Source organism: Primulina tabacum, chromosome 13, assembly GCF_025594145.1.
Source record: "Primulina tabacum isolate GXHZ01 chromosome 13, ASM2559414v2, whole genome shotgun sequence".
NCBI classification, from domain to species: Eukaryota; Viridiplantae; Streptophyta; class Magnoliopsida; order Lamiales; family Gesneriaceae; genus Primulina; species Primulina tabacum.
The window spans coordinates 6,063,214-6,192,284 of NC_134562.1; the positions used below are offsets into that span (position 1 = coordinate 6,063,214).

Genomic DNA, 129,071 nt, shown 5'->3' on the forward strand with positions numbered 1-129,071 from the left:
AAATTGAAAAATTCTTTAAAAGACAATATTAAAGATGATTAAGATCATCAGGAGAAAAATCTGCAGTTGGTGGAATATCACATCTTATCATGACATATCGTGACAAAAAGTGGGTGGCATATCACTTTTACTTTCTATAAAGTTTTTCATCTTTTTCTTTAATTTTCTTCTTACCTGTATTAGGTAAGTCCATACCAAATTGATCACAAAATTTACCTAATTGTTTTTTCTCAAGTAAATTCTGTCTTTTAATTTGATTATTTAATTTTAATTCATTACAGAGAGCTAAACCCTCTTTAATGCAAGTATTAATTAAATTTCCATAAGTATAATTATCATATGGAATATTAATCTCATCTTTTCTTAATACTTTTCTAATTCTTTCAGCAAATAGAAAAGGTAAACCATCTATAAATTTAGCTTTCCAGAAACTATTATTACAATCTGGTATCTCTCATATATACGAGATAAAAAGGTATCTTTATACCATCTAAAATCAGTAAGTGTTTTACATTTTAGATTAATTAATAAAGTACGAATCTTTTCACTATCATCAGTGAATTTTCCAGTAAAATGTTCAATCATAGTCATTATTAATGAATAAACAACATTTTCTGATTGAATATTATTCTCTATCTTAATAGAATTAATAATATCTTCCTTTTGGAATTGATTTAAATAGTTATCCCACCAACCTTTAAGTTGGCCAGTAAAACCTGATATAATCATCTTAGCAATATTTTTATCAGTATTGCCTGAAGTTTTACACACAGTACTATACATAAGCATTCTGTGAGCAGTATTATAAATTTGTTTATCACTAAAACCATCAATATTCCATTCATAAATACTTTTCCCATTATAACTATTAGCAAATATATATTCTTGTTCTTCAATAAGAACGTCCATGGGAGTAGGTATATTATAATAATATTTGGTTTGGGTAGGTCTATCTGCCCATTTAATTTTATTAATTTCTTCTTCAGAATGATCATTATCATTATCAAACTCTTCATTAAGAGTATTCAAATTCAGATTTTTAAATTTTTCTTCTAATAATTTTTCTATATCAGAAACAGAAGATTTAAATTTAAAATCCTTGATATCTGGAGGGGATTGAATAGAAGAAGTAGCAATAGAAACAATATTAGTTTCTTCTTCTTTAGTTTGAATATGAACATCTGGTTTAATTTGATTAATAGCCAGAATTATTTTATCAATACGGTACTTAAGAGAAACTATCTCTTCTCCTATTATCGTAAGATACAAATTTGTATAATTCTGTTTTTCAATTATCTGATTAATATGTTTAACAGTTATTTATAACATATCATTTTCAAATAATTTTGAAAAAGCAGTAAAATTTAAAATTTTATTATTCTTTTCTATAATAAAAGATTGTTGAGGAGGATAGACATATTTTTGAATCTGTCCTGTAGAAAGTTTATAATTTCTTTCAAGAATAGAAATATAATCTATAATAAATGTTTTAAAAAACCAAGGAACAAAATGAATCAATTTATTCTGGTTTTCACAATATTTATAAAATTCCGCAACAATATAATTAAACTCATCTTCAAAAAAACTTTTAAAGTACCAATTTCTGAAAGATTCCCATTTGGGTAAATAAAATTCTGCATTGATCCTTGCCCTAGCAAGAGATCCTTTAGTAAAATCAATTTTAGTTTTACTATCCATTAAATACTAAATTCATTTCTGAAACTGTATCAGTTTCTCTAACTTTTTGAAAGTTACTTTTATGCACAATATTATTCTGATTAATAATTAATTCATCTACTGTATCTTGTACAGGAGACTCAACATCTTCTCTTATCTGAGAAATAGAAGCTCTAGAAGTTTGAGGAATATCCACCAAATAATATAAAGGCGAAATAAAAGAATGACTAGATCTTGATCTAGTATAGATAGAAGATGGCAATAATCTTCTTTGTTCATTATTAAACTGTATTTGAACAGATCCTTCATTATTCTGAATAACTTGTTGTAAATCCCTATTTATTATAGGATTTCTAGGAACATCTTGTTCAATTATCCAGTTTTCTGGAAATTCAATTTCTTTCCATTTTATAGATCTACGGGTTGTAATATTAGATCTATTAAAATTAGTTTCTATAAGAATAGTTTCATTTAATTTTTTATCTATTCTTTTACACATAGGATTCAGTGTAAATAATGGCTTATAATAAATACGATAACAGATACATATGACTTCTGTGCCAGGAGTATAATTATAACCATGAGTTTTAACATTTAATGTTAAAGAATCTAATATATTAATATCAGACAAAGATAAAGATAAATTCGGATAAACATCAAAATATACTGGACCATGAGCCAGACTAGATTGAATTATTCCCATAAGGGATTGTTTCCAATTCAAATTTCTACCATCTCTTAAAGCTGCTATGAAGCTTTCTGGTAGTCCTTCTAATGTTAAAGGTCTAAAAGCTATTTGAATTAAACCTATATGCATGAATCTGTAATTTTTCCTATAAGGCAAAATATCTTTATTGTTTAACAATCTAATAGCCATTTCATTATTATGAAGTGGTACCGATGATTCTGTAGTTTTAACCACTTGTTTAAAACCAATTTTTTCAAAGGTTCCTAACTTATAGATCATTTTAGATTCTATCTTAGGAATAATCCATTTATTCAATAAATCTAAATTATCAGGTAAATCATATTCTTCATTCAAACTGTTTTGAACAGTTTCTTTAAAACCGAAAATATTCATTTGAATAAAAAGTGCTAAATTATTATCCAGACTATTTTCATGGCTCTGATACCATCTGGGGCTTGGGATCAAGATGAGTAATATGATATGTGGCGTTGTTACACCAAACTTTTCCTTAGTGGCTTTCGCACACATGGAGGTTATTGGTTTCCAGCCTATATACCATCTTCAACTCTTATTGAGCTAAAAAAAGGAAGAATTTAAATCCCAGAATAAAACGAATATAAGATTCATATTTGGAACTTTTACAAAACATAAAAGGATTTATAAAAGATATACCAAAGAAATTAAACAACAGAGGATTTTACCGAGTTCCACCTCAGAATCATAAATTCATAAAAAATCACCCATGAACGCCTTAAACGCCATCTCTCGGCTAAGCAGGTTAAAGGGCTACAACATGAATTTATTTTTCCTGGTTAAACTCGAACCTTGTGTTTACCATTTCCTGATTCATCTCTTTACCTTATGTTCTAACCAAAGACCCTTATATTACATTAAATTCCAAAAATTTAAATAGATCTTTTATTATCTCAATCTGATATCAAGAACAAATAAATATAGATCATGTCATAGTAAGGTAATAATTTAGCACAAATACTTTAGCCTGTCATTCAGGCTAATCTTATGAAAATAAAAATTAAAAAAAAACAGTAAATAGAAATAAAAACAGTAAGAACTTACAAAGTTGTTACCAGAACTTTAAATTTTATTGATAAGCTTCAGAAGGGTTTTTTAAGGCCAAATGACATTACTGTCCATTCATAATGTCCTATTGGAACATTAAAAGCAGTTTTATATCTATCTGATTCTTTTACCTGAATCTGCCAAAATCCTGATTTTAATACTCTTAATGAAGAGTTTGATAATGATAATGATCATTCTGAAGAAGAAATTAATAAAATTAAATGGGCAGATAGACCTACCCAAACTAAATATTATTATAATAGACCTACTCCCATGGACGTTCTTATTGAAGAACAAGAATATATATTTTCTAATAGTTATAATGGGAAAAGTATTTATGAATGGAATATTGATGGTTTTAGTGATAAACAAATTTATAATACTGCTCACAGAATGCTTATGTATAGTACTGTGTGTAAAACTTCAGGCAATACTGATAAAAATATTGCTAAGATGATTATATCAGGTTTTACTGGCCAACTTAAAGGTTGGTGGGATAACTATTTAAATCAATTCCATAAGAAAGATATTATTAATTCTATTAAGATAGAGAATAATATTCAATCAGAAAATGTTGTTTATTCATTAATAATGACTATGATTGAACATTTTACTGAAAAATTCACTGATGATAGTGAAAAGATTTGTATTTTATTAATTAATCTAAAATGTAAAACACTTGCAGATTTTAGATGGTATAAAGATACCTTTTTATCTCGGATATATGAGATACCAGATTGTAATAATAGTTTCTGGAAAGCTAAATTTATAGATGGTTTACCTTTTCTATTTGCTGAAAGAATTAGAAAAGTATTAAGAAAAGATGAGATTAATATTCCATATGATAATTATACTTATGGAAATTTAATTAATACTTGCATTAAAGAGGGTTTAGCTCTCTGTAATGAATTAAAATTAAATAATCAAATTAAAAGACAGAATTTACTTGAGAAAAAACAATTAGGTAAATTTTGTGATCAATTTGGTATGGACTTACCTAATACAGGTAAGAAGAAAATTAAAGAAAAAAATGAAAAACTTTATAGAAAGAAAAGATATTTGTCTGATAGACAAAGAGATAAAAAGAAGAAAAGAAAAGAAAGCCGTGATTTACGGAAAGAAGAAAAATACAAAAACAAATTAATAATTTGTAGAAAATGTAAAAAGCCAGGTCATTATGCTAATCAATGTTGGGCTAAAAACAAAATTAATAATTTAGATATAGATGATAATCTAAAAGAAACATTATTTAAAATAATAATGGATTCGAATAATAATTCTGACAGTGAAACTGAGAATTCTTCAGAATATTATATTTCAGAAGAAATAATAGATAGTGAATCAGATATTTCTAATGATTTAAATGAATGTAATAGTTGTATACAAGAAAATCTTGTTTAAATCATATAGAAGATAAAATGATGAATTTTATAAACTCATGTCTCAATTTCAGGATTTAAATATTAATGTGTTAACTAACAATAATATTTTAGAATTCCTTAAAATGATTAAGGATCCAGTTTTAAAATCCACAATTATTGATCAAATGGAGAATACTGCTTCAACTAGCAATAATAATAATAATATTCCTGTTAAACAAGAACAAGCTTACTCTATGAAAGAAGTTAAAAATCTTCTTCAACAGTAATATAGTAAACAGAATCCAGTTACTATACAGGATTTAGTTAAAGAAATAGAAAATCTTAAAGAACAAGTAAAAATTTTACAACACAATAATAATAGTTTAAATTATCGTGTTTCAATCATTGAAACTAATAATAATAATTCAGTTAATAATTCTGATAGTTTTGATAATCTACAAGATATTTCTTTTCCTGATCCAGATAAAAAACATTTATCTGTTTTGAGCATGATCATATCTAAAAAATGGTACATTAATATAACATTATTAATTGAAAATTCTTATAAAAAGAATTTCATTGCTATGATTGATAGTGGTGCAGATTTAAATGTTATACAGGAAGGATTAATTCCTACGAAATATTTTCATAAAACCACTCATTCTCTCTCTCATGCAGGAGGAGAACCATTAGAAATAAATTATAAATTACCAAAGGTTTATATTTGCAAAGATAAAAACTGTATTCAAACCAGTTTTTTATTAGCAAAAGATATTTCTAGCCAACTTATACTTGGTCTTCCTTTTATTTATCAAATTTATCCTTTAACTTATGTTGATGAAACAAGTATTATAGGTACTTTTCAACGTAATCCTATTTCCTTTAAGTTCATAACTAAACCTGTTCATAGAATTCTTAATGAATTACAAGAGAAGATTGATAGGAAAACTTTTCAGATTAATTCTTTAAAAGAAGAAGTTAATATATTAACTATAGATGATAAATTACAGAATCCTAAATTACAGGAGAAAATCAAACTTATTTATAATAAGTTCTCATTAGAAATATGTAATGATCTTCCAAATGCTTTTTGGAATAGAAAGAAGCATATTATCTCTCTCCCATATGAAGAGAATTTTGATGAAAAGAATATTCCTACCAAGGCTCGTCCTTGTCAAATGAATTCTGAATATTTAGAATTATGTAAGAATGAAATTCATTCTTTATTAGAAAAAGGATTGATAAAGCCTTCTCAATCTCCTTGGTCATGTACTGCTTTTTATGTTAATAAACATTCTGAACAGGAAAGAGGTGCTCCAAGATTAGTCATAAATTATAAACCTCTTAATAAGGTTCTAAAATGGATTAGGCATCCTATTCCTAATAAAAAAGATTTATTAGATAGACTTGTTAATGCTATCATATTTTCAAAATTTGATTTAAAATCAGGATTTTGGCAGATTCAGGTAAAAGAATCAGATAGATATAAAACTGCTTTTAATGTTCCAATAGGACATTATGAATGGACAGTAATGCCATTTGGCCTTAAAAATGCCCCTTCTGAATTTCAACAAATTATGAATGATATTTTTTATAATTACAGCAATTTTATAATTGTTTATATTGATGATATCTTAGTATTTTCTAATGATATTGAAATACATTTTAAATATTTAGATATATTTAAAAATATTGTTATTCAAAATGGACTTGTTATCTCAAAATCTAAAATGATTTTATTTCAAACTATTATTAGATTTCTTGGTCATATGATTGAGAAAGGAAAAATAATTCCTATACAGAGAAGTATAGAATTTGGTTCAAAATTTCCTGATATTATAACTGATAAAACTCAGTTACAAAGATTTTTAGGAAGTTTAAATTATATTTCTCCTTATATTAAAGATCTTACTAAAGATTCTGCTATCTTATATGATAGATTAAAGAAAAATCCTTTATCTTGGTCTGAAAGACATACAATAGCTGTTAGAAATATTAAGGAAAAGGTTAAAAACCTTCCTTGTCTTATGCTTGCTAATCCCCAATGGGATAAAATTGTGGAAACAGATGCTTTCAGATATAGGTTTTGGAGGAATCTTAAAACAAAAAGATCCCCAAAATAAACAAGAATATCTTATTAGATTTTATTCTGGTAAATGGAATAATGCCCAGAAAAATTATTCACAGTAGCAAAAGAAATCTTAGCTATTGTCAGATGTATTTTAAAATTTCAAGATGATTTATATAATCAAAAGTTTATTATAAAAACTGATTGCAAATCTGCAAAATTTATGTTTAATAAAGATTTTAAACATGATGTTTCTAAACAAATGTTTGCAAGATGGCAAGCTCATTTAGCTCCTTTTGATTTTGAAATCATTTATAAGAAAAGTGAAGATAATCAATTGCGAGATTTCTTAACTCGAGAATATTTATCCTAATGTTTTCATCTACAGATATGTATTCCCGAGGAAGAGGAGACCTCTTATAGAGGGCGAGGAGGTAGGGGAAAACCCCCTAATATCGTTGCACAGCATGGAAAACAGAGGCTTATAGCCCAAAACTTATCCAGTTCATCAGCCAGTAATACTGAGCAAAATAATGAGTTATACAATGAATTTCAAGAATTCTTGAAACAAAAGAGAAGTAATACAGATTCTCAATCTCCAGCATCATATGCTAATATCATAAAAGATGATGATAATGATTCAGCTCTATATACAGAGACAAAACATCGAGAATTGATTCTTCTTATAGAAGAAAAAGATACCCAATGGGAAAAAACTCCATGGACTATCATGGAAAGATATCTAACCAATACATCATATGTATATGGTTCCTACAAGCAAAGAGGATTTTATGAAAATCTTCTGATATCTACAAAAAGTGTTGACATAACTCACTTTTTCAGTAATACTCAGCAGAAAGGAAGTTATAACTTCTCAAAGTTTATAATTAAGAAGATTATATCTATTGAAGAATAGGGTATATCTCCATTAGTTGAAAAAGAATTTTATTCTGAAAATCATAAAATGAGTTTTAAATTCAATTTTTGGGATTATATTGAAAGTTTTAATAAAACCTTGTTTTATGAAAATGAGAAAAGAAAACATACTTGGTTTTTAAAGATTTGTGAAAATGTTTTTCACTACCCAGTTCCAAATTGGTTTTTAATATGGTGGAAGATTTTTGGTCCATCCGCAAAGATATTGCCAGAGGTTTTTATAAAACCCATGAATACTTGGTTAAATGTTTCTCCAAGTATTAAAAAATCATTTTCTGAACATTGGATCGATGGTAAGACTCTATGTCTATTTTTCATGGAATTTGGTATCCCATGGATCTGGAAATGGCAGCCAGAATTCGGTTACACTGATGAAGGTATCCCTTCTGAAGCTTATCAATAAAATTTAAAGTTCTGGTAACAACTTTGTAAGTTCTTACTGTTTTTATTTTCTGTTTTTATTTACTGTTTTTTTAATTTTTATTTTCATAACTTTAGCCTGAATGACAGGCTAAAGTATTTGTGCTAAATTATTACCTTACTATGACATGATCTATATTTATTTGTTTTTGAGATCAGATTGAGATAATAAAAGATCTATTTAAATTTTTGGAATTTAATGTAATATAAGAGTCTTTTGTTAGAACATAAGGTAAAGAGATGAACCAAGAAATGGTAAACACAAGGTTCGAGTTTAACCAGGAAAAATAAATTCATGTTATAGCCCTTTAGCCTGCTTAGCCGAGAAATGGCGTTTAAGGCGTTCATGGGTGATTTTTTATGAATTTATGATTCTGAGGTGGACCTCGGTAAAATCCTCTGTTGTTTAATTTCTTTGGTATATCTTTTATAAATCCTTTTATGTTTTGTAAAAGTTCCAAATATGAATCTTATATTCATTTTATTCTGGGATTTAAATTCTTCCTTTTCTTAGCTCAATAAGAGTTCAAGATGGTATATAGGCTGGAAACCAATAACCTCCATGTGTGCGAAAGCCAATAAGGAAAAGTTTGGTGTAACAACGCCACGTATCATATTCCTCGTCTTGATCCCAAGCCCCAGATGGCAATTAGAATCTATAATTTAATTAATTAATATAATTAATTAAGTAAATGATGGATTAGAAATGTAATAAGGATTTTATTAGTCTTATTGCATAAAAGGGAATTCGAAACATTCTTAACAAACAAGGCATAAATTTCAGCTCTCGAAATCCTATTTCTCTTGCAAGAAAACTTCGGCTTATCCCAATCAATAGTGTTGTCAATTTCTTCTTCGTGTTCTATCTCTACGCAAAATATCTTCAATTTTTCTAGTGCAATTTAGAAGAAGAATAAATATTCCACTCGTGGACTGGATTAGGAGATTGAAAAAATGAATCTTTGAAGAAAGTTTGTAGGGATATACAACAAGAGCTACATCCGCTAATATCGGATTAGTTGGAGCCAAGTGAAATTTCACTAAAGGTATATTTACAAACTCCCGATGAATGTTTATTCAATTTAAACCATACGAGTGTCCAAATATTTTTATTGTCAAAATAAAATTTTTAAACTTCCGCTGCCACTACAAAAAAAAATATTTGTATTAGCGACGGTTTAGCGACGTAACTTAAAACCGTCCAAAAAGTCACAGTCGCCTTACTATTGCGGCAGTTTTTCAAAACTCGTCGCTAATTAGCGACAGTTTTTGGGATAATCTGTCGCTAATTATATTATTTTTTCTTAAAAAAATAGTTTTATAATTTAATAAAAAAATATTTAGTTTTTATAATTATTTGTACATATTTTTAAATAATCTCCTCAACTCATCTAAATTAATATTTTCAAATTTGTAAATAATCTATGAAACGATTAAACCTTGCGATAAAATAAGTGAACAACAAAATTAAATAATGTCATAAAGCTGAAAAAACAAATCGTATATAAGTCTCAATAAATACAGTCGTAGATAAAATAAAAAACTAAGGAGACTGAGTTTTATCATCGTCGTATGCACCGTCGCTATCGCCATCACCGTCGTCGTGACCAAAGTCTTGTGATGGTGGAATGTACTCAGGCAAGTAGCTCAGGACCTTGCCCGAACGTCGATGATGTGATGATCCAGCTGCGTATGGGTCATCAAAATGTGATGACTCTCCTAAAGCGCGACCTCTGCTAGATGAGCCTCGACCATACAGAAATCGTCGGGATGTATGTGGCTATGGCTGCGGTAATTCAGCGATGAGTCGACGGACCTGGTCCTCCAGAATCGTCATCCTATCCTTCGACGAAGCATTCTCCTGTTGGATCGCCTCCAAAGTGGCTTGCGTCGCCTGCAGGTCGATAAGGAGATGCTCATTAATGCTTTTTTGTGCCTCCCACTCTGCTCGCATCCTCTTTGTATCCTGCGACCCTCTGCTGGAACTGCTCGAACCTCCACGTGGACGTCGAGCCATCTCATCCGGATAGATCGTGGAGGCCATGGAACCACATCCATACATTCGTCCCTTTTTCGGTCCACCGACGACCATGCTGAATATGATGTTCACCTCTCCCGAAGTAGGCGGACTAGGAATCGTCCCATCGTCGAGAGATGTCAAAGACTCGTTCATGTAAGCCTTCAGGCTTGCTATTTAAAAAAAGGATGTTATATATAAACAATATTTCCTAACACATTTTAAAATGATATAATTATAATTAAACATAATACTTACATCAACAAGTCGTGAACGCTCGTCCACAAACGATCTGTCGTCGTGTCGATGTGTGTGAAGATATAACTCCCACGACGTTGGATCTCAACAATGTTGTTCTCGTTGCATTATTAATTTGATTGTATGTAATTAGAGACGATAAAATCATATATTTTAATACTAACCACAATGTTTAATAATGAAATATTAACATACATACCAATTTCTGGCAAGTTCCGTTGTAAGTCTTCGAGCTAGCAATGTGCTTTGTAGTCCCAGTCCCAGGTCCTGCTGGCTCGCTATTCCTGTTATCCTTGTTTTTGGTTGCCCTATCCAGCCACTTCTCGTCACTCCATGCCAACATCCATGAAGCCCAGCGTTCGTCGCTGACTGTTTGCGGATGACGACCAACACTCCTCCATGAGTGAATAGTGCGATGATACTGTGTAGCTATGTTCTTGTACCATAGTTGTCTGATGGTATCGTCGAGATGATCTGACCATCTATATTTTTTCTGTCAATAAAATGCAAGACAACAGTAATGAGATTTATTGTTACTATGACGTAAAATTAATTTTAAAACCATAAATCAGAATTTTAAGCAATTACAATAAAAATCTATATACCATAACTTACAATGAACTCCTCCCAATACCATTGTCGCTGGTCTTCAGTAACATGCTTCCATGAATAGCTTTCATCGCATGTCTGTAACGAAAACTGAGCAGTAATGAACCGGATAACCTTATTATGATCTGGCATAAATATGTTATCGAAATTTTTAAAATTAGCGACGACAATTATATAAAATTTTTTACCAAAAAATGAGACTAAAAAAACAAAAAAAAACTAATTTTATAACTTACATGCCATTTGCGACCCATATCGGAGTACGACCATCATCCGAAGGTGATCCGTGCTGCTGCTCTGCCATATATACCTACAAAATCTATGTATGCAAACGATTCAGTAATTATGTGCACAAAATAAAATATATTTTATCTAAATTACAATTCAATCATAAATAAACTCAACCCTATTCATTTTCGTTGTAGATGTCACGAACATCGTCGCTCGAATACTGAACCTCTTCTGTTTCACTTTCAGTGCTGTTCAAATCAATTTCATTGTCGTACATAACATTAACATCGACTAGATTTTGAGACGTCAAAAGAAATTGAGTTGAAATGTCATGAGGTCCACATTCGTTGTTTTGAAATGCATCGTTCGCATCAATTTGATTATGCTCATTATTTGACTCAACATCAGTGACATAAGCTCGCCTACGTAGACTACTCACATACATCCAGTCTGATTCAGATCTATTTGTTGTTGGATAAGTCAAATACACAACTTGCGAAGCTAGCGTAGGTAACACAAATGGTTCATAGTATTCTAGATTCTTTTTTCGATTCACATCAACAATTATGTACTTTTTGTATATGCGTGTGCCCAAGCGAGGATGATTATCAAACCAGCAACACTTGAAAAGTACAACTTGTTTCATTGGTAGACCTGGGTATTCAATTTCTACTATTTCTTCAATTTGGCCATAAAATTCAGTCACATTTCCACTACTCATACGACCACTCACTTGAAGCCCCGAGTTATTTGTACCTTTAAACGAAGTGTCATGCACTGTGTGAAAGTTAAATCCATTAATGCAATAACTTTGGTAAGTTTTAACTTTCATCGAAGGACCTCGTGCAACTTTTTTAATAATTGGATTTTCAATTTGAACATCCGGCGAGGTAGCCTATGATAAAAAAGTTTTAAACCTTAAAGTTGCATTATTTAACAGTTTATTGAAATATGTAAATAAAATTATAAATTGTCATTTATACATATTGATGAAACCACTGAAATAAATTGTTTTGGATGTACGCCTCGACTGAAGAGTCATTCATCTCTGGATATTCCATACGGATGTAATTCTCATACATGCTGCAATGCATTGAATACAATTAAAAATCTGAAACGAGTGTTTATATAATTTAATGAATGTTATATACATAATACCTTACAAATGACTTTATTTCATTGCAATTGTGCTAAACATATGTTGAAACTGCATGATATTCTTCATTTGTTAGCCATCACTATTTTGCAGCTCCAATCTTCTTCCCACGAGTGCGGAATATTGAAAGAAGTAATGAGTTGTTAGTGTCAACGTCTGTGCTTTCATGAGCTTTCCCAGTTTTCTGCCTTCTAATGTTCGTTGAATCACTGAAGTAATGCTGGCAGAATATAGCAGCCTCCTTAACCAAGTACGCATTGCATATGGAACCCTCTACCCGTGCCTTGTTACGCACCGTATTTTTCAATTTACGTAGATATATTTCAAAGGGATACATCCACCTAAATTGTACAGGACCCATGATGCGTGCTTCATATGGTAAGTGTATGCATAAATGCTCCATCGAGTAGAAAAAACTTGGGGAAATTTTTTTTCTAACTTGCACATTATGATGGGAATTTGTTCAGTTAAACGCATCATATCACTTTGTTTAACATTCCGTGCTGTTAAGTCTGCAAAGAATATACTCAACTCAGTAAGAGCCTCCCAAACATCTCATGGTAATAACTCTTTGAATACAACAGGAATTAGTCGCTGCATGAATACATGACAGTCATGACTCTTCATACCAAACATCCGCAACTTGTTCATGTCTATACAACGCGCCATTTTAGAAACATACCCATCAGAGAATCTAACTTCTTTGAGCAATCTAAAAATCAATTGTCGGGCATGCTTGTCAAGTGTGTAATTTGCTTTCGGATATTTGCCGTCTGTTGTAGATGGATGCAACTCGGTTCTAATACTCATCTGAACAAGATCCGCTCTTGATTTGGCATTATCCTTCGTACGCTCTTGAATATTACAAATCGTATTAAAGACATAGTGGACGACATTTTTCTCAATATGCATGACATCCAAGTTATGTCTTATAAGGTTCGTACTCCAATATGGAAGCTCCCAAAAAATACCCCGTCTTCTCCAACCACATCTCGTCAAGTTATAAATTTCCTTATTGATTGTGTCAGAGCCAATCTTATACGAAGGTCTAAAACCAAACTTGTCCAACTCATTGAGTAATTCATCCCCATGTTTAGTGATAGGAGTCGACTGTAACACTTGTCTACTTCTGAAAAACATTGTCCTATTACGACGCAATGGGTGATCTTCAGGTAAAAACTTCCAATGATTGTCGAAGCATGATGTCTTGCCACTACATGGCAAAGTAAAGGCGTCTGAATCTGACATGCAGTGAGGACATGCTTGTTTTCCAGCAGTGCTCCAACCAGACAACATTGCTTATAAGGGAAATCGCTTATCGTCCACATCACCCGCATATTAAAATTTTATTGTGCGTGAATGTCGTACGTGGGAACACCATTACACCACAAGGATTGAAGCTCAGCAATTAACGGCTGAAGGAATACATCCAATTTGTCTTTGGGGTTACTCGGTCCAGGTGCAATCAGAGATAATAACATGTATTCATCTTTCATACACATCCAAAGTGGTAAATTGTATGGAGTAACAATGATAGGACATGACGAATACTGCTGGCCACTTTGTCCAAACGGTTGAAATCCATCTGTTGATAGTCTTAATCTCACATTTCAGATTTTTGATGAAAAATATGGGTGCAAAGCGTCAAAATGACGCCACGCTACACAATCAGAAGGGTGTGCCATTGTGTCACCGTCAAAATGGTGATCATTATGCTAACGCATATGTGACGCTTGTAGCTTTCGAAGAATACAACCTTTGCAAACGTGGAGTGATCGGAAAATAATACATCAACTTGTATGAAATTCCCTTCTTCTCAGGATTTTGAGATTGACTTCTACTACGTTTGTACCGAGGATGTTCACATATCTTACACTCTGTCAAAACATCGTCAACACCCCAGTATATCATACAATTTGATGGATCGTGTGCTCGACACCTTTGAAGTGCTTTGAACACAATAAATCAATGAGCTGCAATAGCTCGTGTTCTAAGAATGTTTACACCGATCAATTAGATCGCGTTCGGTTACAAATAAAGCGAAAAACACTCGAAGTAATCATTCGTTAAGAAAAACTGATAGATTTTATATTTTGTGCAACTGAATAACTGAAATACGAGAAATAAATTGTAGCTTATATCAGTTCAGTTATGGACAGAACTGAACTGATTAAAACAGTTAAGAACAAAAACAAACAGTTAAACAGAAATACAAAAGATATGTTTATGGATGTTTGGAGACTTCAACTGCTCATACGTCACCCCTTCTACCATATCAGAAGATCCACTAGAAGACTTTGATTTATACAACACCTTGTACAAACCCACTCAGTTTAGGACTTACCTTATTTCCTAAATGAACTCCTAGACTAGACTGAAGGCCGTACCTTCTAGCCAACACTTGTTTAACGTCTGTGTGTCAAAGACTACATACACAAGTTTATTGTCTTTGTGCAAGACTTTATTTGAGTGATGGTGTGTGTGTGAGTGTGTGAGAACTGAACAATGAACACTGTAAGAAAGTGTTCACACACACTGAGGGAAATAAGCTTCTAAACTAAGCTGATATAACTTTGAAGTGTTCCCTCTACTGGGTTAATTGCTTTCTTGTAAGCTGATAAGAAATAAGCGTGCCCTTTTTCTTTGTATCTTCACACACTTCTCTATTTTCACTATCTTCTTGTTGATGGTCTTGGTCTGTATTTATAGCAGCAATGCGACTGTACATCAAGACTCATCAAATGTGATCGTTGCGGTTTGAATGCGTTCCTTAATACCTGTGTATCGAATTTATTGACAAGCATTCAGGAACCTCTCGACTTTAATCTATGCTTAGTACGCACAGCTGGATTCCATAAGATAAGCTTGTCGCGTTCTGAAAACTGATTGATTCCAAACTGATGCTCTGAACTGGTCGTGAACTGGTTTGGTGAAATAAGCTGGCTCGTCAGCTGGACTGATTTCACTGATTCAGTTGAACTGGTCAGTTGGGCTGTTCATCAGTTGAGCTCTTCGTCTGCTGGCCGGGCTTCTGAAGGTCTTCTGCTTAACCACTTATCAACTGATCAACCAATTGAACTGGTCTTTGATACTTCTGTTGTACTGGTTCAGTTCGGGTAATCAGTTGGTACTTTCAGTTTGTTCTTCGAAAGCTTCAGTTTAGGCTTAGGTAACTGATCAGTTCGAAGCCTGATCAGTTTTATCTTCCTGCGCACTTAGATAAATCATTAGAAACAAAATAACAAGTTTTATTATCATCAAAATCAAGATTGCGAACATGAAATGTTCTAACATCACAAAACTTGAACAATTAAAGGGGAAAAAAGTTTCAGTTTGAGGGATAACACATTTAAAATTAATTTTAAAAACTCCCCCTCAGCAACTGAATTAAAAACGGGTTTTCAAAAACAATTTCAGTTCGAGGGTAAGAAAACTCCTCCTCAACAACAGAATTAAAAACTCCTCTTTGAAAAATAATTATCTACGCAAACATTTAGAGATTTTAATCATTCAAGTAGTTTAGGCAAGAAATATTGAAAATGAGTTCAATCACATAGAAACACAACTGGATAAATATGATGTTTATTTAATCAAATAGATCTCCCTTGTATTACACATTTAAGTACATCAACAATTATAAGGGAAATTGCTACTACAATAGCATATTTTAAACAACATCTAATATCAGTTAGTTTATTCATGACAGAACTGGATATACCAACAATTGGTTGCCTTGAGCTTCTTGAAATGCTGCAACGACCTTGAGTCTCTTTGTCAGTAGAACAGCTAGCTGCCATGGACAAGATCTTTGTGCTGCCAAACTGGTCGAGCTGGCTCAAACTGGACTCAACTGATGCTGAACCGCATTGATCATCAACTGATCTGATATGGCAATGAAGCGGTGGTATAATGCAGATGATTCAGTTCCACTTTAATCATCCAACATCTCAACATAGCTGGACTTCGTCTGTTGATCAAAATAATGCAGATGATTCAATTCCACTTTGATCAACAGATGATTCAGTTTCACTTTAATCATCCAACACTTTAAAGTACTTTTAAATAGCTTTTGAAACTATTTCAGAGCAAAATAATTGTAAATAACATTTTAAAAAATATTTTTTAAAAATCAATTTTCAAATGTCCTTCTTAGAACAGCTAGCTCTGATACCAATTGATGGATCGTATGCTCAGCACCTTTGAAGTGCTTTCAACACAATAAATCAATGAGCTGCAATAACTCATGTTCTAAGAATATTTATACCGATGAATTAGATCGAGTTTGGTTACAAACCAAGCGAAAAACACTCGAAGTAATCTTTCGTTAAGAAAAACTGATAGATTTTATATCATGTGCAACTGAATAACTGAAATACGGGAAATCAGTTGTAGCTTATATCAGTTCAGTTATGGACAGAACTGAACTAATATCACCTGAACTGATTAAAACAGTTAAGAACAAAAACAAGCAGTTAAACAGAACAGAAATACACAAGATATGTTTATGGATGGAGACTTCAACTGCTAATACGTCACCCTTTCTACCAACTCGGGCAGGATCCACTAGAAGACTTTGATTTATACAACACCTTGTATAAACCCACTCAGCTTAGGACTTACCCTACTGCCTAACTGAACTCCTAGACTAGACTGAAGGCAACACCTTCCAGCCAACACTTGTTTAACGTCTGTATGTCAAAGACTACATACACAAATTTATTGTCTTTGTGGAAAACTGTATTTGAGTTGTGGTGTGAGTGTGAGTGTGTGAGAACTGAACAATGAAAACTGTAAGAAAGTGTTCACACACACTGAGGGAAATAAGCTTCTAAACTAACTTGATATAACTTTGAAGTGTTCCCTCTACTGGGCTGATTTCTTCCTTGTAAGCTGATAAGCAATAAGCGTGCCCTTTTTCTTTGTATCTTCACACACTTCTCTATTTTCACTATCTTTTTGTTGATGGTCTTGATCTGTATTTATAGCAGCAATGCGACTGTATATCAAGACTCATCAAATTCGATCGTTGCAGTTTGGATGATTTCCTTGATACTTGTGTACCGACTTTACTGACAAGCATTCAAGAACCTCTTTGCTACAAAGTCTATTATGTGCTATTCATGGTACATATGCTTTACTTAGTACGCACAGCTGGATTCCATAAGATAATCTTGTCGAGTTCTGCAAACTGATTTATTCCAAACTGATGCTTTGAATTGGTCAGTGGAACTGGTCGTGAACTGGTTTGGTGAAATCAGTTCAGTTGAACTGGTCAGTTGGACTGTTCATCAGTTGAGCTCTTCGTCAGTTGGTCGGGCTTTTGAAGATATTCTGCTGAACCACTTATCAACTGATCAATCAGTTCATGAACTGATCTTTGATACTTCAGTTGTACTGGTTCATTTTGGGTAATCAGTTGGCACTTTCAGTTTGTTCTTCGAAAGCTTCAGTTTAGGCCTGGTAACTGATCAGTTCGAAGATTAGTTTCAGCTTCCTGTGCACTTAAGTAAATCATTAGAAACAAAATAACAAGTTTTGTTATCATCAAAATCAAGATTGCGAACATGAAAATTTCCAATACAATTATTCTTGCATGCATCAATCTTCTCAACAGGAAGCCCTATATATTTGATAAGTTTCTTGGTCACGTAAAAACTCTAAGGGACGTAGTTATCAGACGGACATAACTCTGACATGAGTTGACACATGTCATTGTAATTGCACTCGGACATGTTGTGTTCATGTTTTATCTTCAATAACCTAGCGAGCACAGACAACACAGAATGACCGTGTGGATTTCCATCCCAAATTTTTTTCTCGGCTGATTTAATGCTTTCATACAATGATTTAATATAACTGTTTGGAATTTCAGGAACTTCGGAAACAGTATTTATTGTAGGATTTTTTCACCAAAATTCTCATTCTCATTTTCAGGGTTCTCTTCAAAGTTAACATTTTCTTCAATAGTATCAAAAAATCCGGAAATGTAGTTTGAGGCAAATCATTGTAATTTGCGTCGGTTTTTGAGAAAATCGTTGCCGATCTAAATCGGCGACGCTTTTATGAACCGTCGTTGATTAGCATCGGGTTTTCACAAAACAGTTGCTGATTTTTTAATCCGTCCCTAAAATTGGCGACGGCGACGGTTTAAACCAAAACCGTCGCAAAATTTTAAAAACCGTTGCTAACACTTATTTTTTTTGTAGTGTACATTTGGACACGAGAAAACCGATAAACCAACAACGACCTCATTGTATCATAATATATTTAATATATTTATTTTAAAAAACGCAGCAGCGGTCCATATATCACTTATGGAATGCAAGGAATAAATGTTTGTTTCCTCAAGAGAAACAATGCATTGAAGAAATTTTTCGGAAAATACAATTTTTTTGTGTCTGTCGAGCAAAGAACTGGCAGTGTGTAGCTGATGCTCTAATTTTATGAATGTGTTAGAAGGATTTGATTTCTTGATTCTCTGGATATGTCCTGTGTATTTGTAGTTTGATTTGATTCAATTCCAACTTTATCACTCATCAATGTTTCGAGTATAACTCTTTCGTGCAAAATCCAAATCAGTGATGAACAGAAGAACACTTTTTCGAAGAAGTTTTTAATAATATGGAATACAACTACAAAAAATAATAATTTAATTGTCAGTTTGAATTGGTAGGATCAGTGTTCTAAAAAATCTACTTAAGCTTGAAGCTCGACAAAAACGCCTCGCTTCGGAGAAAAGCGGTCAAACTACAGTTTGACTGAATTAAGCTTAATTAAGGCGCACGCTTAAACACAATTCATCGCATTTGTTTATTTATTTTATTTCTGAGGTATTTTTTATTTTAAAATAATAAATTAAGTTTATAAATTAGATATTTATTTTTAAATTTTAATTATGATTAAACGTGTCTGACAATGATTTGACAAATATTTAGCATTTTTTAATGTGTTCTAGTTGCAAAAACAAATAAAAATTGTAATTTTGAGATTTTTATGTTTTTATAAATATGAGAATTAATGTATTAGGCTTAAATTTATCATATTTATGTATTATTTTTATCTATTTATTGGTTTGAGATAATTACAATTACAATAAAAATAAAAAACTATTTTTTCACACTTAAGCTCATGTTAATCTCGTTTAAGCTTGAAAAGCTTGGAGCTCGATACGCGGACGTCGGGACGCCTCACGTTTTTTAAATCTTGGGTAGGATAATTATATTTAATAAGAAAATCACTCAACATGTTTTCTTTATTATATTTATTATTATTTTATAGTTTTACTGACGTGCAGGCCTGTAAAATGATTTCAGGCCATAATTATAGATGCCCAAGGTTTTTCTTAAATAAATGCAAGTGGTGTTCCATTACAATCATATTTTTCTTTAAATTTTATTACTTTAGGCGAATTGAACATACCAAGGGCCCTATACGGTAGTCGATAGTCAACTTTTATTGGAATCCAAAGTTTTTTTCATACTTGTATCCATGATATAGAATTGAAATTAGCTTTATTTTTATTTTTTTTTGTAAAAAAAAGTACCAAAATGATTATATTTTCGACACTTGCATTTCGACCCATGATTTCTAGCGCATTCCAAAATGTTTAGAAGATTTTAATTAAAATTTTGGTTTATTAATTTATGTTATATAATTCGTCTATATCAAAAGAATAATGTTAAGTTAACTACCAAGAACCTAAATCGAATCAAATATACAAGAGTGGGTCTCATGTGAGACCGTCTCACGGATCTTAATCTGTGAGACGGGTCAACCTTACCGATATTCACAATAAAAAGTAATATTTTTACCATAAAAAGTAATACTTTTTCATGGATGTCCCAAATAAGAGACCCGTCTCACAAAATACGATCCGTGAAACCATCGCACACAAGTTTTTGCCAATATACAAAAATTGGATTGGAATCCAGTGAATTAAGATTATATCTTAACTAATTAGATGATCCAAAGTCGATTTAAACCAATTTCAAAGACTATATATATTTACAATTTTTGACTGAAAACTTGGATGAAAAAGCACTTGGGCACTCTTCGATCATACTCACCTGTGAATTAATTCTCGCTTGTTCCTTACAAGTAAGGGATATCTTTGGCCCCATAATGTTTTGAATATTTGATAGATCCCATATAAATGTCAATCTCAATCAGATTATCTTCCTGATCGCCCGCTAATTCACCGGTATCAGCCATGAAACCGGATGCGTTGCGCTCTTGAAATCTCTCTTTTGCAGATAACTTGAAGTTAAGATTTAGCTTAGGATCAGCTTCCTCCTGCGGAGAAACAAATTGGCCACTTGGTATTGCTATTTCAATCAAGCTTTCTTCATCGGATATCGAACCCTCCAAGAAATATTCAGCTTGCTTATGTTCCATGTCGCGTAGACCCTCGATATCAGAATAATCATCTTCATGGCCTGATTCAGAACTTGAGTGTTCATCTATGCTTTCACATTCTGAGTCTGAATCATGCGATCTGATCGACGAACCTTTTCGGTTTTCTTCTTCTTTTGGTCCTCGCACGAGCATTTCTTTTTCGTTTTGGACCTTTGAGGATATAAACGTGGTTTTGATGTCTTCAAGGGCAGGTGGATGCTTTTCTTGAGGTAAAGAACAATAACTAGATTTTGAAGCTGCTGTTTCTTGCTGTGATGTTTCATTCGAGATTATCTGCTTTTGTTCGGATAATTTGAAGAAAACAAGCAGCGTCGAAAACATGATCAAAAGTGCAGATAATGACAGGGAAAAGTTAGTATATACCGCAAATATAACAATAAGAAGAGGTATCAAAGACTTGGAGGTCCAGAAAAAACACAGCAAACGGGCCATTTGACTTGGTTATGTGAATCTTGGTGAAGTTAAAGGAGAAAGGCAGTGATTTGTCTTTTTGTTTTTAAATAAAATTGGTAACAAACTGTAAAAGGGTTTGCAAGCAGAGGAGTAGTAATGATTTAATTATAGAATGGATTAGCAGATAAAAGGGAAAGGAAAATTAGGGAAAATTATGATTTTAGTAATGTAATTTGGTCTTTTTTGATTTTATTCCAATAATTTGTTAATATTTGGTTTCCATCCGATAACTTAGATTTTTTTTTTCTGGTTTTGGTCCTTTTTTTTTTTTTTTTTCCAAAAACCGATAAACTCATATTACACACATCAAAATAAATCTAAACAAAAACAAAGTGGAAAAATAAAAAAAAGTTACACCCAATATTTCAAAATGAAAGGAAAAATTTTTGTCTATCCCTTTCCTTTTGCTTAGATAGATTTTAATGTGTATAATATATGTTTTGTTCTTGCTATATGAGTCATGTAGGAGAATATCAGATCCAAATAAGCAATATTTGATAGATTTAATGGATTCGAGTGAAAAAATGATCAAAGCCAAAACAAATTCAAGTTAGTTGATGAAAAAAAATTAATAAGTTACATGACTAAAATAAAAAAACAGGTCCACTTATAAGACTAAAATTGCAATTTTCTCGGAAAAGTAAAAGAGGAATTATTTATTATAAAGAAAGAGTGAAAAGATTTATGGTTAAAATGTGATTAAAAAATTGGACGAGCATGTTATACAATGGAACTAACATATCTCAACAATGATATGATATTGTTCGTTTTGCCCATAAACTCTCATGGATTTTTTTTAGACTTCCCTCAAAAGACCTCATAGAAAGAGATATATATTCCATCTTATAAACACATGATCATCCCTATGTATTTCAAATATGAGACTTTGATTGTATTGTCGAAAATCCTCTCCTCGAACAAAGGATCAATATTATTCTCAGGGCATGGGCTTCCACTCAAGCACATCCATCCATCCTCTCCAATTATAAAATCATGCACTCCAATTGATATCAATTCTCTCCACTGCGTTGAGAACGAACATCTTACGTGAAATACTTGAAGTGCCAACTACCTCAAGACATCATCACATTACTGAGAGCTCCCACCTCATTCGTTTAAGTCTCTAATGATTCTCCCATGTGGTTAGATCTAGATTGTGAGGGCTCAGAATTTTAAAGCGCAAAACATCTCAAATGTACTCAATTCAGCTTATTGAAGCCCGAGGTGATGCAAGCTCATGAAGATCTAAGTGAGACAACTCGAGGGTGAAACCCCAGTTCATGGATCCTAATATCTAGCTCAAATAAGCTCATTTATATTGTCCTAAAATAACAATATAATGCATCCAAGGGATGAGCTAGGAGTTGGACATCTTCATGGTGTAAAATATAAGTTTTTAGTAAACTAAAGTCAGCTTTGAAGTGGTTGAGCAATTTGACCATGGAGGTTGTTGGGCTCCAGGTTTTCGACCATATATGGGCCTTTATATGCCATTTTGCAGCTTATAAATGCCACTCATGGCCTAGACAATTCACACTCCAAACAAGCCTCCACAAACCGACCAAAAATTCGTCCCTTTTGTGCGAGAAAATTTGGCAGTGATAAACGAGGTAAATAAAGAAACTACCCCAAGGCTAGAAGATATTCTGTTCATACAGAGTTTTCGGATATCTTCCCCAAGGAACTGCCTTGCACAATTCCTTACCGCGAAGTGGATTTCAAAATTAATTTGATCCCTGATGCTACACCAATCTCAAAAGCACCATACCAAATGGATCCAGCAGAGCTAAGGGAGTCAAAAGATCAACTCCAAAAGTTGTTGGACAAAAAGAAAATCTGACCTAGTGCATCTCCGTGGGGAGTCCCATTATTATTTGTGAAAAAGAAATACTGGAGTATGAGACTATGTATCGCCTGTAGATAGTTGAATAAGATCACTATTTAAAAAACTTTCATCTACCTAGAATAGATGACATTTTCGATAGGATCCAAGGTTTTTTCAAAGTTCGATCTAAGTTCAGGATACCACCAAATGAAGGTCAAGGCAGAGAATATTCCTAAAACAGCCTTTAGGAAAAGATACGGAAACTATGAGTTCACGGTAATGCCATTTGGTTTGACTAATGATCTAGCAGCATTAATGGATCTCATGAATAGAGTTTTCAAGCATACCTCGACATGTTTGTGATAGTATTTATAAATGATATTCCTTGTGTACTCACCAAATGGGGAAGATCATAAGGAACATCTTCAGCTCACTCTACAGACGCTCAGAGAAAAAGAACTACACACCAAATTCAAGAAGTGTGAATTTTGGCCAAAAAACATCGCTTTCTTGGGTCACATAATATTAGAAAAGAGCATATCAGTGGATCCCAAGAAAGTAGAAGCAGTCATTGACTGGCCTAGACAAAAAAGGTAAACGAAGTCCGAAGTTTTATGGGTTTAGCTTGCTATTATAGGAAATTTGTTGAAGGATTTCCTTCAATTGTCATTAATCCTACTAAACTCACACAGAAAACTCCAAATTTAATTGGAATGAAGGGTGTGAGAAAAGTTTCAAAATCATGAAATAGAAACTCGCTTCTACCCTAGTATTGGTACCCCCCGATGAAGGCAAGAATTCTTGATTTACAGTGTTGTGTCTAAGGGAGGGTTGGGATGTGTGCTCGTGCAAGAAGGACAATTAATTGCTTACACGCCAAGACATTTAAAATATTATGAGCAAAATTATCCAACACATGATCTACAATTGCGTTAAAAATCTGGAGGCACTATCTGTATGGTGCTAAATTCGAGATATTCACCGATCAGCAAAGCCATAAATACTTATTCACACAAAAAGAATTGAACATGAGATAGAGATGGTCAATTAAACTCTTGAAGGATTGTGACTTAACCATCAGTTATCATCCGAGGAAGGCAAAGAAGGTTGCCGATGCGCTAAGTCGAAAGGACATGGGGATAATAAATTTAGCCTCCCTTTCAGCCCAACCATGCCTTCAAGAATCAATCAAACTAAAATAAAACTTAGATTTATACTTGACAAATACTAAGAAACAACTCTAAGTAGGGAAATCACGAGAATTTCAAATTGATGAGAAGGCTGTTCTATGGATGAAAGGGCATTTGTGTGTACCAAAAATCGATGGAATTTGACAAGAATTGATGTCCGAGGCACACAAGTCAAAATTTTTAGTCTACCCCGGAAGCACCAAGATGTATTGAGATTTGAAAAAAAAAAATACTGGTGGAATGAAATGATGAAAGATATAGCTGACTTTGTCTCTAGGTTCCAAATCTTTCAACATGTCAAAGCCGAACATTAGCGACTGAAGAAATTCTGCAGCCATTAGAAATACCAAAATGGAAGTGGGAGCACATTTCCATGGACTTTATAGTAGGATTATAAAAATCAAGGCAAATTCATGATGAGATATGGGTAATCGTTGATAGATTAACCAAATCTACACATTTCCTAGAGGTTCAAATGAACTAGAATCTAGATAAACTAGCCACCATATACATGGACAAAATAGTAAGATTACACGGTGTTCCGACAAGTATATTATCCAACAGATACCCAAGATTTGTGTCCCGATTCTGAATGAGTTTCTAAGAAGCCATGAGAATTAAAGTCACTCTCACCACAACTTACCACCCATAAACGGATGGTCAAACTAAGAGGACAATATAAACACTTGAAAACAAGTTGAGGGCGTGTGCCCTAGACTTCAGTTGAAATTGGAGTAAACATCTACCTCTAATTGAGTTTGCTTATAATAACATCTATCACAGAAGTATCGAAATGACTCTTTATGAAACCCTTTGTGGACGAAAGTGTAGATCACCCCTATACTGGGATGAAATCGGGGAGAAAGCTATCACGAGATCTGAAATTTTCCAAGTAACTGTTGATAAAGTAGCTATCATCAGGGATAAACTCAAGGCAGCACAAGATCGACAAAAGAGTTGGGCTAATTTGAAAAGAAGACTGTTAGAGTTCGAAGTCGTTGAAAAACATATGTGAAAGTATCACGTATGAAATGAGTGATCCGATTTAGCAAATCCAAAAAAATAAATCCAAGATATGTCGAGGCCTTCGAGATTCTTGGAAAATTTGGAACCTTAGCTTATCGACTATCCTTGTCACCAGTAATATAAAAAATTCACAACGTCTTCCAATTTCACAACTAAGAATATAGCTTCCTGACCCAAACTATATTCTTGAAGTCACACTATTTCTAATAGAAGGAAACCTGAACGAAGAACTAAAATACAAATAAGTCTATATCTGTATATTGGATACCAAATACCAAGTTCTTCTTTTATCTCGTCTTCTTTCTTCTTCATGCCTTTTATCTCCTCTTCTTTTTGTTTATGTAAGGTCGATCCTTTTTTTTTTTTATGATAGAACACATTTTTTTTTTACTTATTTTTACTCAAGAATATCTTTCAACTTCTTGAATTTCTTCAAATATTCAATATCTTGATCTACAATTTCTTCCATCATCTTCAATATATAAAAATCAATATACTTGAATGCTCCACCAATAATTTGTTTGTTTATCAATGTGAGGATCGTATCATTCTTTAAAAAGATTTGTCCTCAAATCTTGTAATGTTGAAACGTTTACTACTCGTTTTCTTTAAAATATACTAGAATTTTTTTCCATTTCCTCAAGCTTCGGCGGTTAAAAAACTTATGCATATATAAATATACTTTTCACCATTTAAGAAAACTCATCAACTAATTATTTGAAAATAAAAAACACAGTGCAATACATAAAATCGTAAATCGTCCAACCAAAACCTAAAAATAGATTTGTTCTAAAATAGTATAAACTCTTAAATCCTCTCAAAACATAAAAGTCATAAAATCTTTAAAGTACTATAAAGTCATCATAATGCGGAAAAACTAGCAATGATCCTCGGGTTCTGTGCATCATCAGTCCAGTCAGTTCAACCATCAAGTCCTCTAATATTCTCATAAACATCCTCACCTGCATCATACACACCTAGTGAATCTAATGACTCAGCAAACTCTAACCATGATAGCAAGTAATACGTACACATTAACATGCAACAATATAAATAATTTTAATAAAATAGCTTTTCATGAATATGCATAAATTTTAAACCTTTCTTTCATCATATACCTTTCCTTTCATCGTATACATATATGTTTCCCTTTTATTGAATTTAGATCATTAATTGTGACTTTCGTATCAGCTGTTGGTCGATTGATCAATCTTACGTATTACCATGGTACTAGACGGCGGGGACATCAGCGACACTCTCACCCGTCAACTGAGCCTTGGCCTTACATGTTATCATATCCTTTCGTATTCGTATTCATATTAGTCACAGTCAAATCACCTCCTTCAAAACCTTTCATCATATCCATCACTTATAAAAATTCATGCATATATATCATTTTTCTTTTAAACCAAGTATGCAACACATCTTTTAACTTTATCGTTTTTCATCAGGAAATCCCATAACCTTTTAAAATAAACATTTTAGAATTCATTACAGCATTCAGGGCACTGCCAGGATGTCTAACAATTTTCAGGTGTAAAATGACCGTTTTCCCCCCTGAAACCCTAACTTTCCCAATTTACTCTTGGACATTAAAACGACGACCCGAATCCATCCAAACTTACCATAACACCTTAAAATACACCCATAAACATTTCTTAAATGTAAACTTAAGCTCCTCAACTAATTTCGTCCTTTTTTTTAAAACTTGAACCGAAGTTCCGGTTTTAACCCGAATCGACTCGAAACTTAACCAAACTTTAACTATAGCTTACTAACACCTAATCCTTTTTCATCCCAAATCAAGCCAATTAAAACCCATAGAATAGCCTAGGAACCCAATGAAAATTTATGTACCTTTCAATCAAATCCTAGCCCTAAGCCAACTCCAAATCCTTCGAACTTAGACCCTAACCGAGTGGACCAGACCCTGACCAACCCTCCTAGGACCTAGACCGAACCCCTTAGGACTAGCCTCTACAGCCCATGCACGAGAACATGCACCGCCTGCTCATGCCCCTCACGCGCATGCTAGATTGGGTCCTAGCTGTGCGCCTCCCCTTCCTGGACCATCCCGCCATCCTTGGACCACCATGACTCATGGCTAGGACCCTCACGAGACCATCCCCTTCCCTGGCCAGCCCTTGCACAGCCTCCTTCCTATTTTCTTACCAAAAGTCGAGCCTTAGCCCTCATGATCCTAATTTTCGTTCAGCCTTTTACCCTTCATGTCTAGCCCTTAGCCATACCTTTATGGACCCTTAAACCTATTGAAAAACGTCTCTTCTTAATGGCCCTACCATGGCAGCCCATTTGTGGTTCTATACCGTGAATTTAAAAGCATGAAAATCAAAGTTTGATTATGTATTGCCATAAAAATGAAAATATAAGAAGGATTTGTTTAGGAAAATTTTCAAAAATATTAGCCGAGTTCCCAAAAAATTTTTATTTTCATCAAAAATCGATTATCGGTTTAAAATATGAGTCGGCGTGTAAAAACACCTCAAAAGACCCTATTTTCGAAAATAACATATTAAATAATTAACAATATTCATTTAATAAAAATATTTCTTTTTTAGGTCCCCGATCTCCGTTATTCGATCGCATCTCGAATAATTCTAAAAAAAACAGTTTTATGCATTCTAGTAGCAAACTATATTTTTAACATGTAACCATGACTACCACATTTAATCAATGTAATTAAAATGATTTAATTAAAATGTAGTATAAGAAATAATGTCAATCACGATTGGATATCCAAGGAACTCATCTTCAAAAATTTCAAATTCCTCTTCATGCTCTTTATTGTTTGAATCTTGTCCAATCATATTTTCTTATTCTTCTTCTTCTTCTTCAATTTTTTTATCTTGCTTTCTTTGTTATTCATGTCTTTTATCTTTTTTTTTTTTGTAAGCTCGATCTTTTTTTTAGGATCAAATGCCTTTTTTTTTACTTTTTTTACACTCAAGAATATTTGAGAATCGCAAGATTCAGGAACAAAGGAAAAAGATAAACAACAACAAAAATCTTGTGACACAAGAAACAACGATAGAAAAAAGATGGACAACGCAAATTGAAAATAAATAAGATACCTACTTGAATTAAAGCGAACTTAAGCTTTGATACCAACTGATATGATTCTTGTAAGCACTGGAAACACAGAAACGAGTATATTAAACATGTGTCATCGATTCCACAAACAACAAGAATTCACGCGGAAACGTCCCTATCTTCTTTGACTCGAGCTTCAAATTTCCACCTCTAAACTATATGGTTTAGAAACAGAAATATCTAAGAAACAAATAATTGTAATCAATTGAACCTCCAAGGAACTTGTCATTGGCAACCCAATTGAAGAACAATTGACAAACGCTACAAAGTTTAAAAATTTGATAAGTTTGATTATTTTGTTTAAAAAAACACACGCAAATGTGCAAACAAATTCTGAAAAAACTCAAATAATAATCGTCAATTTTTTTCCCTAGGTCTAATGCAATGAAATATTTATAGACAACTAAATCTACTGAAATTAGGAAACTTTGTAAATAAGGAAATCTATTAACCAGGAATCTTTCTAGCTTGCAACAAAAGAAATCTAAATATATATGATCTAAAATTCGAAATTAATTAATAAATACTGAAAATATAGACTTTAAAATTTGAAAATTATAACCTAAAATTTTAGATATCTAATTAACTAACATTGACCAATAAAAAAATAATTTAAACTTCCAAGCATAATCTTTCAACTTCTTGAATTTCTTCAAATTTTCAGTATCTTGATCTTCAATTTATTTCATCATCTTCAATATATAAAAATCAAGGTACTTGAATGCTCCACCATTAATTTTCTTGTTTATCAATATGAGTATCACGTCACTAAGTACTAAAATGGCGCACCATTCGATATATGAAAATACAACGGTCTAATCATAACGAATGGGATGCAACATGGAAGTAGAGGAGAAGATGCACACCCGGTGCCCCTACCTTTTTGAATATCAAGAAAACCCAATTTTTAGGACGAAACTGTTGGATAAATTTGTTGCTTAATAAATGAAAATTAAGTAAATTAATCAATATGTTTGATTGGAAAAATTCGAAACGAAGAACGATGCATAATGAACGAATATTAAGTTCGGTGGTTCTGAAATAAACTCGAAACGAGTTCATCGAATGTTGAATGAACTTCAAACGAGTAGTCGGAACATGTAAGGGACGGAAAAAGAATTGATTGAAAAATAAAAATAAAAATTTGTGCGCGTGAACAGTAACTGGCGCGCGGCCGCGCGCAGAACAGCGCACGACCGCGCCTGCCGAGGGCAGGAGCTGGCGCGCGGCAGCGCGCGGTTCTGCCCGCAGGTGTGCGCTAGCGCCTGCCGAGACAGAGGCTGGCGCGCGGCTGTGCTGGTCTAGGCGCAGCCGCGCGCGCCTGCCGAGCGCGCTCCGCAGGCGCCTGCCGAGCGCGCTCCGCAGGCGCCTGCCGAGCGCTCTCCGCAGGAGCGGCCGAGCGCTCTCGGCAGGAGCTGCCGAGCGCTGCCGAGAGCGCTCGGTAGCTCGGGCGGAGCGCGCACAGATGCGCACCAGACGCGTCCCTTCGGATTTTTCTGACTTTTTCTGACATTTTTTCATTTCTTTGGCATTGTTTGATGGTTGTGATCAGTTACAATGGCCAAGGGACACCCCATGAATGAAACATCATGTCTTTCTACATAAAAACCATAAAATGTTGATTTATTTGAAAATCAAAAACACATTCAAACTCATACAAGCATTAGCATATTCTCCTTCTTCCTTTCTTCAACAAGAGAGAGTTCATCCATTTCCTTGTGATAGAACTTGAATATTTGAGTGCTCATTATTCAAGTGTTGTAGTTGTATATTGGGAGAAGATTGCCACAAACTCTAGCACATTGTGAGGGCAAATTCTTCTTAAGGACAAAGTGTTCAACACTTGCCTCTACAAGCCATATTTCATTGTTTTCTTCTTGTTTTCCCTCAAGTTTTTAATACCCCAAACAACAATCTTAAGAAGAATTTTGGATCATTTGCAAGAAGAATCTCAATGGCATCAACATCTACAACAACACATGCAACTGTTGCACATGGAGAGAAACCAGAAAAGTTTTCGGGTGACGATTTCAAAAGATGGCAACAAAAGATGCTTTTCTATCTCACTACCTTGAGTTTGTCAAGGTTCTGGAAGGAGGATCCTCCCACCGTTGCTGAAAACGAGACAGACACCAACATGAGGGCCGCTTTGGATGCTTGGAACCAAAGTGATTTCTTGTGCAAGAACTACATCCTCAATGAACTTGACAATGCATTGTACAATGTGTATTGTCAAGTCAAGACCGCCAAGGAAGTTTGGGAAATGCTTGATAAGAAATACAGAGCGGAGGATGCAGGTTTGAAGAAGTTTATTGTTGGGAGATTTCTGGACTACAAGATGGTGGACTCAAAGTCCAGTGATGAGTCAAGTGCAAGAATTACAACTTATCTTACACGAGATTCATGCGGAAGGAATGAGTCTAAGCGAGTCCTTCCAAGTTGCTGCGTTGATCGAGAAACTCCCTCCGTTGTGGAAGGATTTCAAGAACTATTTGAAGCACAAAAGAAAGGAGATGGTATTGGAGGATCTCATTGTGATATTGAGGATAGAAGAAGACAACAAGAGCACCGAGGCCAAGGCAAGTAAGATGGCAGCAAGGGTAAACATTGTTGAATCAAGTATCAAAGGGAAGAAGAGGAAGTTGAGAAGCAACCACAACAAGGCCAACAACCACCAAATAAGAAGAAATTCAAAGGCACTTGTTATAACTGCGGAAAACCAAATCACATGGCTAAGGATTGTAGGAAGCCAAGGAAAGGAAATCCTCAAGCCAACGTAGTACAAGAAAGGTCGGTACCATTTGATTTTTCTGCACTTGATTTGTCTGCAGTTATTTTGGAAGCAAATTTGGTGGAAAACCCAAATGAATGGTGGGTTGATACGGGAGCAACTCGACACATATGCTCCAACAAGGGGATGTTCTCCACATACACTCCATCGGTCGGGAGAATACTATACATGGGGAACTCCACTACATCTGAAGTAGTGGGCACCGGAAATGTTGTATTGAAGATGACATCGGGTTTGGAAGTAACCCTTGTTGATGCTCTTCATGTACCGGACATAAGAAAGAACCTCGTGTCGGGGTCTTTGTAGGTCAAACACGGGTTTAGACTAGTATTTGAGTCTAACAAAGTTGTATTGACCAAGAGTGGTCATTTTATTGGAAAAGGATATCTCGATGACAACCTTTTCAAGTTGAATGTAATGGCTATACGCCAAAATGTTGTTGAAAGTAATAAAGACAAAAGTTCTATTTACTTGCTTGAGTGTTCTCATTTATGGCATGTTCGTTTAGGACACGTAAATTTTAATACCTTGCAACGTTTAATGAAACTTGAATTATTGTCTAAACACAAAGTCGATACGACACACAAATGCGAGATATGTGTTGAAGCAAAAATGACCAAAGCGCCTTACCACTCGATTGAAAGATGTACAACTCCTTTAGAACTAATACACACCGATCTTGGTGATTTAAAGTTTGTACAAACTAGAGGAGGGAAAAGATACTACGTGACATTCATTGATGATCATACGAGGTACTGTTACGTATATCTTTTGAGGTCTAAAGATGAAGCTCTTGAGGCATTCAAATGTTATAAGACCGAAGTTGAGAATCAACTAGGCAAACAAATAAAAATGGTTCGAAGCGATAGAGGAGGCGAATACGGAGCACCGTTTGATGAATTTTGCACATATTTGAGCATAATTCATGAATCGACTACTCCTTATTCACCCCAATCTAATGGCATTGCCGAAAGAAAGAATCGAACTCTAAAAGATATGATGAATGCTATGTTAATAAGTTCAGGACTACCCCAAAACTTGTGGGGGGAAGCAATACTATCGGCTAATCACATTCTGAACAAGATACCCCACAAGAAAAATGACAAGTCACCTTATGAATTGTGGAAAGGTCATAAGCCTTCCTACAAGTATCTCAAAGTGTAGGGGTGTCTAGCTAAGGTTGAAATACCAAAACCAAAACAAGAGCGAATTGGACCTAAGACGGTCGATTGCATATTCATAGGATATGCACATAATAGTAGTGCCTATAGGTTTATAGTGCACAAATCTGAAAATTCAGAAATGAATACGGGCATGACAATTGAATCAAGAAATGCAGTATTTTTTGAAAATATATTTCCTTGTAAAGAAAGGAAAGAATATGATTCTAGCAAGCGAAAACTGGAGACGGAACATGAAGGACAAGTACCTATACATGAGCCAACTCTAAATGAAAATGCTATACCATTGGAAGGCTCTTCAAAGGAGCAAGATCCAAGAAGAAGCAAAAGGGCTAGAATCTCAAAGTCTTTTGGTCCAGATTTCCATACTTTTATGTTGGAGAATGAACCAAAGAACATACAAGATGCTTTGGCTAGCCCTGAAGATCCTTATTGGAAAGAAGCCATCAACTCTAAAATGGATTCCGTTTTGCAAAACCATACTTGGGAACTAGTGATCTTCCACCAGGTACCAAGCCATTGGGATGCAAATGGATATTGAAAAAGAAAATGAGAGTTGATGGAAGTATTGAAAAATACAAAGCCAGGCTTGTGGCCAAAGGCTATAGACAAAGAGAAGGTCATGATTTCTTCGATACGTATTCACCAGTTTCAAGAATAACATCCATTCGTGTACTCATTGCTATTGCAGCTGTGCATAACCTTGAGATACATCAAATGGATGTCAAAACGGCATTCTTAAATGGTGAACTTGAAGAAGAAATATATATGGAGCAACATGAAGGCTTCATTGTTAAAGGACAAGAAAGAAAGGTTTGTCGTTTAATTAAGTCACTATACGGACTTAAACAAGCGCCCAAGCAGTGGCACGAAAAATTTGACAAGGTAGTATTGTCAAATGGATTTAAGATTAATGAGTGTGACAAATGTGTTTACATTAAAGGCACTCAAGAATCTTATGTATTAGTGTGTCTATATGTAGATGACATGCTAATAATGGAGAACAACCAAGAGTTGATTAAGGGTACAAAGAAGATGTTGACAAAACATTTTGATATGAAAGATATGTGTATTGCTGATGTAATTCTAGGGATTAAGATCTTTAGAACTCCAGAAGCAATAGTCCTATCTCAATCTCATTATGTAGAAACAATATTGAAGAAGTTCAACGCTTATGACTCTACCCCAGTAAAAACACCTTTGGACGTGAATGTCCATTTGGCGAAGAATCGTGGAGACCCAGTTTCTCAATTGGAATACTCCAAAATTATTGGAAGCCTTATGTACATCACTAATTGTACTAGACCGGACATCGCTTGTGCTGTTAACAAGTTATGTCGGTTTACAAGTAATCCTAGTGATGCACATTGGAAGGCATTGACAAGGGTGCTTAGATATTTAAAGCTACACCTCAGAATATGGACTATATTACACAAGATATCCTGCAGTACTTGAAGGATATTGTGATGCAAATTGGATTTCTGACAGCAAGGACTCTAAATCCACTAGCGGCTATGTATTTAACATTGGTGGAGGAGCAGTCTCTTGGAGGTCATCGAAACAAACTTGCATTGCTAGATCTACCATGGAATCAGAGTTCATAGCGTTAGATAAAGCTACAGAAGAAGCAGAATGGCTTGCACAACTTTCTAGAGGACATTCCATGTTGGACAAGTCCAGTGCCACCAATCTTGATACATTGCGACAGTCAGTCGGCAATTGCAAGGGCACAAAACAGTATGTACAATGGCAAGTCTCGACACATTCGTCGAAGACATAATACTGTGCGACAGTTGATCTCTAATGGAGTTATATCAGTTGATTATATTAAATCAAAGGATAACTTAGCGGATCCGCTTACAAAAGCATTAAATAGAGATCAAATGTACTGTCTGTCAAGAGGAATGAGTTTAAAACCTACCAAATAAAGTTTTCATAGTGGCAACCCAACCTTGTTGATTGGAGATCCCAAGATCTTGGTTCAATGGGACAACTAAATTATGAGAACTTGAGGAATCACTCCTCATTCCTATGACGATGAGTGAAGTTGCCTACAAAGGTAGTGAGGTTAAGTATTGTACTTTTAATGATTCTGTAGCTTGCAAAAGCGGGGTAAGTAGGATAACCTTTATACAAGGAGATCACCTATGTACGTGTGAGGACGGGCCGCCTCAATGAAACACATATGAAGCCAAGATGTGTTCCATGGCCAAAACGGACACAACCGATAAAACAAAATGGAAATGGAAGAAAGGTTATCATGTGTGTACAGTTGTCTGGTTTTACATGAACAGCCAAGAAGTTCAAGACATCAAGTTTCACTTCGTGGCCTAGTAAATCCGATTGTATTCCACTAGGGAAGGTTCAAAGCCAAAAGCTACCTCTCCTGATGTGATAATTTTTCGTATATACTATCTCTTATGCATCACGAGCATTCATGCATTAATTTCATTCATGTGGGGGATTGTTGGATAAATTTGTTGCTTAATGAATGAAAATTAAGCAAATTAATCAATATGTTTGATTGGAAAAATTCGAAACGAAGAACGATGCTTAATGAACGCGGTGGTTCTGAAATAAACTCGAAACGAGTTCATCGAATGTTGAATGAACTTCAAACGAGTAGTCGGAACATGTAAGGGACGGAAAACGAATTGAATGAAAAAAAAAAAATTGTGCGCGTGAACAGTTACTGGCGCGTGGCCGCGCGCAGAACAGCACGCAGCCGCGCGCGGTTCTGCGCGCAGGCGCGCGCTAGCGCCTGCCGAGACAGAGGCTGGCGCGCGGCTGCGCTGGTCTGGGCGCAGCCGCGCGCGCCTGCCGAGCGTGCTCCGCAGGCACCTGCCGAGCGCTCTCGGCAGGAGCGGCCGAGCGCTCTCGGCAGGAGCTGCCGAGCACTGCCGAGAGCACTCGGCAGCCCGGGCGGCGCGCGCACAGATGCGCACCAGACGCGTCCTTTCGGATTTTTCTAACTTTTTCTGACATTTTTTCATTTCTTTGGCATTGTTTGATGGTTGTGATCAGTTACAATGGCCAAGGGACACCCCATGAATGAAACATCATGTCTTTCTACATGAAAAACATAAAATGTTGATTTATTTGAAAATCAAAAACACATTCAAACTCATACAAGCATTAGCATATTCTCCTTCTTCCTTTCTTCAACAAGAGAGAGTTCATCCATTTCCTTGTGATAGAACTTGAATATTTGAGTGCTCATTATTCAAGTGTTGTAGTTGTATATTGGGAGAAGATTGCCACAAACTCTAGCACATTGTGAGGGCAAATTCTTCTTAAGGACAAAGTGTTCAACACTTGCCTCTACAAGCCATATTTCATTGTTTTCTTCTTGTTTTTCCCTCAAGTTTTTGATACCCCAAACAACAGAAACTTCTAATAAGGTGGGTGAGATGCGAGAACTCGGAAGTTTAAAGAGCAAAACATGTCAAAGGTACTCAATTCAGCTTATTGGAGCCCAAGGTGATGCAGGCTCGCAAGAATACAAGTGAGACAACTCAAGGGTGCAAACCCCCAGCTCATGGATCCCTATATCTATCTCGAAGAAGCTCATTCATATTTTCCTAAAATGACTAAGGGATGAGCTAGGAGTTGGACATATTTATGGTGTAAAAGATGACTTTTTAATAAACCAAATTGACCTTTGAAGTGGTTAAGCAATTTAACCATCACGGAGGCTGTTTGGGCTCCAAGTTTTTGGCCATATATGGACATGATATGCCATTTTGAAGCTTATAAATGCCACGCATGGCCTAGACAATTTAAACTCCAAAATGCCTCTACAATCTCACCAAAAAATCGGCCCCTTCGTGCGAGAAAATTTTTTGTTGTCCTCTTAAATTTTGGGCACCAAGTAGAGATTATCTTAAGGAGTTAATCTGTCCAAATAATCAATTATAATCAAGCCAAAAGTACCCTAAGGATTTGAGCAGCAACAAAATCGAAATTGAGCTCCATTCAAATCGTTATAGTTCGGCTTCCTCGAGCAAGTAGCTGCCAAGATCATGTGATTCTAGTCGAGTTCACATAACATCTAGCCAATGTTTTAAGGTGTTATTTTACCTCTGTACTACATCCAAGTCTTCCTCGTAGTGCTGTCCAGTTTACGTTCAAGCTCCTCCCAAGTTTGACCAAGGTTACGATCAATTTTAATCCGCATATTTGAATTACTATAAGTAGGATTATATATGTTTTAAAGGCTTATGCAGGTGTTAAAATTTGATCTCATACTGTATGTTTTTCTATGACTCAATTTGTATGACTATATGCTTCATATTTTCATCTTTTGCTACGTTCTGTTCTGACTTGATCCGTCCTATTTGATACATTTCTTCCGTTCGAATTCTATAAGTTCCTTCGTTCCAAGCGATAAGTTTGTTAGATATGATTTGAATGATGGTGAATTGGGGAAGCCTGTAAGGGAAAAGGTCACAGAAGGAGTCTATCTGTGAGAGAAGGCCTTAGAGAGAGCCCGGATGCGGGAAAAAGCTCTAGAGGAAGACCATTTACAGGAGAAGTATTTGTTCCGTATTTTACTCCAGCTATGAAAAATGATCAGTTTAAAAATAAATATATGTAAAACTTGTCATTATGGTATTCGATTGGCTCTCACTTGCTGAGTGCTTTTCAAAACTCTCACCCCATTATCCTCCACCCCAGATAAAGGTGAAGAACAGGTAGAAGATGAGGAATAAGACTAATTTTGGGGCTGGTAAAGAGATACAAAGTTATGAATATCAATTCCCGATTTTCGAATTTTATAAGTTTATTTGTAATAATTTCCACATTTTTTACATTCTCTTTGTAAGAATTGCTTCATCCTTATTCTAATTTTTCATATGTAAAGACGATGTTATTTTATGAAATACACTGGTTTTCGCTCTCTTTTTCTATGAGGCTTATTGTGTGTAAACAATGTCATATGTCATTTACGCCTCGAGCTCGGAACATGACATTGACCATGACTGGTATCACTTGTTGTACAATGAAACTCATATATCTCCACAATGACATGATATTGTCCACTTTGTACATAAATTCTCATGAATTTGTTTTCAAACTTTACTCAAAAAACCTCGTATCAATAATATGAGCGGCACGAAAATAAATGGAACCTATTCAACTATAGATTCAATGAAATGAATGAGATTGACTTTCTTTTTATGCAGTGAGCTAAAAAAATTTAGGTACAAATAACTAGTTTCTTCTGTCTTGCAAAACGAATATAAATTCTAATGTCAATTTTTTTGATTCTTAAATAGTAGACTTTATTAAATTTTCTGGATTACAGGGCACCTAATCAAGGACACACCTTTATGAACTATTATTAAAAATACGAAAAATAATACTTTTAGGCTGTTGTGAAAAAGTAAAAATTTATGGTAAAAAGTAAAAATCTCAAACTCTCAAAATTTACCAAACTACACACTTTATAATATTTTTCTCTCTACTCAATTGTGATTTTCTTCACAAATGAGAGATCTATTTATAGGAAATCTTTACAAATAATCCAAAAATAAAATACATCATTACCTACATCATCACATACTAATTTTCAATATTTACAACTCTTATTTTCAACATTCAAATATTCAACATTCAAATATTCAATACTCACATTTTAAATATATTTTTCAACAACTCCCCCTTGTGATGATGATCATAATGATTGTCTTCATTACGTGTTTTTATACTGCCTCGTTAAACACCTTACTAGGAAAAACCCATTGGGATAAAAACCATAGTAAGGAAAAAGAGTGCAGTCACGTAAACTCCCCCTCATGTTGACACGAACAATTCTTCACAAATTTCGTAGATTGCGCATTCCAATATTATATATGTGCTTTCTGAATATTGACGTAGGAAGTGCCTTTGTGAAGATATCTGATGAGTTTTCACTTGATTGAATGTGACGAACATCAATACATTTATTCTTCTCTAGCTCCTTAGTGAATGCGAAGAACTTAGAAGGAATATGTTTAGTTCTGTCGCTTTTTATGTATCCCTCTTTCATTTGAGCAACACATGCAGCATTATCTTCATATAGTATCACAGGCTTCTCGTCGAATGATAATCCACATGAGATTTGGATATGTTGGGTCATTGATTTTAACCACACACATTCACGACTTGCTTCATGTAGTGCAATAATCTCGGCATGATTTGATGAAGTTGTTACGAGCGTTTGTTTCTGTGAACGCCAAGAAATTGCAGTGCCTCCACGAGTAAATACATATCCAGTTTGGGAACGTGCCTTGTGTGGATCAGATAAGTATCCAGCATCAGCATAACCAATTATACTTGGATTAGTATCTTTTGAATACAAAAGTCCCAAGTCTGTCGTTCCTCGTAGATAACGGAATATATGTTTAATTCCGTTCCAGTGCCTCTTTGTTGGATATGTGCTAAATCTTGCCAACAAATTTACGGCAAAAGATATATCGGGCCTCGTACAATTTGTAAGATACATAAGGGCACCGATAGCACTTAGATATGGTACTTCTGGACCAAGAATAGCTTCATCATCTTCACATGGACGGAATGGATCCTTTTCTATGTTTAATGATCTAACAATCATTGGAGTACTTAAATGATTTGCTTTATCCATATTAAAACGTTTAAGGATCTTTTCTATATAATTTGTCTGATGAACAAACATTCCACATTCTTTTTGTTCAATTTGTAAACCCAGACAATACTTGGTTTTTCCAAGATCCTTCATTTCAAATTCTTCCTTCAAGTATGACACAACTTCTTGAATTTCCTTATTCGTTTCAATGATGTTTAAATCATCAACATATACAGCAATAATTACGCATCCGGATGTTGTTTTCTTAATGAAAACACAAGGGCATATTGAATTATTTACATATCCCTTTTTCATCAAGTGATCACTTAGTCGATTATACCACATTCGACCTGATTGCTTTAACCCATATAATGATCTTTGTAATTTCACAGAATAACATTCCCTGGGTTTTGAACTTTGTGCTTCAGGCATCTTAAATCCTTCAGGGATTTTCATATATATATTACTATCAAGTGATCCATATAAGTAAGCTGTAACAACATCCATAAGACGCATTTCTAAATTTTCAGATACCGCCAAGCTAATCAAATACCGAAACGTAATTGCATCCATCACAGGAGAATACGTTTCTTCATAATCAATTCCAGGCCTTTGAGAAAAACCTTGTGCAACAAGTCGAGCTTTATATCTTACTATTTCATTTTTCTCATTTCGCTTTCGAATAAAAACCTATTTGTATCCAACAGGTTTTACACCTTCAGGTGTAAGGACTATAGGTCCAAAAACATTACGTTTTTTTAGCGAATCTAATTCAACCTGGATGACATCTTTCCATTTTATCCAATCCTGCCGATTTTTACATTCACCAAAAGATTTTGGTTCATGATCTTCGTTATCATTTATGATGTCGATTGCCACATTATAAGAAAATATATCATCAATTTCATCTATATCTTTTCGGTTCCATATTTTTCCAGTATTAATGTAATTGATAGAGATTTCATGATTCTCGTCAGTTTGTGGTTCTGACAGAACATTTTCATCATCATGTGTTTCTTCAGGAACACCATTCTCTATTTTGTGATCATCATGTGTTTCTTCAGAAACATCATTCTTTATTTTGTGATCATCGTGTTTCTCTATGAATTTTTCTTTTACGAGGATTTTTATCCTTGGAACCGACTGGCCTTCCACGCTTCAGGCGTTTAATGACATCATGAGTATCTTCAATTTGTTTCTTTGGAATTTCAATTCGAGCAGAGGCATTTGCAGCATGTATATATGATTTAGTTACCCCTTTTTTGTCAGCAAATGCATCTGGTATTTGATTGGCTATTCTTTGCAAGTGTACAATTTGTTGTACATCTTTTTCACATTGTCTTATTCTTGGATCCAGATGTAACAACGATGATACATGCCATGTAATTTCCTTTTCGGTATGTTTCTGTTCTCCCCCTAACATTGGGAAGATTTCCTCATTAAAATGACAATCAGCAAAACGTGCTGTGAACACGTCGCCTGTCTGAGGTTCAAGATATCGAATGATTGATGGACTATCATAACCGATATAAATTCTAACCTTTCTTTGAGGTCCCATTTTCTTTCGTTGCGGTGGTGCAATAGGCACATACACCATACATCCAAAAATTCTCAGATGAGAAATGTCTGGTTCTTTACCAAATGCAAGCTGCAATGGGGAGTATTTATGATATGCACTTGGTCTGATGCGAATTAATGAAGCAGCGTGTAAAATTGCATGTCCCCATATAGAAATAGGGAGCTTTGTTTTCATAATCATTGGTCTAGCAATCATTTGCAGACGTTTAATCAATGATTCAGCCAATCCATTCTGTGTATGTACATGAGCAACAGGATGCTCAACAATGATTCCCATAGACATACAATAATCATTGAAAGTTTGGGAAGTAAATTCACCAGCATTATCAAGTCTAATTTTCTTGATTGTATAATCGGGAAATTGATTCCTCAATTTTATTATTTGAGCAAGTAATCTTGCAAATGCAACATTTCGAGTTGACAATAAACATACATGTGACCATCTGCTGGAGGCATCAATCAATACCATAAAGTATCTGAATGGTCCACATGGTGGATGGATTGGTCCACAAATATCACCCTGAATACGTTCAAGAAACATTGGTGATTCAGTTTGGATTTTGGCTGGTGATGGTCTTATAATAAGTTTTCCAAGAGAACATGCTTTACATTGAAACTTATTATTCTGAAAGATCTTCTGATCTTTCAGCGGATGACCATGTGTATTTTCTATAATTCTTCGCATCATTGTTGAACCAGTATGTCCCAATCGATCATGCCAATTGGTTAATATTGAAGAATTATCAACTACCATGTTTGATTCAATGGGACTTATGTGTGTATAATGCAATCCAGTAGGGATCATTGGTAGTTTTTCAATCACATATTTCTTTCTTGATTTATATGTGATAAGACACATATATTTCTCATTCCCTTCATTCATTGTTTGAGTATCATACCCATGGGAATATATATCATTAAAACTCAACAAATTTCTTTTCGATTGTGGTGAATATAAAGCATCATTGATAAAAAATTTTGTACCATTAGGTAACAAAAATTGTGCTTTACCACATTCTTTAATCAATTCTACATGACCTGATATTGTATTCACCCTTATTTTTGTTGGTTTTAGTTCCAAGAAATATCTTTTATCTCGGAGGATAGTGCGCGTTGTACCACTATCGGGTATGCAAACTTCAGCTTTGCTCATAGTATTTTCCATATTTCAACTTCAAAAAATATATGCAATGAAATAAAATTACTGACAATAAAATGCAAAAATATAGCACACAATAAAACATTATCATATGGGTACATAAAATATTTTACATATTTATTCCACCAGCAAATTGATCATTGTCTGAGAAATCAATCAGAAAATCTCCAGCATCAAAATGAGTTGAATCACTCAAAGGTTCACTTTGTTCAGTGAAGTTGGTCTCCTTTTCTTTCCCCTTTAATGATTCTTTATAAAGTTTACAAAGATGCTCAGGGGCTCGACAAATACGGGACCAATGTCCTGGAGTACCACATCTGAAACAAGAACTTTCATATCTTTTTGAGTGATTCTCATTAACACTCATATTTTCATGATGCCTTTTCTGTGGATGGTTTGGGACGTTCTTTTGAGATGAGTTATAAAAGTAACTATCTCGATTATTTTCAAAACCACGGCCGCGTCCACGACCACGACCACTTCCACGTCCACATCCACGACCACGACCTCGATTTCGTCCTCGATCAAAATCTTGTTTATAACTTTTATTTTGGTTTCCAGATTTAAATTCATTTTTGCTTACGACATTTACTTCAGGAAATGCCGTTGAACCAGTGGGTCGTGCCTGATGATTTCTCACTAAATTCATTTGTTCGAATCTTTATTTTAATCCCTTCTACAAAGCCATGGGATGCCAACGCAAAAATATCATGGCTTTTGCCTTTTCTTGGGATGTCGATATGCCATTTTCTTTTATGGTCTCATTTAGACCCAATGACTCAAGATGCATTTATACATCGAGAGTCCATGGCATATAAATTTTTTTCGTGATATCAAGAGCAATGAATTCGAGTTTTGCCAAGTTTGACATGGTGGTACTAAAACAATTACGATGCATTTTATTAGTTAATGAATATTGCAATACAAAGTAATAGATAAACAACAAGTACAAGTATTTGTAAAAATAAAGAAAACACACGAGGAGGATATTCTCCGATAAATAAAAGACTCGTGAGTATGATAACCAAAACAATTAAAAATAACTTTGAGAAAGTCATCTTCTTTTTTCTTCGAAAAATTTTATGAAGAATAATTTTTAGAGAAGAAGAGAAAGTTGGAGTGATTGAATGTGTTTGTGAGATGATATTTATAGGGCAAAAACTAGCCGTTTTGTTACCGTTTATGACCGTTGGTGTACAAAAAATAAATGTATGTATTTGTATAATTTGATGGTAATAATATGGTGAATATAATATTAATCATGTTTAAATAATTATGTATATCATATCACATTATTATAATGAGGTGTCGTAAGTTATTTTGTTTAAAAACCTTATAGGCTTTTATACTTGTCGTATCCCTTACCGGGAGTGTGGGATGTCGTCTTAACATCCTTCCAGGATTTATAACAAGTTTTTGAAAAATTTATTTTTATTATTTCTAATAATAACATTATATATTAAATATATACACAATAAATAAATAACAGTAAAATAAATATTATTACTTTTGTTACATTTTTCTTCTGTTTGGAGCTTGGAAAAGGATGAAGGACTTTTAGAGCTTCGTGCTGATAACGTGTTGTGAAAAAGTAAAAATTTATGGTAAAAAGTAAAAATCTCAAACTCTCAAAATTTACCAAACTACACACTTTATAATATTTTTCTCTCTACTCAATTGTGATTTTCTTCACAAATGAGAGATCTATTTATAGGAAATCTTTACAAATAATCCAAAAATAAAATACATCATTACCTACATCATCACACACTAATTTTCAATATTTACAACTCTTATTTTCAACATTCAAATATTCAACATTCAAATATTCAATACTCACATTTTAAATATATTTTTCAACATAGGCAATTATCTAATTTTTAGTTTGGATTTATTAGGTGTTTAAAGTTACTTTAGATACACTGATTTTTAATTTTTGCTTATTTTTGTCTAAATGTTGAATTGACATAAGACAAATCAACAATTTTCGATGTCACGTCAGTATTTTTCAATATCGTGTTAGCATTTTTCACTATCGCGTCCTCGTTACAGAGAAAAATAATTGAAAGCCAAATAAAATCAAATTTAATTAACCAAAACCAATCTTTAAAAATTTAATAGATTAAACTCTTGATTAATAATATTAATTTGATAAATAAATTTCATTAAACTCTAGAATAATTTTTAGTTATTACATTTCTAATGAAATGATTATAATAGAAACTTGAATCGATATGGAAAAAGAGCACCAAATTTTCATAAATTTATAATTCGTTTAGCTTACTACACATAAATACATATTATTTTTAGTGAATTGTTATGTCAGAATATTTTGGAGAGATTGTCACATGACATCTCTCATTTCCATGATTTTTGAAGTTTTTAAGAGAATAAGTGGTATGGATTGGAGACAACCTCGTTGGGTTTTGGGACACAAGAAGAAAAGTATGTAGTTTGAACGGAAAATAACTTCTTTCCATTAACTTTTTTTAGGGAGTAGGTCTCTTATGTTACGGTCTCACGAGTTTTTATTTGTGAGAAGGGTCAGCCCTACCGATATTCACAGTAAAAATAATACTCTTAGCATAAAAATTAATACTTTTTCATGTATGACCCAAATAAGATATCTGTCTCACAAAATATGATCCGTGAGACCGTCTCATACAAATTTTTGCCTTTTTTATATCACATTACACATTCTATTATTTTCAATCTAATCATAATTTCATCTTTCCCAATATTATTTATTAAATGAATTTAGGAAGTGATAACATAAAATTTCTATTGACGGACAATCTTGTTACTTTTTAAATTTTATGATATCTTTACATTCCCAAACAAGTATAAGTTTATTTTTTCATTCGAAACAAAAAAAAAAAAATCCAACGTTTAATAAGCAGAAAAAATGTAATTAATAAATAAGATAAAAGGTATATTTTTTCTTAAACAAACTCATTTATCAATTTTGGTGGAAAATTTCATTTCTGAAAAATGAAATACATTTTAATTTTATTACTTGATGCTCAAGTCAAAGACAATGAAAAAGTATGTGGGGAAGACTAAAAATATAGGTGAGTAAGGTATACCAGACAGCGATTAATAGGGCAAACTACATTCGCCATCCTAATAAAAAAAATTTAAAAACAAGAATATTCTTTACATATAGAATCAATAGTATCTTAGATTTTAGAATAGATATCCACCGAGCAAAATTCTGGCTTGAGTTTTATTGACTCTTATGTAAAAAAAATCTTAATTTTAATAATATTTTACGAATTTATCCAATTATGATATTTATTTATTTGTATACTGATGCGAGATGCATAAATAAAATCCTTGAATATATTATAGATACCATGAGGTCTGTCTTTCAACGTAAGTTCATGAAACTCATTAGGAAGTGTACCGTATATTCTAAACAGGTTCCTATTCGATTCATCCGCCTAAAATAAGGATAAAGGCCGCTTGAGCTGGATACTATCATATTTGATGTAAATGTTATGTTTCATTTTTAAGGGCATGGAGAGCTGTTCATTCATATAGATGGATGATTATTTGATGATGCACTGAACAACTCTCCATCAGACTTTCCAAGTGCTTATCACTTATCAAATGAAATAGTATGTGGTTATGATTGTACACAATTAGACCTTTGAACCAGGACAACGTGGAGGCTTTACGTATTTGATCGGGATATATGAGTTGAAGGGAGTGTAATGTATGCTAACCATAACTTAAGGTTCTTGCAGATATTATCAGTGATACCTAGGGGATCATGGGGGGATTCTATTAGACGCTCTTACCATGATGTGATAGGTGCAATAAAACTAGAGTTATGACATTCTTGATCAATGGTTCGATAAAAAAAAAATGAGCACTACAAAAAAAAAACGGGATTAGCGACGGTCCAAACCGTCGCTAAAACCGTCGCCAAAAGGGTAAGGCGACGGTTTTAACGACGGTTTGGCGATCCGTAACCGGAGGCTGCGTCGCTTTCTAGAAGCGACGGTTTTTCAACTCCTGTCACATATAGCGACGGTTTTTTTGAAGAAGACCGTCGCTATTTTGCGACGGTTTTATAAAACCGTTGCTAATTTAAGCGACGGTTAACATTAACACCGTCGCTTAATATAGCGACGGTTTATTTCAAACTATCGCTATATTAAGCGACGGGTTTTTAAAAACAGTCGCTATATTAAGCGACGGTTTGAAATTAACCGTCGCTTAATATAGCGACGGTTTCTCAGGTAACCGTCGCTTAATATAGCGACGACTTATGACAAAACCGTCGCTTAATATAGCGACGGTTTCTCAGGTAACCGTCGCTTAATATAGCGACGACTTATGACAAAACCGTCGCTTAATATAGCGACGGTTATTCAAAAACCGTCGCTAATTTCTTTTTTTTTTTAAAAAATCCTTAAATACGTACTAATATAAAAATATATTGTGCTGTATAATTGAAAAAAATTAACAAAGTTTGAGAAATGTAATCATATAACCAGGAAATACGTACTCATATAAAAATATATTGTGCTGTATACGACCAGCCGGGATCACATGTCTGCAGTGAGAACTGTCTCGATATGTATCTCGATACATTGCTATTATTTGGGTCAAATCTATAACCAGGAAAACATGTGAAACATTTAATCTTTTTCCTAAAAAGATTCAAAGATTAGAACGAAATTTTTTCAAACAATTACTTAAAATTTTTAAAAATTTTTACTTACATCCCATCCTTGATGGTACGCTCAATCATGTTATCAGGCGGTGGAGGAGGCGGGGAATCATCGTGATGTCCAGACATAGTATGTAAACTGCAAACCCAAAAATTTTGTTATTACAGATGTCTCAACACCAACACAAAATTCACCACTTAAGAACTCATTCTCCAACCTACGATACATCCAACTTCTACCTGGCGCGCGGCTGTGCTGGTCTGGGCGCAGCCGAGCGCGCTCCGCAGGCGCCTGCCGAGCGCTCTCGCACTCTCTGCAGGAGCGGCCGAGCGCTCTCGGCAGGAGCTGCCGAGCGCTGCCGAGAGCGCTCGGTAGCTCGGGCGGCGCGCGCACAGATGCGCACCAGACGCGTCCCTTCGGATTTTTCTGACTTTTTCTGACATTTTTTCATTTCTTTGGCATTGTTTGATGGTTGTGATCAGTTACAATGGCCAAGGGACACCCCATGAATGAAACATCATGTCTTTCTACATAAAAACCATAAAATGTTGATTTATTTGAAAATCAAAAACACATTCAAACTCATACAAGCATTAGCATATTCTCCTTCTTCCTTTCTTCAACAAGAGAGAGTTCATCCATTTTCTTGTGATAGAACTTGAATATTTGAGTGCTCATTATTCAAGTGTTGTAGTTGTATCTTGGGAGAAGATTGCCACAAACTCTAGCACATTGTGAGGGCAAATTCTTCTTAAGGACAAAGTGTTCAACACTTGCCTCTACAAGCCATATTTCATTGTTTTCTTCTTGTTTTCCCTCAAGTTTTTAATACCCCAAACAACAATCTTAAGAAGAATTTTGGATCATTTGCAAGAAGAATCTCAATGGCATCAACATCTACAACAACACATGCAACTGTTGCACATGGAGAGAAACCAGAAAAGTTTTCGGGTGACGATTTCAAAAGATGGCAACAAAAGATGCTTTTCTATCTCACTACCTTGAGTTTGTCAAGGTTCTGGAAGGAGGATCCTCCCACCGTTGCTGAAAATGAGACAGACACCAACATGAGGGCCGCTTTGGATGCTTGGAACCAAAGTGATTTCTTGTGCAAGAACTACATCCTCAATGAACTTGACAATGCATTGTACAATGTGTATTGTCAAGTCAAGACCGCCAAGGAAGTTTGGGAAATGCTTGATAAGAAATACAGAGCGGAGGATGCAGGTTTGAAGAAGTTTATTGTTGGGAGATTTCTGGACTACAAGATGGTGGACTCAAAGTCCGTGATGAGTCAAGTGCAAGAATTACAACTTATCTTACACGAGATTCATGCGGAAGGAATGAGTCTAAGCGAGTCCTTCCAAGTTGCTGCGTTGATCGAGAAACTCCCTCCGTTGTGGAAGGATTTCAAGAACTATTTGAAGCACAAAAGAAAGGAGATGGTATTGGAGGATCTCATTGTGAGATTGAGGATAGAAGAGGATAACAAGAGCACCGAGGCCAAGGCAAGTAAGATGGCAGCAAGGGTAAACATTGTTGAATCAAGTATCAAAGGGAAGAAGAGGAAGTTGAGAAGCAACCACAACAAGGCCAACAACCACCAAATAAGAAGAAATTCAAAGGCACTTGTTATAACTGCGGAAAACCAAATCACATGGCTAAGGATTGTAGGAAGCCAAGGAAAGGAAATCCTCAAGCCAACGTAGTACAAGAAAGGTCGGTACCATTTGATTTTTCTGCACTTGATTTGTCTGCAGTTATTTTGGAAGCAAATTTGGTGGAAAACCCAAATGAATGGTGGGTTGATACGGGAGCAACTCGACACATATGCTCCAACAAGGGGATGTTCTCCACATACACTCCATCGGTCGGGAGAAAACTATACATGGGGAACTCCACTACATCTGAAGTGGTGGGCACCGGAAATGTTGTATTGAAGATGACATCGGGTTTGGAAGTAACCCTTGTTGATGCTCTTCATGTACCGGACATAAGAAAGAACCTCGTGTCGGGGTCTTTGTTGGTCAAACACGGGTTTAGACTAGTATTTGAGTCTAACAAAGTTGTATTGACCAAGAGTGGTCATTTTATTGGAAAAGGATATCTCGATGACAACCTTTTCAAGTTGAATGTAATGGCTATACGCCAAAATGTTGTTGAAAGTAATAAAGACAAAAGTTCTATTTACTTGCTTGAGTGTTCTCATTTATGGCATGTTCGTTTAGGACACGTAAATTTTAATACCTTGCAACGTTTAATGAAACTTGAATTATTGTCTAAACACAAAGTCGATCCGACACACAAATGCGAGATATGTGTTGAAGCAAAAATGACCAAAGCGCCTTACCACTCGATTGAAAGATGTACAACTCCTTTAGAACTAATACACACCGATCTTGGTGATTTAAAGTTTGTACAAACTAGAGGAGGGAAAAGATACTACGTGACATTCATTGATGATCATACGAGGTACTGTTACGTATATCTTTTGAGGTCTAAAGATGAAGCTCTTGAGGCATTCAAATGTTATAAGACCGAAGTTGAGAATCAACTAGGCAAACAAATAAAAAGGGTTCGAAGCGATAGAGGAGGCGAATACGGAGCACCGTTTGATGAATTTTGCACATATTTGAGCATAATTCATGAAACGACTACTCCTTATTCACCCCAATCTAATGGCATTGCCGAAAGAAAGAATCGAACTCTAAAAGATATGATGAATGCTATGTTAATAAGTTCAGGACTACCCCAAAACTTGTGGGGGGAAGCAATACTATCGGCTACTCACATTCTGAACAAGATACCCCACAAGAAAAATGACAAGTCACCTTATGAATTGTGGAAAGGTCATAAGCCTTCCTACAAGTATCTCAAAGTGTAGGGGTGTCTAGCTAAGGTTGAAATACCAAAACCAAAACAAGAGCGAATTGGACCTAAGACGGTCGATTGCATATTCATAGGATATGCACATAATAGTAGTGCCTATAGGTTTATAGTGCACAAATCTGAAAATTCAGAAATGAATACGGGCATGACAATTGAATCAAGAAATGCAGTATTTTTTGAAAATATATTTCCTTGTAAAGAAAGGAAAGAAGATGATTCTAGCAAGCGAAAACTTGAGACGGAAGATGATTTTGCATAACCGTCGCTATTATAGCGACGATTAGCTTGAACCGTCGCTATGTAGCGACCGTTTTATGAAAACGGTAGCTTATCAAATTAAGCGACGATTTTCTTAATTGTCGCTATATAGCGACGGTTTTGATAAAACCCGTCGTCTTTAAAATTAAGCGACGGTTTACTGACTACTGTCGCTAAAATAGCGACGGTAAACTAAAAGACCGTCGCACATGGGCGATGGTTTGTGGAACCGTCGCAATATTGACGGTTGATAAAAAACCGTCGCTAATATAGCGACGGTTTAATAAACACGTCGCTATTATAGCGACGGGTTTTAGTAAATTGTCGCTACATTTAATAGGCGACGATTTTAATAAAAACCGTCGCTAAGGAAAACCAGTACACTACCGTCGCTACGCCTTCCTTTTTTTGTAGTGGAGGCTAATTAGGCTAAACCTGAATATGAACAAATTTTGTTCTAAATCACATGAAGTTGTGAACCCAGAGCTAGCTGTACACAAGAGATTGCTAATATTTCATGATAACAATTAGCGTACACATTATCTATTGGATTTGATCCATATAGATGTGTGTAACCCACTAAGTATTAGCATGAAAAATGTGCAATCTTACTTCATTTCCTTTATTGATGAATTCTTGAGGTATGTGTAAGTGTATTTAATGAAATACAAGTCCGATGCCCATGAAAATTTGAAAGAATTCAGAGCTGAAGTAGAGAAACAGTTAGAAAAAAGTATTAAAACACCTTGATCTGATCAAGGTAGAGAATACTTAAGTTCTGGATTTCAAGACTACCTTAGAGAGAATGAGATTATTTCACAGTGAACCCACTTGCCACTCCACAGTTGAATAGTGTGTCAGAACGTCGTAATCAGACATTGAAGGACATGGTTCGATATGTGTTGAGATTCATTGAATTGCCACCATTTTTTTTGGATTTGCATTTGAAACTGGGGTAATATTGTTGAATCAAGTATATACAGAGGCATTGGATAAACTCCATATAAGATATGGATGAGAAAGCCGCCCAAATATTCTTTTTAAGAATATGGGGATGTCCTGCTTATTTGAAGCAGACAGTGAGAGATAAATTATATACTAGATCCAACTTGTCTTATTTTGTCGGATATCCAAAGAATTCAGCTGGATACTCTTTTATGATCCCAAAGAAACAAAAGTATTTGCTACAAAGAATGTCATTGTAATGTTCGAAAAACCAACCTACGTAAACTACATACATGCAAATTATTTGAATTGCTTAATTGTTTTATTTAATTGATTTTAAATACTTACTTGATGCATATTTATGATTAAAGGTTTGATTGCATGATTAAATGATTATATGACATGATTTCATGAAATTGAAGGATTTTACTCGAATATTCGATAATAGGCTGGGGAAAGGAGACCGAAGACGATCAAGACAAGAATAAATATTTTTCACTAAATATTTTCAAGGCTTCTTAATATGATTAAAAATGATTAAATTTTTCTAAAAATGATAGAGTTCAAATTATTTCACGAGACGAGCTCGATTTTAGTCGGGAAGTCGGTTATGAGAAAACGATGAGTTTTTAAAAGATCAAAATATTATTTTTGGAAACTAATTTTTTATAAACTTTTATTTATCATTTAAATAAGAGTTATTAGGCCCAATTTAACTAAATTGAGTAGGCCCAATTGCTCCTATACTTGAAAATCCAAAACCCAAGCCCATTAACATGTAAATTAAAATTTATAAAAAGGATTCCTAGGTCTTTTTGACACCTATTCAGCCGAATCACACACACTAGCACACACCTAAATTTCGAAAATTAGGAAGAGAATAAAAGCTAGGGTTCTTCGTCGCCCGTTCGTCCATCCTCGCACCCTCACCAACGATTGAATATTCGAGCGTTTTAAACGCAAATGCACATTTTCTAAACCCTTCGACGCATCATTCAAACCATAATATACATGTTTCAATTGTTTTTGCATGAAAAATATTTACGTTCAATGGTTTAACGATATGACGATTATTTTCAAAAGTTTTGAACGTTTTTGCGTATAAATGAACATATTATGATTCCCAACAAGTACACTGCCAACATAGGATGAATTATGGATAGAACATGAACAATTTATGAGGAAACGAGGGCTGGACAACAAGCTTAAGGGTACATCAGTTAGAAAGAAGAAACTTAGGGTTTTCGAAGGTTTGGTTAAGGAGAAGGGCTCGGCTTGTGCATGGTGGCTCGCTACTCAGCCAGGGCTTGAGTAGGAGCCTATTCTGGATGTGGGTCAGGGTTAGGAAGAGTCCTAGCAAGGCTAGGACTCGTGGTTAGTAGCTGGTGAAGAGTCCACAAGATGTAGGACTCATCCCATGCGTGGATGATGTGCGGCCGAGAGCTGCTGCAATCGAGGGACTAAGGGTTGGCTAGGGTGGTCTAGGCGATGGATCAAGGTGGTCCAGAGAGGATCAGGAAGGCTAGGGCTCGGTGGTGGCTGGTGCAAGGAGTCCCACGCGTAGTAGGACTCTTGCGTACAAGGGGACACGCGGCGCTTGGTTCTGTTGCAGCGGCTCGCGACGTGGTTCAAGGGCTTGTGCTAGGTTCGGTTGGGTCTGATCATGGTTCGAGGAAGGTGATGGTCAGTGGGGATCAGGGGTTAAGTATCACGTGAGTCCTAGAGTGACTAAGGAATGCTAGGAAGACTAAGAAGCAACCTCGCGCAGCTCGGGGCTATGTGCATGGTGATTTTCCTGAGTTAGGGGCTGGTTCCTTGGGTCAAGGCTGGTCAGTAGGGTCCCTAGGTGGGTTGGTCAGGGTTTGGCTCGAGGCGGCTCGGGCGTGGTTCGATAAAATTGGGAGATGGTTCGGTGGGTTCATGCAATGGTCAAAAATTGAGTTTAATAGAAAAGGTTCAAACCATAGGTCCACGGGGGTGGCTCATGGCTCATAAGGGTATTTTAGGTAATAAAAAGTCTATGTTTAAAATATGGGAAGAAAATATTCAAGTTTGAATTAAATCGGGAATTTAACGCTTCTCGAATAATTAAATAGGAAATTAAATCGAACCCATGAATTTAAGATAAATAAAATTATTAAAAATTATATTTAAGCTTAAATAATTATTTTGGATAAGTCCATGTCAATAAAAATAATAAAAATTCAAAATCGTGAAATATTACGTCTACGGGCAAAATGATCATTTTACACTTGGGTAATACGAAAAAGGTTGGCAGCGTCCCGAATGGGTCATAATGCATGTTAAATAATTTATTATGATGAGTTTGATGAAAATATGATATTTTATGATTTATGGTAAAGCTGTGCAATTTTTACTGTTAAAATGCTATTTTTGAAAATCATGATATTTTATGCTTTAAAAAGAAAAAAAATCATTTTGAGGGATGTGAATTGACTGTGACAAAGGATAGAGGATATGTGGAGCATCCGTTTTAGGAAAGAAAGGTGAACTTACAATTTTATGAAATGTTGTGAGGGAGAAGGCCCAGAGGGAGCCCGTTTACGGGAAAAGACCCCAGAGAGAGCCCGACGATCGTATTTCAATGGCGGTGCCTAGTGCCCGTCTCCATGGGCCATGTGGAGCTGAAGACTGATCAGTCGACTAAAGGATAAAATACTAGTCACTTTCGAGGATCAAACGTCACCCAAAATGATAAATGATTGAAAGCTTTACGATTATATGATTTTACGATTTATTTATGCTTAAAAGCTATTTTAAATAAAAGTATGATTTTTAATGCTTGTGATTGTATATTTATTATTTGCTACTCATGTTTAGAACGTGCTTAGTCATTAGACTCACTAGATTTGAATGTTGCAGGACTTGATGATATGAGGAAAGCACTGGTGCTTGAGTAGATCGAATCCGGCAGTACACTCCCGAGGGACATTTAGTTTCTGCATTAGCTTGTTAGATAAAAGATTTAAAATATTATTGTTAATGATTTTATTAGAGACATTTTTATGCTTTATTTTGATGTTAGTTGATCTTTTTAAAGGTCGACGTATGATTTTTGATTAGTTGACGATTTATGGATTTTTACGCACTTGAGATTTCAAATGTTAAATTATTATAATTTATGGAAAGTTATTTTAATTAGTAAATTTCGAGTTTATGAGTTATATAAAAAAAATTTAGTAGAGGATTTTTCAACCACCTTTTTAGAGAAAGAGTTTTTATTGGATAGAAAAGACGGAATGATAGAACTCAAATAGATTCTTGAACCACCCACTTGATCAAAGGTTTATGAAAAGAATGTGGCTGATTAGGGTAAGCCTGAATATGAACAAATGTTATGAATCATGATATAGGTGGATTTTACATGTTTTTCATGTTATGTGATGTCTCATTGTGTTGCACATATCGTTTAGATTGCATGCATTTTGTGGTGTTTTGTCATATGTTATGTTTTTTAGTTGCTCATATGTCTTGTGGTTGAAAATGCAGGCAATTCATGAAGAAAATGAAGAGAAGTAGTCAAAGTGCGAGAGATATCCTCTCGGGAGAACACTTTGAACCGCCCGGGCACCTGCAAGATGTGGATTGGAGAAGAAGGCCAAAAGATATCCGCTCGGGCGGAAACTTATGTGCGCCCGGGCGCATCGATGGAAAAATAAAAGCATATTTACGAGGGACATCCGCCCGGAGGAAGCCTATGTGCGTCCGGGCGCATTTGATTTTTGAAAGATTCTTGGCCGATTTATTTCCTTATTTCTGAATGGAGGGTGAGATGGAAAGGGGATTTTGGACGATTTGGAGGGCATTCATACATTATTCAGAGCCACCAAGGAGCTTTGGGGAAGAGAGGAACTTGGAGTTGAAGATTATTGAGATTCCAAGCATCGTTCTTCGCGTTTTTCTTCAAATCTAGTATTTTTAATTTAGAACTTATAGTTTAAACATTCTTTTGCTTATTTTTACTATGAATTCTAGTAGCTAAACTTTTATATTTGTTGGGATTATGGGGATCCTACCCCGAACATTGATTTAATTAATTTACGTGTCGACTGTTGATTTATTCTTGAGTATGCTATTATTTTTCATGATGTTATTAAAGCGTAGCTAACTTTAATAATCATCTCATATCACGAGTGAGTTTGAGAGAATAGCTTGTGATAGGAACGAGTAGCATAGTCCGTGGATCTATAATTTACATTGAAATATGAAATTGGATACATGTTGATAGTTATAGTCCTAATGGTCGAAAGTTAGGGGATTTCATAGATCGGCATGCGATTCACCTTTGATAAATAATTAAAGAAATTTAATTACTTCACTGAGTAGAATTAGTTTGGCATAGCTCGAGAGGGAGTGTTCAATTGAATAGGAAATCCTGTCAGAAGCGTAAATCACTATCGAACTAATTAAGTAAATAACGAGGGGTAGGTGAACCGAGATTCCCAACAAATTCATTTCTCATTGAACTTTAACTAACCATTCTAGCTTATATATTTTATCATTTAATTCTTGAACTTTTTCATTGAATTTTTATTTAAACATAGTAGTAGTAAACAATCATTCAAATATCGTTGCTAAAAGTTGAATAGTTGCAAATAATAATTGTATAAAACGGTCTCTGTGGAACGATATTCGTACTCTTGTACATTATATTATAACTTGACATCGTGTACTTGCGATTATTTCGAACTTAAATATTATTAATTTTGACCAAGGATTTTACAGTGTAGGTTTTGCTCGATCAAATCACATAAAGTTGTGAACCCATGACCAACTGTATCCATGAACCATTGAGGGTCATACAAGTATTGGATTATGTGAACTCACGACTAGTTGTATCATCGTCGATTGAGATTATAATGAGTTTACATTTATTTATTTAGTAAATTTAAAATCTACTAATTAAACAATAATATTATTAGTGGTGACTATTATATACAAGATTCTTATGGAATATTCTAGAGGAGTTTAAAACTGATTAATTAATTAATAGTTAATTAATAAATTAAATAATGAGTTTATATAAGTTTATGTGTGCATATATATATGTATATATATAGATATATTAATATACACATATATATGTGTGTGCGCGTGTGTCTATATATATATATATATATATATTGTGTCTGTATATATGTGTATATACACACATTATCAAAAGTTGATTTTGCATGATATTTTCAAGAAAGGAAGATACTACATAAGAATTATAAATAATGAAAATAAAGTACTAAAACGTCCACTACTCATTTTTCTTTAAAATGTACTATAAAATTTTTTTCTTTCTTACAATAATTCGGCCGAATCCTAATATATATATAAAATATTTTGCACTATTTAAAATCACTCACCAACTAATTATTTGAAAATTCCAAAAACACAATTCAAAATATAAAATTGTAAACGTCAACCAAACCTAAAACTAGTATTTTTTTCAAAATAAAGTGTAAGCATCTTAAATCTCTCAAAACCACTCAAAAACATCATAATTCATAAAATCTTTAAAGTAACTTAAATTATAAACGTAATGCGGAAAACTAGCAAATGTCCTCGGGTTATGTGCACCATGAGTCTAGCTAGTTCAACCATCAAGTCCTCCATCAAAATCATGTTCACCTGCATCGATCACACCTATTGAGTCTAATGACTCAACAAACCTTAATCATGAGAACAAGTAGTACATATACAATCACATGCATCAGTAAAATACTTTTACTAAAAATAGATTTTCATGAATATGCATAACTTTAAACCTTTCATCATAAACATTTCCTTTCATCATATACGTATACGTTTCCTTTTATTGAATTCAGATCGTTAATTGTGATTTCGTTTCAGCTGTATGTCGATGGATCCATCTACGTATAACCATAGTACCAGGCAGCGGGGACATCAGCGACACTCTCACCCGTCAACTGAGTCTTGGCATTACATATCATCATATCCTTTCGATGGAAATACGATCGTCGGGCTCCTTTTGGGGCCTTCTCCTGTAAACGGGCTCTCTCTAGGGTTTTTTCCCCCACGATATCCCCAATCATATCCTTTCGATATAAATACGATTGTTGGGCTCACTCTGGGGCCTTCTCCCGTGAACAGGCTCCCTCTAGGCCTTTTGTCTCATGATATCCCCAATAATATTCTTTTATGTCACAATCAAGTCACCTCCTTCAACCTTTCATTATTTTTATCACTTATAAAAATCCATACATACATATACATATATATATATATATATATCATTTTTTTCTTTTAAACCAAGCATGCAACACGTCTTTTAACATTAAAGTTTCATCACGCATATAGATATACTTGTATCGTGAGTAATCATAAATGAAGGAGATGAAGTGTTTCGGACTTTGCATGTCTATATCTGGACAAAAAATATCTGAATGTAAGATTTCTAATATTTCAGTACTCCTCTTGGCGTCCTTTTTAGACTTATTGGTTTGTTTTCCCTTTATGCAGTCCAAATAAGTCTCAAAATTAGTAAAAACTGAAGTACTAAGTACACCAGCATTCACTAATATTTTAATCCTCTATGTGGAGATGTGTCCCAATCTCCGGTGATATAATATAGAAGAATATTCATTTATAACACATCTTTTATACCTTCTTGAACATGCATAGTGGTGTTATTATTTTGTAAAAAAATAGAGAAAAGACCATCAATCATTGTACAATTTCCAATAATATTTGATTTATGAAATAAATTTATTGATTTATCAAAAAACTGAAAGAAATAATCAATGGGTACAAGATTTGAAACTGAAATTAAATTCCTAGAAAACTAGGAACATAAAATGTCTTTTCCAACTTCAAAATAAAACCACTATCCAACATAAAGTAGCAAGTCCCAATAGCCTCCACATGCGAAGACATCTTGTTTCCTGAATAGATGTTTCACTCATTTCATAGAGGTTTCCTTAGGCTTTGCATACCTTGCAAGGTATTTGTAACATGGATTGTAGAACCAAAATCAATCCACCACGTGTTATAAATCATATCAACCATGTTAGATTCATGTTAGACAAATGAAGTATGAATACTTTTCTTTTCAAGCCAATCCTTAAATTTAGTGCAATCGTTTTTCATGTGTCCCGTCTTTGTACAGAAGAAACACTTGGATTCTTACTTAATGTCAGGTTCGGGGTGGAATTATTCCTTTTCTTTTTCCCTTGGCTTTGGATTGCTTCTTATACTTTCCTTGTATAATCATAAAAACATTATCACTCGTTTCCATTAACAATCTTCCTTCATCTTGAATACACATGGTCATTAATTCGTTTATTTACCACTTATCCTTATGTGTGTTGTAGAAAATTTTGAAAGGTCCATATTGTTTTTGAAAATTGCATAAAATGTAGTGCACAAGAAAAGTTTCAGACAATTCTACTTCGAGTGTTTTGAGTCAAGCCGCTATGTCCCGCATTTTCATGATGTGCTCTCGCACACCTCTCACATTGGTGAGCCTTAATGGAGAGAATTCAATTAGGGTGTTGGCAAGTGCCTTGTCTGAAGATTGAAACTGTTCATTAGTAGCCTTCAGTAATTCTTTTACATTATTTTGCTGATTGACGGAACCACGCATGTTAGCAGAAATTTTGTTCTTTTATGAACATTACGTCGAGTCGATTAGATCGCTCCCATTTTTCATCAAGATCAACATAATCTGGAATGTTGTTTTCAGTAATAGCAGATGGTTCGTATTTCCGTATAGCATAATCAATATCCATCTACCCAATTTGAAAAAGAATTCTTTCTTTCTATATTTTATAAGTATCGTCATTCAGTTAGGGAATGTCACATTTCATATCAAATAAACTCGCTGGTTGCATAACTGCATAAAAATATAATATGCATATTTTTTTAAAAATTTTTTGAGTTAATATCATGTTTTACCAAGGTAAATCATGTTAAAAATCTAGTGACATAAATTTTTCCTGTGAGCTAAAATTTTAATTCAGAAATATTGTTTTTGAACTTTGTGATAAAACTATCAAAATGTATTTTCTCTTTAACTCATGTGGATAAATTAAGAAAAAAATATTTTTGATATTTTAACCTAATGAATTATATAAATATAACAAAATCCATGTGGAGTAAAATTTATTATGTTTATATAATTAATTACAATTGATGTCCATTATGTGATCCAAATACATTTAATACATAATTTTACATAATTAAGGATGTTGTGGCTTGTGGGCCCCAAATACTGAACGTATAATATAATGTAAAGCTAATTATAATTGTAGTGCCCAAAAATCGGTACACGTAAAATTCATGCATTTATTTAATTGTTAAATCATTTATTTAAATTTAAAATTTACTTTTAGCAATGCATGATTTATTTAAATGTATTATTTTAATTTATTATGTTTATATGATGCACGTTAAAAATATTTTCTGGAGTTTCGTGTTTCAGGCGATTATTTGAGTGGAATCGAGGAAAAGAGACCAGTGAAGATTTTGGCAATTTTAAATGTGGTATTTTATTTTTAGTTGAGGATGGGGCACTTTAAAAGATTTATTTAATGGTAAGCATTTTTTTTAAAAAAAGCCTAAATTATGTATTTAGTGATTTTAGAATTTTTAAAGCTTTTAAAGTTAGCATTGTGTATTTTATTTTGTTAGTTAGGAGATTAACTTTTAAGTGATATTTTTAATTATCATGAAGCAATAATTTCCTCCTAATTAAAAACACACACACACGTTTTCACACAAAAACGCACGCACACACACTTTTACATGCCCTAACACACAACACACACATACACATCCATTTGTATTTCTTATCTTTGAGAGAAAATACTAGGGTTCTTAGAAAAGAACAGCAGCCGCCCCCTTCCTCTGAATTTCCAGCAAGGTTTTGTTGTGTTTTCTTCAAAGAAAATCGAGCCACGTTCGTCCCGGATCAAACCTTGCTCCGTTTCCGCTTGGTATCGTCGGTTCGGTAAAATTTTCATATCAAAGGCACGTATATTCTTTCGTTTATGCATCGATCTAGTCATATTATGCGTTGTGTTATTTATTATGCGTAAACATACATGTGTGATGTGTAGAAGTTTGAGCAATTATGTTTGGATCACTTTTGAAACCATTTTTGGGATCTCAAATCACGTTTTTGCTGTTCTTTTAAATACTGCGATTTATCGGTCGCTTTTTTGATACCTTCGATTTGATATAAAATTCGAGTTATTTGGATAAAAATTGAGTGAGTTATGGTGTTTTTCGTGGGACTGCACAAACGGCGTTTTCTGAAAATTATGTTATTGATGTGTTCTTGAAGTTTTATTGTTGCAGGCTTCGTTGGAGATCGACGGATGATCGTTGCTGCATTTAGGCATGTTGTTAAGGATGTTGGGATGGTCATTGATGTTTTGTTTCGCGTCGTTAGGCACTTGGGAGAGCGAGTAGTCGTAAAAACTATTTTGGTGTCAAAATTTGAGTTTATGGGTTTTATTGCGTTGCGTGCGGTGCGTCGTTTCTTTGGGAACGTTCGGGACGATTTTATGGAGTCGAGTCAGTGTCATAGTGTCCTAGGATGAGTCTCTATGGATTGGTTCACGAATCGTATTATTTAGTTAGGAGTATTAAGATGCAAATCACGGAGTACAGTACACTCGGCGTCCGAGCGGTAATTTCTTTAAAATTTTAATGAATGGAGTACAGTACACTCGACGCCCGAGCGGTAATCACGTAGTACAGTACACGCGGTTGAGCTTTTTCGGGAAGACTCCATTCATCAAAATTTACAACTTTTGCATTTCTCTTAGTTTGTGAGCATATAATCATCAAGGCACGTCATGTATCTTTATTTTTGCATCATTCACACTATATACTTGCTGAAATGTGTGCCATGGTCGAAGGTTTCATGATCTTTGCATGTGTAAAAGTTTATGTTTCGGTTGCTTTGATTTTCGCACGTATTCTTCTAGCAACTCACATTTTTTTGTACCATGGTGCAAGGGGCCGCCGAACCAGGGTTTTGAGAGGCTGAACAAGTTGATGATTAAGGTATTTATAGGCTAGAGTCGAGACGTTAAGGGTATGTTGTAGACCGAGGGTTGCTTCGCCTAAGGGTGGTACGATTTTGGAGAGATAGCGTACGAGGGGCTGAGCTAGCGGTGCATAGACCGATTCAGGCCATGGACCCAGCCCTGGTGGGTCAGAGACAAGGGCTAGGAGGGTACAGCCCCTGGTGGAACCAGCCCCGAAGCCACTCGTTCGGGTTGAGTGGAGGATGGCCGCGGGTGGTGCTACCTGGGTGTCTAGCCAGCGTTGGCGAGTTGCGGCGAGCATGGGGCTGTGAGCTTGGGATTGGACGGTCCCATAGGGTCTTAAAGTGGGCTAGGCAGGGTTGATTAGGGGCTGATTCTCTTGGTCTTGAGCTAGGGACGGAATTATGGAGGGTTGTTGCATCTAGGGTTTTCGAGTGGGGACATGCAGATTTTTCCAGCAGCTTGTGGCCCTGTTTTCGTGAGTCATGGTGGGCTAGAATGTGAGGTTTAAGGGTTGTTAGAATGTTTTTAAGGTGTGGTAAAGGTTTTGGAAAATTTTAGTTTAGTTTCGGGTTGATTCGGGTTAAAACGGGGACTCCGGTCCAAGTTTTAAAACGAATCAGTTTCAGTTTTGAAACGGGATCGAGTTTATACCTAAGGAATGTTTATAAATATGTTTTATGATGTTTTAAGTAGTTTGGTAAAATTCGGGTCGAAATTTAGAGGTCCATGGGTAAAACGGTCATTTTGGGTTTCCAGGGGCAAAATGGTCATTTTGCACCCGGGGTGAGTTTTAGTCCTGACAGCGCCCTGAGCACAAACTTATCATGTTTTTAAATGTTTATGCATCATGTATATGATTTTTACGTAATTATGAAAAATACGGTGCATGCTTGGTTTTAAGAAAAATTTACGCATATGCATGTTTTTATTAAGTGATGAATATGATGACACGTTTTGAAGGATGAGAGTTGATTGTGATAAATATGATTATATGAGATATCATGAGCTGAGGCCAAGACTCAGTGGACGGATAACGCTGTCGCTGATGTCCTCGCCGTCGGATATTGCGATTATATTTTATGGATCCATCGAATAGAGCTGATATGATAGAGCTGATACGAAAGTCATAACTAATAAACTGAATTCAATTAAAGGAAAATGTATACGTATATGATGATATGTTGAGACATGTTTTGACATGTTATGATTTTATACAACATGTTTACATTTATGCTTTTAAGTTCATGAAATGTATGTTGATTATAGTATTTTTCATTGTTGTGTGCTATGTATATGTATTTGTTATCGCGGTATAGGTTTTTTGAGTCTTTAGACTCACTAGGCGTGAATGTTGCAGGTGAGCATGTCCATGAGAGGACAAGAGGTGCCGAATTCTGAGTAGGTAGGGCTGGATGTGTGCATACGACCCGAGAACCACACTTTTCCGCACATCACGTTTTTATGAGTTAGAGTGGACATGATCATTTTGATATTTTGATTTTGTTAGGGTGATGATTATTAGGATGTTTACTTGAGTTATTTTTACGTACACATATTATGGTCGTGTCGGCAATTTTAAACTGCAATATTTTATTGGTCAGATATTTTTTAAACTGCAGTATGTTATAGGATTATGATCATTTTTTTAAAGGTGTATTTTTCAGTAATGTTGCATGCATGCAAAATATTTAATGTTTATTTTCGAAAAATGTGAGATTTACAAAAAAAAAATCAACAGCATTTTAAATTATTATATGTCACAGATTTCGCCACAACACTTTTACCAGTTGAACTTGTTTGTTAGCGTAGCTCCTGAGTTTTCTGATCAACTATTTCGAATGGTCGTTCCTCAAAGGATAAATCTCCTTTTATTTCGAAGATGTGGTTAATATATAACTTGATCTGGATTCCTTAAGAACTTTCAAAGTTGAGATACATGAAAAACGTCATGTATTCTCGAGATGTTTTCTAGAAGCATTATCTGATATGCCACTGATCCGATTCGCTTGATTATTTTAAAAGGTACAATGAATTGTGGCTCCAACTTTCCTCGTTTTTCCTCCTCGAAGAATTCCTTTCTTTGCTCTTACTTTCAGAAGCATGTAGTCGCCTACCATAAATTCTAAACCTTTTCGTCTCTTATCAGTATAACTTTTTTGTCGACTTTGTGCAGTATACATTCTTTGTTTGATAACTCATACCTTTTCAATGGCTTCATGTATAAGATCAGGTGCTACCATCCTGGTATTTCCGTCTTTGGTACCCCACCATTCCTCCATGTCCTAGTTGAGTTGTGAACGACATCTACGTCCATATAAGGCTTCGTAAGGTTCCATATGTATCGTAGCTTGGTTGTAGGCGAATTCTACTAATGGTAAATGCCTTCCCCAATTTTTTTCCGAAATCCCATACACATGCGCGTAACATATCCTCCAGCGTCTGAATGGTGCGTTCTGAATGCCCGTCATTCTCGGGATGTGCGGCGGTGCTAAAGTTTAAGTTAGTCCCCAAATATTCTTGTAGCTTTATCCATAACCTGGATGTAAACTTTGGGTATCGGTCTGAGACTATAGTGATAGGAATACCATGTAGTCGAATGATCTCTTTTTGGTAGAGTTCGGCTAACTTTTCTGCTCCATACTTTTGACTGACAGGTATAAAGTGAGCTGATTTGGTAAGGTGATCTACTATTACCCAAATGCTATCATGGCCTCCTGGAAGTGTTGGAAGTCCTGTTACAAAATCCATGGTGATGTTATCCCATTTCCACTCAGGTATAGGTAAAGGTTGTAGAAGTCCTGATGGTCTCTAATGTTCGAATTTTATCATTTGACATGGAAGACACTGTTTTAAAAATCGGCACTGTCTCTTTTCATCCTCTTCCACCAAAAATGTTGTTTCAAATCGTGGTACATTTTGGAACCCCCGGGATGGTTGGTGAATCGAGATTTATGAGCTGCTTCCAATATTTCTTGTCAAATAGAGCTAGGTACACAATTACGGTTTTGGTAGAGTAATATACCGCCCGAGTTAGTGGTAAAATCAGGATGGTTTTCTTCTGACGCTTTTAACTTTACCAGGTCACGATCAATTCTAACGTAGAATTCTGATTCAATTTTCAACTAGGCTGTATATACATGAGACTGCATATGTAAATTTTTACTTGATGCAACGCCACTTCCTGCGATGGACAAATAGGAGAGACTTGTGTTTTCTGACTTAGCGCATCTGCTACCACATTAGCTTTTTCCCAAATAATACATTATGGAACAGTCGTAATCCTCCAATAGTTCAATCCATCTTCGCTGTCTCATTTTAAGTTCTTTATGAGTAAATAAGTACTTCAAGCTCTGGTGATATGTCGAAAGTCGTCCCATATAGATAATGTCGCCATTTGGATAATGCACATATTATAGCTCCCAGCTCCAAATCATGTGCGGGGTAGCTAACATCATGATATGATGCAGTATATATGAATCAAGCAGTAGTTATGAAACCATACGATAAATTCAATGCCAAATGCCAAACAGGTCATAAAATCAATAATAAACCTCACCTTTTTATCTTACACAGTGATTTGCTTTGATAATCTAATTACTTCAATGTCCTATATTCATCAATTTTGTGATAATTCATGTGTTAGTAATATTCCTTGATAATTAATTTGTCTAAGTTCATATTTTGATTAAATTCGATGCTTAGTTAACACGTTGTTTGTCTTTCTTCCGGTTGTGGCTCCGGTTCCCCTGTATCTGAAATTTAAAGTAAATGGAAGAAAACATATGTTAAGTTTTTGAGGACTTAGTGAGGTTATAATCTAGGCGTCACACACACACACACACACACACATATATATATATATATTACCAAATGAATCATGATGATATCTTGACTTTGATCAATAGGTTAGACGATTTTGAAATGAAAGAGAAATGAAGTATTATGTCATGACTGTCCCGATTCTAGAATGGATATGTAGGCTATGGAGGTGGTTCCCACCATTATTCGATGTAGTACTTTCCCCACATACTCATGTAGAATCTGTACAATGGATTAGTACGAGCCAAGGTGAACTCACTATTGCGGACCCAAGTCATGTTGTTCAAATAAACCATATACCCGGATTGGAACCCGTTGTTCATTGGACTCACTTTCTGGGCCTAGGCCACGTTGTCCAGGGGACTAGAAATCTGGTTCGATGACCATTGGGACTAGAAATCCGGTTCGATTACCATTGTCCCGGCTCCATTCATTCAATCATTTAATCATTCAATCATTCAATCAGTAATAGCTGATCGGTAACCAATAAGATATTAATAAATTCAATATGAAGTACAATATGATCAATAAATAAGAAATACATGATATGATGCAGTATATATGAATCAAGCAGTAGTTATGAAACCATACGATAAATTCCAGGCCAAATGCCAAACAGCTCATAAAATCAATAATAAACCTCACCTTTTTATCTTATACAGTGATTTGCTTTGATAATCTAATTACTTCAATATCCTATATTCATCAATTTTGTGATAATTCATGTGTTAGTAATATCCTCGATAATTAATTTGTCTAAGTTCATATTTTGATTAAATTCGGTGCTTAGTTAACACGTTGTTTGTTTTTCCTCCGGTTGTGGCTCTGGTTCCCCTGTATCTGAAATTTAAAGTAAATGGAAGAAACATATGTTAAGTTTTTGAGGACTCAGTGAGGTTATAATCTAGGCGTTACACACACACACACACACACACACACACACACATATATATATATATAGTTTTGATATCCCGCACACCTACCGTGCACACCTATGTGAGCACTGATGAGGTGTCACTCACCCATTGGATGCACAATTTTCCTATATTTATCACATCCAATCGGTGAGTGACACCTCATCGGTGCTCACATAGGTGTGCACGGTAGGTGTGCAGGATATCAAAACTGTATATATATATATATATATATATATATACATTTTAGACGATTTTGAAATGAAAGAGAAATGAAGTATTATGTCATGACTGTCCCGATTCTAGAATGGATATGTAGGCTATAGAGGTGGCTCCCACCATTATTCGATGTAGTACTTTCACCACATACTCATGTAGAATCTGTACAATGGATTAGTACGAGCCAAGGTGAACTCACTATTCCGGACCCAAGTCACGTTGTTCAAATAAACCATATCCCCGGATTCGAACCCGTTGTTCATTGGAATCACTTTCTGGGCCTAGGCCATACTAGAAATCCGGTTCGATGACCATTGTCCTGGCCCCATTCATTCAATCATTTAATCATTCATTCAATCATTCAATCAGTAATAGCTGATCGGTAACCAATAAGATATTAATAAATTCAATATGAAGTACAATATGATCAATAAATAAGAAATACATGATATGATGCAGTATATATGAATCAAGCAGTAGTTATGAAACCATACGATAAATTCCAAGCCAAATGCCAAACAGGTCATAAAATCATTAATAAACCTCACCTTTTTATCTTACACAGTGATTTGCTTTGATAATCTAATTACTTCAATATCCTATATTCGTCAATTTTGTGATAATTCATGTGTTAGTAATACTCCTCGATAATTAATTTGTCTAAGTTCATATTTTGATTAAATTTGGTGTTTGGACACACTTTAAAATTACAAGAAAAATCATAATAATTCGAAATTAATTCTAAAAATTCTGAAATTCTCACAGTAGGTGTATTTTTTAAAATGCTATAACTTTTGTATAGAAAGTGTTTTCTAATTCTAAACTCATTATACCCAGATCGTAATTTTTCAGGCTGGTTGACTATGAATATTTCCGGCCCGAAAAAAGAGACTTGCTCTACTGTTTCTGGCCATTGACCGAACCTTGAACATACTTGACATCATGTTCAACATTTTTCTTTCTGTACTCAATTTCAAAAATAGTGTGCATGATGGAAATTTAGAAGTATCAAAATTGAAGATAACCATCCCAAAACTTTGTGGAATTTGATTTTTTTTTTGCCTTAAAAAATTCACATAAATTCATAGAATAATCGAAAAGCTTAGAAATTTGAAATTATAGTGTAGAACTAAGTGCAGAAACCGTCGGACACTAAAATTCCGGTCATCGGGGCAGTGCGTGTACTACACGTGCCACCGTTACTGTGCATGAGCTTTTCTTGGAAGACTCCATTCATCAAGAGCTACAACTTTTGTATATAAAGTTTTCCGAGAAAAGAAACATATTTTGCCCAAAATTTGAATTTTAAAAATGGATGGGTAGCAAATTTGCTACCAGAAAATAATAGCTTCCGATGATTTTCCGGTCGATTTTCCGACATGTCGAGATTCTACTCAACAAAAGAATAACATTTATGTTATAACCAAAACCTAAAGAAAGCGTTAATCAAGAGTTTCAAGTGCATGAACATGTAATCAAAATATGTTATTTTTGGAAATATACCTTTGTAAATTCTCACTGTTTTTGATTTTTTTGAAGAAATCCGTGAATATTTTTGCTACACCTCCTGCACCGACTTGTTTCTAGGTATGATAGGAAGTTTAAGTAATTTTTCCCGAATTTTTGGACACTATTTACTAATTTTCAAGTATTTTTCTCATTTCTTGTCATTTTCTCACCTATTTTTCTTCCCCTCTCTTTTCTACTAAATTTTTGCACGAATTTTTCTTATCTTTTTTCCTGATATCATGAATGTATTTATAGCCAAAATAAATCGAGGAGAGGATGCCAAGTGTCTAAGGTCATTGACACCTAATGAGGAGAGAATGCCAAGTATCTAAGGTAATTGACATCTCTTATTTATATCAATTATTAGAAGTAATATATATATATATATATATATATATATATATTATAAAATCATAAATATTTTTTATGATTTTAATATGAGTTTTCAGAACATTAAAATCAGATTATGCTCATATTTAATTATATAAAGTTGTTTATAATTTTAAATGAACATATCAAATAAAAAAGTGAATATAAAGTTATTTAATGAAAAGTTTTAGCTTATAAAGATTCACATAAATGCGAACAATTAAATTAAATAATAATTACAAGGTGACGTAAGAAAACAAGATCTGATGGAGTTCTTCATAGATCGGTTTAAACTGCCTTGACTTTTCACTGGTCTCCCTAAGGAATGTTGCTCTGTCTAGGAGTTAGTTATTTAAAGGGCCTTAGCCCTACCTATCTTTCCTGAGAACACTCTTGAAAAATGTTGATTGTGTCACTAAATAATTATTATATAAAATGTTATGTAAAGCAAAAATTATGATCAGTAAACCATATAATTTAAATAAAATGTGAATTTATTTACCGACAATTGTCTTCAATTGTGTGGGTATCCAGTTTTAATAATTCAACACATCACTTGTACATGATTGTATCAGAATTATTGAATGCAATTCAAAAGCCTTCATCTTCTACAAGCCTTTTCTTCTGAATGTTTTGCTCTAAAAAATTTTCTCATTTTATTTTAAAATTCAGAAACTTTATTTAATTTTCAAGACTTCAAGGAAGAACTTCAAAATGCAACCGAGAACAAAGTTTTGCTACTAATTATATTCAGAAAAATTCTCATGTAAGTTTTTTAATATTATTATGTTCGACCTTCAACCTTCAAGTTTCTTACGCAAAACTTCCATAAATAATTTTTTCCAAAAATTTATGATATCTGATTTTCAGAAAATGAAAACAAATATTTTTAAGACACATGTATCACGGTTCTGGTGCCAAATGTTATAGTTTTTCAACAAAATCATGTTTCTATACAACTTTGAAGATGATAAACAATATGCGGAAGCGGATCGAGCGTTACCTCCGGCCATCGAATAATTTGTAAGTTTTCGGTTTCCTCCGATTGAAGCCTTCTAAGTAGTCCAACTCTCTGTAGACAATGTATTTATGTTCTTATAATGTGTGTATTTAGGGACCCTAGTCACCGCTATTTATAGGTATTTCTCATATCATTAATGAGTTGATCGGGAGCTCGAGAGTCAAAAGAAAAGGCGCATGCATGTCTCAATTTTCTAAAGTTGAGACGATGTATGTATCGTTTGTAAAAAATGGAGGCTTATGAATGTCCTCATTTCCTACCGTTTATTTTTCTTTTGATATGATTAATTTTTCTTACATGTGAAACAATTATAAGCTAAAAAAAGGGTTAAATTATTGTCACGCCCCGAGACCGGGTTATGACACCGGCGTTGTTTAACAACCACACGATCGAAAAACAACTAGCCTCGTAGTACATCATAAACCGAAACCAGTTTATTATCGTAAATTTCCCAAAAGTTCACTGTCTTTACAACTCAAAAGAAATAGAAACATGCGGAAGCGTAAATACACGATACTGAAATCATAAGACAGAATAATCGACGGGTCCCGAATTAGACTGCTTCATCACCATCCCCAAAAGTAGTCTTGCTCCTCATCCTCAATTTGATTCTCATTCTTATCTGGGTGGGAAAGTAAGGGGTGAGTATTTTGGAGAAATACTCAGTAAATGGGGGCCGATCGCGCATGACCATTATCGAGGATATACATATGAATAAATTATCAAAATTTCAATATTAAGCATGTTGAATCAAATACTAACACAAATACGAATATAGCACTGAAAATCATCTCATTTTCTATGGTTTTTTTTACTGATCAGTCCCCTATATGTTACTCCTCTAAGGGGCGAGGCCAAAGGAACGGTTATTATAACCCACCGCATCAGGGCCTAAACAAAGTATATCAAAGTTTGGAATTTCCTTTACCATTTCTAAATCGAGTCATTACAGTGCATTTCAAAAAAATTCAAACATGCTTTCACATATTTAACTGATATCGAACAAAGAACAATTCAAGGGATTTCAATACCAAATGAAAATGAATATATCACGCCGACCGAATTTTCAAAGTCATGTTTAATTTATTTTCGAAACATATTATTCCCACTTAAAAAGAAATAAGTGTGCCAAATAAAATAGTATCAAGAACCCACTTACAAAGAAAGATATATAGCAAAAGCCCACTTACCGTATTTTGACTGCTCAAGGAAACGTAAACGTGAACGGTGAGATTGCGGCAGAGCTTTGTTACTAGAAGGCGAAGAGCTTCGAGAATACGGTGCTGCTAGAGAGGATTTCGAGAATTTGGATGTGCAAGTTTCGAATGAGGAGCCTTCCTTTTTATAGGCACGAATAATCTGCTACAAGGTAAGCTCTGAAGTCGCTCCACGAATGACGCTGCGTTGATGGCTCCACGAATGACGCTGATGGCTTAATCAATGGGTGATTGCACTAACCTCTCCCGGATGAATGTGGCCACTTTTTGGTTCAAGGTGCTCACTCGAGATTTATGCTGAAATGGAGTGATTTTGGGTGTATGAGTTCCTCCACAATTGGTGCACTTCCATAGTGCATGGTCTTCACATTCTCCCCTCCTTAATGTAAGTTTCGTCCTCGAAACTTGGATTATCTTGTCCTTCGAAAAGGTAAGGGTAATGGTTTCTCATTTTCTCTTCGAGTTCCCAAGTGGCTTCTCTTTCGGTGTGATTGGACCATTGTACTTTGACGTATGGAATCGTTCGTCGTCTTAGCACTTGGTCTTTGGCATCCACAATTCTGATCGGGACTTCCTTATAAGTAAGGCCTTCATTCAAGTCTCCCCCGATTAAGAGTGGTTCAGCTTCAAGGATGTGGCTTAGATCCGAAACATATCTTCTTAGTTGTGACACATGGAAAACATTATGGATTCTAGACATACTCGGTGGGAGTGCCAATCTGTATGCAAGTGTACCCACTTTCCCTAGAATTTCAAAAGGTCCAACATATCTAGGGTTCAGTTTCCCGGGTTTGTTGAATCAAACCACACCTTTCATTGGTGATACTTTCAAGTATGCTTTATCTCCCGCTATGAATTCCACTGGTCTTCTTTTCAAATTAGCCCAACTTTTCTGTCGGTCTTGTGCCACTTTAAGTCTCTCCTTGATTATAGTGATTTTATCCACTGTTTCTTGGATCAATTCGGGTCCAGTGATGGCCTTTTCTCCTACTTCATCCCAATATAGTGGTGACCGACATTTTCGCCCATACAGAGCTTCATACGGCGCCATTCCGATGCTGCTGTGAAAACTGTTATTGTAAGCAAACTCAATCAAAGGCAAATGTTCACTCCAATTACCGCTAAAGTCTAGGGCACACGCTCTCAGCATGTCTTCTAAAGTTTGAATTGTCCTCTCTGTTTGACCATCGGTCTGAGGGTGGTAGGCCGTACTGAGGGTGACCTTAGTTCCCATGGCTTGTTGAAAACTCTTCCAAAAACGAGATACAAACCTCGGGTCTCTGTCTGACAAGATGCTGGCTGGAACCCCATGTAATCGTACGATGTTATTCATGTACAATGTGGCTAGCTTGTCCAAATTATAGTTCATGCGGACTGGTAAGAAATGCGCAGATTTTGTGAGTCTATCTACGATTACTCAGATGCCATCATGGCTTTGTCTAGACTTTGGTAACCCAACCATAAAGTCCATGGAGATATGTTCCCATTTCTATTCTGGAATTTCTAGAGGTTGAAGAAGTCCTCCAGGTCTTTGGTGCTCTGCTTTGACCTGTTGGCACACAAGACATTTGGAAACAAATATCGCAACATCCTTTTTCATTCCACTCCACCAGAAATTCTTCTTTAAGTCTCTGTACATCTTGGTACTGCCAGGATGGACTGAAAATTTCGACTTATGTGCTTCTGACATTACTTCTTGTCGAAGGTTATCTATGTCTGGTACACACAATCGTCCTTTCATCCAAAGGACTCCTTTGTCGTCGATCTGAGTATCTTGAGACTTTGCTTCCTTGGCTTGTTCCTTAAGTTTTACTAGAACTGGGTCTCGATCCTGGTTCCACTTGCTGATTTCTCGCAGACATGGTTGAGCGGAGAGTGCAGCTAAGGCAACCTTACTCATATTCCTCCGACTCAAAGCATCAGCTACTTTGTTTGCCTTACCTGGATGGTAGCTTATGGTCAAGTCATAATCCTTCAACAGCTCAATCCATCGCCTTTGTCTCATATTTAATTCCTTTTGGGTGACACAAGTATTTGAGGCTCTGGTGGTCCGTGAAGATTTCGCACTTGGAGCCATAGAGATAATGTCTCCATATCTTCAAAGCAAAGACGACTGCTGCCAGTTCGAGGTCGTGAGTGGGATAATTTCATTCATGCGGCTTCAACTGCCTTGATGCATAGGCAATCACTCTTCCTTCTTGCATGAGTACACATCCCAACCCTTCCTTCGATGCGTCACTGTAGATGGTGAAATCCTTATCTTCAGTGGGCAAGACTAACACTGGTGTAGACGCGAGCTTTTCTTTCAATGTCTGAAAACTTTTCTCGCAGTTGTCATCCCAAATGAATTTAGAATTCTTTTGAGTAAGCCTTGTTAATGGTACGGCTATGGAAGAGAATCCTTCAACGAATTTTCTGTAATAGCCTGCCAATCCAAGAAAGCTTCTAATGTCTGTGGCGTTTCTCGGTTTCGACCAATCTAGAATTGACTCCACTTTCTTTGGATCCACTGATACTCCTGCTTCCGATATCACATGCCCTAAAAAGGACACACTGTTTAGCCAGAATTCACATTTCTTGAACTTGGCATAGAGTTCTTTCTCCTTTAAAGTTTGTAGAGTGAGGCGAAGATGCTCTTCGTGATCTTCTTTGCTGGGAGAATAGACAAGGATGTCATCAATGAATACCACTATGAACCGATCCAGGAACGGCTTGAATACTCTGTTCATTAGGTCCATAAAGGCTGCTGGTGTATTTGTCAGACCAAAGGGCATCACGGTGAATTCGTAGTGTCCATACCTTGTCCGAAAGGCCGTCTTTGGGATGTCTTCAGCCCTGACCTTCAATTGGTGGTAGCCCGTTCTCAAATCCAATTTGGAAAATATTGTGGCTCCCTTAAGCTGATCGAACAGGTCATCTATTCTCGGAAGAGGGTACTTGTTCTTGATAGTGATCTTATTCAATTCCCTATAGTCAATGCACAGTCTCATGCTCTCATCTTTCTTCTTGACAAAAAGTACTGGAGCTCCCCATGGAGACGCACTTGGTCGAATATGCTTTTTGTCTAACAATTCTTGAACTTGCTCCTTTAGCTCCTTAAGTTCAGCTGGTGCCATTCTGTACGGTACCTTGGAGATGGGTGCCGCTCCAGGCACTAAATTGATTTCGAACTCAATTTCACGATCCGGGACTGTCCCTGGTAGTTCCTCTGGAAAGACGTCTGAGAATTCTCGCACGATAGGGATATCCTCTGGTTTAAGTTCACTCTCCTCCTTCACTACGTTAACCATAGCTAGATAGATATCTTCTCCAGATTTCATGGCTTTCCATGCTTGGGATGCGGAAAGAAGTGATTTTCGTTTCTTGGATTTGCCATGATATACGACTTCTTTTTTGTTCGGGGTTCGGAGCCTGACACTCTTTCCCTTGCAATCTACCATCGCATTATTTCTTGCTAACCAGTCCATTCCTAAGATGATATCGAACTCCACCATGTTTAGTTGTATCAATTCTGCTTGGAATAGGTGCTCATTGATACAGATTTTACACTTTCGGTGCACTCTATGCGTTTCGATTGTCTTACTAGTAGGAGTTGCTACTCTAAATGGTTCGACTAGTAATTCAGGTGTAAGCCTTAGTTTCTTAGTGAACCTTTTAGATATAAATGAATGAGTAGCACCACTGTCAAAGAAAACATAAGCTGGCATTTCATTGACAAAAATGGTACCTGCCACGACATCGTTTGCATCATCTGCTTCTTCTTGAGTTATTGCAAACACACGAGCGTTGGGCTTATTCTCCCTTGGCTTGTTGAGGTTAGCATCAGCATTAGGCTTGGTACTTCTCTTCAATGGCTCGGGGCAGTTAGCAATTCGATGCCCTAATTTCCCACAATTGAAACATGCTCCCGTCTGTCGGTGGCATTCTCCAGAATGACGATTATTACATTTGGGGCACATCTTTGGTTCTTGGTAAGTTGGGTGGGACGAAGCACCTTTGAAGGGTCCACTGGACTGATTCGGTCTCTTGAATGGTGGCTTCCCTTGAGATGACTGTCCAGTAAGAGGTCGCTTATTCTTGTTCTCGTTCTCCCGACGCTTGATATCCGTCTCAGCTCTTATCGCTGCTCCCATTAAATCAGCAAAGCTTGTAGGTTGGTAAACTGCTAAGGATGATTGGATACGGCTGATCAAACCCTTCTTGTATATGTGCATCTTTAGAACTTCATCTGCCATGATTGTCGGGGCATAAGTTCCAAGGTCATTGAATTGGGAGGTGTAATCTACCACTGACATGTCTAGAGTTTGCGAGAAGTTCTCAAACTCGCTCAGTTTCTGAAGTCTGACTTCTGCTGAGAAATACTGTTTGAGAAAGACATCTCTGAATTGTTGCCAAGTGATTGCTCTGGCGGCTGTCAGGGTAGGTGAGACGGTTTCCCACCACTTGCTTGCCTTATCCTCCAGGAATGGCACTATCACCTCTACCTTAAGTGCCTCAGGTATCTCTAGCAGTCGCAGTTGGGTTTCCATGCTTTTCAACCAACTCTGGCTACTCTCAGGGTCGGCGTCTCCCTTGAACACTGGGCAACGGTTCTTACGAAGGGACTCATAATGATACTTGATCCCATTCTGTGCCGGTGGTGGTTGTGGCTGCTGATTACCGTTACCATTGGGGTTTCCCAAACCCTGGATAGTTGTTGCCACTATGGTGGCTATAGCCATTAAATCTACTTGGCTCAGGCCCACTCTGGGAGGTGGATTGTCGTCAGCATTCGGATCTTCCTCATTGTTGTTGCGGTTGTTAACGTTTGCGTATCGCGGGTTGCGATTGTTTCGGGGAGGTCTTCCGGCCATCTCCTACAAGCGTACAAGTTTCTAAGATATTTGTTGCACAAACTGATAGAATTCATTGAATAATTTGTGCGAAAATAAATTGACGCCAACAAGTAATCGAAATAACAACTTTTATTGATTTCTCAATTAAACATAAACAACTGAATGGGGATTTACTGGAATAGCAACAACGGAAATAAACTAAAATGGTTCACTAAAATATTCTAATCTGCTATCTCTCCATTCCCCACGGCTACGTCAGGTGGGGCTTCTTCCTCCTCGGAATCCTCCTCCGGCACATTCGGGTCTAAAAACTCTGCCAGCTGCATCTGCAGGTCTTGATTCTCCGATTCTAATTCAGTAATCTGTTCCCTATGAGTCAGAATCTTCCCTATCGCGTTGTCCAACTCATTCTTTGCACGCGCGCAGTTTGCTTGATCCTTCTGGATGAGTGCATTTTCTCTTGCCTTCCTTTCGTCTATCTCCTTTGATAGCCTTTGGTTATTTTCTGACAATTGCATGACCACCTTCCAGGACTCTTCCATTCTCTCCTTATCTCTTACCCGTGCGTGACGAGCTTCAGCCAATTCTACGGTACGTCGGTCCAATTCATCCATAGCTTGTTTGGTTTGGCCCCTCGTCAGTTGTAATGACTCTCGCAGTTCGCCGTTATCTTCATTAACGAGTTGGAACATCTCATATACCTGATCGATCCTCTTTTCTGCTGCCAATAGCTTGGTAGTCAGATCCTCCACTTGCTTCCTCCTCTCCAGATTGCTAGCTCTCAGCCTCCTAACCGTCCTATCGTGGTGTGCTAGAGCCAAATCATCTAAACGTATAGGAGACTGAGCGCGCGGGCGAGGTCGGGGACTGTCTAGCTGGAATATCTCTCTATGAGTAATCGAAGCTACACTCTTACGGGCAGTTAAACGTATGCGAGCCATTTCCTGGAAAAAGAGAAATGCTCAGAATATCAAAAATAGGCCAGAATAAAATATCAGAGTCATATAGAGTCAAATAAAGGAAAATAAATAAAACTTTTCGAAAATTTCCAAAAATGGAAAGTTTCGGGATAGACATATGGATTCGAAGCACATGTCGAGAGGATTCCAGAACAGTTGACGGACTCGAATTCGGAGTTTCCTACGAAAAGTTATAGGAGTTACAAAACTTTCCTAAAACGGCAAAATCGAGGTTTCGGAGGCCTAAACGAAGGAATTTCGCGATTTCGCGCTGTAGCTCCCGATTAGGGATGGGGAGTCTTGATCGTTGGGCCGTTTCGGAGGGGATAGCATTGGCCGATTTATAAAATTCCACCGAAAATTTTTCCGAAGATTTTCTTCCCCAACCGGATTATGAACCTGGCGGCTCTGATACCACTTAAATGTCACGCCCCGAGACCGGATTATGACACCGGCGTTGTTTAACAACCACACGATCGAAAAACAACTAGCCTCGTAGTACATCATAAACCGAAACCAGTTTATTATCGTAAATTTCCCAAAAGTTCACTGTCTTTACAACTCAAAAGAAATAGAAACATGCGGAAGCGTAAATACACGATACTGAAATCATAAGACAGAATAATCGACGGGTCCCGAATTAGACTGCTTCATCACCATCCCCAAAAGTAGTCTTGCTCCTCATCTTCAATTTGATTATCATTCTTATCTGGGTGGGAAAGTAAGGGGTGAGTATTTTAGAGAAATACTCAGTAAATGGGGGCCGATCGCGCATGACCATTATCGAGGATATACATATGAATAAATTATCAAAATTTCAATGTTAAGCATGTTGAATCAAATACTAACACAAATACGAATATAGCACTGAAAATCATCTCATTTTCTATGGTTTTTTTTACTGATCAGTCCCCTATATGTTACTCCTCTAAGGGGCGAGGCCAAAGGAACAGTTATTATAACCCACCGCATCAGGGCCTAAACAAAGTATATCAAAGTTCGGAATTTCCTTTACCATGTCTAAATCGAGTCATTACAGTGCATTTCAAAAAAATTCAAACATGCTTTCACATATTTAACTGATATCGAACAAAGAACAATTCAAGGGATTTCAATACCAAATGGAAATGAATATATCACGCCGACCGAATTTTCAAAGTCATGTTTAATTTATTTTCGAAACATATTATGCCCACTTAAAAAGAAATAAGTGTGCCAAATAAAATAGTATCAAGAACCCACTTACAAAGAAAGATATATAGCAAAAGCCCAATTACCGTATTCTGACTGCTCAAGGAAACGTAAACGTGAACGGTGAGATTGCGGCAGAGCTTTGTTACTAGAGGGCGAAGAGCTTCGAGAATACGGTGCTGCTAGAGAGGATTTCGAGAATTTGGATGTGCAAGTTTCGAATGAGGAGCATTCCTTTTTATAGGCACGAATAATCTGCTACAAGGTTAGCTCTGAAGTCGCTCCACGAATGACGCTGCGTTGATGGCTCCACGAATGACGCTGATGGCTTAATCAATGGGTGATTGCACTAACCTCTCCCGGATGAATGTGGCCACTTTTTGGTTCAAGGTGCTCACTCGAGATTTATGCTGAAATGGAGTGATTTTGGCTGTATGAGTTCCTCCACAATTGGTGCACTTACATAGGGCATGGTCTTCACAATTATGATCTTGTTCATGTCAAATAAAGAAAAAAAGTAAGAAGAAGAAAGAAAATACAGGGTAAGCAATACACATTTCATAATTTAAACCATATGTTTAGCTATAATTTTGTTTTGGTTTTGCAACCACAACTGCTGTTCGTGCTGTAGATTATGCTGATTCGTCGAAGTACTGAATGCATGTTCACCGAAAAATGCATTGAAGGGATCGCTCTCGTTGTGCAAAACCGATGATTCTTGATTCGTATTCTGTACTGAAAACGTTGGAGGTTCTTGAAATGTAGGCGCTACTGCCGTAGATAGCTGCACACGTGATGGTTCAAGATCCAGTAGAAACGGATTGTAGTGATTGTCTTTTGATGGGGCCGTGTCGAATAATACAGGTTCTAAACCGTGTTTCGAAATATCTGCATCTGTTTTCTGTACTAAAAAGGCAATGAAGTTGTCATCATCTGAGGTTTTTGATGAATTCGCTGTCGTTGTTGACATTGTTTCAGCGAGCACAAGCTCCCAATTTTTGGAAACTCTCGAATCAATAGGTTTCGGTTGGTTCTGCTCTTGTTGATTCATATCTTGCTCCTTTTCATCCAGCTCGGACCAGTCGCTCAACGACACGAGATCAGCCATTGAATTTGAGACAGGCAATGATCGTGTCGAGCAGGTGTCACTTATCCTAAACGCATCGTCTCTCTGTAAAGGTTGGTCGAATTGATCCGAGTAAGCCACCAGATCAATGGAAATACCCGGGCTTATCCCATTTTCGGTGGCGCTTATGAGGTCTTCTAGTGAGGTAGATGGTGAACCAAATTCAGAAGTTCTATCGGAGAATGCACTTGTCGCCACCGAAAATTCGGATTGCCCTCCGTAGCTGTCATGTCGTGCTGATCTTGAGGCAACACTAGGAGCTGGGAGAAGCAAAAGCTTGTTTGCGGGCTTCGCAATGCAGGAAAAAGAAGACTGATCTTTCAAGAATTCTTGCAGCGTCTCGATAAGTTCCTCGGATATCATCTGCACGCTAGGATACTCGGAGGTCCTCCCTACACCAATGCTTTTACATAACTCATAGAAAGAACTTAGTTCTTGATATTGTTTCGAAGCCTTGATACATGTCTGAAAGGCCGACACACAATTCTGATATTGTAAATGAAAGAAACTATCTAAAAGAAGGGACAGCCCATCAGAGATGTCTTTGTACAGCTCAAAACTTTCTTGCACCACATGCATACAGAGAAATATGCACCAAGCGATTTGTTTTCACAGCACCGGTAGGCCTAGTGCCAATAGCACGATCGAGCAATCGCTGCCAATACGAGATTTTATCGAGCAACATTGCCGGTTTCATGTCATGAACCGGTTCGTTTGGTTTCCGACTGTGTCTCCTATGGTAGCTCCAACTCTCCAGCTCCTTGTTCGTATATCTTCGCTGAAGCTTCCCCGTGAGAAAGCACTCCAACCGCTCGTCGAGGTAAAGAGCAAACGTACGCACAAACGCGGTGAAATCCCAGGGGCTCGAATTCGAATCATCCCTGAAGCCAGAAAGATTTAGAATCTTAGCTCCTCTCTTCATTGCATGGAGGACTTCTCTAGGGAAATATGGATCACCATCTTGGAATATCCGAAGAACGAGCATCAACGACTTTAAGGCCACGACCCAATTACGGGTCCGGCCTATTCGTTTTCCGATGGCCCGAGCGCAGGCAGCCGCATTGACTTTGTTGGAGGAGACTATCTGTAGGACTTCAGAGACATATTTATCATCAATGGGGACATCATCATGTGTTGAGGCTTTCAGGACGGAAACTTCGAGATTCGAACAATTGTTGCTCGAGACAACCTTAGCAAGACCGATGCTGGTTTGATCTTTTACTGCACCAATTGCCTTTTTAAGCTTGCTTGGCATTTTTGGACATGGAAGCTTGTTGCATACGGTGGTTTTTGTTTTCTTGAATGTTAGGGGAAGAAGGAGAATGGAGATCCTTGCAGGGAGAGTAGTTTGTGAATGGGATTCTATTTGGAATTGGGAAACAAAGAGATCTCCTTGAGTCTCTCCTAGCCTCGAAAGTTTTATGCACCTTTCCCTTTTTAATTTTAATTTAGACCTTAATTGGTATTGGGATTTTAAAATTGAAAAAATCAAATGAAAAAGAGAAGTTATATTAGATGTGTGAGGTTGCACATATACTACAAAATCATAAATTTCTTGATTGGGACTATTGATTCAATTTTCGAAGTAAAAAATATTTTCCGCTTCACCAAAATTGAACAAATATACAATAATACCACAATCTTTACAATTAAAAATGAATTATATTAATGAAATCATTAATCTAAAATATTGTCTACAAGTCAAAAATTTTACCAGAAATATGGTGTAGTTACAAGTCATAAAATTATTCATCCAAAATTATTCATAAACATGTGTTCACTACTCAAAAATCAAAAGATGACCCAAAATGTGTATCCACGAGTACAACCCAAAAATTTATCACAACGTACATGACCAGTTAGGCACCCACAGAGGAGTAAAAAATTCGCTCAATTTTTTCTCATTCATTGTATATAGATTGATTGTAATATTGGTTATTGATTGAGCATTCAACCTGAAATGTAAAATACATAATATTAAAGCTCCATTTTGTGAATCTCATCAACACAAAAAAATATTATTATCAAGTCTCAACATCTATTTTATCTTAACGTCCAAAAAAACAGTAGTATATTCAAGTCTCGACTGTTGGGAAAAACCCATAAACCGCAGATCCAAGGTGTGCTGTCGTTGACCACCAAATTAATTCCTACCCTTTTAAATAAAAACGAGTGTAATGGTGAGTAGGGTCGAATCCACAGGGAACGGTAGATTTATTTCTTTTGATAATAAAAATAAAAATGGGGGATTTGTTTTGATAATTACTAAATAAAATAATCTAAACTAAAATTACCAAGCAAGAAAGAATAATGAATCTAGAATTGAAAATTAATCGACGAGAATAAATTGAAGAATTTAATACGAGAAAAATACTGATTCAAGGGGATTCTACTATTTAATTATCTCACTGTTCATCGGTTAACAATCATTTATTCAAGTTGTTCCAAGCAATTAACCTTATAATAATAGGGATAGCCGCTAAAATTCTTGTGTTTTCCTAAATTAATTGACCAAACCCAGCATCCAGTCAAAACTTACCAATAATCAACTGGGCACGATAGCGTTCCATATTAATTAAAAATAGCATTTACGTTTTGTGAAAACAGTTAATCCTAAATCTAACAACCGAAATAGTTGCAATTGATAGATTGAGTTCCGTCGATTTATTTAAATTACACATGTTATGATAGCACAACACGTCTAACCTATTGCTACTCACGTACCAATCGTTCATGACAATTACGGATCACTGAATTCATGGTTAGCATTAGAAAATCATACATCAAATTAAATTGTCAGATTAATTGACATACAACATTCATATAATTAAATCATAAATCAACGAATACTTGGGCGAACAAGAATAATAAATTAAAGTGCAAAAAACCTCACAGTGATAAAATTAAACAGTAGACTATCCCTTGAATCAGACTAAGAAAATTAGCCTAACTTCGTTTGATCTAAAATATCCATAAGAAATAAAGAAGAAAACATAAAGAAAACGCAAACTATTTTTTTTTTTTTTGGGAAATTCTGGAGGTCTTGCGCCTTGCTCTTTTCTCCTTCTTCTCTCGTGAATTGTGTTCATTGGTTATTGGAGAATGAAATCTCTCTTGCCGACTCTGTTCTTCTTTCACGTGAATAGTGAGTATGATTTGGGTCCAAAAAATAAATATTAAAAGCCCACTATCTCTTAATTAACCCTAAACATAAAATATAAAATAATAGATACTATTTTATTTAGATTTCCCCTGTTTGCAATTTTTGGCAGCTAAAGTATCGTCATAAGGCGTGGCCACGCCTTATTCCAGGACTTCTTCTGGTTTGGTCATTCACTGTCAACTCTATCTTGGAAACTTCAAATGTGATAAACATCAACTTTTTAGCTCAAATTTGCTCCAAGACCGTAAAAGTTCCTCCTACAATAAAATTACACAAAAATGTGTCAATTAAACATATCGGAGGTTAAAATAACGGGAAATATGAAAATAAAATATTAACTATTACTAGCCTATCAAAATCTCCCACACCTAAATGATGCTTGTCCTCAAGCATAAAATAGATCAACTCATTATCTCAATTTTCGTCCTCCTTCCGCTTCCTCTACTTATCCAAAACATTTTTCATGCAAGAAGACATTTTAATTTCAGAGCACCTCACAAAATAACATCATGAACAATTACTGCAATCAGAATGTGTAAAAATTAAAATGCATGGGATTTAACAACTCCTCACAAGAATCGCTCATTCCGCTCATTAGTGTCTAGGATATATATATCAACAAACTCTCATGTCAAATGCACTGAAATTTTTTACCATAGGCTTGCAAATATATCACATCCTTCCACTAAATAAATGAATTAAAATACACAAACAAAGAGGGCTACAAATGGGTTGTAAAGTGGCTAGGGGTAAGGTAGGATAAAAGGGAACAATGAGCTATGAAATTGGAGAAATCATATGCACTTTTCACAAAAACAATTGCATCCAAATAATATCTTCAACCTCATTATAACATCAAGAGCCCTCTTTTTTTTTTTTTTTTTTTTTGTTTGCTCTTCTTTTCTTTTTCACTTCGTCTACTTCTCTTCTTTCTCTTTTTTTTTTGTTTTTTGTTTTTGGTAGACGGTTACTATAAGGATTCGAGATTGACTACATTCCAACAATTCACACTATTTTGGATTGAGTGATGCTATTTGTGAAAAGTTTACATGATTCTCCAATTCAGGGTTCAAAACAGGAGGTTAACCAACAAAAAGGATTTATCACGGCTTGTAGTGTGGTTATTTTCATTCAAAGAAAAAGGCTGAGGCTCAAACTTGGTTCACTAAGGGTCTATGAATCAGGGTAGGCTCAAAGAACGGCTCAGATGATGCGAAAGGAAATGGTTTGAACCTAATGCCCTTATCCTGTTGTCTATGCACCCAATTCACCATAAAGTGTTGACAAAGACATGTATAACAATGCAAGTTCTAGAAAAATTAACAATGCAATGACAACACACAATCAAAAAAATGGAGCATGATATCATGATTGCTCATAGGCTCAAAGCTCACCAAAGAAAAAATATAGCAATTGTGTTAAATCCCACACACTTGTCCTCTCTAACTATCATCAAGAGCAACTTATTCATAATGCAAAAGTGAGAATGCAAAAGCATTTGCACGCAAAGAAAACATCATTTTTTTATTCGCATCGGAGGCAATCAGGATTCAGAAGAAAGAGATAACAAATGAACTAGGTGCTTGGAACTAACAATGTCAATATCTTTCCCCCTTTTTTTTTTCAATTTTTTCAATTTCTTTGTTTTTTTTTTCGTTTTTTTTGTTTTTTTGTTTTTTTTTTTGTTTTTGTTTTTTTTTTTGATAAAATTAAGGCAATATACCCTCTCACACCTATATGTGGCAATGTCCTCAATGACACAAAAATTAGATGCACAACATAGACAGTAAAAACAAGCAAGGGAAGTTAGAGAACTCCCCTGAAACTGTTGGGCATCATAGAGCAAGGCGTTCTATTGTTGTGGTGGAGGGAATGGTGGGTCGAATCCCATGTGTTTGTAAAATGCCAGCTGGTTTAGTTCCATACGGTGCAAACGCTGGGTGATCTCATCAAGCTCTACGTCAAATCTTCGGCGGGGGGGTGCAGACGAAGTGGGTGGAGGCTCACGTGAATCCAAAGGCTCCGGCGAGTCATCTGATTCATAGTGGGCGTGGCCGGAACATGCCTCTGCAGTACCTGGTGGACAAAAAGTGAAAACTCCATGGAATTGTTCTATTAGTCCCATAATTTCTAAACAACCCAGATCCAAAGGCTCCATAGAACAAGCTACATGAAGGTTATTACTATTGAGATCAATCAAATTCAAATTAACAGCAAGGGCAGTGATCAAAGACCCAAGAATCAGATGACGTTTATGCGCGACCACACTAACAAATTGTGAAACTAACCAGTAGCCGAGGTTCACTTTAATTCGGTTTTGCATACACCACAGGAAAAAAAACTCAGCTTTCGTCAACACACCCGCAGAATTCTTACAACCCGAAAAAGTAAAAGCCAAGAATCTATGAATATATTTCCATACCGGATTATGTAAATGATAATCTTTGGATTTACTTGGGTCGTAGTCGTTTTGTGTGGAACAAGCCTGATAGAAAGCAATGGGATTAAACTGATCGTGAAAATCGCATGCACTAGTCAAATATTCATCAGTGTGTCTTCGGTGATAAAACCGAAAGCAAGATTAAGTTCAGTAATTGAAAAGTGAAAAGTGTTCCCCATCAATCGAAATCGAACTACCCCTGGGCTGGAAAGCATGAAATTGTCAGGTTTCGTGAATTCGAAAGTTGCATAAAACTCACGCACAAGTTCAATATAGGCAGGGCAAGTGATGGCAAAGTAAGGCGCCCACCCAATATTGTTGATTAATTCAAACACCTCATTTCGAATATTTAAAACTTCTAAGGTCGGGTGATGAATATACTTGCAGGGAATGATTTGTTTTTGACATAGAGTTTTGTACCTATCCTTTTCAATTTTTCTAGTAAAGGTTAAATGTCCGTGTAAATCCGAATCGGCAGGTGGTAGGACGTTCATCCCCTTTCCCATTCTAGCCCTCTTTTGCCCCGACGAAGAACTCGGGGTGCCTACTTTCTTTTTTGATGATTTTGAACCCCGTTGCATTCTATCAACGATTTATACACTTCAAACAATTATCCCACAACCAACAACAAACACAGGAACAATCACAAGTTAAATCAGTGATAAGAGGTGCACACAATGAGATCCAATTGCAAGTGGAAAGAATAAACTAACAAAGTGCCATCTAAACACATATAATCGAAATAAGAGAAGTATCGGAGAGATATCACCTAAATTGCGTGGCGGACTGTGCGAAGGAGGAGATACTGTTGGTTCGAAGATGCGCTGTGGAGGAACAATGCCGGTAGATATGAGTGATGCACCGAGCGAAGCTGCTGAGCGAAACGAGATGGAGGTCGGCTGTGCGAAGGAGGAACCTGTGCGCCGTGTGAAGGTGATACGCGCTGGTTGGAGTTGCGGGCTGAGGTTAGAGGAAGAGAGGCGGCTGTTGTAGGAGTGAGAGTGGCTGTGCGGGGGAGGTGGTGGCCGTGCGAAGGTGCTGTGGCGGTGGACGAAGGTGACGAGCGGGAGAGGAGATTTGGAGATGATAAGCGGCGCTGTGAGAGAAAACCAAAAGAAATAGGTTAAATTCGTTTTTTCTTTTTTTTTTTTTTTTATAAAAAAAAATTCCTAGCAGGAGAGGTGTTTCAATAAGGCGTGGCCACGCCTTATGCGAAAACCTCTTCTGTAAAAATTTTAAGTATTTTTTTGTTCCAATTTTTTTTTTTTAACAGAAGAGGTGTTTCAACAAGGCGTGGCCACGCCTTATGCTAAAACCTCTGCTGTAAAATTTTTGTTTTTGTTTTTTTAACAGTAGAGGTGTTTTAACATGGCGTGGCCACGCCTTATGCTAAAACCTCTGCTGTAATTTTTTTTTTTTTTTTTGAAAAAACAGTAGAGTTGTTTCAATAAGGCGTGGCCACGTCTTGTTCGAAAACCTCTACTGGAAAAATATTAAAAAAAAAGAACTAAAATTTGGGTTGCCTCCCAAAAGCACAATTTTTTTAATGTCGTTATGCTCGACATTCTTCGTCCCATCAACTTTCAGAATATTGGGGTTTTTCCAACTCGATTTCTAGTACTTGGGACGCGCTTTCATCTTCATGTAACACCTTCAACCGATGTCCATTCACTTTGAATGTTTTATGAGTATCCAAACTCTTGATTTCCACTGCACCATAAGGGAACACATGAGTAACAACAAATGGACCAATCCATTGGAAACGAAGCTTACCTGGCATAAGTTTTAGCCGAGAATTGTACAGTAGTACTTTTTGACCAACGCTAAATTGCTTTCGCAAAATCGCGTTGTCATGGAACAACTTCGTTTTCTCCTTGTAGATTCTCGAATTCTCATATGCCTCCAATCTTATCTCCTCTAACTCTTGTAGTTGCAATTTTCTCGATGCACCCGCCTCTTCCAAGTTTATGTTACAGTTTTTAACTGCCCAATATGCCCTATGTTCAATCTCCACGGGCAAATGACATGATTTCCCAAAAACTAACCTGTAGGGAGACATCCCTATTGGTGTTTTATATGCAGTTCGATAAGCCCAAAGTGCATCATCTAAACGGAGACTCCAATCTTTCCTTCCAGGATTGACTCTTTTTGACAGGATAGACTTGATCTCTCGATTAGAAACTTCGGCTTGGCCATTTGTTTGTGGATGATAGGCTGTGGCAACTCTATGATGCACCCCATATTTTTTCAACAAAGCTTCAATTGTTCGATTGCAAAAATGGGTTCCTTGATCACTGATTAGCGCCCTTGGGATACCAAACCTGCTGAAAATGTTAGATTTGATAAAACCTGCAACAACCTTGGAATCGTTAGTCTTAGTGGGTTTTGCTTCCACCCACTTCGAAACATAATCAACTGCCAACAATATGTAAAGATAACCTCCTGATGAAGGGAATGGTCCCATGAAATCCATGCCCCAAATATCAAAAATATCACATACAAGAATTGGGTTTTGGGGCATTTCATTTCTATAGGACAAAGATCCCGTTCCTTGACATTGTTCACAGTTTTTACAAAACAAATAGGCATCCTTAAAAAGTGTCTCCCAATATAAACCACAATCCAAAATTTTCCTAGCAGTTCGTTTCGGTCCAAAATGGCCACCACATGCATAATTATGACAAAAAGTCAAGATTGACTTATGTTCAATTTCAGGTACACACCTCCTAATAACTTGATCAGCACAAAATTTCCATAAATGAGGTTCATCCCACACGTAATACTTTGTCTCACAACGAATTTTTACTTTACGAGATTTGCTAAGATCATTAGGTAAAATTCCGGTGACCAAGTAATTAACTATGTCTGCATACCAGGGATTCATACCTTTCACTTGAAATAGTTGCTCATCAGGAAAAAATTCGGAAACAGGCCAAACATAATCTTCGTTCACCAACCTACTCAGATGATCAGCTACTGGATTCTCAATTCCTTCCCTATCCTTGATCTCGATGTCGAATTCTTGGAGTAAGAGTATCCACCGTATCAACCTCGATTTTGACTCCTTTTTTTGTCAACAGATATTTCAATGCTGCATGATCAGAAAACACAATTACTTTAGAGCCTAGCAAATATGATCGAAATTTTTCTAACGCAAAAACAATTGCTAAAAGCTCCTTTTCTGTAGTGGTGTAATTGCACTGTGTAGAGTCCAATGTTCTCGAGGCATAGTATATGACGTGACTTTTCTTATCAACTTTCTGGCCTAGAACAGTCCCCACAGCATAATTGCTTGCATCACACATAATTTCAAAAGGAAAATTCCAGTCAGGTGGTTGGATAATAGGCGCTATGGTCAACATGTTTTTTAGCTTATTAAAAGCCTCCTTGCAATCTTCTCCAAACTCGAAAGGTACATCTTTTTGGAGCAACTTGGACATCGGTAGAGCAATCTTTGAGAAATCCTTAATAAACCTGCGGTAAAAACCTGCATGTCCAAGAAAACCTCGAATACCTTTAACATTAGTGGGGTAGGGTAAATTTGTGATTAAATCAACCTTTGCTTTATCAACCTCGATACCCCTAGAGGAAACCACGTGTCCTAACACAATGCCTTCGGTCACCATAAAATGACACTTTTCATAATTCAAAACCAGATTGGTTTCCTTACACCTTTTCAAAATCTTGGACAAGTGACTCAAACAATTGTCAAATGAATCCCCATAGACCGTGAAATCATCCATAAATACCTCAATACAGTTCTCAATATACTCCGAAAAAATACTAAGCATGCACCTTTGAAACGTACCTGGAGCATTGCAAAGTCCAAAAGGCATACGTCTGTAGGCAAATGTTTCAAAGGGACATGTAAAGGTTGTCTTCTCTTGATCCTCCTGAGCAATGACTATCTGGTAATAACCTGAAAATCCATCAAGAAAAAAAAATAAGTTTTTCCAGCTAGTCTTTCCAATGTTTGATCAATGAATGGCAAAGGAAAATGATCCTTTCTAGTAGCTAAATTAAGCTTTCGAAAGTCGATAACCATACGCCAACCATTTTGCACTCTTGTCGGTACCAACTCATCATTTTGATTTCTTACCACAGTGATACCTGTTTTCTTTGGTACGACATGGATCGGACTCACCCATTTACTATCCGAAATATGATAGATTATGCCTTCATCTAAAAGCTTGAGAATCTCTTTCATTACCACTTCTTTCATTACCGGATTCAGCTTTCTTTGGAATTCTCTTACCGATTTGGCATCATCCTCTAAACGAATTCTATGCATGCAGATGGAAGGATTTATGCCTTTGATGTCCGCCAATGTCCAGCCAATTGCGGTCTTATGTTCTCTGAGAATTATGGTTAATCTCTCTTCTTGCTCTTCTGTTAACCTCTTCGAGATGATCACAGGCAAAGTTTCATTGTCTCCCAAATAGATATACTTCAAATGATCTGGTAAATCTTTTAATTCCAATTTGGGTGCCTGCAAAACAGAGGGTAGCAATATCTTGTGAGGGATTAATATTTCAGTTTCTAAATTTGGAACCACAGTTTGTGATTCCTCATCAGTCTCCGAAATTTCCCAAGCTTCAGCTATCTCTCCTTCCACCTCCAACTGTGCCTGCATGTGAAAATTGTCAATCTCATATGTCTCCTCAAAACATTCCTGCACAATTGAATCAACAATATCAATCGAACATATAGAGTGGTTTTCATTTGGGTATTTCATAGCATCAAAAATACTAAATTTCACAATCTCACCATCGAATTCGACGGAAAGAGTACCCTCTTCCACATCAATCTTGGTTCTAGCAGTTTTCATGAAAGGTCTCCCCAATAAAATCGGAGCTGAAATCGCAGCGGAGTCTTCTTCCATTCGCAATATGTAGAAATCCGCAGGAAATATCAATTCTTTAACCTGCGCCAGAACATCCTCCACAACTCCTTCAGGGTAATCATTAGATCGGTCAGCTAATTGAATCACCACTCTAGTTTCTTTTAAAGGACCCAAATTCAGAGCACAATATATTGAATAGGGCATGACATTAATGGATGCACCTAAATCTAGCATGGCCCGCTCAATTTTCAGATTTCCAATAACACAAGGCATTGTAAACATACCTGGATCCTTGCATTTGTTTGGCAGTGATTTTTTAATAACCGCGGACACACTTTCCCCCACGCTTACTTTTTCATCACTTTTAAACCTCCTCTTGTTAGTGCACAAATCTTTTAAAAATTTAGCATACCTTGGAATTTGTTTGATGGCATCTATAAGAGGAATGTTGATCTCCACCTTTCTAAAGGTTTCCAACACTTCTTTCTCGTAGTCCATTTTTTTGGATTTTTCCAACCTGGAAGGAAATGGAGGAACAACTGCATTAGAAATAGTAGATGAGAAAGACTTAGAGTTTACCTTTGGTTGTTTCTCAGATTCTCCTTCGATTTCTTCAGTTGTGCCTTTTTCTTCAGTATCTTTTGTTGGTGAAGTGTTCTTTTGGTCAATCTCCTTCCCACTCCTCAATATCATGGCACTTGCATTTTCTTTTGGATTAACCACCGTTTGCGATGGTAGTTTTCCAAAATTCTGAGCTTCCAACTTGCTGACTGATGTAGCGATCTGAGTTATCTGAGTTCCTAGACTCTGAATGCTGGCCCTCGTTTCCTGTTGAAATTTTTGAGTATTTTCAGCTAAGGCCTTTACAATTTCGTCAAGAGACATACCTGGGTTGGATGTTTGTTCGGGTGCGTGTTGTTTGTTCCAATTTTGCTGTGGATATCCTTGTTGGCCTCCTTGATTCTTATAGCTGAAATTTGGGTGATCCCTCCATCCTGGATTGTAGCTATTAGAATATGGGTCATATCGACGCTGGGGCTGCCCAGGAAATCAACCAATTGCATTGGCTTGTTGCGTTGTTTCTTCTTGTAGTGAAGGACACATATCTGTAGGATGTCCCACCATAGCACATACACCACAAGTTTCTACCTGTTGCACCTGTCCTGCAACCAACTTTTCCAAAAGAGATGTCAAAGAATCTAACTTTTGGTCGATAGGAGTAACACTTACCTCATTGACTTGTCGTGGAGGGTTGTCTTGCCTAGTACTGAACTGTTGTGCATTGGCAGCCATGTTGGAGATTAAAGCTCGTGCCTCTTGAGGCGTTTTGTTCACCAATGCACCTCCACTTGCAGCATCAATCATGTTCCTATCAAAAAGTGAGAGACCCTCGTAGAAATATTGGACTAAAAGCTGTTCTGGAATCTGATGTTGAGGACAACTGGCACATAATAGCTTAAATCTCTCCCAATATTCATATAATGTCTCTCCTTGTAACTGTCTAATCCCACAAATGTCTTTCCTGATGTTTGCTGCTCGCGAAGCTGGGAAAAACTTCTCCAAAAATTGTTGTTTCATATTATCCCAAGTCGTGATCGTCCCAGAGGGCAAGTAATAGAGCCAATCTTTAGCCTTGTCAGCTAAAGAGAAAGGAAAGGCTCGCAGTGAAATTTGTTCCTCTGTGATTCCTTGCGGTTTCATGGCTGTGCAAACAATATGAAACTCTTTCAGATGTTTATGGGGATCTTCACCTGCAAGACCACGAAAAGTAGGCAATAAATGAATCAAGCCAGATTTTAATTCAAAAGTAGCATCAGTAGTAGGGAATTGAATGCATAATGGTTGTTGAATAACATTAGGATTAGCCAACTCCCTGAGTGTTCTTTGAGCTTGTCCTGCCATTTCTTCTTGGTCACTTTCGCTTCTTTCTGTCTTAAGATCGAGTTCGGATTCTCTTTCAGTGTCTTCGTCGGAGTCCAATGGTACGTCCAAACAAGGAGATGATGATGATGGTTGCTTTTCACGCCTTAATCTTGCTTCTTTTCTCAATCTCTTAGCTGTCTTCTCGATTTCCGGATTGTATTCGAGTTCACCTGTACGAGAAGAACGAGGCATAAAAAATAGAAAATAATCAAAGAAATTAACCTTGCACCGTTCCCCGGCAACGGCGCCAAAATTTGGTGTGCTGTCGTTGACCGCCAAATTAATTCCTACCCTTTTAAATAAAAACGAGTGTAATGGTGAGTAGGGTCGAATCCACAGGGAACGGTAGATTTATTTCTTTTGATAATAAAAATAAAAAGGGGGGATTTGTTTTGATAATTACTAAATAAAATAATCTAAACTAAAATTACCAAGCAAGAAAGAATAATGAATCTAGAATTGAAAATTAATCGACGAGAATAAATTGAAGAATTTAATACGAGAAAAATACTGATTCAAGGGGATTCTACTATTTAATTATCTCACTGTTCATCGGTTAACAATCATTTATTCAAGTTGTTCCAAGCAATTAACCTTAGAATAATAGGGATAGCCGCTAAAATTCTTGTGTTTTCCTAAATTAATTGACCAAACCCAGCATCCAGTCAAAACTTACCAATAATCAACGGGCACGATAGCATTCCATATTAATTAAAAATAGCATTTACGTTTTGTGAAAACAGTTAATCCTAAATCTAACAACCGAAATAGCTGCAATTGATAGATTGAGTTCCGTCGATTTATTTAAATTACACATGTTATGATAGCACAACACGTCTAACCTATTGCTACTCACGTACCAATCGTTCATGATTGGATGCCTCATAACACGCTACAAACTCAGCTGCCATGGTGGAAGAGGCTATAAGTGACTGTTTAGCACACTTCCAGGAAATGGCACCTCCAGCAAGGAGATAGATGTAGCCCGACGTAGATTTCATACTAAGGTCCAAAATTAAGACGACGTAATCCAACGGCATGCAAATCTAGGAATTCTGAAAAATGGTTAATTAAATTATTTTAACTGCTTAATTGATTATGTGATATGCATGATTATATGTTAAATATGATTTTATTGTCATTATGCATAAAAATTGTATTTTTAAGGATTAATCAAGTTGCGATCAAAGAACGGAGACCGATGGCTGAATAACGAAAAATGTTTTTATTAAATAATTGTATTTAATTATTTAAAATATGATTGTGGGTTTTCCTTATTTTTGAAAATGAGGGGTTTTGAGGTGATTTAATACGCCGGGACGTATATTTTATCGGGGTTGGTTTTTTTCAACAAAAATACGAACTTTTTGGCAACCCGGCTATTTAGTTCACAAACTATTTTTACCAAAACTATTTTAATATTCTAATTAAATCCTAATTGAGACTAATGGGCCTAAACTATGCTTAATAGGCCTAAGCCTTAATTAGTGAATTATTTACTATATAATATGTTAAAAATCCCCCCAAACCCTATTAAATGTCACGCCCACAATTCTGAAATTTCACACCATATACACGACACACACAGCACCTTATTTGGAAGAAATTTTCGGAGGAAGCTAAGGAGAATTCAAGCCAAGGTCTTGTCCGTTCTTCGTCCTCGTCAACGATTAATCGTGCATTGATAACGCAAAGGCACGTCATATTTTTTCTTCAATCATCTATCACACCATAATATTTATTTAATCATGTTTTGTACGAAAACAAGTGACGTTTTTAACTATTTTCGTTTTTGTATGAACATGAATTTTTAAGGCATGATTTGTGATCCAAAAGTTGTTGTTTTCATGTAAAAAAGGGGCTGCCATGATTAGGGTAGGATCAAGAATTGTTTTTACATGATTTCAAGAGCCCTAAGAACACACACACACGCTGCAAGCACGAACCGATTACGTTGGAACCGAATTCGAATGTTTGAATCTTAGGTGATCGGGTTTCATGAAGTTCGATGCATGGCTTGGCTCGGTTGCATCCAGGGCTGGGCTAGAGTCATGAGGAGTTAGGGGTTGAGTCCTAGCCAGCCTAGGACTCAAGGGTCACGGTTGGGGAGGAGTCCTAGCAAGCTAGGACTCCACCCAAGATCACCCGAGAAGCATGGAGTGGCGCGCAGGTGGGCAGCTGTTGTGCAGGAAGAAAGAGGCTCGGCCTGGGGGTCTGGTCAGGGGCTAGGTTAGGTCCTAAGGGTCCTAAGAGGGTGCTTGAGGGGATGGTTCAAGGGGTGGCTCGTTGGGTAAGGGGCTAGCAACAGAAACAAGAGTTATAGTGCATGTGGGTTTCTCGGCCAAGCATGCGTTTCTGATGTATGAGTTCGGTGTTCCACTTGGGGTCGAGTCCTATGGGTTCTAAGGGTCCAGTAGAGTGCCTAGATGTTCTGGTCACGAGTTGATGCAGGGTGGCTCGATGGGGCTCGAGCCAAGCACAGAAAACGTGAGGGAGAAGCTTTTTGGCAGCAAGTTAGGCGTGAGTTGCTGTCAAGGTTCAGGTGCTTCGATGCTGGGTGTTGGGGCTTTGGGATGGTTTGGGCTTGGTCTGGGCGTGGTCTAGGGAAGGTTAGGGTCATGTGGGCTCGGTGGTGGCTCAGCTGGAAGTGTCCTAGGTTGGCTAGGAGTCCTTATGTGATTAGGAGACACACACACATACACGGGAAGAATTTGGGGCAAGGTTCAGCAGGTGTTTGAGCGGGTTAGGGTCATGTTTTTGGGGCCGAGCTTAGTCAATAGGGTCCCTAGATGGGTTGGCTAGGTTTTGTCTTGAGGTGGCTCGGGCGTGGCTCGAGTAAATCGAGAGATGGCTCGGGTGGTTCTATAACGTGTCAATTTCGAAAATTAAAGAAGGAAAAATTGAGCCAAGGGTCCACGGGGGTGGCTAACAACTTGGGAGGGTAGAATAAATCATAAAAAGGTTATGTTAAAACTTTGGAATCAAAATAACGAGTTTTGGATTTATTCGGAATTTAATCGCCGCACGAAACGCTAATTAACGAGTTAATTGAAACGCCTAGTTTTAAGCCTTATAAAATTATGAAAAATTAGGTTTAAGCTTAAATAATTATTATAAGTCTAAGTTTTTAATTTGGGAATTTTATATTGAGGTTTGGTTTAATTCGAGATTAAAACGCAATAATACGTCACATTTAAAGATTAATTTAAAAATCCTTGATTTATGCTAAATAAAAATATGAGAAAATTCATGTAGGCTTAAATAATTATTTGGGACAAGTTAGTGTCAATGAAATTAAGAAAATGTGAAAATCGGGAAATTTTACATCTAAGGGTAAAACGGTCTTTTTACACCTAAAAATTAGTAAACGTCATGGCAGTGCCCTAAATGCTATCTTATATGATAATATGATTATTTTTATGATTATGGATGTTTATGAATTTTTATATGTTAATATGTCGATTTTAAATGTTGATGAATTTTTAAGATGTTAACACGTTTATTTTAAATGTTTACGGATTTTTAATCTGTTAAAAATGTTTATGAATTTTTATGATTTAAATTGGACATTAAAAAGATATGTTGCATGCTTGGTTTCAAAATAAAAATGATATTATATGCATGTTTTTATTAAGTAATGATAACGTGTTGAAGGATGTGAAGGGATTGTGACTACTGAATATGTTGGAAATATCGTGAGGGTTATGGTCCCAGTGGGAGCCCGACGATCGTGTTTCTTGGATACGGATACTGAATACGTGATACGAATACGAATACGTGATACGAATACGAATATGTTAATACGTTGGCCAAGGCCCAGTTGACGGGTGAGAGTGTCGTTGGTGTCCCCGCCGTCCAGTACTGTGGTTACATGTAGATGGATCCATCGCCCAATACGTTTAAGAATACGAGTCACAATCACGATCTGAATCAACAAACACGAACATGAACATGAATACGAATATGAATATGAATACGAATATGGATATGCATATGAATATGAATACGAATATGAATATGAGTATGTTTATGTTTTTATGAAAATGTTTTTATGCATCATGAAAATGTTTACGAAAATATTTAAGTTTAAGTTTATGCATCTTCATGAAAACGATATTTTAAGTACAAGTATTTTTCACCGTTATATGTTGACTGTACTACGTATTACTCGTTATAAAGATTATGGTGTGTTGAGTCTTTAGACTCACTAGGTGTGATGGATGCAGGTGGTATTGAGGGAGGACTTGACGAGTGATTTGACTGGACTGAAGGCGCACACAACCCGAGGACCAGCGCTACATTTTCCGCATTATGCTTTATGATTTAAGTTAAAGATTTTTAAGATTATTTATTTATGCTCTTGAGAGGTTTTTGAGAGGTTTAGTATGGGCTTTACCTTTTAAATTATTGCTTTTTAGGTTTGGTAAAATATGCGACGATTTCATTTGATCACTATTGCACTTGGTTTTTAAAATGCTAGTTGGTTAATGTTTAATTTTAAAGGGTAAAATATTTTATAAAAATATTTTCATGTATTAAGTGAGTTGGCCGAAATATTTAAAAAAAAAAATTTCTAGTACTTTTAAAGCAATAAAAAGGGGCAGGACGTTTCAGTTGGTATCAGAGCAAATGTCCTGTAAAGGGTTGTGTCACCATCAGCGCCGGAAAGATCAGTCGTCAAGCCTCAAATTTGTAAGTTTACATGCTTTATATGATTTTATGATGTTAACTGCATAATTACATGGATAATATGTTTACGCTACATGTTTACTAGCTTTTTGGAGTATATATGATTTGCATGCTTAAATTGCTAAAATCAATTAGGATATGTCACACGATTAGAAAACCTAGATTTAAATGCATGTTGGTTACGTTAGAATTTGAAAAACGTTCAGATAAGATGCCTCCTAGACGTGCCCCTAGTAATGAGAACCGAGTAGAGAACAGTGTGAACAATCAAGGAAATGGACCACCACCCGATGCTGCTACACGTGCTCTTGAGGTGATGGCTCGCCTTTTCGAGCAGCAGCAGTTACAGCAGCAACAGTTACAGCAGCAGTTACAGCAAATGCAGCAGCAGCAACTACAACAGCCACCTAGGCCACATCATGATATTTATGATCAGTTCCGGAAGCTAGGGCCGAAAGAATTTTCTGGTACTACCGATCCTTTCATTGCTGAGGGTTGGATTCGGTCACTCGAGGTACACTTTCGCTATCTGAACATGGGAGATGCTGACCGTGTGAGGTGTACCACTTATCTACTTAGAGATGACGCTTCCTTATGGTGGGAAGGAGCCGAGCACGGTGTTGACCTTGCTACTCTTACTTGGGCTCAATTCAAGACGATATTCTATGAGAAGTATTTTACTGCTGATGTTAGAGGACGACTGAAGAGAGAGTTTATGAGCCTCCGTCAGGGAGACTCATCTATTGCTGAGTTTGTGAAGAAATTTGATAGGGGTTGTCACTTTGTACCCCTTATTGCCAGGGATGCGGAAGAAAAGCTTAGACATTTCATGGATGGCCTTCGACCTACCGTTCGGGATAAGGTTATGATGATGCGTCCTGTGGATTATGCTACAGCAGTTACCGATGCATATCAGGCTGAGCAATCTTTGAAAGACATCGAGTTTGAGTTACAACGTAAGAGGCAACAACATCAAAATAATAATCAGCCTAACAAGAAGCCTTATACGGGTCCTCCTAGACCTCAAGGGCCCCAACAGTCCCAAGGTCAAAACCAAAAGCCAGGACCTCCAAAACCCGCAGAGGGACAACCATGCAAGAAGTGCAATCGACTACACTATGGACCATGTGTGTGGGGTACTACTAAGTGCTTCATATGCAAGGAAGAAGGGCACAAGGCCGTTGATTGCCCAAAGAAGAGTGCACCTACTATGGGACGAGCATATGTTATGAATGCTAGAGAAGCTGAAAAGGAAGCAGACACTACGTTTATTGCGGGTAACCTAGTCATTTAACATTTTTATATTGCTTACTATTGCATGAAATGTTAAATTGGTTTTTAGAAATTAATTGGGATCAAGAAAACATAAGAACATTTTAGAACTTCAGATTGACCACAATAAAGCAACGGAAGCATGGATTTTGGGATATTAGAATCTAAACTCAGGGTTAGCAGGTATAAGTGAATTTCGAGGACGAAATTTTATTTAAGGGGGGGAGGAATTGTAAGGTCCAAAATTAAGACGACGTAATCCAACGGCATGCAAATCTAGGAATTCTGAAAAATGGTTAATTAAATTATTTTAACTGCTTAATTGATTATGTGATATGCATGATTATATGTTAAATATGATTTTATTGTCATTATGCATAAAAATTGTATTTTTAAGGATTAATCAAGTTGCGATCAAAGAACGGAGACCGATGGCTGAATAACGAAAAATGTTTTTATTAAATAATTGTATTTAATTATTTAAAATATGATTGTGGGTTTTCCTTATTTTTGAAAATGAGGGGTTTTGAGGTGATTTAATACGCCGGGACGTATATTTTATCGGGGTTGGTTTTTTTCAACAAAAATACGAACTTTTTGGCAACCCGGCTATTTAGTTCACAAACTATTTTTACCGAAAACTATTTTAATATTCTAATTAAATCCTAATTGAGACTAATGGGCCTAAACTATGCTTAATAGGCCTAAGCCTTAATTAGTGAATTATTTACTATATAATATGTTAAAAATCCCCCCAAACCCTATTAAATGTCACGCCCACAATTCTGAAATTTCACACCCGGAGGAAGCTAAGGAGAATTCAAGCCAAGGTCTTGTCCGTTCTTCGTCCTCGTCAACGATTAATCGTGCGTTGATAACACAAAGGCACGCCATATTCTTTTCTTCAATCATCTATCACACCATGATATTTATATAATCATGTTTTGTAAGAAAACAAATGACGTTTTTAACTATTTTCGTTTTTGTATGAACATGAATTTTTAAGGCATGATTTGTGATCCAAAAGTTGTTGTTTTCATGTAAAAAGGGGCTGCCATGATTAGGGTAGGATCAAGAATTGTTTTTACATGATTTCAAGAGCCCTAAGAACACACACACACGCTGCAAGCACGAACCGATTACGTTGGAACCGAATTCTAATGTTTGAATCTTAGGTGATCGGGTTTCATGAAGTTCGATGCATGGCTTGGCTCGGTTGCATCCAGGGCTGGGCTAGAGTCATGAGGAGTTAGGGGTTGAGTCCTAGCCAGCCTAGGACTCAAGGGTCACGGTTGGGGAGGAGTCCTAGCATGCTAGGACTCCACCCAAGATCACCCGAGAAGCAGGAGTGGCGCGCAGGTGGGCAGCTGTTGTGCAGGAAGAAAGAGGCTCGGCCTTGGGGTCTGGTCAGGGGCTAGGTTAGGTCCTAAGGGTCCTAAGAGGGTGCTTGAGGGGATGGTTCAAGGGGTGGCTCGTTGGGTAAGGGGCTAGCAACAGAGACAAGAGTTATAGTGCATGTGGGTTTCTCGGCCAAGCATGCGTTTCTGATGTATGAGTTCGGTGTTCCACTTGGGGTCGATTCCTATGGGTTCTAAGGGTCCAGTAGAGTGCCTAGATGGTCTGGTCACGAGTTGATGCAGGGTGGCTCGATGGGGCTCGAGCCAAGCACAGAAAACGTGAGGGAGAAGCTTTTTGGCAGCAAGTTAGGCGTGAGTTGCTGTCAAGGTTCAGGTGCTTCGATGCTGGGTGTTGGGGCTTTGGGATGGTTTGGGCTTGGTCTGGGCGTGGTCTAGGGAAGGTTAGGGTCATGTGGGCTCGGTGGTGGCTCAGCTGGAAGTGTCCTAGGTTGGCTAGGAGTCCTTATGTGATTAGGAGACACACACACATACACGGGCAAAATTTGGGGCAAGGTTCAGCAGGTGTTTGAGCGGGTTAGGGTCATGTTTTTGGGGCCGAGCTTAGTCAATAGGGTCCCTAGATGGGTTGGCTAGGTTTTGGCTTGAGGTGGCTCGGGCGTGGCTCGAGTAAATCGAGAGATGGCTCAGGTGGTTCGATAACGTGTCAATTTCGAAAATTAAAGAAGGAAAAATTGAGCCAAGGGTCCACGGGGGTGGCTAACAACTTGTAAGGGTAGAATAAATCATAAAAAGGTTACGTTAAAAATTTGGAATCAAAATAACGAGTTTTGAATTTACTCGGAATTTAATCGCCGCACGAAACGCTAATTAACGAATTAATTGAAACGCCTAGTTTTAAGCCTTATAAAATTATAAAAAATTAGGTTTAAGCATAAATAATTATTATAAGTCTAATTTTTTAATTTGGGAATTTTATATTGAGGTTTGGTTTAATTCGAGATTAAAACGCAATAATACGTCACATTTAAAGATTAATTTAAAAATCCTTGATTTATGCTAAATAAAAATATGAGAAAATTCATGTAGGATTAAATAATTATTTGGGACAAGTTAGTGTCAATGAAATTAAGAAAATGTGAAAATCGGGAAATTTTACATCCATGGGTAAAACGGTCTTTTTACACCTAAAAATTAGTAAACGTCATGGCAGTGCCCTAAATGCTATTTTATATGATAATATGATTATTTTTATGATTATGGATGTTTATGAATTTTTATATGTTAATATGTCGATTTTAAATGTTGATGAATTTTTAAGATGTTAACACGTTTATTTTAAATGTTTACGGATTTTTAATCTGTTAAAAATGTTTATGAATTTTTATGATTTAAATTGGACATTTAATAGATATGTTGCATGCTTGGTTTCAAAATAAAAATGATATTATATGCATGTTTTTATTAAGTAATGATAACGTGTTGAAGGATGTGAAGGGATTGTGACTACTGAATATGTTGGAAATATCGTGAGGGTTATGGTCCCAGTGGGAGCCCGACGATCATGTTTCCTTGGATACGGATACGAATACGTGATACGAATACGAATACGTGATACGAATACGAATATGTTAATACGTTGGCCAAGGCCCAGTTGACGGGTGAGAGTGTCGCTGGTGTCCCCGCCGCCCAGTACTGTGGTTACATGTAGATGGATCCATCGCCCAATACGTTTAAGAATACGAGTCACAATCACGATCTGAATTCAACAAACACGAACATGAACATGAATACGAATATGAATATGAATACGAATATGGATATGCATATGAATATGAATACGAATATGAATATGAGTATGTTTATGTTTTTATGAAAATGTTTTTATGCATCATGAAAATGTTTACGAAAATGTTTAAGTTTAAGTTTATGCATCTTCATGAAAACGATATTTTAAGTACAAGTATTTTTCACCGTTATATGTTGACTGTACTACGTATTACTCGTTATAAAGATTATGGTGTGTTGAGTCTTTAGACTCACTAGGTGTGATGGATGCAGGTGGTATTGAGGGAGGACTTGACGAGTGATTTGACTGGACTGAAGGCGCACACAACCCGAGGACCAGCGCTACATTTTCCGCATTATGCTTTATGATTTAAGTTAAAGATTTTTAAGATTATTTATTTATGCTCTTGAGAGGTTTTTGAGAGGTTTAGTATGGGCTTTACCTTTTAAATTATTGCTTTTTAGGTTTGGTAAAATATGCGACGATTTCATTTGATCACTATTGCACTTGGTTTTTAAAATGCTAGTTGGTTAATGTTTAATTTTAAAGGGTAAAATATTTTATAAAAATATTTTCATGTATTAAGTGAGTTGGCCGAAATATTTAAAAAAAAAAATTTCTAGTACTTTTAAAGCAATAAAAAGGGGAAGGACGTTTCAATACCCAATGATCTCAAGCTGATCCAACCTCCGATATATGAGCATGTAATCTTTTGTTCTCTGTAGGTACCGTAAAACCCTTTTGACTGCTTTCCAATGTTCCACTCCTGGATTACTTAAATATCGTCACAACATTCCTGTCACGTACGCAATATCTGGACGTGTACAAACCTGAGCATACATCAGACTCCCCACTGCAGATGCATAGGGAATCTTCTGCATTTCCTTTTCCTCAAAATCATTCTTTGGGCATTGTTTGAGACTAAATTTGTCTCCCTTAGCCACAGGGGTATCTGTTGGTTTACAATCTTGCATCCCATATCGCTTGAGAACTTTCTCGATATAGCCTTTCTGGGATAATCCAAGAATACCCCGAGAACGATCCCGATGTATCTGAATACCCAGTACAAAAGATGCATCACCAAGATCCTTCATCTCAAAATTCTTAGCTAGAAATCTCTTGGTTTCATGCAACAACTATATATCGTTGCTAGCGAGCAGAATGTCATCAACATATAAAACAAGAAAAATATGCTTACTCCCACTGAACTTATGGTATACACAATCATCGACCAAATTCATCTCAAAACCAAACGAGATGATCACTTGATGAAATTTGAAATACCATTGTCGAGATGCTTGCTTGAGCCCATAGATGGATTTCTTTAATTTGCAAATCATATTATTTGTGTCTTTGGACACAAAAATTTCTGGCTGCACCATATAAATCGTTTCATCAATGTCACCATTTAGAAACACAGTCTTTACATCCATCTGATGAAGCTCAAGATCGAAATGCGCTACCAAATCCATTATAATCCTTAAAGAGTCTTTCGAAGAAACCGGAGAGAAAGTCTCTTTATAATCAATGCCTTCTTTCTGTGTAAAGCCTTTAGCGACAAGACGAGCCTTATATCTTTCCACATTGCCTTTCGAATCCCTCTTGGTTTTAAATATCAATTTGCAACCAATGGGCTTCGTACCTTTAGGCAATGGGACAAGATCCCATACGTCATTTTCCTTCATGGACTTTATCTCCTCATTCATGGCATCATTCCACTTTTGAGAGTTAGAACTTTCCATGGCTTGACGGAAGTTAATAGGATCATTCTCCATCAATCCAATGTCTGCCTCATGTTCTTGAAAAAATACAATGTAATCATCTGGCACTGCATTTCTCCGCTCTCTAGTGGATCTCCTTAATGGCATAGGTTCTGGAGGTGCTTGAGTTTGTTCATCTGGAATGAGAGGATCTCTAATATTGTCTTCCTGTATTGTGTCTTGGTCAAAGTGAGGAATATGATCCTGACCAATGTCCAAGACACCTGTGGGAATATTTACATATTCCTTTTCAAAGACAATATCCCTTACTTTATCTCCCCCCGCAAACTCAACATCCTCAAAGAACCTGGCATTTCCTGACTCAAAAATCGACTTACTCGTGGGATCATAAAACTTGTACCCTCTGGATCTTTCAGAGTATCCAATAAAATAACAACTAACCGTCCTTGAGTCCAGTTTCTTTTCATTAAGCTTGTAAGGCCTTTGCCTCAGCTGGACATCCCCAAACGTACAGATGCTTAAGACTGGGCTTCTTACCCGTCCAAAGTTCATAAGGGGTTTTGGTCGCTGCCTTAGTTGGAACCCTATTAAGGATATATGTTGCGGTCTTTAGTGCTTCTCCCCAGAGTGATTCTGGTAAGGTAGAATAACTGATCATACTCTTCACCATGTCCTTAAGCGTTCTGTTTCGTCTTTCAGCAACACCATTCATAGTGGGCGAACCCGGCATAGTGTACTGTGGGACGATACCGCATTCCTCCAAGAATCTAGCTAAAGGTCCTGGACGTTATTCACCTGAACCGTCATATCTACCATAGTATTCACCACCGTCAGATCTAACGCTTTTAATCTTTAAGCCAAGTTGATTTTCAACTTCAGCTTTATAGTTTTTGAACACATCCAATGACTGTGCCTTTTCATGAATGAGATAAATGAAGCCATATCTTGAAAAATCGTCTGTGAACGTTATAAAATACTGTTGACCATTCCAAGAAGCCGAAGGGAATGATCCACAAATATCAGTATGTATAAGTTCTAAGACGCCTGAACACCTGTTGGCTTCAAATCTCCTTTTGTTGGTTTGTTTTCCCTTTATACAATAAACACAATTATTAAAATCTGTGTAATCTAAAGGTTCGATAATTTCGTCTGACACGAGTCTCCTTATTCTCTTTTCAGAGATATGACCCAATCTTTTGTGCCATAACGCAGCTGAATTCTCATTGGTTAATTTTCTTTTAGTGCTTCTACTTGTTTGCAAGGGATTCATTAAATGAAGCAATAATATCCAAAGAAGTAGAGATTATCGTATCCTGATAAAGAACCAGAACCAACCAATTTTGAATCGAGAAACAAACTGAATATTCCATTTCCAAAAGAACAAGAATAACCAAATTTGTCCAATGCAGAAATGGAAATCAAATTTCGTCCTAAAAGACGGCACAACAAATGTTTCATAAAGATCCAAATATATTCCAGTCTTTAACAATAATCTAAATTTTCCTATTGCCTCAACTTCAACTTTGTTGTCGTCACCAACATAGATGAATCTTTCAGCATCACTTGGTTTTCGGCAATCCAGGCAACCCTGCATAGACACACTGATGTGAGTTGTTGCACCAGAATCTATGCACCACGTGTGTCTAGGCACTGAAGTTAAATTAACCTCAGAATAAACCATATTCAGAAGCATACCTTTCTTAGCACGCCAAGCGTGATAATTACTGCACTGCTTCTTCGTATGCCCATCACTGCCACAGAAAAAACAACCAGAACTTTGAGAATCACTAGGATTCTTCTGTTGTTTCTTCGGAGGCTGTGTATCCGCAGCTTCCTTATCCTTTCGTTTCTTTCCTTTATCCTTCGAGGTAGAGGCATAATGAGCACTTTCTGTCTTGTCTTGCTTCAACCTTTCCTCTTCCTGGACACAGTGCGAGATGAGCTCATTCAGATACCAAGTCTCTTTCTGACAGTTATAGCCCACCTTGAACTGGTTAAACTAAGGAGGAAGAGATATCAAAACCAGATGCACCAGCAAGTCCTCAGAGAGGTCAAGCTTCAATGCTTTCAACCTTGAAGCAAGATGAGACATTTCCATAATGTACTCCCTGATATTGCCCTTACCTCTGTACCTCATTGAAACTAGGCTTGCCAAAAGTGTACCAATTTCAGACTTTTCACTTTTAGCATACCTCTTTTCGAGGTCTTGAAGGAAAGCCTTAGCCGTAGCAATGTCGTTAGACATTGTGCCCCTGAATGTTTCTGGAATGGCCCTCTTCATGATCATCATACACATGCGATTCGATCTCTCCCACCTTTCAAACTCTCTCTTTTCATCAGAGGTACTCTTATCCGTAACGGCAGAAGGAGAGTCAACCCTTATCGCAAGGTCCAAATCCATGACTCCGAGAACTATCAATAAATTCTCTTGCCATGATTTAAAATTAGAGCCATTTAACATAGGAATAGAATTTATGTTGGAGTGAATATTTGCAGGAGTCAAATCTGAACAGAGAACAAAAAATCAAACATACATGCTCAACCAAATATCCAAATAAAATAATCAATAAATTCAAATAATGTAAACCTCCATAAACAGAATATCGAGCACTCCATTAATGTTTCATCTTTGGACAAAAGATTAACTTGTAAGTGATATCTTGGCGCAGCAGTCAAACACTGATAGTAATTATCATGTCAAATAACAACATTCCTTTGGGCCGATTTATTATTCACATGAAAAACCGAACGACTATCACATGTTTACCACCACAATAGTATATGTTATTATATTAAATATTAACCTTCCTTTGGGCCGATCAATATTCATATAAATTACATATACCCAAAATCATTTTGTATTTCAAAATAAAATTAATTTCCATAAAAAAGATCACTTTGGCGACATTTTATTTCAATCAATCAATTTTAAAATACATATAACCTTATCATTATTTGAATTAATGAATATTTAACCTAAACCAAATAAGACTGAACCATAAAAAAAAAATTTTCGAAAATTCCGTACAGGTCGGGTCGGCCCGGTTCCGTACGACCCGACCCGAATCCGTACTTTTTTTTAAATTTAATCCGAATTTTCGATTTTCCTCCAAAATATTTTGTTGAACAAAAACCGGAAGGAAAATCAAAATCTTATACCAAATCTTTAAATTTTACAACCAAATCTTTTTTACCAAAACTGAAACTTTAAAAGATTTGATTTTCAACCAAAATATTTTCCAGATCTGAAACCATATCAAAAAATTTTCAGATCTAAACCAAAATAATTTTCAGATCTGAAACCATATCAAAATATTTTCAGATCTGAAAACATATCAATATATTTTTCAGATCTGGAGCCATATCAAAAAGTTTTAAACAAAATTTTCTTTTCCAGATCTGGATCCAAATAATATGCAAAACTTTAAACAAATCTCAATGATTCAAACATGAATGGCTCTGATACCACTTGTTGGGGAAAACCCATAAACCGCAGAATCCATCATGATAAATCATCAAGAATTTGATTGAAAACTTAAGCGGAAGCGTACCTGAAGCCATAATCCTAAATTCTTTAGAACGTGTCTTGATCTTCCAGATCTACGCGCTCTTTCCTTGAGAGAATCCTTTAGTTTCTCTTCAGAACTATTTTCTTAATGGGGGAGAGAATAGTGAAAGTGACAGCACGAGATCTGGGGACCACGACCCATATTTATAGATACTGTTACCAATATCTTCTGATATTTCTGTTTTAGCCCATCATAAAAACAGAAATTACACTTATGTCTCTACACATTAAAGGTCCACAACTCATTAGATACATTAAAGCCCAATAACCCGAACCATTAATTGATCACTTTATTTTGGGCTTAACTTAATAGACAACCCACAACACATAATTATTCACATATAAGCCCATATAAATAAATTGATCCAACATCGACATCCATTTTCAAGTCTCAACATCCTTATGAATCCAACAGTAGTGTTTAAATAATTAACAGAACAAAAATAATAGAGCAAGAGACAAAAACAATTGAGCAGCTTCTGCCAAAAGTGATTGGAAATACAAATCAGATAGCCATTTACTTATTCAGTGCACCAGAAAGTAAGTGGATTACAGGCAGACAATGGAAGAATCATATAAGTTTTTGATTTTCAAATGGCTATTTTTGTCCCAAAGTGCATAACAAGAGTCTAAATATGCTTGGTGTTGCAAACAAAGATGCATATAAATAATATGTCATTCAATACAACTCAGACAATTTTGCATTTCAGACATTGCAACAATATATATTTGCTTCAACTTTGTAAGTAAAAACCTGCAGACAACAGATATTGTGAAAGAGAATATGTTATTATGCCTCTTAAGTTTTATAAAAATAGCAACTTGCATTTTACTAGGATTTGTGTCTTCCACAACTTCTGTTTCTTTTGGTTTACATTGAAACGTGCCAACTTAATGCATGCATAATTCAACATTAAAAATGTGTCAACAAAATGCGAAGGTAAATCAAGATTCAATGTAATAAACATTCAAACCAATTTCCTCAAACTAGGAAGTTTCAACAAACATGTCAACAAACCACAACCCATGTTCACTTTCTGTTAAGACTATCATGTAAAAGAATGTAGTTGCAGATGATCAAGTTGAATTTTTTTCTCTGCCAGCCATCTGAGGCACTTGTGGAAAGTAGTACATCTTTCATTCTCTGTAAACATTAAGTTCTTCGGGTGCATCAAATGTCTTCTGAGGCATAAAAAAAATAAAAAATAGTTCCAACTTTTTTCTCTGGTTGGACTTCAGAGGTGTAAGAGGTATAACTGGCTTGAATCGTGGCGCAGAGGAGGGGCCGCCTCCTGAGATTTCTCGACTGTGGAAGATGGTTGGGAAGTAACTTTCTGAAACATTGGTACCATCAAGATTTTGATTGTATGATAAAGAAATTTGTAGTTTATGCGAGATTATACAGAGGATAAGAAAGAAGATTGTTTCTATTTCATCATCGGTAATGTCCTACATTAAATAGAAAATAGAAATGAAAGAATAACACCCTAATCTAATCTAATCTCACCAATGTTTAAAATACAAAGAATAAGATGACAAATTATCTAAAAAGATAAGTCATATCCTATTAAGATTTCGAATCTTCAATACTCCCCTCAAGTGTATATATACAGAGTGAGACTTTTAATCCGATTAGGAGTCCTTCTCCCACTAGGACTCTTTTTCATTGTGATACTAAAACTCTATATTTCATTATATTAAATTCTCATATTATTAATATAAATATATTTATCAACTTTTGATAAAACATGATATATTAATATTATATATACACATATTTATAATATATATATATATATATATGAAAATATACCCTACACACCTTTGGTGTGTACTTTCTTGAGCGCCGCTGAGTTGGCGTCCACATGGCTTCTATTTTTTTTTCAATTGTCAATACACAAAATCAAGAAAATTATCTCTTCTTCTCAAAAAATAAGCGATCAGGAAAACTATCTTTTCTTCTCAAAAAATAAGCGATCGACAATCATCCACCACTCCGCCACCCGATCTCCGTCTTAGGATCGAAACTCATCCACCACTCCGCCACCCGATCTCCACTGTTCCAAGGTATGCACCGATTACCTATCTTTTTTTTTGTTGAACAGATTTTTTTATTAAATTAGAACAAAACATGACTGATTGGTGGAACACTTTCTCTCGAATTTTTATTATTTTTTGTCTCCTTTTATCATAAAAGACAGTAGCTAGTATGAAATATAACACAATTTGATGTTTTTCTATTTTCTTGTTTTTTTCCACCTTTTTCATTGTTATGAATTTTCTTAATGCAAATAAGAATTTAAAATTTAATCATTGTTATATGAGACAATCAAAAGATCATTTACCCACATTTAATTATTGGGTGGTTAAATAAAATGTTCATCAAATTATTCTAAAGCAATACAACAATTTTTTTTTTGAATAACTAAAATAAAATGTTCATCAAATTGTTCTAAAATTTCATATTTCTCAGTAATGGAAGTAAATATTGGTGATGATCAGCAATTCATTCCCCAAGTTGCAGACGATCGAAAGCCAAAAATTGGGATGGAATTTGTATCATTAGAGGATGCATTTTCGTTCTATAACCAATACACACGAGGAGCAGGATTTAGCGCAAGAATAAGCAACAACAAAAAAATAAGATAACAAATGAAGTTGTTTGGAAGAAATTTGTATGCTTTAAAGAAGGGCGTACAGACGAAATCCGGTCGAATCAACAAGAAAAAGGTGATCAACCGAAAAATGAAAGAGCTCGCGGCGAAGTTAGAACTGGATGTTAAGCATATAAACAAGGGCACCAATAGCCGCATCCTGAGATTTCTCGACTGTGGAAGATGGTTGGGAAGTAACTTTCTGAAACATTGGTACCATCAAGATTTTGATTGTATGATAAAGAAATTTGTAGTTTATGCGAGATTATAGAGGATAAGAAAGAAGATTGTTTCTATTTCATCATCGGTAAATGTCGTACATTAAATAGAAAATAGAAATGAAAGGATAACACCCTAATCTAATCTAATCTAATCTCACCAATGTTTAAAATACAAAGAATAAGATGACAAATTATCGAAAAAGATAAGTCATATCCTATTAAGATTTCGAATCTTCAATACTCCCCTCAAGTTGGTGTTGGGACATCGAATTCTCGTACCCAAAGTACAGCGGAAGTTAAAAATTTTTATGTCTCTACAATCGAGACTTTGCTTGGGCTTCGCGTATTCAAAACCATTCATAGAGCATATAGAATTATACATTCGCGTATTATACGTTGGACTCCAAACTATTCCGGATTTTAAGCGGAGATAGCCCTTCTTGTAATTTTCTACGAATGGATCACCCATTGATCGTCTAATCAGGTCCAATATTAAAAACTCTCTTCCTTCGCTTGGATTACACTAGTCATCACAAGCAATTTTGCGTTGAGACTATGATCTCTGAATTTCCAAAATTCGGAGACAGTGCAACGACGACGGTGGCCGAAATTTTTTCTTTTAAAAACTAAAGTGGCCGAGACTTGCTTGTTCAAAGGATGGAGGGTTTTGTAGATTTTGTGTGCAAAATTGTGTGAAATTTATGACCCCTTATGGTGTATATATATAGAGTGAGACTCTTAATCCGATTAGGAGTCCCTCTCACATTAGGACTCCTAGTCCTTGTGGTACTAAAACTCTATATTTCATTATATTAAATTCTCATATTATTAATATATAATATATTTATCAACTTTTGATAATACATGATATATTAATATCATATATACACATATTTTATATCACCATATAAAATGTGTGTATATATATATATCAATACTATCAATTAAATAACCATTATTTAATTTGTATAATTAACTCATTTGTTAATTAATTTTGGACTCATCTAGAACATTAATGAGAATTTGTACATGTTAGTAATCAATACCACTAGTACAACCATTTGATCAGTAAATTCTCAATTCACTAAACAAATGATTCTGAACTCATTATAACCCCGATCGACGATCCGAGAGCGCCGATGTATCAAGGATACAAGTCTTGATTATATAATGAAAAATGAAATTTCGAAGATCAAAATTTTCACTTACCATATTGGGCAGCTGCCAGTTTAGTGAACTCCTTCACCAAAACAGGCAGTTTCACTCTCTTTCCATAATTATCAATTAAGCCAACTTCTATTTTTCCATCCTATAGAATTAACTTATAAACTTCTTTTATGAGGCACGGGGCCGAAGAGAGCGGGGGTTGATCGCTGGTGCCATGAGGTTGCACGAACAATAAGCGGCTCTTGGCAGGCTTCTAGGTGAAGGAAACATGAATTAACCGATCTTACACCGGAAGGAGAGGGATTCCAAAATTGTTCAGGTATGGAACTGTGCAGTTGAGGAGGGTTTGAAAGATTTGATTTATACTACTCATATCAAGAAGGTGCATTTTCTTTTCTGTTGCTCATCACATAAGAACTCCAATGTTAAGCGTGCTTGACTTGGGGTAATTTTGGGATAGGTGACCCCTAGGAAGTTTTTTAGGATGCGTGTGAGTGAGGACATAAGCACGCTGAAAAGACTCGTCTTGGTACAGTGGGGACATTCGTCGAATCTGTGGCGTTACAGTTGGTATCATAGCCGATGTAACGTCCGAGAAATCAGTCCACGTAATCCGCATGCATGCAAATGAATTAAATTACATAATTGTTTTATTTAATTAATTTTAAATGCTTGCATGATACATATTAAAAGATTAAAGGTATGATTGCATGACTAATGATTATATGGCATGATTTCATGAGAATTGTAGATTTTATTTGAATATTCGATAATAGGCAAGGGAAAGGAGACCGGGGACGACCAAGACAAGAATAAATATTTTTCACTAAATATTTTCAAGACTTATTAATATGATTAATTTTTTCTAAAAATGATAGAGTTCGAATTATTTTAGGAGACGAGCTCGATTTTATCCAGAAAGCCGATTTTAGGCAAACGAAGAGTTTTTAAAAGATCAAAAATATTATTTTTGTAAACTAATTTTTATAAAATTTTATCTTACAATTAAATAGGTGTTATTGGACCTAATTTACCTAGGATAAGTAGGCCCAATTGCTCCTAAACTTTAAAGCCCAAAACCCATGCCCATTATCATGTAAATTAAAATCTATAAAAAGGAATACCTAAGCTTCTAAGCACCATAATAAGCCGAATCACACACACTACACACACACTGAAATTCGAAAGGCTTAAAGGAATAAAACAGGGAATCTTCGTCGTCCGTTCGTTCTTCCCCGCACCCCACACCGACGATCGTATTTTCAAGCGTTCTAAAACGCAAAGACATGTTTCAAAATTCCTTTGACGCATCATTCAATCCATAATATGCATGTTTTGTTTATTTTGCATGAAAATATTGGAGTTCAAATTGCTTAACATTTTGACGATTATTGTTAAAATTTTGAAAGTTTTTACGTATATATGAACGGGTTATGATTTTCAACGAGTACGCTGCCAACTTAGGATGTTTTATTGGATTTAACATGGACGATTTAAGGTGGGAATGATGGCCGGGGTCGAGCTTGGCTAGCTAAGAGGAGTCTTAGGGTTTTATGGGGTGCTACGGTTGCAAGGCTACGGCTAAGGGAGGGGCTGCTTGAGGCTCGGCCAAGGCTGGTTGGGGCTCAGTGTGAGTCTTCGTTCATGGTCTGGGAGGGTCCTAGCAGGGCTGGGACCCGTGGTTTGCTGATATGGAAGAGTGCCATGATCACATGGACTCTTCCCATGCGTGTTGGAACATTTCATGTTCGCAATCTTGATTTTGATGTTAACAAAACTTGTTATTTTGTTTATAATGATTTACCTAAGTGCACAGAAAAGCTGAAACTGATCATGCTTCAAACTGATCAGTTACCGAGCCAAAACTGAAGCTTTTGATAAGCAAAATGAATGTGCCAACTGACTGCTCAAACTGAATCAGTCCAACTGAAATATCAAAGAACAGTTCTACTGATTTTTTAGTTGATAGGTGATTCAACATAAGACCTTCAGAAGCCCGGTCAGCTAATGAAGAGTTCAACTGATGAAGAGCCCAACTGACCAGTTTAACTGAAACAGTGAAATTAGTTCAGCTGACGAGCCAACTGATTTCACCAAACCAGTTCAAGACCAGTACACCTGACCTGTTCAGTACATCAATTAGGAATCAATCAGTTCACAGAAAACGACAAGCTCATCTAATGGAATCCAACTGCGTGCATTAAGGAAAAGCTTTTGTCCAGTCAAAAGACAATAATGGATGTTGCAGCAGAACCTAAAGACAAAGCATTCCAGAATAACTGTCAGAAAGGGCAAATCAGTTATCGAGGAATGAATTCAAATGCAACATATACAATATTTGAGTCTCACTGTACGATCAAGTTTCACGCCTATAAATAGAAGATGAAGATCAGTGAAGACCACAATGAACAAACCAAGTGTGTGAAAAAGATAGAAGAAAGGGCACGCTCAATTCATATCTGCTTACAAGAAGCAATCTGCCAGAAAGAACAGTTCAACGTGTTATCAGCTTTGTATAGAAGCCATTTTTCCTTCAGTGTGTGAGAGCAACTTCTCGTTATATTCATTGTTCAGTTCTCTCACACGCACACACTATCACCCACATATATCAGAGAGTAGAGCTTAAAAGTTTAGGTGAGTGAGTCTTGCACAAAGACGTAAAACTTGTGTATGTAGTCTTTCACACATAGACGTTAAACAAGTGTTGGCTGAAAGGTGCTGCCTTTAGTCTAGGCTAGGAGTTCAGTTGAGACAGTAGTGTAAGTCCTAAGCTGAGTGGATTTGTACAAAGTTTTGTTTACATCAAAGTCTTCTAATAGATCCTACCCGAGAAGGTAGAAGGGGTGACGTAAGAGCAGTTGAAGTCTCCGAAAATCCATAAACATACCTTGTGTGCTTAACTGTTTAATTATTGTTTTCAAACTGAGTTCATCAGTTCGAGTTGTTATCAGTTCAGTTCTCACCATAACTGAACTGATATATGCTAGAACTGATTTTTCTTATTTCAGTTATTCAGTTCACACAAGTTAAAAGACTTTCAAATTTAACAGCTTTCTTAACGAATGATTACTTCGAGTATTTTCCGTTTGGTTTTATGCCAAACTCGATTTAATTAATAGGCATATACATTCTTAAAACACGAGCTATTGCAGCTCATTGAGAATATTGTGTTTGAAGAACCTTCGTAGGTGTGAGAACCGATCAATCAATTGGTATCAGAGCTAGTTGTTCTAAGAAGGACATTTGAAAATTGTTTAAAATTATTTTGCTTTAAAATAACTTTAAATGTTATTTAAAAGTACTTAATATTATTTTCAAAACTATTTGAAAATGTTTATCTAACGCTCATTGCGAAGGGTAGAGAGGATTGATTCTGCAACTAAAGTGGTAGCCACTTCTCTCGACTCCGAGCTTTGGGGCTTTAATCAGCCTGCAGGGTTATGAGTCTTACCCATTGACTATTCAACAAAACTGATCGGAAGACAAGGTTTCAGCTGCAAAGCCTACCAGGTCAGCTGTTCAACAGACGAAACCCAACTATGTTAAGATGTTGGATGATTAAAGTGGAGCTTAATAATCAGCAGTATACCGCCGCTTCATTGTCATATCATATCAAATTTGATGATCAATGCGGTTCATCATCAATTGAGTCCAGTTTGAGTCAGCTCGACCAGTTTGGCAGCACATAGATCATGTCCAAGGCAGCTAGCTGTTCTTCTGGCAAAGAGACTCAGGATCGTTGCAGCACTTCAAGAGCTCAAGACAACTATTTGTTGGTATATCAAGTTCTGTCATGCATAAACTGACTGATATTTGATGTTGTTTAAAATGTGCTATTGTAGTATCAATTTTCCTTAGTTGATGTACTTAAATGTATAATACAAGTGAGATCTATTTGATTAAATAAACATCATGTTTATTTAGTTGTGTTTCTACGTGATTGAACTGATATTTCCAAGGTTTCTTGTCTAAACTGTTTGAATGATTAAAACCACTAAATTTTGGAGTAGATAATCATTTTTAAATAGGAGTTTTTAATTTAGTTCTTGAGGGAGAGTTTTCTTACCCTCGAACTGAAAAGGTTTTTAAAACTCATTTGTTTTAATTTAGTTCTTGAGGGGGAGTTTTCTTACCCTCGAACTGAAAATGTTTTAAAACTCATTGGTTTTTAATTCAGTTCTTGAGGGGAGCTTTCTTATCCCTCGAATTGAAAAACTCTTTTAATTTTCTTTAATATTTTTTTTATTCTCTCTTAAAATTTTTAAAAATTTTAAATTCGCTTTATTTGCTCAAGTTCTGTGATCATCAAAAAGGGGGAGATTGTTGGAACATTTCATGTTCGCAATCTTGATTTTGATGTCAACAAAACTTGTTATTTTATTTCTAAGGATTTACCTAAGTGCGCAGAAAAGCTGAAACTGAATTGATTATGGTAGGCATGTTTACATGTTTAAAATTTAGTTTTCTACTAGAATGCATAAAACTGTGTTTTTAAAGGTTATTCAAGACGCGATCGAGAAACGAAGACCGAGGACCATATAAGGGAAATTTTTTATTAAATTATTATTTTTAATTATTTAATAAATGGTATTTTTGAAAATGGCAACTTTTAGGTGTTTTGACGCGTCGAGCCGTATTTTAAACCGATATTCGATTTTTGATGAAAATAAGGACTTTTTAAGAACTCAACTAATGTTTTTGCAAACTTTTCTAAACAAAATATTTTAAATATTACTTAATGGGACTAATGAGGATAGGGGGCAGGGCTGGATGTGCGCACACGATCCAAGGACCACAATTTTCCGCACATCACGTTTTCATGAGTTTGAGTGGACATTATCATTTTGATACGATGATTTTGTTAGGGTGATGATTATCAGGATGTTTACTTGAGTTATTTTTACATACACATATTATGGTCGTGTCGACAATTTTAAACTGCAATATTTTATTGGTCATATATTTTTTAAACTATAGTATGTTATAGGATTACGATTATTTTTTAAAGGTTGTATTTTTCAGTAGGGTTGCATGCATGCAAAATATTTAAAAGTTTATTTTCGAAAAATGTGAGCTTTACAAAAAAAATTAGCAGTATTTTAAATTAGTAGACGTCACAAAATAAATTTTCATACTGGTGGAGAATCACAAACAATGGGAACAACGTGAAAGAGAAGTCAAATTCCCTTGTACCAAACACCATATGGTAAAAAATGTTAGACGTCCTGGCAGTGCCCTGAATGCTGTAATAAATGTTAAAATGTTTATTTTAAATGTTTATGTAATTTTATGATGAAACGTTAATGCTAAAAGACATGTTGTATACTTGGTTTAAAATAAAAATGATTTATATGCATGAATTTTTATAACAGATGGAAATATAAAAAGTTGAAGGAGGTGAATTGATTGTGACTAATACGATTATACGATGATATGATTTGGGATATCGTGAGGGAAAAGGCCCCAGAGGGAGCTCGACGATCGTATTTCCATCGAAATGATATGATGATATGTAAGGCCAATGCTCAGTTAACGGGTGAGAGTGTCGTTGATATCCCCGCCGTCCGGTACCGTGGTAATACATAGATGGATCCATCGAATTATAGTTAATACGAAAGTCACAATTGAATATATGAATTCAATAAAAATATAAACGTATACGTATATGATGAAAGGAAATATGATATGATGAAAGAAAAAATGTTTAAGGTTATGTCCATGAAAAGCTATTTTATTAAAAGTATTTTTTCACTGAATGTATATGTATTACTTGCTATCATGATTAAGGTTTGTTGAGTCAATAGACTCACTAGGTGTGATCGATGCAGGTGAGCATGATATTGATGAAGGACTTGATGGTTGAACTAGCTGGACTGATGGTGCACATAACCCGAGGACCTTTGCTAGTTTTTTCGCAAAATTATGTTTATGATTTAAGTTTACATTAAAGATTTTGTGATTTTTATGCTTTTGAGAGATTTTGAGAGATTAAGATATTTATGCTTTATTTTGTAAAAAAAATGCTAGTTTTAGGTATGGTTGACGATTTACGATTTCGTGTTTGAAATGCTTTCTTTTTTATTTTCAAATAATGAGATTGGTTAGTTTATTTTTAAATGGTGCAAAATATTTATATATATATAAGTAAGTACAATGAAAAAAATTTTTAGTATATTTTAAAGAAAAACGAGTAGTGTACGTTTCACAACTGCAGGTGAACCATCTACTACAACCTGATCATCTTCTCAGGAACCACAAAGAGAAAGTGTGGGATCTCATAATACAAATATGAGAGGACTCCAAACAAATTTTCATACTGGTGGAGAATCACACACAGCGGAAACAACGTGAAGGAGAAGTCAAATTCCTTTCTACCAAACACCATATGGAAAATCTGTTTTAGAATCTATATATCTTTATGGGGTTATGCTTAACCTTAATATACTAGATTTCAAAAACAGAGAAGATCTCATAGATGACTGGGCTCAGCTATGAGAACCGCAGCAAGAAAACTTGATATCAATAGAGAAAGATTCATTAAACTTTTAAAAATGAATCTTATGAAATCAGTTAAAATTGCATGGGATATGACTTCGGTGGAAACCAAAGAGTCAGTCCTAGCTGGAGAATTTCTCAATGACATAGCCAGAAGAATTGCTACCCTATTTCAAAAACAATTTATAAGGGTAGACTATTTTAATAGTCAAGACACATAGAAGAAAAAGAAATACACTCAAGCTTTGTATAATCTTGAATTACATGATATATGTTTAGTGGATGAATATATTATGTTATTCACTAAATATAAATGGAATTCATGGGTCGAAGAAAATATAGCAATGCAACTTTTCTTCGCCAAAATGTTAATTCCCTGGAGAAATAAAAGAATATACCACTGGCAATCTAGATACGTTGGCACGAAGAGCATCTTTTCTCAAAAGAAAATTGACAAAATTGTGTCATAAGACAGCATTACAAACGTTTAAGGGGTATTAACAAATGTACTCCTTTGTGTTGTATAAAAATGATCTTCCAACATTATTGGAAATGAACTATTCAATTTATTATAAAGAAGCATGATGAGTCATTTATTAAAAAAATAAATAAAAAATCGATCATCTAAACATGGTGTATAGGATGAAAACCTTGCGTAGATGTATGTCTTTAGGCTATATATCTTTAAGAACATGCTCGATAAGTAAAACAATGTTACCTACCATAATCATGAGGATTGGGGATTTTGGAAATTTTAAAAAATTGGAGAGCTCAAACAAAGATTTGAAGAGATGGGAGAGTGAGGAAAAAGTTGAATTTAGAGATGGAAAGTTATTGCAAGTTTGTCCTTGCAATAATTATTATTATTAGTATATTAACGCTGCATTTGGCTTCGCATGATAAGGTAGGATAGATTATTTTATCCCACTTTATCCGGCGTTTGGTACGATTAGGTTGTATAAGGTGTAATAAAATAATCACTCCTCACCCCCTACGATTATTTATCCAACTCTTAATTCATCCTATTTTTCCAATTTTACCCTTCTCCTATATCCAAACTCATCACCACTTCCCGCCCCGCCGGCCGACCGCCGCCGGCTGATAGCCGGCCGCTGCCGACAATGCCGCCGACTGTCCGGCCGCCGCCGGCATACCGGAGCCGCCGCCGGTCGACAACCTCCGGTCGGTCGCCGCCGCCTGACGGCCGACCACCGTCGCAGCCAGCCGGCCATCCACCGCCTCTGCCGGCCACCACACCGTCGCCGCCGTCGCCGGAGTAAAGAAGGAAAAAAAAAAGAAAAGAGCAATTTTGTCATTTCATCAAAAAATTCAAAATTATCCCACACTTAAAAAATCATACCAAACATAATACTATTTTATATCATATATTACATTTCTATCACAATCATTTCTTTTATCATTTACATACTAATCATTAGTTTATTTTATCCTCCAAACCAAACGCAGGCTAAATATGTAAAAGTTATCTATTCGATTTTGACCAAATGAAGTTTTTACCTCATTCCACTAAAATAATATATATGACGCTTTTTGTTTTAGTTAACGTCGCTACTTGACATCTTGTAGTGCATTTGGGCGATTTTCTGCGCCACGATCCAAATCTCCCAGTGTCAGATTTTGACTCAATTCCAATAAGGTGAGGCTGAATCCCACTGTGTTGAAACCCTTATGAACATTCAGTTTTATGGTTGAACTCGTGGAATTTTTTTATAGATCGAGGTTTGTTATTGGATTTGAATTTGGTTTTTGCTAGATTATTAGAAGTGAACTGCATTTCAGATTTGGGTCATTTTTTAAGTGGTTTAGTTTAGCTGCTATTTATTCTTTGTTTTTTTTTTCTTAGGGTGTAATCGCATGTGGGTTTATGTTTATATCGAGTTGGCCAGCCGCGATTTTGTAGATTATGTGGTTCATTTTGAAGTTCAGAAGTTTACTCATGTCACGATCGGATTTCACGGGGATCAGGACTGGTTTGTCCCAAAAATTATGAAATTTATACCTGATTTTTGTTTTTGAGCAAAAAGTTTGCTCCATGATACATTAAAGCACCCCTTGATGGAATTCTTTGGTTTGTCATGGTATATACTGAATTTTATGGCTAAAAGGATGGCGTGGTGAAGCAACAGATATCATGAAATAATGTCTGTGTGTGTGCTAGCAAGCGTAGCTGTTTTTTGTGTGTTTATGTGAGAAGATTGATCACTCTCATGATTTCTAACCAGTATTGTGGAGCTTTAGACGAATTTTTTTCCAGATGATTTGTCTTGGGAATATCTGCTTGATGAGAATGTTCATTACTGACTTCCAAAAAGGGGAGCTACCAACTTGGATTTGAGCTTAGCATATCACACATGTTTTATGAGTTTTCCGGTTTCTTGAATTGAAATCATGTTTGGGGACAACAAGAAGATCTGAAATCTTGGGATGGTTTTCAGTGTGTATTGTTTCTGATGTCGGTGTTCAATAATCAGTGTGTATCTTTAGAACTTTAGAATTGTGATTTCTTGTGGTTGATTGAATCTTTGGTTAGTTGGATGTCTAGATCCCAGTTAATACCTTGGCACTCGACACTTGGACTCATTTTTAACAAATCAAGAACTAGTGTGAAATGAATTTGACACTCTTAAATGTAAGCATATATGCGAGCCAATATATGATAAGTGGACTGGGACATCGCAAATTTGCGGTGGAAAAGAAGTGGGCTGGGACATATGGGTTAGCATTCAAGAAATCTATGACTTGTAATCTACAGCGGCCCTGCTTCGAGTAGACTCAGTAATTAGAAAACTATGATCACCGCTCTTTTAAGTTACTCAAGTAATAAACTATGGATCATTTGTGAGAGAAATTCATACTGGTGAAGGCTGTGGATATTTAGTTGTTAGATCAAGGGTGGGAAGCATGACCAATTAGAATCTTATGTCGGTATGAAAATAATATCCCAGTTACTTCCATATAGTTTTTAATTCTGGGATTTGTAACATTGTTGAATAGTTTTTATAGTTTTGGGTTTTTGTTTGTGTTGTAGGCAACTTTCACTTGATTCATTTCAATTATTGTACATTAGGAATATTTTATATTTCTAAGCTATACATTAGAATCATTTGAAGGTTATCTCAAATCTTTACTGGATATGTATGTGCCTACGTGGCTAGTTTGCAGTATATAAATTCTTCTAATTACTAGTTTATGTCATCCATTGGTTTTAAATTCATTTGGTATGTTTCTGATGAGTTTGTGTTTCTTGATTTTGCAAATGACATTTCAGTTACATGGCTGCAGCTGGGAGTTCAATGTTGTACTCATTTCTCCTATTTGTTGCTACTCTATCTCTACAAGAAATGTATAGATCAAAATTAGCATCTTCAGAGTTGTTTACCATTCTTGGAGGATTCACCAGCTCTCTCGTATTCCTTTTGCTTCTAACGGTAAGAAAGTTTTATGTTGATGGCTTTGGTTATGATGGTATAAGGCATGGTCTGAACCTTTTTCGCACCTATTTAAATCCTCTACTTTCTTCTTACTTTCATAAATTAATACAATCCTCGGGTTATTAACAATTGGGGCTGCGTATATCAAAAGTGTGGTATCATAGAAGTCCAGGACTGCTATCTATTAATTTTCAACTCTTAATTGGTAGAAAAAGGCTACCAGTGTTTAAAGCGAGACTTTTTATATTATTAATATACTCGTTTTCTCCCTGCAGCTTTTTATTTCAGTTCATAATCTTGATTATTAGCCTTTCAGGTTGCATCTTCCCATGTGGAGCAATCTACAGAGCCTTGTAATTTGTAATAATCCTTTTCTCACATGCATTTCACAATGTTTGGTTTAAATTAGGAGTTTTGGCGAATGCTTTTGGAAAGTAAAATGTGTATTTGGCATCGATTTGGGAAAACAAAACTGTTACCTTAGATGTTATATTAAAAGCATTCGCCTTTAAAACCTTTTTCATCGTCTCATCAGCTGTAGAGCTGATCTCGTTGGAACTTTTTGCTCCCTTGTCAAAGTTCATGCACTCACTTTGCGAGTCATATTTAAAGGCTCGTGTTACTCCTAGAAGTTATGTAACTTGAGCAGCATATACAAAACGACACATGCATGTATAAATGCACTGTAATTGGTGCACTTTTTACTCTTGATAAATGTTCAACCATGCATGATGTGCTCACCATTCTAAGTAGGAATGTCAACATGCTGGGTGGTCCAGGCCATGGGCCAAAACTTAGCCGGGTCAGTATATCTGGGCTTATAAAAACAAGGCTTGGTTGGCTGTTGGCATGATTGTATTACCCAGATGGGGTTGGGAGACCAGTTTGCCCATCTTTTATTTATTTTTAATTAATTTTTGCGTTATTTTTGGTGTTATATTATGGATTTAATAGCTCAAAAAAATTTTATTTTGCCAAAACTTCATTATTTGAAAAATAATTAAAATTATATCATGCAATGATGTCAATACAAACATTAATTCTAATTTTAATCTCATCTATTAAATTACTTCAATACCTATAATTTATTTCTGATATACTAATATTTAGTAGGTAATGGGGAAGCTGGGTAATTTTTTTATTATTATTTTGTTAAAGAAATGAACATAATGAGAAGATAACCCACCCGATACCCTGATCCCTGTTTTTGCTCAGGCCAGATCAAACCTCCGGGTTAGCCACTCTAAATTGAAAGCCCTAATTGTAAGAACCATAAAATTGGATTCAACCCTCAGCCTAAACCTGAAATATTGGTGTATGATTGTGCGAGTAACTTGCTTTGTTTAATTGGCTGATGCATTTATGAGATGATTGTGGTATATACCCACCTTTGACCTGATTTTTGTCTCCAGTTCATGGGAAATTATCAGGAAACAAACGGTATCAAGACGGGATGGGGCACTGGTAAGTGTGTTTGTTACTTTGACAAATACCTTTGTTTCATCTATATTTACACCAAATCCTGGAAGGTGGTCAAGTTTTACATTGTCATGTGCAGGGGACACCAAATATCATACTATTTTCAGCATCACTATCTTACTGCCAATTTTATTTTTGAAATTCGCCTTGCGCAATCATCTTCATCATTTCATGATGCAGTTATAATCGCTGAAGTCGTAGCACTTGTAGCCGCTAGCACTGTTCATCGAGTTTGTATCACAACCTGGTATACTATGCATATATATATATATACAGATTAAAAGAAAGAATATAAAGCTAAAACGATTGAAATAAATATTTGCGTAGTTTCTTGATTTCTTGATATATCTGCAGCTTTCTATTTTCGGCTGTGCTACTTTATGAGGTCAACAAACTTTCTGGAATCATGCTCAGCAAGAGTGAATCCAAGGCAAAAAGATTTTAATTTGAGCGGTTCCTTTGAGGCCTAGTTAGAAGAAACCATAATTCTCCCTCCCTCAGTTTTTTTACCCTTTTTTCGTGTCCTGCTGTTATTGGACTTACAAGTTAGATGCGTATACTCATAATTGTTAAAAAAAGATTCACTTATTTTATTTAACAAAAATAGTGAAAGATATCAAATCTATAAATATAAAGTTAAACATAAATACTCTATGGTTCATTTACGGATGTAAATGAACCAAACCGTTTGTGAGCTATTCGAAGCTCGATTCGATAAAAGCTCGTTTGAGCTCGTTTAACGAAGCTCGTTAAGATGAACAAACCAAACTCAAGCTTTACAGTATTCGGTTCGTTAGTTCATGAACATGTTCGTTGATAAGTTCATGATTAATTTTTTAGATGAAAAAATAATAGTTTTGATATTTGATTTATTAATTTTGCATATTATTTATGAAATATATAAAAAAATCTATTAAATTTATTTATTATAATAAATTTACAAATTTTAATAAGAATATTATATTTTTCTTTGAATATATAGTTTATTTTTAATTAATTTAATGAAAATTTAAATGTATAATTTATATTTATTAAGCTTGTTTAGGCTCGATAAAGGTTTGAATAAGCTCGTGAGCCATGCATATGTTCGTTAAATAAAGCTCGAGATCGGCTCGATTGTAAACAAACCAAACTCAAACATTCAAGAGTTCGACTCAGCTCGACTCGATTACACAATTACATGAAATGCAGAGGAAGTGAACTTTATGCTTAACTTTATAGATTTGATATCTTTCACTATTTTATATATATATATATATATGTATGTATATATATTTTAAGAGAGGTGAATGCATGTAACTCATTACTTAAATAAGGGAGGTGGCACACTTACAAGTTACAACCATGGAGTATTAGTTGAAGGAGCCGAAACTTTTGTACCTAAATATTTATGATGCCATTATTATGCTCCTCTTTTGTTAGGTTTCTGTGTCGACAACTTACTCCTCTCCTATAGGGGCTCGGATTAAGGTTGAAATTAAGTCGAATCCAAATCATGAATGTTTGAGTTTGGCTCGATTATAATCGAGCTGACTTTGAGCATTATTTAACGAAAATATTCATGGCTAGTAAGCTTTTATCGACCATAAACGAACTTAGTAAATATAAATTATAAATTTAAATATTCATTCAATTTATAAAAAAATTAAATTATACATTTAGAGAAAAATATAATAATATATTAAAATTTGTAATTTTATTATAATAAATAAATTTAAAAGATTTATATATACTAGTATCACTGTAGAAATATATATATCATATTTTATTAAAGTTGAGGACATGATAGTAACCACCTAAGGACACCAATTTTTTCTTCGAACTTTACCCTTATATGATAATAATATTACACTTTTGTTTTTTGTTTTTTAAAATTTTAATGCACACTTTTATTTTTATTTTTTAAATTTCAACAATTCAAATATCAATTTAGTCCTTTCATAATTTGTCAAATTTCACTTTAGTTCATCCATAATGATAAAAAAAAAACTGTACACACTCATCGCGTGTACAGAGTAACTAGTTTTTATTATGAGTGTGTGTAAGTGTACAAGTGCATACATTTATATATACTAGTATCACTGTTGAAATATATTTTTATTTTTCAAATAATTAGTGTAATTATTATTTTTTAAAATAATTCGAATATTTGATTTAATTATGATTTTTGTAACGTCTCGGAAATTTGAAGTGACTGTTTAATACAAATGCGAATATTTTTGAATTAAAATAATTGATAACTAATTAAAAAATACTTATATAGATTTAATAATGATATATGAATTATTCTTCTAAATCATTGTATATATACAATGGTTCTGTAGAGCCCAAAATCAGTACAATAAAATCATGCATTTATTTAATTGTTAAATTATTTATTTAAATTTAAAATTTATTTTTAGCGATGCATGATTTATTTAAATGCATTATTTTAAATTATTTACATTTATGTTGTGCACGTTAAAATGTTTCTCGAGTTCTTGTTTCAGGCGATTATTCGATGCGGGATCGAGGAAAAGAGATCCGGCGACGATTTTGGAAATTTCAAAATGTGGTATTTTGTTTTAAGTTAAGAAAGAGACGTTTTAAATGATTTATTTAGTTTATAGCATTTTAAAACCAACTTATTTATTTGGTGATTTTTAGAAATTTAAAACCTTTAAATTTTATCAAGTTTGTATTATAAACTTTAATTTGGGGTTTGTTAGTAAAAATTTAAGGTGGGTTATTATTTCAATTAGTAATTTAATTAGCATCCCTAATTGTGTGATTAAACATTTTTACCCCTAATTAATCACACAAACTCACGCACACACCCACACTTACACACACTTACACACGTTAGTTACACACACAATCCTCCATTCCATTTCTTATTATTTTTTAGAGAAGTAAAACCCAGGGTTCTTTGCAACAGAGCAGCTTCCACTCCCCTTCAGATTCCAGCATATTTTCGTTGAGTTTTCTTCAAATGAAATCGTTCCACGATCGTCCCGGATCAACCCTCGCACTCGTTCCACTTCGGTATCGTCGGTTCGGTAAATTTTATTATCAAAAGGCATGTATATTCTATTTTTCCTGCGTCGATCTCGTCATATTATGCGTTGTGTTGTTTATTATGCGTAAAAATTCATGTGTGATGTGCAAAGTTTGAGCAGAAAATTGTTGGATCGATTTTTGAAACGTTTTTAGATCTAAAACTCGTAATTTTCTGTCATTTGAATTACTGAGATTTTTCGGTCGAGTTTCTAGAAAAACTTTCAACATATAAAATGTAGAAATTTTTGATACCTTCGATTTGATATAAAATTCGTAATTTTTGGACAAGAAACGAGTGAGTTATGATCGTTTTCGTACGACTGCTCAAACTGAAATTTTCTGAAAATATGTTCTTGATGTGTTCTTGAAGTTTTTTAGTTGCAGGTTTCGTTGGCCACCGTCGGGCTTGTGCTACTGCATTTAGATATGTTATGGGATGTATTTAGGTATTATTTGGTGGTTCGTTTGGGTCGGGATTGGCTTGGGATGTAATATAAGTCGTAAGAAGCGAAACGATGTCGAAATACGGGTTATTGTTGTATTGAAGTTGCTAGTCGATGCTTGGGGACGTTTGGGGTGTTTATACGGGTTTGAATCAATGTAATAGCATCCTAAGATGAGTCTCGAGGTGTTGGTTCATGGTTTTTAGGCTTGTATTGGAATGATGAATCAATAAGTTAGTGAATTTTCGTGAATTTCCAAATACAGGGGCTACCCGGACCCCGACCGAGTGATCTAGAATGTCATAATCTATTTCTTTACTTCGGTGGTGAGCACAAGTACCTACGTCTAAGCTATGAAAGATAAGTGTTTGTACTCATGTTAGTATGTGCAGCAGTGGCCCCAAGCGAGATCCAACGAATCCCTCAACGCCAAGTAAGTATGTTCGATGTGCAAAAGAAAATATTTTAAGTTTTTGAGGCATGTTAAATGTCTTGTGACAAAATTATGAACGAGTTTGGAAGTCGGTGAACGTGGCCGAGGACCTCTCCACCCCGGTAAAGTATGACCGGGATTTTGATCAGAATTGGAAAGCGGTAAAGTATGACCAGGGACCAATCCACCCGGTAAAGTATGACCGGAGATCTTATGTATGTGGTAGTGGACATCCCTGCCAGCCCAGTACTGTGGTTTAGTCTGATCAGGCACTTTTATGTATGGGTCACTTGCTTTGAAAATATCTCTACGCAAAATTATGTTATGTATGCTCAAGTATGTATGATGCAAGCATGTTTATGAAAAGTTTTACGATGATGGCACATCTATGTTATGTATGTATGTCCAAGCTAATGTATGCAATGTTCAAGTTTCAAATATGTACGCTCTATTTTAAAGATGCATGTGGTTTTATTACGTATTACTCGTTATTTTCAGTTTATATATGTTGAGTCTTTAGACTCACTGGACTTGATCGATGCAGGTGAGGGTGACATTGAGGAGACGAGGGGTGGGGACCAATGAGCTGGCTTGGACTGTGCAAGAGGCTAGACCCGAGGACCGCCCATGTTTTTAAGATTTTATGCACAACGATGTTAATACGATGATTTTATGAAACTGTTAACGTTATTTGAACGTTTACTTTTGCAAACTTTGTTGGTACTTGTTTTTATTTCAAACATTGTTAGACGAATAGATTATTTTATCACAAATATGAAAGTTTATTTCTTGTTTAAGAAAATTTTTATTTTTTCGCAAATTTTAAAAGTAGTATAAAAGTACGGTACATTACATGTTCTCTATTAAAAATTATTAATTTACCAAATAAATAAAAAATATATTTTATGTATATGTTAAAATAAGGGCAACTTTGCACTCGGTCCCTATTGAAATTCATTTTTGTCTTCACTCCCTTTCTTCCCAAAATACCCCTCAACTTTATTTTTAAATAATTTATTTATTTTTATATTTAAAGGCCCATCATGCTTCCGTAATATAAATTAAATCTTTTACTTCTTTGACCAGAATGCCACATGGTTATACCCACCGTATTTTACAGATTGCTCCTCACAATCCAACCACATATTCACAACAGATGGTTACTGACGCAGATTCCTTCAGCAGCACTTAGCATAACCCTAATTCGTTTCCTACCTTAGGGTGTACAATAAAAGATAAAATTCTGAAAATAATACATGAGAGAGGCTAGAGCAAAGGATTTCTTTATTCAAACACAAACATTTATTATTACATAGTAACCTCATGTAGAGGATGAGAAACTTGTTTAGCTACTCATAGTAGTTGAAATTATAACACACATAAACTTGAAAGAGAAAATATTACAAATGTTTTTGAAGAAAAACGAAGAGGTTGATCGATGTCTTCATCTTCCTTCTGCCTCCTTTATTTATAGAAGCCCTGCTCGGATTTAATTCACGGACTTCAAACACTTGACATAACTTTTCTATAATGCCTTCCAGCTTTGTTTGGCATTATTTTTTGAGTGGGTTCGAGGGAGTGGTTGAATGGTCCCTCTACTTTTTCTTAACTTATCTTTTTCTAGATTATTAATCTAGAAACAGCTCCTTCTGCTCCCTTTATTTCTTGGCATATTTAGTATATATGCGTTTGAATTAAGTCAGCAGCTATTTCTCTTCCTGTTTCCTTCAGAAGTTTGTGATATTCTTTGAAGTTTTTTAGATCCTTCCGTAAGGACTTGATTCGTCTTCCCGAAACCTTCATATAGTTGAAATACATTTCTTTTAGGTTTCGTTTGTGTGTATTTTACTGGTTCTCATTTACTCTTATTTATAGGTGTGATTTTGGGGACAATTATTTCTTGTTTGTTTATTGGATTTCTTTTATTTTTAAAGATAGGGAATCCAATGGTCTTTTGTCCCACCGATTATTAGTGATCCTTATATTCCACTCACATAGTGGTCTTTCCTTTGTTAGTGGGATAGTTACCTGTCCACTTTAGCTTTGTCGGGGAATCTTTAGCTTTCTGTGTCCCCGAGGAAAACGTGCTTGTAGTCTTTCCCCACTTGTACTGGTATCGGTAAAGTGTTTCCGATCAGATCTCGGCTTGAATCCTTTACCAAACTCTTATTCTTTCTGGTTTTGACATTCTAGGCAGATGTTTTCCGACCATCTTCTCACATGTGCCATGTTGCAGAATTTCTGGCGTGTAGAACCCGTAATTTGACTACGTATAAGCCATGCATAATTCTAGTATTTTAAATTAAATTGATTTCATTGCTTGAGTATTTAAATTTAATTATTTTAGCCAGTAGTTTAATTTTATCTTTTCAGTTAATTCAGTGAGGCCGGACTGGAGTTGGAGTTTTGAGATAAAATTTAAAAGTGAGGAAATATTTCCAGAATTTAATTTAGCTAGCAAGTAAGTTAACTTAAGTTAAAAGGAAGTTTGAGAATTAATTTAAACAACTTGAGGTGAGTAGGAAATAAGTTCCATAATTAAGGGGTTAATTCACTAAATTATTTAAAAGATAAGTAAGGCTCCAAAGGTTTAAAATTTAATAACTAAACAATATTTCCCCTTCATTCATTTGTTTAATTTTCGGCCCCCTTAGATTTTTAATCAATTCTTTACCAAATCACCTTTGACCCTTTCTTTGTCATTTTTTTAGCATGATAATCTTTCCACTTATTAATCACCCTTAATTAATTAATTAATAAGCAATATCCTAACCTAGTCTAGCTTGTAAAAATCGGTCATGCACCCCAACAAACACACCAACAAATCATTTGATATCAAACCAAATTTCAAATTTCAAATAGAGGAGACTTGGTCTTGCCATTCCACCTATATTGCACCCATTTTCCTCACTCTCTTAACCACCATTTCCCCTCCCCATCACCGAAAATTTGAGAGCATTTCAGAGTGTAAAATCGTGAGCCTCATAGCTAGAATCAAGAGGGAAAAGCCGAGAAAGAAAAGAAGGTAGCAAGATCACTCCATCTCCTTCGCGCCGAGTCGTCTTATTCGTTCGTTTTTCTTTCAAACGAAACCAGGCATGCATATGTTCTTCCTTGACTCTTCAATCAAGTCCTATTATCAGTATTTAACATTACATGATCATCATTTCCATGCAAAAAATCCGAAATCTATCAAAAATTTTCAGAAAATAAAAGATGCAGAATTTCAGCTTTCATGATGCTCTTCACGAGTTCTCTTGTTTTGATGTTTCAGGTGGATGGTTCGACTCCTAGGCTCACTAGGCTACATCTAGACACATACTAAGGTGTGTCAAGACCATGATGGTCCATTCAAACAAGCCCCATGCATGATAGAAACCGAAATTGACAGCAGCTTCTCATTCTTAGCCATTTGTGTTTTCGAAAGTTCTGTTTTGATGTCAAGGGAAAAGATCTGATCTTGGCTGCCCTAAGGGCCTATAGCCATGGTTAGATCACTTCCCTAGCATGTCTAAGACATGACTATAGTGTTGTTTCGATTTTTAGGGAATGGTGTGGATCTTGTTTGGCCTCCGGCCCTTAGCCACGGTTCATACCATACCCCTAGATGTCTAGATCGTGTCATGGTCAATCAAATGGCCATTGGAACGATTCGTGATAGCAAAACAAAAGCAATGCATCCTACGTGCAGAATTTGTTCTCGGTTGGAACGTTCGGTTGTTTGCTGGTGTGATGCGAATTGTGGCTGGTCTAGGGCCCTTAGCCATGGTTCAAATCATTCCTTAGGATGTTGGTAAGAGGTTTTGGTCGGTGGTTCAAGCTCCAATGGCCATTAGCCTCGCAAACGACTCAAGGAAACCAAAGCACAACTGCTGTATTTTGTGACAGCAACATTGCTGCGGCGGTTCAGTGGCTCGTTCGAGTTCTTGGTTGGCTTTTAGCCTATGGACTTGGACTGGGCAGTGCCTCATCGAGTTAGGAAGGTCATGTTTTTGGCCGTTTGTGATTCGGATCATTTTAGAGGTCGTACGAGAATTTACGGTGCGATGTGCCAAATTGACTCTCGAAAGAGCGTTTCAAGTTTTGGCCTCAATTCACCAAAATTTCGACATTGCATCATTTTAGGAGCATTAATTCATCATTTTAAGCGTATTTTAATCATGACTATATGATGGTTCAATGTTGGTTCGGGTTGGTTCGGAATCATGATTAAATACGAAATCGTTGGGCGTCATTGTCGCATTATCGGATTTAATTGCATAGTTTGGTCAAGAAAAATCAATTGCATATTTTTCATGTTAAATTTAGGTCTCAGTGAGCCTGGGAACGATCCAATCCATGTGGTAAAATAATACATGATATTTCAGTATGCCATTTAATTATATTACGTGCATAAAAATAGAAAATACTTATTTTTGAGATTTATGCGATATTGCTTGTGGCCATTTCACTATCATGGGATTATTATTTCACCCGGTCGCCAGTTACCGGTCAGTTCAGTTTGGTACTACCCGGTCGTCAGTTACCGGTAAGTTCAGTTCAGTGCAGAGGCCACTTGCGTAGACCATAATCTCAACAGAAAATTATTACATGTTATTTCAGTACAGGACTCCAAGGAGCAAACATTTTCACTATGATTTTCAGTTCAGTTATGCACGTATTATAATTGCTCACGACAAGTTATTTTCACATTATGCCTCATGACATGTTAATTTTACTCCCATGCAAATTTTACTAAATTATTTACTCGTTATTTACGATATATGCATGCTGAGTCTTTAGGCTCACTAGACTTGATTGTTGTAGGTACTGATGAGGTCGGGGCCGAGGGCGGGGACCAGTGAGCCAGCTTGGGTCGGCAGTAGTGGCACCCGAGGACCTCATTTACAACACTTGCCATTTTATGTTCAAACATTTTTATCAGTTGTTGGATACTTTAACTTGTTATTTTGGCGAGTAATAATTTCTTCCGCTGCTATCTTGAACATCTAAACTTGATTTATCAGTTGATTTTGTGAATGAGGCAATTTTAATTATTTTACAAAGAAAATTTTAAATTTTTCGCAAATTTTCAAGCACGAATTTCACGGGCCTTTACATGGCGAGTCTCTTTGCTTGCCGGTAG

The 129,071-nt window shown here is 35.8% G+C and overlaps 5 protein-coding genes, 1 long non-coding RNA gene and 1 other non-coding gene across 12 annotated transcripts; 3 read left to right on the forward strand and 4 right to left on the reverse strand.

The window, feature by feature from the left end:
• Positions 1-9,609: 9,609 nt before the first annotated feature.
• LOC142523391 (uncharacterized) lies at positions 9,610-11,901 on the reverse strand. Of its 2 annotated transcripts, XR_012814640.1 has the most exons (4): positions 11,520-11,901; positions 11,121-11,411; positions 10,701-10,998; positions 9,610-10,603 (listed from the first exon to the last, which is right to left on the reverse strand). It is a non-coding gene; the product is annotated as an uncharacterized LOC142523391 (long non-coding RNA). The 2 variants fall into 2 exon arrangements; XR_012814639.1 differs by having other exon boundaries at positions 11,121-11,889.
• An 18,574-nt stretch (positions 11,902-30,475) lies between these two features.
• Positions 30,476-31,618, forward strand: LOC142521814 (uncharacterized). Its single transcript, XM_075624993.1, has 2 exons — positions 30,476-31,100; positions 31,353-31,618. Exons 1-2 carry the CDS (start codon positions 30,476-30,478, stop codon positions 31,616-31,618), a joined length of 891 nt encoding a protein of 296 aa, XP_075481108.1.
• A 38,870-nt stretch (positions 31,619-70,488) lies between these two features.
• Positions 70,489-74,542, reverse strand: LOC142521816 (uncharacterized). Its single transcript, XM_075624994.1, has 4 exons — positions 72,710-74,542; positions 71,900-72,643; positions 71,413-71,661; positions 70,489-71,037 (listed from the first exon to the last, which is right to left on the reverse strand). The coding sequence occupies exons 1-4, from the start codon at positions 74,540-74,542 to the stop codon at positions 70,489-70,491; spliced, it is 3,375 nt and encodes a 1,124-aa protein (XP_075481109.1).
• Positions 74,543-76,769: 2,227 nt separating this feature from the next.
• LOC142521616 (clathrin coat assembly protein AP180-like) lies at positions 76,770-79,127 on the reverse strand. Its single transcript, XM_075624724.1, is given in 2 exon segments — positions 76,770-78,373; positions 78,375-79,127. Coding segments are annotated over 2 exon segments (1,815 nt in total). The 5' UTR covers positions 79,056-79,127; the 3' UTR covers positions 76,770-77,239.
• Positions 79,128-82,815: 3,688 nt separating this feature from the next.
• On the reverse strand, positions 82,816-89,131 carry LOC142521817 (uncharacterized). Its single transcript, XM_075624995.1, has 7 exons — positions 87,514-89,131; positions 87,212-87,322; positions 86,520-87,016; positions 85,177-86,467; positions 85,025-85,113; positions 84,210-84,499; positions 82,816-83,365 (listed from the first exon to the last, which is right to left on the reverse strand). The coding sequence occupies exons 1-7, from the start codon at positions 89,129-89,131 to the stop codon at positions 82,816-82,818; spliced, it is 4,446 nt and encodes a 1,481-aa protein (XP_075481110.1).
• A 538-nt stretch (positions 89,132-89,669) lies between these two features.
• On the forward strand, positions 89,670-89,776 carry LOC142523544 (small nucleolar RNA R71). Its single transcript, XR_012814736.1, has one exon. It is a non-coding gene; the product is annotated as a small nucleolar RNA R71 (small nucleolar RNA).
• A 26,869-nt stretch (positions 89,777-116,645) lies between these two features.
• Positions 116,646-120,659, forward strand: LOC142523162 (uncharacterized). Of its 5 annotated transcripts, none has more exons than XM_075626816.1 (6): positions 116,666-116,757; positions 116,965-117,091; positions 118,390-118,549; positions 119,965-120,016; positions 120,212-120,261; positions 120,386-120,659. In XM_075626816.1, the coding sequence occupies exons 2-6, from the start codon at positions 116,976-116,978 to the stop codon at positions 120,413-120,415; spliced, it is 408 nt and encodes a 135-aa protein (XP_075482931.1). In that variant the 5' UTR covers positions 116,666-116,757; positions 116,965-116,975; the 3' UTR covers positions 120,416-120,659. The 5 variants fall into 5 exon arrangements, with proteins under 5 accessions (XP_075482934.1, XP_075482931.1, XP_075482930.1 ...); XM_075626815.1 differs by having other exon boundaries at positions 116,676-116,757; positions 120,212-120,278; positions 120,386-120,629; XM_075626819.1 differs by lacking the exon at positions 116,965-117,091 and having other exon boundaries at positions 116,646-116,757; positions 120,212-120,278; positions 120,386-120,621.
• Positions 120,660-129,071: the final 8,412 nt, after the last annotated feature.

Bases quoted from the DNA above. Each gene is read 5' to 3' on its own strand.
- LOC142521814 (XM_075624993.1), top strand. From the start codon at position 30,476: ATGGCATCAACATCTACAACAACACATGCAACTGTTGCACATGGAGAG. The intron at 31,101-31,352 runs GCAAGTAAGATG...ATTTGTCTGCAG, and splicing joins ACAAGAGCACCGAGGCCAAG to TTATTTTGGAAGCAAATTTG.
- LOC142521816 (XM_075624994.1), bottom strand. From the start codon at position 74,542: ATGGCCGGAAGACCTCCCCGAAACAATCGCAACCCGCGATACGCAAAC. The intron at 72,644-72,709 runs GTACTTTTTGTC...GAATTGAATAAG, and splicing joins CGTCTCCATGGGGAGCTCCA to ATCACTATCAAGAACAAGTA. The intron at 71,038-71,412 runs GTACCAGACATA...AATTTGGACAAG, and splicing joins GGATGAAAGGACGATTGTGT to CTAGCCACATTGTACATGAA.
- LOC142521817 (XM_075624995.1), bottom strand. From the start codon at position 89,131: ATGTCTCTTGACGAAATTGTAAAGGCCTTAGCTGAAAATACTCAAAAA. The intron at 84,500-85,024 runs GTACTAGAAATC...TTTCTCTCACAG, and splicing joins AAGATGAAAGCGCGTCCCAA to CGCCGCTTATCATCTCCAAA. The intron at 83,366-84,209 runs GTATCTCCTCCT...ATATATTCATAG, and splicing joins AGCGCATCTTCGAACCAACA to ATTCTTGGCTTTTACTTTTT.
- LOC142523162 (XM_075626815.1), top strand. From the start codon at position 116,976: ATGTGGGTTTATGTTTATATCGAGTTGGCCAGCCGCGATTTTGTAGAT. The intron at 118,550-119,964 runs GTAAGAAAGTTT...TTTTGTCTCCAG, and splicing joins TATTCCTTTTGCTTCTAACG to TTCATGGGAAATTATCAGGA. The intron at 120,279-120,385 runs GTATACTATGCA...ATATATCTGCAG, and splicing joins CGAGTTTGTATCACAACCTG to CTTTCTATTTTCGGCTGTGC.